Source organism: Diospyros lotus, chromosome 12 (assembly GCF_014633365.1).
Source record: "Diospyros lotus cultivar Yz01 chromosome 12, ASM1463336v1, whole genome shotgun sequence".
Classification (NCBI taxonomy): domain Eukaryota; kingdom Viridiplantae; phylum Streptophyta; class Magnoliopsida; order Ericales; family Ebenaceae; genus Diospyros; species Diospyros lotus.
Window position 1 is genome coordinate 34,192,681 of NC_068349.1, and position 144,179 is coordinate 34,336,859.

A 144,179-nucleotide genomic window follows, 5' to 3' on the forward strand; every position below is an offset into this window, starting at 1 on the left:
TTTGCTATTTTATTTATTTAATTTGATATTACTTAATTTCATTTGCCTTTGTGTCTGCTAGGTATAAAGATTTGTGGATCCTTTACTTTGGGTAATTTATTGAGAGATCATTTCATATTATTTTACCAACTGGAACGCAATTTCTTTTCTTTTTTTTGGACCAAAAAAGGTGAATTCTCTTGCCTCTCTTAAGGGTTCCTCGCAGTTCAGTCTCATAATTTTGACAAAAGAGATAAATCACGGAACCTAACAGTGAAAATCGAATACGAGATTTGTGACCGACTATATAGCGACTAGAATTCAGTCTTCTTTGAAACCAATATATATACAGTCTTAATCGCTGAGCTATGTTTGCAGGTTCTGGGCATAATGGAGGGTGGGTATGTTGTTTGTCGGTTTCTTTGGTGATGTCGGTTTTTTTTGTTTTTTTCAATTTTTTTGATTTTGTTTCTTTTTTTGTGAATTTGTTTGGTAAGTTATATAAATAATATGATAAAAATCCCCAATCTAACCCCAGAACAAGCTTATAAATTAAGATAACAAGTTTTAAACTTTGTTAATTTACTAAATAAATTTAAAAATAAGCTCAATCACATTTATTTAATTAAATTAAATATAAAAGTAAAAAACTGAGACAAGTAGTTCCCAGAGAAGGGAGCGAAGTTTGAAAAACGACCCGATTCAATTGCTGGAAAGAAACGGGTTATTCGTTAATACTTAGAAGCCAGGGAATTGAAGTCTGAAAACGTATATGTAAGTCACACCAACGCCGCAGGCTCCGTCTCGCCGACCGTCTGGTTTACAAGAGGAACCAATTCGCCGGCGGCGGCGCTGTCCTCGTCGTCCACAACCAGATCGTCTCTAGTCCTCAACACTGCATGAATCAAAATCACAGGCACTGATCCTGCTAGACTCGCGAAGAAATGAATGGCGGCCTTGGTCAATATCATCGCCACCATGGTAACAATGGCGATCAACGCCAGAACCAGAATTTTTTCGATGACCATGGGGTGCGATCGCAGCAGTAGCAAGAACAGGCAAGTTACGACCGTCATGGCCATCAGGATCATCAAAGAAACCTTCCGATGCGGCAAGAGAGGGATCGCCAGGATCGACCACGCGAAGATCAAGTAGTACGGTCCGAAGAAGGTCAAATTTCTGATGATCCGAGCGGCAGCGGCTTCTGGAGAGGAAGGGATGTCGAAGGGGAACGTGGACTTGGAATTGTTCCGATTCCTTCGGCTCGAATAATGCTTCGAACCGATGATTGGTGTGGAGGCCGCCAGCGGCGGCGGAGCGGCGGTTGGGCGTTGGACAGTGGTGCTGCCGATGTTAGCCATGGCCATGGTAGAGATGGAAGGAAGAAGAGATGTGAAGAAAGACTTCTTAAAGGCTTCCTCGAATCCGAAGTCAATGAAGATTACTGATCCGAAAGCACACAGAAACATCGGATTCAACGTCAAGAAACAGTCGTGACCGTGAAAGCAATACGCTCCATTGCATTCTGGTACAATGATTGAATCACACTTGTTTTTGTTTTTTGTTTTTGCTTTGGACAAATAAAAAAAAATTCATACAGAAGGTTCAAGCAAAAAGGACTACTAATTACAAAGATAACACCTAGAAAGACCATTTTCTCTTTGTCTCAGTAAGATCAAAGTATTAGCTTATTGCAAAATTAATCTCTCTTCTAATTCTTGAAAGAATTGTTTATATATTTATACAGAAGCTTCAATCCAAACGCTCATAAATATAAAAATAACACCAGGAATATCTTCTTCTTTTTTTTTTGTTAGAAATTTAAGTTGTTTAAAAATAAATTAACCAAACCCTTAAATGATCAAATCTTGAAAGGTTGTTTCCCTTTAAAATTCAAAATTTTGAAGGGTCATTTCATTTCAAAAAAAATGTTGTTTCTTTTTGAAATTCTAACTAAATTTTTTTGAAAGTTTGTTTCCTTCCAAAATAGGTTACTTCCTGTTGTTTCTTTTCAAAAAAATGTTGTTTCCTTTCAATATTCTAGATAAAATTTTGAAAGGTTGTATCATATCAAAATTTCTAACTAGCTTGCACATATATATATATATATATATAGACAATTATGAAAATTAGAGACAAGTAGAATAGGTTTGAAACATAAATTTTTGCATTTGTTGAAGAAGATTAATTTTTTTCCTATTATTCCAAAGTTTGGTTTTTTCACTTTTTGCTTGAGTGTAAAAATCTAAAAGTACTTGTCATATCCACTAAAACAATTTGATGAATCTTCACACCAAACTCAAAGTGGAGGGAGAGCAAATTTTGTTTTTAGGAAAACGGTTTTTATTGCGTTTCAAGCCTTCTACAAACTTGGAGATTTTTTTGCAGAATTTTTGTATTTGTTATTGTTGTTGTTTCATTTTAAGTTTTGTATTTATTTTCTATAATTGTCATTGTTGTAATATTCACAATTAACAATCTAAAAGCGAAATTTGGTGTGTGTACAACTATGGAGAATAACACAATCAAGATGATGAACCAAGATTTGGTTCGTCTTGATCGATTTGATGGCAACAACTTTATGTGATGGAAGGATAAGATGAAATTCATGCTTATTGTCCTAAGAATTTTCTATGTTCTTGATCCGAATATTCTACCAATTCCTCCGCCTGAAGATGATGACTCTGAAACACTTAGCACAAAGGAAGAAAAGGGAGGAAGATAAAGTTGTGTAAATGACATATTCTTAATTCATTTTCTGACTGACTCTATGATCTCTACATTGCGGAACCGTTTGCTCTTGCAATTTGGAATGCTCTAGAATTCAAGTACAAAACTGAGGAGACGGATTCTAAAAAGTTCTTAATCTCTAAATATTTTGAGTACAAATCCATGATAATATGCCTGTCTTAGTACAAGTGTATAAATTTTAAATACAAGTTAATAAAGATTGTGGAGATTGAAATTTCTAAGCTTTTCAAGTTGGGGCAATAATAACAAAATTACTATCTCCAATTGGAAAAGCTATTGGGAGAAACTTCTCCATGATTCTGAGAATTTATTTTTTTGAAAGAATTACAAAAGCTCATTCAAATAGAGGAGGAATTGAGGGTGAGATATAAGAATGAAAATTCTTATGATGCAAATAATAATGCAAACGGAGAGTTTTCTATCTTCCACATTCAAAATTAAGAATCTTGGACACGTTGATATCATTTTGGGTATCAAGATAAAAAGAAATAGTTGGGGGAGGGGGTATGTATTGAGTCAATCTCATTACATTGAGAAAGTGCTGAATAAATTCAATAACTTAAAATAAATGAAGCCAATACCCTGTTTGATCAAAGTATCAAGTTGGTTAAGAATGATGGAAGAGCTATAGCTCAACTTGAGTATGCAAGTGATATATATAATGGAAAGCCAAGACACATAAGTCTTAGTGTAATATCCCAATAGCCCAATGTCAGGTCTAAGAAGAGACTCTAGCGAAACTAATATATATATCAAGGATAATAAGGAAGGAAAATAACATCAACTGAATACCTTTTGGGCTGAACGTGCATAAAGAACTCCCAGGTTAAGCGTGTTTGAGCTAGGGTAGCTCAAAGATGGGTGACCCCTGGGAAGTTCGCGTAGATCCATTCGGATAAGTTGATCCGATTCTTCTTATCGCTCGATACGAAATGTTACAGATGGTATCAGAACCGACCCTTGGAGAAGGCGGTCCGATGAGGGCGAGGAGTGGCGTCGCGGCATGAGGGCCTGAACAATGAGTAACTCCTAACAGACTTCTAGGATGGCAACCCCCAAAGGGGGAGAAGATCTAAGACCAGTTGTAATTAAGCTTGCTTGAACTAGGGTAGCTTAAAGATGGGTGACTCTTGAGAAATTCCCATAAGCCCATCAGGGTAAGTTGATGAAGTCATTTCTATCGCTCGATGCGAGATGTTACACTTAGGCTATCTCCAACCACACTTCATATTTCACTCTCTAGTATATTATAAACAATTCACTCTTTATTTTGTTTTACCTCAAAAATTGTGTTTACTCTAACCACACACTCTATTTACCTCCTTATTTCATTTATTTATTAATAAACTTCAATTCTAATTTATTCTACCTTACCAATAGCCCAAATATGCTAAATTAATTCAAATTAAACACAAAAACAATACACCAATAGCTCAAATATGCTAAAAAAAAAAAAATCAAACAACTCTCCAATTGTCGAAAACCCATATTGAAATGCAACTAAAATCGAAACCCAGATTGAAACCTAGCTATCCAATTATCGTCGTGACCATCATGATCGACCGACCAATCGGATTTATCTAACAACTAGAAGAGAAATCGAAAAACACAATTGCAAAAATCAAAGGCATATTGTGTTTGTTCGTCTTCTCCAGCCCTGGCCAATGGCAACGCTTCATTTTCTCTGGCCGTTGACTACTCTTCGTCTTCTTCAGTTGTGGGCTATGGCTACTAATAAAAGGTCTTTTCTAGTAGCGGGTGATGGTGATGTCTTTTCTTCGATGGAGAATCGTGATTTGATAGTGATAACAATGATGCCTTTCCTCTAGTGGTGACTATTATGAGAAATGATGGCGAGGGATACTCTGGACTCTAAGCTAGCCAAAAAAAGCGAGGATTTTCCTATTCATTGTTTGGATGGTGAGCGAGAAATAAGGTGGCAAGCAACATTGGAGTAGGTCATGGTTGTCACATTCGCTAAAATTTTGGCTTAGCAAGGGTTTTGGTGAACCATTCAAGACAGCCTTAGACATTATTATGTGAAGAAAGTAATCAAAGATAGAATAATTTCTCTCACATTTGTATAGTCGACTAGGAACTTGGCTGATCCGTTCAATATGTTGAGCCAACTTACTCATATTAATTAAGTTTTAATGATTAAAAAAAATAAAATTTTTAATTACAAATTATAATATTTTGGTGATTAACAAAAATAGCATTTTTCTTAAATATACTAGTTGTAGTACCAAATTATTTTTGATTAATTTATAAAATATTTTTTCATAGCATATATATTACCAAAAATATTATTTTATATTAAAAATATTTAATAAATAATTTTAAATGTATAAAAATATTTAAAAATATTTTTTTTCAAAATCTGGACCGAAAGTGTTGACTCTTGATGTCCAAGGATCAAATTTTTTACTATTACAAAAATTGCCAAACGAATGCTAGTAAAGTGTCCAAAATTTTGACCGTTGCAAAATTGTTCAAACAAGAGTCGACTCTCGGTTTCTTAAGAGTCGACTCTCGTCCCAACAATCAGAATTTTGAATGTTGCAATAGTGTCCAAAATACCTATAAATATCCCCCAAACTCATTTTTTAGCAATCTAAGTGTTTCCATTATAAATCTAAAGCACCCAAAAACTCTGAAACACTTTCAACCAAAACATCCAAGCAATTCGAGACTTACGAAATATTATTGCATATCAACTCAAGAGCCATAAGATAAGAAGAGAAAAGCATTTCAAATCTACTCCGAATTTCTCCATTAAAACCAAGGTCACTAATTTATTTAAATATTATTACCTTGTATAATTTGTTCTTAATTGCTTATTTGTATCCAAGTGTGGATGAATTATTTGTAAATATTTAAACTATCATAGATGATTGTATGGGTTTCCTGGAATTATTAAAATTTAGGTGAATCTAGTTTTCAAAATAAGTTAGGGTAGAAACCTTGGTGTAGTGGTTGCTTAGAACTTATTATAATCTAGGTGTGTATCTAGTTTTCAATGTGAGATAGTGTGGAAACCTTAGTGAAATTAGTTTAGTGGAATTCTAAAGGTGATTAGACCTTAGGAGGGTGGACTAGGTGTGTGTAGAGATATTGAACCACTAAAAAATTTCTTGTGTCTCATTTTATTTATTTCTATTATATTTTGTGGTTTACATAAATTATTAATCTCAAACATAATTTATTATATTTATCAAATATATACTCTAAAATAAAATCATTAATCAATAATATTTATTAAAATTAAGAAAAATTTTAATCACTCAATTCACCCCTCTCTCTTGTGTAGACATATCCTAAGGGACCAATACACTAAGCCTCTCCCAAGGGATTTAGTGAAATTGACTTCAAGAATAATTGGGTTGAAATTCCTATAATAAATCCACTAATGATGGCAACCCTACCCGACATTATGAAATGAGTAATTTTTGCGTTCAAAGGGTAACAAGAAGTCATTAATAAATGAGATTTGTACTTCTTGTTACAGTTTTGAGAGTTGGGTTTTATATTCTTAATGAAGTTCAGTTCTGGAAACAAGTATTTATAATGTGACAAAGATAATAAAAGAACTTCACCTATATAAGTTTCAAAGTGATGCCGCTTCAATTGAGAATTTTGGAGTTATTATCATAAAAGTTCATGAAAATATATGGCACTTGGCCTTAATAGTGCTAAGTAAGTCACTGAGTGGAATAAAGGATGCAATGCTTATGTGTATAGTGATACCGATGAATTCATAAGGAATAACTTCTTTAATTTCATTAAGAAAAATTTTAATCACTCAATTCACCCCTCTCTCTTGTGTAGACATATCCTAAGGGACCAATACACTAAGCCTCTCCCAAGGGATTTAGTGAAATTGACTTCAAGAATAATTGGGTTGAAATTCCTATAATAAATCCACTAATGATGGCAACCCTACCCGACATTATGAAATGAGTAATTTTTGCGTTCAAAGGGTAACAAGAAGTCATTAATAAATGAGATTTGTACTTCTTGTTACAGTTTTGAGAGTTGGGTTTTATATTCTTAATGAAGTTCAGTTCTGGAAACAAGTATTTATAATGTGACAAAGATAATAAAAGAACTTCACCTATATAAGTTTCAAAGTGATGCCGCTTCAATTGAGAATTTTGGAGTTATTATCATAAAAGTTCATGAAAATATATGGCACTTGGCCTTAATAGTGCTAAGTAAGTCACTGAGTGGAATAAAGGATGCAATGCTTATGTGTATAGTGATACCGATGAATTCATAAGGAATAACTTCTTTAAAGCTTCCATGTTGAGTGAAATTTTGACTTCATTTTGTGCCACTATACTAAGATAATGTTCAAATCTAAAAATACATTATTTTATGCGTAAACATGTTTTGATATTCTTCAATTGGGGTTTTAATAATTATATTTGAATAAGTGAAGGATTGTTAAAAATTTAAGTTGTTCAAAATTAAATTAACCAACCCTTAAATGGTCAAATCTTAAAAGGTTTTTTCCTTTCAAAATTTAGTTTAAATTTTGAAACATTGTTTCCTTTCAAAATAGGTTGTTTCTTTTCAAAATTCTAACTAAATTACAAAAAAGTCTTTTCTTTCAAAAAAATGATTGTTTTCTTTCAATATTCCAACTAAAATTTTGAAAGGATACATTTCAAAATTTCTAACTATCTTATCTATATATATCCAGACAATTATGAAAATTAGAGACAAATAAAATACGTTCGAAATACAAGATTTTGCCTCTATTAAAAAAGATGAAAAGTTTTTTCTATTATTCTAAAATTTGATTTCTTCACTTTTTGCTGGGCATAGAAATCTAAAACTGTTTGTCATATCCACTAAAACAATTTGATGAATCCTCGCAGCAAACTCAAAGTGAAGGGAAGGCAAATTTCACTTTTAGAAAAACCATTTTTATCGCATTTCAAGCCTTCTAGAACTTGGAAGATTTTCTACATAATTTTTTTATCTGTTATATTTAGAGGATGTTTGGCTTACTAATTTGACCGCTTATAAGTTATTAATTTAGTTTATAAACTGTGTAGCTTATTTTTTGAAATGTTTGACAACATCTAATAGCTTAAATTCTACTAAACTTAAAAGCTATGTTACTAGGAACTTTTTTGCATTAACCAATTAAATTACTTATTTACCTTTAAACAATACAACACACATTTTCAACCTATATCTTTCTTCAACACACATTTTCAATTTAGATCCTTCTTCATGCCTCTGCTTTCTCTGATTCCATCGTCGCCAGACCCATCTTCGACGGCCACCATCGCCTTCATCTGTCACTATCTTCATCACCCTAGTCCGTCGTCCGTCACCTCCATTGCCTCCATCACTGTTGCCTCTTACCGTTGCCCCCAATCTACAGTTTTGTTCACTATATATATATAATATTATATATATTAATGTATATTGAATTAAAATATTTAATATTTTTATTTAAAATTAGTATTTGTATTTGTATGAACTTTATTTGCACTATTCAACATGTTTGTTTTCGACTTTCGTTTTTTTGTTAAATTTTGATAGTTTATCAAATCTTTCAAATTAAACACATTATTATTAACTGATAGTTTAAAAACGTATTTATCTAAATAAATACGTTATTAAGTTAAACATTACATAACTTAAAAGCTAGCAGCTTAAAAGTTGCTAAGCTGCTAAAAAGACGGTAAGCAAACAGCCTCTTAGAAGCGAGGCAATTGAACTCTGAAAACATATATGTAATCACACAAACGCCGCAGGCTCCGTCTCGCCGGCCGTCTGGTTTACAAGAGGAACCAATTCACCGGTGGCGCCTGCCTCGTCGTCCACAACTTGATCGTCTCTAGTCCTCAACACTGCATGAATCAAAATCACAGGCACTGATCCTGCTAGACTCGCGAAGAAATGAATAGCGGCATTGGTCAATATCATCGCCACCATGGTAACAATGGCGATCAACGCTAGAACGAGAAATTTTTCGATGACCATGGGCTGCAATCGCAGCAGTAGCAAGAACAGGCACGTTACGATGGTCATGGCCACCAGGATCATAAAAGAAACCTTCCGCTGCGGCAAGAGAGGGATCGCAAGGATCGACCACACGAAGATTAAGTAGTACGGTCCGAAGTAGGTCAAATTTCTGATGATCCGAGCAGCAGCGGCTTCAGGAGAGGAAGGGATGTCGAAGGGGAACGTGAACTTGAAACTGTTCCGATTCCTTCGCCTCGAGTGCTTCGAACCATTGATTGGAGTGGAGTCCGCCGGCGGCGGTGGAGTGGCGGTTGGGCGTTGGACGGTGGTGCTGCCGATGTTAGCCATGGCCGTGGTAGAGATGGAAAGAAGAAGAGATGTGAAGACTTTTTAAAGGCTTCCTTGAATCCGAAGTCGATGAAAATTAATGATCCGAAAGCACACAGAAACATCGGATTCAACGTCAAGAAACGGTCGTGACCATGACCGGAGAAAGCTTACAAGTCTTGGTCTTCTCTTCTAACAGTCAGGATTGGACCAGTCATTTTAGCAAGTAAACAATACGCTTCATTGCATTCCAGTACAATGATTGAATCACAATTTGTTTTTGTTTTTGTTTTTGCTTCGGACAAATAAAAAAAATTCATACAGAAGCTTCAATCAAAACACGACTCCTAATTACTAGAAAGACCATTTCTCTCTGTCTCACTAAGATCAGAGTATTAGCTTAGTGCAAAATTAATCTCTCTTTTAATTCTTGAAAGAATTGTTTACATATTTATACAGAAGCTTCAATCAAAACGCTCATAATTATAAAAATAACACCATAGAATACCGTTTTTCTGTGTCTCACTAAGATCAAAGTACTAGCTTGGTGCAAGAAGGATAGAATTGACAGGCTCTGCTCACAAAATTAATCTATCTTTGAGTCTTGAACGAATTGTCCATATCATATGACGGGCCCTGTTGCTTAATCCTGGACATGGCAAATAATTTTAACCGAGTTAAAAGGGCACTATCAACTGGGAGTAACGGTGGCAGCAAGATGTACTCCACTTCCTGGAAAGCTTTCTTGCTTGGTACCTGCCACAAATTCACCAATGTTGATCAGGTATACTGCCTGTAGATCATTATCAGAATAAACGAAAGAGCCCATTTAGTTGCAACTGCACAATCTCTTACATCGATAAGTCATGAGCAACCTGGCCAACTTCTATTCATCACATTGTTGTTTCGGATATTACCATGAATGAATACTTTTGGTTCTTTGACCTGCAGTTTCTCACAATCATGGAATGTTTTCTAATGGGGTCATCACTTGGTTATCAATAGAATATGAGAAAGCCCTTACCAGTGAAATGGGTGGAAAGCCAACTTGAAGACGAAGCCTAGAAAACCCACTTGAGCTAAATAAACACTTGAATCCGCTTATGTTTGTGTGCTCACTATCACAGAGAGAATAATATGATTAAGATCACTTCAAAAGAAAGGTCTGCGAAAACATGTGAATCGATTACAGAAAGCGGAAGAGTTGAATTAGCAAATTTTATAGAAAAGGATTGGGATGAACATATTGTCCACTTTCAGATCATGGTCCCCATCAGGATGATGCTATAAGGAGAAAGGACCTTTTTCAGTAGTGCAGCATGGTATTAGCATCACTTTAGAAAGAGAGCATGTGATCCAAAATAGATTGCTTCATTTTCAGATAATCATGCCAAAGTGGGAGACAGGATCTTTATCTGTCATAAGTGAACATATAGTCCATGTAAATTCTTAATAATCCTTTTTAATGGCAATGATTGAGTTACTTACTTCAGTAGGAACGTGAAATTTCTCTGGGAAAATTCTTCTATAGGTATATCTTCTTCTTTAGAATACCTGCATGAGAAAATGATCTAAGTTGTAACTACTAAACACTTGAGACAGAAGATAACAATTGGATGCATAAAAAGTTAAAAGTGGATCCGATTGGTATATAGTATCCCAACCGCAGCCCAAGTTTGGAAGGAAAAGTAGTCACATCATAGTTATTTAAGGCTCAAATTCAACTCAGCCTTTTCCCAACTACTTGGGAACATGGAATATCCGTTTAACAGTCCCATGCTCAGTTATTGTGATAATTCATAAAACTAACTTCTATCGATGCAGAAACACAAGCCACAGGTGAGTTACCATAGCCTCGAATTTATTCAATGCACCCCAAACATGTCTTTTGGCTACCAAAAAACTATTAAGGGAGTGATGCTACAACTAAACTTGAATCAAGTATACCTCCAAGGGAAATCATTTTGGCAGAAGCGAGAGATCCCATTCATTGCTGAAAAGGTGTCAATATGAACCCACTGTTCATTAGATTTGTTTGAGAGACAGCCTGTAAAGGTAACCATACCAATTATCCACGATAAACATTATTTAAAAAAAATGTGACATGCATATATAGTATTATTAGAAAGAAAATGACACCCCATGCAAATGCAGAACTATATATTGGCCCTAAATGGAGCTCAAAACAAAAAAGATGGTGGTGATCAACAATACCATCAAGCATCCTACTAGAAGATAAAAGATAAGAAAATACCACTAATCAGAACAGTTAGCTGGATGTTTACATCTACCTGTTCAATTTCATACTGGATTTTAATGCTAGGTAATTTTTCCTGACCATAGATCATATACGCCTGCCAATTTTCTCAAAGATCTCCATGCTATATGCCCTTAACTATCAGAATTTACAATATCTCAAACCAACATCACTTCAAGCCTTAATTCCACTAGGGGGGCTTATTACATGAATTCTACTTTGCAAATTATTTCTATCTATGACCATACCTTTTGTAAGGTTTCTATAACTCATTATATCTAAGTGTCTCCCATTAAGTTCTTTTGAACTTCTTCTAACTCTTTTTGCCGAAGAATTATCCCATTCCATCCACTCTTTCACAATAAACTCTATTGGTCTTCTTCTCGCATGACTAAACCATCTTAATTCATACCAATGCATCTTATCTTGAAGAGAAGCCATTCTAACCTTATTACGAATAATATCATGTTTAATTTTCTTTCTTTTTGTATGGCTCCACATACACCATAACATGCTTATCTACGTTATGCTCATATTTTACACATGTTGGTGCTTTATTACCTAACATTCTCTACCATACAATAAAACTAGTCTTATAACCACCTTATAAAATTTTCTAACAGAATCTTACTACAACATAAAATGTTGGACACACTTTTTCCATTTTAACCATCACGCCTTAATACTATGGGTGACATCCTCATTAATCTATCTTTTTGAATGATTGACCCATGATATCTAACCTGATCTTTTCTTGAGATGACTTGATCTTTAAGTTTCACCATAACAATAAATTCGGTTGCAATTTGCTCAACTTAAAACCTCTTATTCTAAAATGTTCTTCCATGCCTCAAACATATTTATGTCTTCTTTTGTTCCATCCGTCAAGATTGCGTCATCTACAAATAAGATACAACAAGGCACCTTTGTCCAGATATGTTTAGCGAGTTCATCATTAGTAGGGCAAAGAAATAATGACTTAATGTAGACCATTGATGCAATCTAATTGTAATTGAAAAAATATCAATATTTCCTCCATAATACATGTCTTTAATAACCTGAATGTAAGCAATTTAGACTCCATTCTTTTCTAAGATCCTCCATAAGAGTTCTCTAGTAACTTTCTCATAAGAGCTTTTACCAAATCCATAAGCACCATCTATAAATACTTTTGTTTATCTCTATATCTTTTCATTAGGCACTACAAGTATATAACTTCTATTGTTGACCTACCAAGCATTAAACCATATTGGCTTTCAAACACCTTAGTTTCTCTTCTTAACCTTTAGCCAATCACTCTCTTCCAAAGTTTCATAGTGTGGCTCATTAGCCTTTTTCTTTATAATTTCCACAAGTTTGGGCATGTCTTTTATTCTTATAAATAGACAATTATGTCCTCTTCCTCACCTTGCTCATCATCCTTTTTTGTTTAAAGGATACATTAAATAATTTCATTAACCAAAAAGTGCCCTCTTCCCATGCCATGTATTCAATGTTTCTATCGGGATATTCTCTGATCTAATTGCTTTACTGTTCAAAAAAGATGTCAAATGAGTGGAAGAAGAGTACTTTGGCTCTTATATACAAGAACAAAGGAGATGTTTAAAATTGTGAAAATTACAGAGGAATTAAATTAATGAGCCATACCATGAAACTCTGGGAGAGAGTAATAGAGCAGAGGCTCAGAAAAGAAACAGACGTCTCGGAAAATCAGTTTGGTTTCATGTCTGGTAGGTCAACAATGGAAGCTATATATCTACTGAGGCGCCTAATGAAAAGGTATCGGGATCATTAGAAGGACCTGCATATAGTGTTTCTAGATCTAGAAAAGGACTATGATAGAGTTTCTAGAGAAGTATTATGGAGGGTTTTAGAGGAAAAATGAGTCTGAATAGCCTATATACAAGCCCTTACAGACATGTATCACGGTGTAGAGATAAGGGTTAGAACATGCGGAGAGGGCACTGAACCGTTTAAAGTTACAATGGGACTGCATCAAGGTTCTGCACTAAGTCCATATTTATTTGCTTTAGTAATGAATGAACTCACTAAACACATTCAAACAGATGTGCCATGGTGTATGCTATCTGCAGATGACATAGTCTTGGTGGATGAAACAAAAGAGGGAGTGAACACTAATCTTGAGTTGTGGAGAAACAATTTAAAATCTAAGTGATTTAAATTAAGTAGAAGGAAAATAGAATATATATATGGAATGTAAATTTAGTAAGAATGCAAGAGTGGAGGATGTTATAATAAAATTAGAAGACAAAATCATATAAAGAAAAGACCATTTTCGATATTTGGGATCAGTGATTCAAAAAGATGGAAAAATTCACGAAGATATCACACATAGAATTAAGGCAGGTTGGCTAAAATGGAGAAATGTATCGGAAGTGTTATGTGATGGTAAAATCCAATTAAAACTGAAAGGAAAATTCTATAGGACAGCTATAAGACCAGTTTTATTGTATGGGTCAGAATGTTGGGCAGTCAAATACTAGCATGAGCAAAAGACAAGCATAACGAGATGAAGATGCAAAGATCGATGTGCAGCCATACAAGAAAAGACAAAATTAGAAATGAGGTTATTCGTAATAACGTAAGAGTAGTGCCAATCGATGAGAAGATGAGAAAGACTAAACTAAGATGGTTTGGTCATGTGAGAAGAAGACCAAGAGATGCTCATGTGAGGAGAATTGATGAAATAAAATAATTAGTTAAAAAAAGAGGTAGAGGCAGACCCAAGAAGACTTTGGGAGAGACGTTAAAGTTTGATATGAAGTGTATGGGCTTAAATAAAGATATGACAAAAGACAGAAATACATGAAAGTCTAGAATTAATGTAGCCGACCCCACATAGTGGGATAAAGACTGGATATGTTGTTGTTGTTGTTGTTATATATGTCCACAGAACATGTAATTCTTATCTTTTTTTAGAGTTACGAGATGCCCCAACATAACACTTGTTTCTCCACCTTCATTGAATAACTTGAAGAAAAACTCATTCCACCTCAACTTGATTGCCCCCTCATTTACTACTGCTTTTTAATTTGTCTTTTTATGATTTCATTTGGCTCAAATCCCTTATTTTTTCTTTCTATTGCCTTAATCAGTTTATATGTGTGTATATATAATTATGCACTCTTCATGTCAAGTTGTAAGTATAAACTTTCATAAGCTTTTAACTTTGCTTCTTTAATTGCCACTTTGTTTCATTTTTTGGCTAAAATATAACTATTTAGGTTTTCTTCACCACAATGTCTTCCATGTGTAACAAGCTATCAGGGTTTTGATTAGGATAACAAGACAACAAAGAGTTTAGGCTGGTACAATTGACTCCATACACCATGTAGGTTCAATTGGAACAAATTATTGTTTTTACCTTTTTGAACATTCAATATAATTATGTAAATATAGAGTTTGAGTGTGAACCATATGAGAAATAAAATCCATACTGTCCATAGACAAAACCAGTGAATAATGTAAAAAAGGTGGAACCTCCCAATCACGTGAACCAACAGTCCAAGCTTACTACTTTTTATGTTTGTGAAAAAGCAACACTACAACCACCATGATGAGGTTTGGATCATGAGACCTACAGCCCTACAAGAACATTAGATAAGGGATAACATAGCATATGGAAATTCTGCAAATATGTTTGGCTTAGTAGAACCAGTAAAAAGCTTAGATGAGTCTTGTGGGCATGCATTTACACACACACATGATAAACATAGAGATAGAGAACGAGAATACTAACCGATCTTATGCAAGTCTCTGATGGCATAACCACTAGGGTAATTCTCATATGATGCCATAAATGTTATGATGGTACACCCTAGACTACAAAAGAGAAAATGAGTATCGATAAATGAGCTAATAGATGCTTGCAAAAAAAATAGTAAAATTAATAGTTATCCAACCTGATCATGAGCAATCCTGGTAAAACAATAAAAATCAAATTCCAGTATCTCTTTTGCCTATTGTTATAGCTGCAACAAGCAACATGCCAAATTATAAAGATTTTTTAGTAGCCTAAACAAATGAAGGAATTTGAGCAATGATTAATAAGTATAAGATCTCCCAGTTAGTGAACATCAACAAGTTGCAATAATAGTGACAACTGCATTAAGCACAAAGCTTTCTAAATTGTCATACATGTGAATGAGCAGGTTGTATGGAGGCGGCTATAAACAAGTTAAGCTCAACTAGTATGTTTCTCAAACTTGGCACAAAGAATTAACAAGCTCCAAAACAGGATCAACCTTGGCCATCTTTCTTGAGTTGATCCTGAGCAAGCTTTAACCAAGCAGATAAGAAATGCAACTTCAGTGGCTTGACATTTGCAGAATCTTTGAAAGCTTGTTAGCACATTCAACTGAGTTTGATCAAAAGGTTTGGCTCATTTATTCACAAAGCCAATCTCAAATATTCCCCCAAGGAGAAAAGATAACTATCTAGGTTCATCCTAGAGATCTAAGGGCTCAGGGAAGAGCATTATATGGTTAATTTTACATGACAAACCCAAAATTCATGCCAATCACCTGAAAATTCATTGCAAGAATTGGTATTAGATTGTTTTTCACTTGATTTGAAGATTTTACGAACCAAATTGGCATGCAAATTAATGGTAATGCATTTGGATAACCAAAAAGATGAAATTAAGTAATATGTTCATGTGTAGATGCAAGGAAAAGGTTGATATCATGTGGCAGAATGAACAAGAAAATTTTTCTAAAACGTGAAATAATGTGTAAATTAGATGTGGGACAAAGCAATTGAAATGGCCAACAACAAAGGAAGTTCTTAGAGAAAAACTACTACCCTAAATAAGCACAATATATCAATTAAAAGAACTACGAGAAAAGGGAAAACCATGGTCGAGGCTTCGGTCACTGCAGGGTCTAGGAAGATAGATGCAATGACTCAGAGGACCCCTTTGTTAAATGGAAAGACTACAATAAGATACAAATATGTATTTTCCTATAGATTCCCTACAAGTGATTGAGGTATTAATCATAATAAGAGAAGATATATACATTCTAGTAGCTCCAACTGCTGCTGATAAGTTGAACATTGGAACAGAACTAATAATGAAACGGAGCTCCTGCAACATCAACACAGGCAATTGCAAATAACCTACAAAAGTTGAATTTAGGTAAACTGAAGTACAAGTTCCATACATGATACCTTATGTGGAAGCTTAGAATAAAGTACAATAAATGACAGAACTGGAAGAATGTAGGAAAAAACCCTCCTATCAAGAAAAACTCCAAGCTGCAAGAATTATGTTAAACCAAGTCAGAAGGAGAAAAAAATGTGCTACAACTCAAGCTGGGTAACGTTAAATATGTCAATATTGATAGTCATATCTTAGATGATTTTGTCCACCAAAAAGAAGCCACAGAAACTCTTATGTAATTCATTCCACGATTAAGGAACTCATCTTCTATTGCAATTTGATGCCAAAAGACAATTTAACCAATAAAATATGCTGTACAGAAATTTCACTATGTATTACTAAGCCAAAAGAGGCAGCAACAATTATCCCACTTAACATGAATAGTTAACCAAAAGCAAATTCCTGAGTAGCTATTTATGCAAACATAATCAAACTCAGACAAGTAGTAACATGGAAGCCTTTGAAATAAGTTTCTGTACATTAAACTGTGCAAGATAATTATCAGGCAAAACAAGAAGCATCCATCACACTCAGATGCAAAGAAAAATGTTTCATGGAGCCACTTGCAAGATTATATCAACTATGTAGAACTCCAATGTTGTCAACCATGGCATTGAGGTATATTTATAAGAACTAATGCATGCTAGAATGTCTCACCAGAAACAGAGGATATGCAGCCAGCAACAAGCGGGGAAGTGCTGAAGTGAAGTACCAATAAAAGGGATGTGTCTACACAAATTGAGGAACAAACCAAAAATAAATTAAAAAAAGAAAATACCTGACCTATGGCCAGATATTTTGATGGTAACCAAAACGTATAAAGCGTCCCAATAAATGAATCAAAAGATCAAATTTATTTAGAAATTAAAGACAATGGAGCAGATTAATAATCTCAGAAATGCTAACATACCAAGTCAAGCCCAGTCATCATTATCCATTGGGTAGCACGGTAACATCCAAGGAAAAAGAAAGCTTAACAAAGGGATGTAAACTTTACTACCCTTAAATTTTTAGTTAATTGCAAGTAGACTTATTCTCCCTTTGAAGTTCCAGCTATATTAATAGATTTACTTATCAGAAAAAGAAAGGAAAAAAATTATATTACTGACACATGTCTGCTACAGTTCATGTAGTCACTCAAAAGAATTTAATAAATAAAAAGAATTGAGAACACTTCTTTATGAGAAACAAACATATAGCATCCCCCACAAAAGCACAATACACAATGAAAACCACATAAATATAAATGCACATTGTATCATCAAGAGAAAATCTGTGTCGGGACCGTGTTGGGACTTGTGGACGAGATACTAATTAAGGCTTTCCCAATTACAATTGGATTATATCAAGAGTCAACACTAAGCCCTTACCTCTTTGCAAAATGGGTGAACTCACAAAACACATCCAAGACAAGGCATTTAGTGTATGTTATTTACAAATTACATTATCTTAAGAGGAGACAGAAAAAAGACCTAAACACTAAATTTAAATTATAGAGGGATGACACCTTAGAATTTAAAGCCTTCAAGTTGATCAAGTTAGAAATTAAATATATGAAATGTAAGTTTAGTAAAATAGAAGTGGGAATGATACTATAGTAAGACTTGAAAATCAAGTTATTCTTAGAAAAGAAAAGATCAGTTCAAATATCTCAAGTTAATTGTTCAAAAGGAAAGAGAGATTGTTGGGGATTGTGGAATAGTTAAAGTGAAAATGTGCTTTCATCATTTTATGTGATTGATAAAATCCCTTTAAAGCTAAAAGAAAATTCTGTTAGATAGCTATAAGACTAGATTTGTCGTATGACTCAGAATGTTAGGCAATAAGTTCCAACATGTACAAAATATACAAAATATGAACATAATTGAGATAAAAATATTTCAATGAATGGGCAGTCATACAAGAATAAATAGAACTAGAAACAAGATTATTTATAAGAAGGTTGGAGTGATACCTATTGAAGAAAAGATGCATGAAATGAGATTAAGATGGTTTGAACATATAAGAAAAATTATAGAAGTACGTCACGAAATGGAAGAAATTTGTAGCAAAAGAGGTTAGGGAAAGGCAAAAAAAAGTTGGTGAGATACAATAGTCTTAAAAAAGATAAGGTCATAGATAGAAATGACTAGGGAGTTAGAATCCATATTCCATATAGTTGACTCCACCTGGTGGGATTAAGACTCGTGAGCGTGATGATAGTATATGAGTTTGATTGACAAAGAACACAAAAACTCAATCTCTAATCAAGACTGAGGCAAATTTATATATTGTGGCAAAATAGTAGGCTCTTTTTGGACCCAAACAGGCTTCCAGGGTTCATTCATAGGAAGCAAAGTTTGGGTTTATGGAATGAGAAGAAAAGGTTTAAGGCCTGTCCCTTAAACAGCAGTAGGCAATGTGAATACCAGCAATGAGCTGTAACTTGTACTGTTTGTCTTCAATTTTGAGAGGTAGGTCTAGAGGAGTATAGGGGAATGGAGTTAAGATCATAGATTAGGTTAAATATTGAAACAGTGACAAACCAGATACAGTCATGGGTTTCAGATCTTAAATGAGCAGAAAGGAAGGATGTAGAACCGTAACATAAGTAATATATTTTCTAGTGATGAAGGATACACCCCACTCCGAACTTCGGTTCAAGACTGAGTTGAACCAAAGTACTTCAAACTCAGGCCACAACAACCTTCTCCACATGATTGTATCAACCAACATGGTAAGCCCTGTAATGTGTACAAATTCCAAACTTACCAAATAAGAGTTAATGTAATGAACCAATCTAGATATACATATTTCATGAAACAAAAGAGACAGGAAGAATTTCATGAATTAATCAAATTTACCACAAACCTAGACAAAACAAGGCAGCTCCAATACAATATTTTAACGCTTTCCAAAATGAAATTGATTTGGTCTGCATAGAAAAACAGTACTCTCAGATTTGGGTGAAAATCTTGATAAAAAGAACTGTATTAAACATCAAATTGTGCCAAAAAACAGAAGCTGAAGCATGTATTGAATTGTCACCTAAGCTAGCGGTTGATAAAATTGCACCATGATCTGGCCATCTTAATTAATTAGCCACTGGAGTACACGCACGAAACAAGGACTAGGACATAGACCTGGCATTCAACATGCTATTCTTGCCAAGAAGGCATAGAAGTTGCAGCCTACAATGGAGGAGGATATTAAATGCACAGACCTTTTTTTTCTGTTCACAAATTTTAATTTGCTTAGAATAGTTTGAATGCATCACCAATGACAAAGTCCCACCGAACAGACAGAACCACAGATCCATTCAGGTGTTCCTTTCAGAGAGCCCAAAACTATTTTATGGATCTTCAAGTATGTTGACATGTTAAAGAGACATACATCAAAGAAGGCTGTTATAAAAAAGCAACTTGGCCAATCAGTCTATGCTGCAGGACTCATTTCAAATGGAGGAGACAATTTTAGTACAACCACCATCTTGACTGTTCTTCCATACATTCTGGACACACTCATTCCTAAAAAGGATGAAAGGGAAAAAATCTCAAGACTACAAACCTTTAGTGTGGTTGGGAACATGGGATAGAACCCTAAGAACCAATTGCTAATTGTTCAAAGATAATGTAATCTTCTGCAGAAGTCTCTTGTCATCTTGTATTGTCAATAAAGCTTTTATTCACAATCTTGAATTAGTTTGACAATCACATTTCCAGGTTTCATCACAATAAATTAGCCTCTAAGCATCAGCTTAACATGGCCTTCCAATGTCAATGCCATCAGATAGTTGCATCTCCAAGGTAATTGTGTTCCATGCATATAATTTGACATAACAAGTTTGGAATTGGAGGTAATGAAAGGAAGCAGTGGCACCAACTTCTTCCATTCTATCAACTCTCGTCACAAGAGCATCTATTGGTCTTCTCCTTGCATGACCAAACCATCCTAAACCCATCTCAAGCATCTTATCTAACCCACTCCAAGTTCTAACATGGATAGCATTCACCATAACATATCAGGATCACGAAGCGGCTAATGGTTTGAAAATTTTCATTTGAGAATTTTCAGAACTACATAGATGCAACAGAAAGATACGATTTAAAATATAGTTTCTCTTTGAGCATCTTTTCCATGCCTGTACACCAAAGATAGAACATTTTGCTACCATAAATGGGTTTGCTTAATATTCTCATTTCTCATTGCAAAAGAAGAATAAAACAATATATATATATATATATATTAATCACTTTGTTATCCTGACAAACAAGCTATAAAACAGAATTGCCCATTATTGCATTAATATTTTCTCTGTCTTGCATAAATTCCTGGAAGTAAGACCTTTTGAGGGGGGTTCAGCTTCTTCTACACAATAATCATTGAGTTTTTTTTTTTTTTTATGATCATAATAATCATTGACTTAATAACAAATTCCATATATTTAACAATAATATAAGTGAACAAGACGAAAAAAAAAAATCAACATGCTAATTACTAGAATCCCATATACATTCTTATTTTCAATATAATAACTATTACTGTTTTGGTAGTAGCAGTTCATATTCTACATTCATGTTAATGTATCAACAAGCAGAACTTGTTTCCATCAAAAGTGCAATAAAACAATTCGAACAACCAGACAACATACCAGCAAGAACTCTAGGCCCAGAGGGCAAAGCAGTAATAGCATGTCGCATCTAAAGATGATTGTAGCAAAAATCTGAGCACCAGAAAACGAAAAGATGTCAGAGAACTTCAAGTAAAGCAACAGCAATATAAACCCATATAATTTACCTGGTGTGCGTACAGAGGATAAAATAATGTACCCATAAAGGAAAAGAAAACAACATTCAATAAGGTATCTCTGATTGTTAAGAGTAAACCAGTAATCCGATCTGTATTCTCTTAGGGTAGAATTACCCAATTATATACAGTTGGTCAATGAAGAGAACAGAAACTAATCTCTAAATTAGGCAATTGCCTAATCATAGTCTACAGTAATTAGGAAACACATACAGCCTAGAATACAGCCTGTAATATACATGCAGTCAAGATAGAGATAGGATCTCCTAGAAAAGGAATATGGAAATATGGATCTTGGGAAATGTATCTCGGTATCCTCTAATATCGATATCAATCAAGGAAGATCTTTTATTTTTTCTTCTCTAATAGTAGCATAAGTGTAGGGGAAAAGAATACATGATGACTCCAAAATTGTTAACCAAATCCCAAGAAGATTGAAGGGAGGATCACCCTCATGTCATCAAACAAAAGACAACTATCAACAAGTCTTTCAAACCAAATAGCATCTTCCTTCTTTCAGAAAACCACTGACTTGCTCTTGCTTTAACCCACTGCAAGCACAAAGATGCAGCATTTCTTTCCATCTTCCATGTTGTTAGTGTCCTATCTCTCTCCAATTATAAAGCATCAGCCAGTTGAAATGAAAGCAAGGACTGAAACAACTTCAGATACAATCCAATGTTTCTAAGCCAACCTCCTTGCACAAAATTTCAACTGAAAGGACATAACCTCTGCCTAAAATTTAAGAATCTTCTTATGACTTGTTGTCCATGCAAAGAATCCCATTCTGGGAGCAAACCTAGCAACAAATTCCTCTATGATACAAACAAGGGTAAATTATCGAAAAAATGCTAAACTTTTGGCTTTGTTTCAATTTTATATAATGAAGCTTTGCCTCAATTTTAAATGAACTTTAAATTTTTTCAATACCATACCAAACTTTTTTTTGTTTCAATTTTTTTCAACAGTATACCAAACTTTGTGTTGAGTTTCGATTTTATAATACTGTAACCCTCTGTTTGGCTGTGCCGTTAAACACTGAGGTGGACAATGATGTAGACGAGAATAGTCTTTGACATGGACAATGAATTGGGAAAAATATATTTTAAGTATATATATGCATATATATTCATATATAAGCAAATATATTTAGATTATAAAAATCCCCAACAATGGGAAAAACACCTCCTGCCCAAAATCATCCTATCTATATTTGTATTTAGATAAGGACTATATGGAGTTCTTTGGAAGTGTACAAGGAAATTAAAATAAAGGAAAGGATGCAAGGGTATAGTAGGAAAACTACAGTAAATACTTTTAGCATTCATAGTTCAAGGGTGTAACCTCACAATTACATTGAGAAGATTCTTCAAGCTTTTAGGCTGTTCGTTCCTCTTTTTGTCACCAAGGTAGTTTTGGACTCCTTGTATCTATCTTAAGTCTTCATTTTGTTGAAATAGCAGCAAAATAAAACCAAAATCTTACGATTTTCTCAGCAAAAACAAAAACAAAAAAAAACAAAAATTTTACAATTTTTAAAAGCAAGGAAAATGCCTCATTCACTTCAAATTTCCGCCAAGTAAATATTTCAACTTTGCAAACCCCAGGATTCGAGTTGCAGAAATATCCTTTTTGCAAAGCAAAGGGTAAGGTTGAGTACAAAAATGACCCTCCCCCCAACTCTCATGCAATGAGAAGCCTCATGCAGACACCTGTTTGTAGATCCATACGGTATATCGTCTTTCTTATCACTACCACCTTCTAACCTAGTGTGTTTACTCAAGACCAAAAAGAGATAAGGAACATCTACAGTACCTCCTTAAACAATCAAAATAGAATTTTCACTTGACACAAACTGATATGAAAAGAATGAAATTTCAAAGAAGTTTCTTTGTCCAGGCAGGTTAACACAGAGACAAAAACTATATTCTAACTAATTGAAAAACATATCCATCCATCTACAAATAATAACAAACATTATTTCGTGGTAAGTTTAGCATGCCCACATTCTCAATGCCGTCAAAGAGCAATACAAAGAACAGATCTTGCTCCTTTAGGGAACTAAGATTATGGTGGTCATATTCAAGGTAGAAGACATCAAATTATTTCCATGACCCATCAATCTACAAGTGGCCCAGAAGTGCAATTTAGATACTCCAAGTGTAAGAAAAGAGAAAATTCCATGGTTTTATCAATTCATTACCAACATTACCATATAAAATGTATGATATGAAGTTTAATACGCATACCAGACAGTTCAATGCTGCATAGAAATTCCCCTTGAGCCAGTTTCCATATCCCAAGTTGACTGCAAAAACCAAAAAGATGGGTTACAACATATGCCTCTAATTAATCAGGCTATGTCCAAAGGTCTACTCTAAGGGCAGTGTTGCATAGACTACCATAGAGCAACCTAGTATGTGACTAAGTACTCAATTAATTTAATCCTCATGCTAATGGACAGAGAATACAGCTAAATTTCATACTTCTTAAATAGATTTTGTGTTTATTTTTGATCAAATGCATTTACAAACTATATAGATAAGGACAAATCTCTTCTACCATTACATATTAGTTGACTGCTTGTCCAACCAATCAAAGTCAGACACATAACCCATATCTTATCCTAAGCATCAAGCATCAGGAACAGGTGTTTCACAAATTTAAAAAGTTGGACATAGCATAAAGGACAAAATCTCATTTGAAAGCCAGCAAGGAAAAGAAAAAAGATGGAAGGCCATTAAACAATTAAAAAATGACAAGGGTGTGAAAAATGGAAAGTTGGCAAGCAATTGAGCAGCAAGATTAGGGCAAAAAGAATGGCAAAAAAGGCTTGGTATGTTGGGGTAACCAGTTCACCCTAGGGAATACTCCACTTTTAAAGAAAGCAGAAAATGTGCATTACATCACTTTGTTTCTTCTCATCCCCTCAATCAAACAATACAGTTCATTTAAAATGCACACACACTTCTTCTAAAGGTAATGTAACAGTGTTGCATCAAATACAAAACTTGTAAATAACTTTTACTACATATTTGATGCATTCAAACATTTCCCAAAATTATAATAAACTTTTAGAACCATACATGGTCCTAACACTTGAGGAACACAGGCACCCATCTCTTATACACCAGTGAAACACCTTGCAAATCTGAATAAAATATCTTGGATCCAAAGATCAACCAAAATTAATATGGATTATACATTATTATAATACCACCTCCTTTTACAAATTTTAATGTCAGGAATACCAAAGCCCAAAACTTCCTATTCCTTTACAATAGTCAATAGAATTATTCTAAAATAAATATTTAGGACAATGATCAGATTTTTGTTTTCCAATATTTAGGACGTAAAAATAACTACCACTAATTGGATAAATAAATATAGTAAATCTTCAATCTTCAAAAAAAAAAAATAACTAGGTAAAATTTTTATATGCAACAAAAAAAATATACATGTTAAATCGTTCTCATGCCCTTGGGGTATTCTGTTCTGAGTATTGGGAAATTGTTCTCTGCAAGAATGCCCATTTTGTATCGTAATTCATGTTCATGCTTCTCAGTTGAAAGTTAACCATTTTGGATGTATTCTGTTCTGAGTTTGGGCAAATTGTTCTCTGCAAGCATGCCCATTTTGTATCATAATTCATGTTCATGCTTCTCAGTTGAAAGTTAAAACATTTTGGATGTATTCATGTTCATGGTACCTGTGCTTCTTACTACTATTTGAATATGCAATATCCAAAGTGTCCTAACTCCAAATCTTGTGAACGTGTTTCCAAGCATATTGAATATTTTATGTGGTATGTGCTTAAGAAATAATCTGAACTTAGACATAATGAAAGCACATTGGGTAGAAAGAATGTGCAAAAATAATGGTCCAATGTGATGATCAGTTAACAGATTCTAACCATAACAGCCAAAAGATGGTAGAAATATCAATAAGCATAGAGTTAGTAGCTATTTTGCTTAGCTTAGATATTTCTACTACCAGAAGCTTCTGCAAAAATCGCTTTTGCAAGAAGCAATTTTATTGTCATATAAAACTATTGCTTCATGCTTCTCCTCCACAACAGAAAAATAAATTTTATTGTCACATAAAACTATTGTTTATGTCGACCAAATACAATTAAAAATATGCAAAAGCACTTTGTCTCACTCAAAAGTGTTTTTTATTTATCACACAGCATGGGTAAAGAAACACTTAAACAACATGAAGTAATTACCTAAGCCTAATGCCAGAATGTTAGGAAGGGGACGGGTGCAGTAGAAGAGCAAATGAAACTGGACTGCAGTCAAAATCACAAAGAAAGCTTCAACTTGGTGGCCAAACTTATTTCTGATCTGTTCTTGCAGAGAGTAACAGGAGGAAATTACAGTTAGTACAGAATTGAACCAGACATAATATATATAAAGAATAAACTTATTGGACACTGCAAGAGAAAAGGTTAACATATATGCATTTGATGGGTCAGGAACCCCAAACAAAAGAAAGCTAAGCAGAGAGAGAGAGAGAGAAGTCAAAAGAGCAAGAAATTTACAAATCAAGGATGGTCAGATAGTCCTCCTATAAATCTTTGAAGCAGTTGCCAAACACATAACAAATGATAAAGCTCCCCAAAACGAATCCGAGAATCCTTTAAATTTAGTTGTTCAGTTGTGGAAAACAGGCCTTTTTGTTTGGAAAACTTTTCTACAAAGAACATAAAATTGAAAATCGTGTTCAAAAGAGAGAATTTTACAAGCAAAAGCTGGAAAACAAAGGGGCTGTTGAATTGCAGAAAAAGCAGAAAACAGCCCCCATTTTTTAGGGAAAAAAGAATTCCACAGAAAATATAAATAGCAAAATATGTTCAAACAGAAAACCAAAAGGCAATATTTTCTAATTTTCTAAATTTATATTTACTGTTGAAAAGCATTTACTGCTTTCTTTACAGAAAAAATGAGTGCTCTTCACGTATGTTTCAAAAGGAAAACATAGATTCCGAACCAACTAAAATCAATATTAATGGAACTTGTATTAATATCAATATGAATAGCAAAATGTGAATTTTAGAATTAAATAATAATAAATAATATTAGAAATATCAATAATATTGATATTGTAGATACTATGAAATACTATACAGTAAAATTTATTAATAATAAATAGTATTCTAATTTTAAAATTGAAAAAAAAATAATATTAGTATATCAACAACATCGGCCATAGTAAAAAATTTGTAAATTTATAAAAATTTCTAAAATTATAATTAATGCCATTACTGAATATCATTAATATTATAACATTACAAATACCATGAATATTATATGGGCAATATCCATCTTAAAACATTATCATTCTAATTTACTCACAATGTTAATATAATAGTAAAATTATTAATAACTCATTATGATCAAAATTATAATATTAGCAATAACATGAATAGTAATATTTAGTACATCAATACTATAATAATATTATTAATACCACAGTACTCTATCATATGACTACTGAGTACTTTATAATCATTTTAAACACATTTTTTAGCTTTTCAGATCAAAAACAATTTTGCTTTTTTAGTTGCATAAAAAGACTACTTTATATATGCAACAATTGAATGCATTTTTTAAATTTTCTTGGTGAAAGATCGATAAAAAGTTGTAAAGCTAAAGATAGTAAATTAGAAAACATCTCTTGTAATTGAACAGGCCCCAAGTCTTTTGTTTTGCAAATTTTCCAATTTATATTGATTGATGAAAAATATTTTTAGGGAGTTCTCCATTGTTTTCTTCACAAAAAAAAGATGCGATGCTTTTTTCCCATATTTTCCAAATAGAAAAAACAAGTTTCTTCTAAGCTAAAATCAATATTAATTGCAAATATATTAATAAAGGATAAAATTTTTAAATCAATATCTATAAATAATATTATAATATAGAAATTCAACTATATTTGTATTATCAACAGTAAAAATAAACAATAAATAAAATTAAAAAGACTAATAATAAATAGTAGAAATATTTATAACAACAATATTAATATTATAAAGTTTTTAAAGTGTAGAAAGGGATTAAATTATAATCAATATCATTAATGATTATCATTAACATAATTTATTAGCAATTTTATTATAATAATATTACTAATAAATCATAATCATTAAAAGTATAATATCAATTATATCATAAATATTGTAAAAATATATAATTATTAATATTCTAATATTAATAATTATCATATCATTATTAATGACATGGTATTACATTACATAACAATTAAACATATTTTCTATATAACAATTTTGAACACTTTTTTTTTTTCAATTTTTAAGATTAGAATTTTTTTTTGTATAGAAATATTGAATGTAACTCCATCTATGAATTCCAATCTAAAGCCAGTCCCAACCCAAATAAAAAATGAGGATTGCATTAGGTAGCCAACAACAAGCATAAAACTCATCAAATTAAACAAATGACGAATCATGGCAGCATAACCCTTCTTACTGACATGCTGCACTGCTCATGTGTACTGAAAAATAAACTAGACCCATCTATGCCAGAATGTAATGTTAAATCTACCTGAGTTCTCACATTTTCATGGATGGATATGAGTAAAGAAGTTAGTCCAAAGTCATAGATCAAAGATTGGATTATAGAATATTAGGACTTTGATAGAAAAATCTATGAAAGTACTGGATCACATTTAGGAGAAAAATTAATATCATGTGCCTTCAAAAAAACGAGATGGGTTGGAGAGAAGGCCAAAATGTTGACTAAACCATAGACAAAATCTGCATTGAGCCCTTGTTTATTTGCCCTAAAAATAGATGATCTCACTAAACACATCTAACCAAAGGTGCCTTGGTCTATGTGTTACGGACAAAGAAGCCTATCATCTAGAAGATAAGGAGCGGCAGTTAATGATAAGAAGATAAGGAAGCATGAAGCCTAAGAAGATAAATCAAGTTTAAGTTTTAATATTTTGTATAAATCTGTAAATTATAGAAGATTATTATTCCTACTTATTAGGTTGTTATCCATTCCTAGTTTTTTGGAGATTTAATAGCATACTTCTTGTATATATAGGGTTTTATACGCATGGAATATATATGAGAGAATTTCTATTCTACCTAAACTCTCTCAATATGGTATCAGAGCCTGGTTTCTAGGGAATTCTGTTTAGGCATTCATTGCCGTTTTTTCCCTGCTTAGTACCATTCCGGCCTGTTTTTCTTGTTTCGCTTCTTGAAGTGATCAAAGTCAATTATGACTTTCATCTTCACTCGATATTCTCTCATCGGTTTTTCCCTTCATCTGTTTGGTTCATCACCCGATAAGTTAAGTCCAAGTTTTTCCTAAGATGTCTACCATCTCCAACACCAATCCTACATCAGAGACGGTTGAAACAAGCAGCCCGTTAGAAGCTCCATTCACTGGATCTAGCAACTCAAGTAATGGAGGAGAACTACAAAATCTCCAGGCAGCCTACCGGTTGAATGGGAGAAACTACCTAAAGTGGTCCCAGCTTATCCGGACCTTTCTTAAAGGTAAAGATAAGATAAGTCATCTCTTAGGGACTGGTCCTAAAGAAGGAGATCCCATGTTTGCTGCATGGGGTGAGGAGGACTCTCTAGTTATGTTTTGGCTTTGGAATTCAATGATGCTCGAGATAAGTGATACGGTGATGTTTTTAACAACCGCTAAGGATATTTGGGAGGCTGTCAACCTCACATATTCTAAAGCGAAGGATGCAACACAGATATATGAAGTCCGAACTAAGATTGCAACAACCAAACAAGGGGTAAAATCTATTACTGAGTACTCTAATGTGCTGCAAACTCTATGGCAAGAATTAGATCATTATCAATGCCTAAAGATGAAATGTAGTGAAGATGCAGCCTTACATAAAAGATTTGTGGAAAAGGAGAGAACCTATGACTTCTTGGCAGGTCTTAATATGGAGTTTAATGCAGTCAGGGTTCAAATACTTGGCAAAGAGGATATACCTTCCCTAAATGAGGTCATCTCTCTAATTCGGGCTGAAGAAGGGAGAAGAGGAGTAATGCTAGACATTGCTCCTATAGAAAAGTCAGCATTAATAGCATTGAGAGGTCTTAACCAGGGCCCTGAGGAGGAAAGAAAGGCTGCTGGAGATAAAACTTCCAGCGATAGAGATTCTCGAGACTCTCTATGGTGTACCTTTTGCAAGAAACTAAGGCATACCATAGAGAGATGCTAGAAGTTACATGGAAAACCATCTAAAGGAGGAGAGCTTGGGGTCAAAAATCAAGCCCTATATGGCCAGCAGTCAACGGCAGATAGAGCACAAGCAAGGGGAACAAAAGGAGCAGGCAAATGGCTTAGATTTCAACCGGGTAGAAATTGAAAAGCTAAGAAACTTTCTAGACTCTCTTGAAAAGAAAGAAAAAGGTACCTGTTCTCTTACACTTACAGGTATGTCCTCTCATTCTCTTACCCCACATGCTTCGGAAATAACCCAATCTAATTCTTGGATTCTTGATTCCGGGGCAACAGATCACATGACCCCTTTATCCCATTGTTTCATTACCTATAGCCCTTGTTCAAGCTCTAAAAAGATAACCCTGGCAGATGGCTCCTTGACCACTGTTGCTGGCCAAGGAAATATTATCTTTAATAACCATCTAACTCTCAAGGATGATCTCCATGTCCCTAAACTCTTCACCAACCTCATCTCCATTCAAAAGCTCACCCTAGACAACAATTGCAGTGTTAATTTTTCTTCTACTTGCTGTGAAATTCAAGAACAGGGGTTGAAGAAGAGGATTGGGCTTGCTAAAGCTAGGGCTGGCCTATACTACTTTGATGGATCAAATGGGGAAGAAAACAAGGACAAGGTGAATCTTGTGTCTTGTTTGGTGCAATCTAATAAGGACCAGATTTGGTTACATCACCATCGTCTTGGTCATCCTTCATCTTTTACTCTTAGAGTTATGTTTCCAGCTTTGTTTAGGAGTTGTGATATCCAAGACTTTCATTGCCCTATTTGTGAATTTGCTAAACATAAAAGGGTGTCTTACCCTTCATCCAATAAGAGAACCTCTAGTCCATTCTCTCTTCTCCATAGTGATATTTGGGGCCCTGCAACTGTTCCCAATCGTTTTGGGGCACGGTGGTTCATAATATTTGTAGATGATTGCACTAGGGTAATGTGGTTGTTTCTTATGAAAAACAAATCTGAAGTAAGCACTATTTTTCCTAACTTCTATAACATTATTAGTACTCAATTTGGAGTGCCAAATAAGAGGCTAAGGACTGATAATGTCAAAGATTTTTTCAATCACTCCCTTGCACAATTTTTCCAACAAAAAGGAATTATTCATGAATCATCTTGTCCATATACACTCTAACAAAATGGGGTGACTGAGAGGAAAAATAGGCATCTATTGGCTATGACTAGGGCACTACTTTTCAACCATAATGTTTCAAAAAATTATTAAGGAGAGGCTGTCCTAACAACCACTACCCTTATTAATAGACTACCATCTCAAACTCTTGGATCCTATAGCCCTCTTCAACTCTTAAGTAATCATTTTTCTGATTTACATATATCTAGCAGCCGGAAACCAAAAATATTTGGGTGTGTATCTTTTGTGCATGTTCACAAACCTAATAGAGGCAAATTAGATCCCCGCGCTTTGAAATGCATTTTTATTGGATATTCCTCCAGCCAAAAGGGCTATAAGTGTTACCACCCTCCTTCCAAAAGATTCTTTGTCTCGGCTGATGTTACTTTTGTGGAAAATTCTCCCTATTTTGATCACTCTCATGACAGTAAAAAAGTTGCCGAGGGAAATCCAGTCATATCTCTACTTGATCTAGATCCTTCACCTCAAACTACTTCCTCACCAGATCCGGTTACTACAGAGGATACACCAGACTAGAGGTGTCAAAAGGGCCGGGCGGCCCGTGGGCCGCCCGGCCCAGCCCGTGACGGGCCGGGCTTTGGCCCGGCTTGTTACTGTTCAAACAGGTCGGGCCGGGCTGGGCCAAAGAAATTAGGCCCACAGCCCGGCCCGTGGCCCGTTGGGCCCTTATGGGCCGATAAGGCCCTTATTCATTTTTTTTTTAATTTTGTTATTTTTTAGTAATTATTGATATTGGATACTAAAAAATTTAATTTCGCAATATAAATAAATAATAACCATTAATTTATTTAAAATTTTTAAGTTAAATTTTTTATATATTTAAATTATAAATAAACATTATCCTTTTTATATGTATATTATTTTTCATATCAATTCACAAGAAAAATTATAAGGCATATAGAATTTTGAAATATAAAATAATGAAATAATATTTAAAACTTAAGAATTAAGATAGAAAATATTTTAAAAAGAATAAAATTAATTTTTATATATGTATTATTTTGATATTTATATATGTATATATTATATGTATTATTTTTAAAAAAATTACTTAAAAAAAAAAAGGGCCGGGCCCACCGGGCCTGGCCCGCTAGGCCTTGTGGGCTAAGGGCCCGGCCCTCTAGCCCACGGGCTGGCCCGGCCCAGTCCGGCCCCTTTGTAGGGGGGCCGTGGGCCAGACCGGGCCCTATCCATGGCAAAAGGGCCCGGGCCCGGCCCGGCCCTTTTAAAAAGCCCATGGGCCGGACCGGGCCAGCCCTTTTGACACCTATACACCAGACAAGGCTCTAGAGGAAACCTCACCAAGTACTCCTCCCCTACAGGTCTACTCAAGGCGGCAGAAGCTAGCTACTAGCCCAATGCAGATCCAAGAATCTAATTCCTCCCCCGCACCTGTTACCAGCACTGACACCAGCAGCTCTCTTGTGACACCAGCAGGTAGCAATTCTATCACTTCTATTGACTCCACTACATCTATAATTGAACATCATACACTTCAAAGTACTCCTATTTTCTCCCCCAGTGATCTGGAATGGCCTATAGCCCTCCGAAAAGGCACCAAGACCTGCACTCAACATCCTTTACACCTGGTCCTATCCTACTCCAAACTGTCTACCCAACACAAAACTTTCCTAACCAGCCTACATACCATTCCAATTCCTCACCATTTTTCCGAAACAATAAGGGATGAGAATTGGAGGACTGCGATGGAAGTCGAGATGGCAGCCCTTGAAAAAAACAACACTTGGGAGCTAGTTCAATTACCCAAAGGAAAACAACCGGTAGGATGCAAGTGGGTGTATACAATCAAATACAAATTCGATGGGACCCTAGACCAGTATAAGGTAAGGCTAGTAGCAAAGGGATACACCCAAGTATATGGCGTCGACTATCTAAACACCTTTGCCCCAATTGCAAAGCTAAATACAATGAGAGTTCTCCTATCCCTAGTTGCTAACCTAGGCTGGCCATTAATGCAATATGATGTAAAAAATGTCTTCTTGCATGGAGACCTAGAGGAGGAAGTTTACATGGACTTACCACCAGGCTATAGTACAGATACTCACAGGAAGGTAGTGTGCAGACTAAAAAAAGCCTTGTATGGCCTTAAACAGTCTCCTAGGGCCTGGTTTGGTTGGTTTACCCATGTGATGCTTACCTTAGGGTATAAACAAAGTCAAGAAGACCATACCCTCTTCATCCATCACTCGGCCACAGGGGGAGTAACAGTCCTACTGGTATATGTGGATGATATTGTTGTGACTGGAAATGATGAAGAATGTATGACTAGATTAAAGGAATGCCTAATTAAAGAGTTTGAAGTTAAAGACTTGGGGAGGTTGAAATACTTCTTGGGCATAGAAGTTGCACACTCAAAAGAGGGCATCTTTATTTCTCAACAAAAGTATATTGTGGACTTACTAACAGAAACTGGGTTGCTAGGTTGTAAGGCTACTACTACTCCAATTGAATTCAACCACAAATTGGGGGAGGTTACAGAAGATAAAGAAGTGAATAAAGAATCCTACCAAAGGCTAGTAGGAAAACTAATTTATCTAGCTCACACTCGGCCAGATATTGCATATGCAATGGGGGTGGTCAGTCAATTCATGCATAATTCGAAAGAAACTCACCTTAGAGCAGTTTTTAGAATACTCCATTACTTGAAATGGACACCAGGGAAAGGCATTATGTTCAAAAGGGGACAGAGTATGATACCTGAAGCCTATATTGATGCAAATTATGTAGGGTCAGTGGTGGACATGAGATCTACATCCGGCTATTGTACCTTTCTAGGGGGTAATCTTGTAACTTGGAGAAGCAAAAAACAAAGTGTGATGGCCCGGTCAAGTGCAGAGGCAGAGTTCAGATCCATGGTGTTAGGGGTATGTGAGTTACTTTGATTGAAAATTTTGTTAGATGATTTGAAGATCACTTTGATGGAACCTATGAGACTATATTATGACAACAAATCAACAATCAATATTGCTCACAATCCGGTACAACATGATAGAACCAAGCATGTTGAGGTGGACCGACACTTCATTGAGGAAAAAATGGATAGTGGTCTAATATGTACTCCATATATATCATCTTGTGAACAACTTGTAGATATTCTCACTAAAGGGTTGCCTACAGCTGTGCATCAAAAGTTGACTAGCAAGCTTGGAATGGATGATATCCATTCTCAATCTTGAGGGGGAGTGTTACGAATAAAGAAGCCTATCATCTAGAAGATAAGGAGTGGCGGTTAATGATAAGAAGATAAGGAAGCATGAAGCCTAAGAAGATAAATCAAGTTTAAGTTTTAATATTTTGTATAAATCTGTAAATTATAGAAGATTATTGTTCCTACTTATTAGGCTGTTATCCATTTCTAATTTTTTGGAGATTTATTAGCATACTTCTTGTATATATAGGGTTTTATACGCATGGAATATATACAAGAGAATTTCTATTCTACCTAAACTCTCTCAACACTACGTTATTTGCATATGACAAACAATGTTGGTGGATGAGACAAAAGAAGGCATGAATACTAACTCAAGATATGGAGGAATACTTTATAGAATGAAAAGGTCTTAACTTAAATAGATTGAAAACTGAATTTATGGAATGCAAGATTAGTAAAAATATAAGTAGAGATGATGTTATGGTAAAACAAGAAGATTAAGTCATACCAAGAAAAAAAATAGTTGGGATATCTTAGATCAATCATCCAAAAAGTAGGGAAATTAATGACGATATTATCCATAGAATTAAGGCATGATGGTTAAAATAGAAATTGCATTAGACGTTCTATATGATAGAAAGATTCCATTAAGGCTAAAAGGATAATTTTATAAGATAGCTATACGACCAACTTTGTTATATGGCACACAATGTTGGGCAATAAAGCACTAACATGAAAAAATATGAGCGTAAGGTAGATGAGGATGTTAAGATGGATGTACAAGAAAAGAGGAAATGAGGTTATTCATAATAAGGTCAAAGTTGCTCTTATTGAAAAAAAAAAAATCTGTGACATGATTAAGATGGTTAGGTCATATGAGAAGAAGACTAATACAAGCTTCTATGAGGAGAAGCGAATAGAATAAAGCTAATACTTAACAAAAAAAAGGTATATAAAGATAAAGGGGAACCTGGTGGCAAGCACTTAGGTATATATCAATGTAAAGGTCTTATAGAAGATAAAATCATAGAAATGATGGAGGAGTTTGAATTCATGTAGCTAATCCAGATAGTAGAATAAAGACTTGTCATATTGTACAAGTATTGAACATGGTTCCCAATTCTTTTGTGGGAAAAAATAGATGAAGTGGAAAACTTAAAAAACATTTCCCATGACTAAATATGTCAGTAGTCTCTTAGGAAGTCCTAGATCTTGCATCCTGTAGTTCAAATCCTAACACCTAGAATTTATATATCTAAGCTCTTCCCTAGTCTCCCCTCCCTCTAGTAAACAAGATCGATTCAAAGATATTTTACTAGGGAGGCATTTTTGACATGATGCTTTATGCCTCAATACTCTTCAATCTACTTGAGTCTACAAGAGGCCAACTATTAGAGTTTAACTTAGTCCCAATTCTAGATGAGCATTTCAAGAAAAGTTAATATTTTCAATCATACAAAATAAAGTAACAGCTATCAATTAAAAAGATCCCAAAGGGAGGTCTAGAAAAAGAGAATACCCCATAGGATCCTCTCCCATCTCCTTTTGTTCTAAAGAACTCTGGCATTCCTTAAAAGTCAAATAAGCCTTTCTCTTACATTAACAAAGCCCAATGGCAATAATCAATATACAATGCCAAGCAAAGTGTCATTTATTCTTTCACCAAAGCAAACCCAAATTTTTTGTAAATGTATAGGTCTTACTTAGAAGGACAATGTTTTTAAAAAGCATGAGAGACATTGCCATTGATGAAGAAACATTTAAAAACACATTATTCTCATATGTAATGACAAAGGCCTAGTCTAAGGTATTATCAACTACAACACACAAGCCTTAATCCCACTAGGTGAGATCAATTACATGAATTCTAGACCCACAATCATTTTTATCCATAGCCATATCCTTCATCAAGCAATTATATCCTATTTCAGGTTTAAGGGTTTCCCAAAAAGTTTTCATTGGTCTTCCTCTCCGTCTTTTGTCATAAATTTCTCCCATTTCATCAACTCATCTAACAAGTGCATCTTTTGATCTTCTTCTCACATGTCCAAGTCATCTTAACTGCATCTCCCTCATTTTAGATCCAATAGGTGACAGCCCAACCTTATTACATATAACCTTGTTTCTTATTTATTTGCTCTAGCTGCATATCCAAGTAACACCCTCATTTCAATTACGCTCATATTTTGCACATGTTGGTGACAAATTAAATTATTAGTACTAAATAAGTCAATTGATAATCAAGTGTGGTTAGCGAGAATGTCACTTATAAAAATAAATTTTCCTAAAATGCGCTCCAAGTTTAAAAGATTGATATACAAGGCACCATCTAACATTACATGCTCAATGTAATGGTAAATGCAATTTTAAGTTGCCCCCTGAATAACATTAAGTCACCTTAACATCCTCACTGTCACACCCCCTCTAACGCAACGCATAACTAACCATGGAAGACATCTTGAGGAACTAAAGGGTCACGATACAAGAGTATAAGTATATCCACAATTGTCAAAGGCTCAAGGTTAGTACTAAGGCATCAGGGTGCTTTGAGCCTAGAAGCAAAGGCACAAGACTTTTGGATGCAAAGTGCACATTTAAAAAATTTGTATAAAAATACTTATACATCACTATTTTCAATATATAAACTCATAAATAACAAATAATAACCAACACTGTTTAAAAAATTGGGGTGTTTTATTGTTTTATCAAATTTCTTTTAATTTTTTTTTTTATTATTACTGCTTAGATTTTAACAAGTCCATCAAAAGATAATGAAAAAATTACATAGGAGCAAAAGGCATGCACTTTGCATGCCAAGGTGAGGCACACCTTAGTGCTTAGGCACACACCTCATAGAGCAAGGCATCTTCAGCCAAGCTTTGAGCCTAGGAGTGCCTCAAGCGCACCTTTGACAACTATGACATATCATCTAGTCTTTTTCTAAGACCTCGAGTGTACCTAGTGGACTCAGGTAGCTAGGTTCTGGTTATCTATGTTCTAGCCCATGAATCTTGCTCTAATACCATCAATTGTCACACCCCCTCTAGCAGGAACCAAGTAGTGTGATTGGCCATGGAAGACATCTTGAGGAACCAAAGGGTCATAAATCTATGTCACTAGTGTTTAAGTTTATCATCTAGCCTTTTTTTAATACCTCAAGTGTACCTGGTGCACTCTTAGAACTACCTTTTTCTTTTATTATTCACCTTATTTCTCTAATACTCTACCCATGTAATGTTGAGACTTAAAAGTTTATATATGTCATTGTTGGTTTTGTGGGTTTTAACAATTGAAGAGCTATTTGGATGATAGACTTCATGTTCCTTAAGTTTTGATTAGGGGTCTACAGCCAATCAGTCTTCTTGCTAAAGGGGGTGTGACAATTGTTCATATGTAAAAATATATTAAAAAAATGTATCTCTCTCTATATAAATGCCAACCTCTTCCCTTTTTAGTGTCCCATAGTCCTTCATTAGAACCCAAATCACCCTCCCCCTTCTTCCAATTTCTAGAGGTGGCTTTCTTTGTTTCTCTTTGAGGAGAGTTCCACATTCATACTTGGAGTACAATCATGGCATCAAGGTTCTTGTTGATTTATTGGTCAAATGATCATATAACATCAATAACAATAATCTAAAGTAGTAAATCCCACTAATCAGGGTCGGCTGATTGTATAATACCAAGGCTTGATCAAAGATTCTATCCACATAAATAATTGCATGCCCCTTAAGGAACAACAGTTCTGTAGAACCTTTCAAATAGACAATTGAGTTCTATAACATTTATGCAATTAACTTTCCAAGTCCTTAAATTTCAACAGCTCAAAGTTTTCAGCACTCGAATTTTCAGAACTTGTTTTCAGTTATATTGAAGCAGCCATTAGTGTTGTTTATATCTTCTAATATGGAAATCAAGCTAGTAGCGAGTGTTCCAAGGGTAACATTCCTAGTCAAATTCTTCATAATTTTCTCTCTCCTGCAGTGCAGCATATACTAATTCAGACATTGAAGTAGAAGGAAGTTCCTTCTCCAGGATCATGATAGGTTTAAGTGAATGCTAAGCATGAAATGGTGATTAAAGCATCTTTTATTGCTCGTTAGAATATAAAGTGCACCCAACATATACATATCCCATACATGGTCCCACAAATCTATGGTCCTAGAAGGGATGAACACATATAGACCTATATGAATCAATAAATATCAATATCATAATAGCATAGCTTGTACTTTAAAGATGTGATAAATAACAATAAAAAGTAGGAACATGCCTGAGTACGAAAAAATCGCAATGTTGACAGTATAATGCAGCCTAACACCAAACGAACTGGAGAAAATAAAAGAAAAGATCAAGTTAGAACCCAGGGGGGGGGGGGGGGGGGGGTGTGGTTGAACTTATAACAGCCTTGCCAAATTAAACATCAAGCTAAAACTGACAATTAAAAGGAAAATATATGAGATGGCAAGTTTTGTGTTAAACTGGAAGTTATGTTACAGCAAGCAAGGAAAACCCTTCTGACAGAAAAAGAAGATGATGACTATTATGTTCAGCAGACCACAAGATGCAGATTAAAGGTACCATACAATCATGCCAAAGTGCATATTCATATTAAGCAGACAAATTGCCAGAGACAACCATATGATATGAACCTCAATATTGTCATTGGCAGGACATGCTTAAGAGTTTGGTAACTAACCTGAAAGAAGACTATAAATCTTTGGAAAGTGTAGTAGACTCATAGTTGATACCACAGGAGATGCCAAAGTTGAAATAAATATTGCACCTACAACAAAGAACATCCTTCAAATGTGAAACAAGTTTACCTTACAAAACAGTGCAGCCTAGTTGGTAAAAGAGTTTAACTTCAACATTCTTAAAACATCAACGCATCCAACTTAATCCCAACCTTACCAGAAAATTCATTATAAACCATAAATCAACGTAGTTGGTAAAAGAGTTTAACTTCAACATTCTTGAAACATCAACGTATCCAACTTAATCCCAACCTTACCAGAAAATTCATTATAAACCATAAATCAGACTAGCAACATGATAAGTCTCAGATCTGAGACTTAGAGCAATTCCGGAATATATAGTAACAGTATGTGGAGTTTGAATAGAAAGAGAATTTGAAAGGAGGAGGGAGAATTGAGAGAGAGAGAGAGAGAAAAGAGAGGGAAAGAAGTTTTGGAGGGAAAGAATTAGTGTATTATCTCACATAATTCCCATCCTCTTTACATCTGGTTCCTTTTATAGGCGCCTCTTCGGTTGTAACTTCCCAACTGAAAGAGTACAAGCTGCCTAAGTCTCAACGGCTAAGTACAACAGCTTTTATTTACTAATGCCAATTACAATTATACCCCTTGTACCCCCTTAGGGTCGTGATACAGTACTATTATGTCATAGTCCAATAGAAGATAGAAAGAAAAAGAACAGGTAACCACAGGGAAATGAAAAGAAAATACAAACAAAATAAACCTAGGGAGAGCTAGACTAATATTTCTAACATCATCATCATCATCTTAGTACAAGGTAGCTATAACATACATTGTAGTACTTCGAGGTTGATGTTCCTGTTGTTTTTATCTGACCAACATTCAACAAGGTCTGTTCCATAAGTGTTACAAAACTTTGTTCATGAAAACTGTAGGGTCTACCTTATATATTTTGACCAGTATCATTGCGTTGCAAAAATGACAACGTAAACCATTTTTTCAAATTCCAGGTTGAAGTATATGTATTTGAGTCAACATATGGCATTTTCTCTTATGGCTCTTGGAGTTGTCAACCTTATAGTTTCCCTTCCTTAAACATCTAGTTTTGAGAACTTGGACACTGTTCAAATATCCTTTATCAATAATGTGTTCCTCTCTCCAAATGATTGTTTTCAGTTCCTTCTTTCATATTGAAGAAGGAAAGCACACCACCAAAAGAAAAGGCAACAATAGTGGGAACAATGGAGATATTCACTAACCAGGTTGTCCCTTGATAATTAAGGGTGCTGGGAGGAGGAATGCTTATTATGAGAAAATGCCTTATTTATGTTAATCCACAGATGCAGAGCTGGAAATTTCAGGAGTATGCCAAAGTTCTTGATGTGAATAGCTGCAACAAGATCGTGTGTATCAAAAAGACAGGACAGCAACAACCATCATATCCACCAGACTTCTTTCCATGCTGGTTATGAAATCTTTACAAGAAGTATTTCATAGCCAATTCCTCATTTAATCCCTTGAAAGTTGTGGATACAGTGCCACATCTTGATAATGTCATGCTAGAACACCCCAATCTCAGTATTGTCAAATCTGTATAATCTCTCCCTTCAAAGATTGAATCTCCATATGTGGTTCCAAGTGCTAGACTCATGAGATCACAAGGAGATTAAATCTCCACAATTCCCCCATCCAAGAATTTAGATTCAATTTAGTACAGTAGTGTATGTTATGCCTACCTAATGGGCCATTCTCATAAGAATATTTGCAGCACCTCCTTAGAGAGAAAATTGAACTCTTCGCCTGACGTTCCCCGACATGAGTGCCACATCCTCCACTCAGCCATTGGAACCCTCTGTTTGAGTGCACTACATCACCCGACACTATAAGGACATTCACAGAAAAACTTCTCAATTATGAAACTCTCTGCCTGAGCAATCTATGATCCATGTAGAAGAAATCAATCTCAATCATTGATGTATAAAATTGATACAAGAGCTTTCTTGTAGACATACACTCTTGGACTCTAAAGACTTCTACTCCAATACTACTCCCTAATATGTCTCCTAATTTGTAGGAAGATATCAGATTACAAAAACAATAAAATAGAAAATAAGAAACTAATAATATACATGGATAAATACTAAGAGAAGATAGAGTTAAAAGTCTCCCTTTGATAGGAATCTCAGGACTGCTATCGCCAACACTCCCCCTCAAGCTGGGGAATGTATATCACTCATCCCTAGCTTGGATACTAGGTCTTCAAACTGTGCGGTAGGTAATCCTTTTGTTAGAATATCAGCCACTTGACACCTTGATGGCACATATGAGATATTGAGGAGACCTAAATCAAGTTTTTCTTTGAGGAAATGACGATCAATCTCAATATGTTTTGTCCGATCATGTTGAACCGGGTTATGAGCTATACTGATCGCTGACTGGTTATCACATAGCAACTCAATGGGTCTCTGTACTGGAATTTTTAGATCTTCTAGTACTATCTGCAACCATAGAAGTTCGCATACTCCTAGAGCCATAGCTCGAAACTCAGCTTCTGCACTTGATCTTGCCACAACTCCTTGCTTCTTGCTTCTCCAAGATACCAGATTACCCCCTAGGAAGACACAATACCCAGTCGTGGATCTCCTATCAACTAGAGACCCCCCATAGTCAGCATCCACATATCCTTGAATCTTTAAAATATCCGCTGGGGTAAATAAGATTCCCTTTCCTGGTGTAGCTTTAAGATAATTCAAAATCCTCCTTACTGCTTGCATATGTTCCGAGGAGGGATTATGCATAAATTGACTTACAAGACTCACTGCAAAAGTTATATCAGGTCTAGTATGTGAGAGATAAATCAGCCTACCCACCAGACGTTGAAACCTCCCTTTATCTATCACCTCATCTTTGGTATTTGCTTGCAACTTTAGGTTCGGATCCACTAGTATGCTAGATCCTTTTTGTAATACCCCAAAATTTAATATAAAGGTTGGATGATGCAATAAAGTGTTTTAAATGGTGAATTTAAGTGTAAATGGGAATGGTTTTAGGACCCAAAAGCAAATATCATGATTTGTAAAAGAAGTAACTTTCTCCAACGAATGAGAATATTAGCAATGATGAATCCCTATCCTAGAAGCCATGTCTTGGAGAAATGGAATTGGTTGAGAATTTTCCTAAAGTCTTAAAGTCTTATGGGTGTAATAATTAATCTTACACCAAAAGTCTTGGAAGACTTGACTTGGAAGACTTTGTTTGGAAGTCTTGTATTAGCTTGCAAAAGAAGAGAATGATAGAGCTTATCCTAAAGCCACGTGAGAGAGTATTTGGAAGTTTAAGATTGGAAGAAAGGAGAAGCTTGAATAGGAAGATAAAATTATTCAAAGGAAGTAATGATGATTCTTACCCCAAAAGTCTTAAGTGGCATGAGTTGGTAAACTTTCATTGGAAGACTAATTGACATAATGAAGGCTTATTGAAGAAGCCTTGAGGTGGTAAAGTGTTATTGGATGATTTGTGCACAAAAGTCTTAAACCATGATTACCTTTATCCTTAATTCACAAGTAAAGGAAGTTGGAAGCATGCTATTGGCCTACTAAAAATAAGGATAAGGAGGGTTGAATAAGTGGGCATGTAAGGGGCAAATGGAAGGAGGGGATTGGGAGAGAAAAGACTTACAAGGGAAGAAAAAATCAAAGGAGAGTCTTTTTCAAAGATGGCAATAATAACTAGGAAGAAAATGCCAACCCAAAAGAGATAAGGTGCAACCATGAGCTTGAAGATGATGAGGCTATAAAAGGGGTAGAAGAGTGGTCCACGTAGAGGAAAATTAAGAGAAGAAAAGTAAGGGAAAAGAATCCAAAGGAGGAAGAACAAAAAAGAAGCCAAGAAGAGTGACCAGATTGGAAGTTGCCAAAAACGAAGAAGAAACCTAAAAGGTAAGCCACTTTTCTTTCTGTAGGATCGTAGTACATTGAAAGGGGAGTTCGTAGGTTCAAACGGAGAGCAAATCGGAGTTAAAATGAGCAAGATATGGCCGTTTTAATTTTGGGTTGCAAAATAGAGAAGGGGTAGCGCGTGGCCACCTTTTGGGGGCCCGTGAGGGCGCATTCGGCCTCCGTTTAGCCTGAAATTTTCACCGTTGTTCTCCTATTTTAATTACCTACAACCCTGAGTAGAGGTTAAGTAAAGGTTTGGAGAAGACTTAGACTTATCCATGTGCTTCCACTCAAATAATGCCATGTGTCCTATAATCATTACAATCTTTGAATTTTCCAATCTTCTCAAGCAAGCTTCTATTCTCTTCCAATCCAAGCTTCCAATTCTTACCTTCACGTGGCTTATAGGATAGGAACCCATCATGGCCCTTATCTCTTCCTTTCCAAGCCAATTTCTTTCTTCCAAGCTAAGCCATTCTAAGGCTTCTAGTGTAAGCCAATCTCTTTCTTCCAAGGTAAGCTATTATAAGGCTTCTAGTGTAAGCCAATCTCTTTCTTCCAAGGTAAGCCACCTTAAGACTTGGAGAAGACTTTAGAAAATACTTTGAAAAGATTTAGCAAAGACTTGAAAAAGACTTGGAGAAGACTCACTTTGGAGAAGACTTATCAAAGACTTTAGAGAAGACTTAGCGAAGACTTTGATTTAAATATGGTTTGCACCCAAAATGATCCAAAGCTATATTGGAGTTTTATTTGAAATCCATAATCATGAATTTCACAATCCCTTGAAAACGCCTCATTTCCTCATATATCTGAACTTAAATATCCCCGGTATATATCACAATTGAAAGTTCTTGGATATTACATATTTGAACCGAGGAAGGAAATAAACAAAATCTCGGGTGTTACAGAGGTGGCGCCTATTTTCACGTCTTGGGGGTAGATTCGACACCCTTTCGTATTTTTGCCATATCTCTCTCATTTTAACTCTGAATCAACTTCTGTTTGAACCTACGGACTCCTATTTCAATCCTCTACATGATGATGGAAAGAAATAAGACTTACCTCTCTGATTTGTGGACTGTTACAGCCGATATTTGCAGCTGTCCGTTTTCCGTCAAGCCTTTGCCTCTTCTTCGTTTTCTCTCTTATTTTCCAACGACTTCCTCTCCTTTTTTTTACAGAACTTCCTCCTCACAATCAAGACCTTATTTCTCTCTAAAATTAATATCAACGTAACTTGGATTTGGCTCACACAATTTTGAGATGGCTTGGGAAGTTAGATTTCAAGCCTATTTATAGAATTATCCATCAAATCATAGCATGCCATGTGTCACCTTAATTATTTAGGGTTCATCATTTCTTCCATGTGTTACCACTCAAATGGTGACATGTGTCTCTTCTATTGAAGCCATGTTTTCAGTATCAAACTTTATATTTACACGAAAAATACTCTGAATCTTATTTTAAGGGGGGGAGGATGTAATACCCCAAAATTTAATATAAAGGTTGGATGATGCAATAAAGTGTTTTAAATGGAAGTTTTGAATTTAAGTGTGAATGGGAATGGTTTTAGGACCCAAAAGCAAATATCATGATTTGTAAAAGAAGTAACTTTCTCCAACGAATGAGAATATTAGCAATGATGAATCCCTATCCTAGAAGCCATGTCTTGGAGAAATGGAATTGGTTGAGAATTTTCCTAAAGTCTTAAAGTCTTATGGGTGTAATAATTAATCTTACACCAAAAGTCTTGGAAGACTTGACTTGGAAGACTTTGTTTGGAAGTCTTGTATTAGCTTGCAAAAGAAGAGAATGATAGAGCTTATCCTAAAGCCACGTGAGAGAGTATTTGGAAGTTTAAGATTGGAAGAAAGGAGAAGCTTGAATAGGAAGATAAAATTATTCAAAGGAAGTAATGATTGATTCTTACCCCAAAAGTCTTAAGTGGCATGAGTTGGAAGACTATGAGTGGCTTGGAAGAGAAGAGATAAGGGTCTTTGGGTGTTCTTATCATGGAAGTCACGTGAATGGGAGATTTGATTGGAAGAAAGTAAAGGCTTGTTTGAGAAGCCTTGAGTTGGTAAAGGATAACGTCTCCAAGTAAATGTCATGATAAAAGCTTATTTGAAAAGCTTGAGTTGGTAAACTCTCGTTGGAAGATTTATTGACATAATAAAGGCTTATTGAAGAAGCCTTAAGGTGGCAAAATGGTATTGGACGGTTGTACACAAAAGTCTTAAGATAAGATAAGATGATTTCTTAATTCAAAAGCAAATGTAGTTGGAAGCTTGCCATTGGCTTGCAAAAAGATAAGGATAAGGTAGGTGGAATAAGTGGGCACGCAAGGGGCAAATGGAAGGAGTGGATTGGGAGAGAAAAAGCTTCTAAGAGAAGAATGGAATCAAGGTGAGTTTTTTCAAAGGTGGTAATCATGGCTAGGAAGAAAATAAGCCAACCAAAGGAGATAAGTGCCACCAAGAGCTTGGAGTTAAAAGGCTATAAAAGGGGCTGGGGAGAAATGGACCACGTAGGAGGAAAAATAGAAGAGGAAAAGCAAGAGAAGAAGAAACCAAAGAAGAAGGCAAGAGAAGCCAAGTGGGAGACCAGATTGGAAATCACCAAAAAGGGAAAAGAAAGCTAAAAGGTAAGTCACTTTTCTTTCTGTAGGGTCGTAGTACACTGAAAGGAGAGTTCGTAGGTTCAAACGGAAGTCAAATCGGAGTTAAAATGAAGGAGTTATGGCCGTTTTAATTTTGGGTTGCAAAGTAGAGAAGGGGTAGCGCGTGGCCACCCTTCTGGGGCCCCGTGAGGGCGCATCCGACCTCCGTTTAACCTGAAATTTTCACCGTTGTTCTCCTATTTTAATTACCTAGAACCCTGGTTCTTACGGAATTTTGCTTCGATGTTTAAAACGACCATAACTCCTTCATTTTAACTCCGATTCGACTTCCGTTTGAACCTACGGACTCCCCTTTCAATGTACTACGACCTTATGGAAAGAAAAGTGGCTTACCTTTTAGGTTTTTTCCTCGTTTTTAGCAATCTTCCAATCTGGTCACTCTTCTTGGTTTCCTTTTGTTCTTCCTTCTTTGGATTTCTTTCCTTTGATTTCTCTCTACGTGGACCACTCTCCTACCCCTTTTTATAGCCCCATCATGGTTGCACCTTATCTCCTTTGGGTTGGCATTTTCTTCCTTGTCATAATTACCACCTTTGAAAAATACTCCTTTTGATTCTTTCTTCCTTTATAAGTTTTTCTTCTCCCAATCACCTTCTTCCACTTGCCCCTTGCATGCCCACTTATTCAACCCTTCTTATCCCTTACTTTTAGTGGCCCAATAGCATGCTTACAACTTTCTTTACTTGAGAATTAAGGATAGAAGTAATTATAGCTTAAGACTTTTGCGTACCAATTATCCAATAACACCTCACCACCTCAAGGCTTCTTTAATAAGCTTTCATTATGTCTATTGATCTTCCAACAAGAGTTTACCACATCAAACTTTACCAATAAGCTTTTACCATGACATTTACTTTGCACTTTAAGTCCTCAAAGTCATTTTTATTTGCATACCAATCCAAAGCTTCCATTTAAGCACATTTCACTACATCTTTTTTTGTCTTACATCATATCCAACTCCTCATTAGATTTGTAACATCCCGTTCGAGCGATAGGAAGGACCGGAACAACTTACCCTGATGGACCTACACGAACTTCCCAGGGAGGTCACCCATCCCTGGATTACCCCAGGTCAAGCACGCTTAACTTGGGAGTTCTTTGTCAACATTCAGCCCAAAAGGCATCCAGCTGGTGTTGTTTCCTTTCTTACACTATCCTCGATATATACTAACTTCTCTGGGCTCTTGGGGTATTACATTCTCCCCCTTTGAACACATGACGTCCCCGTCATGCGACCTTACAACCGGTCTCAGATCTCCCCCCGATGCATGGCCGATGTGGGATTTGCCTAAGGTGCCTACACGCACCCCCCTCAGGGACTCAGCTTCCTCGTTGAGGTTTGCCCCACCACCGTGCTCAGAGGCTCGGGGGTCGGCTCTGATACCATTTGTAACATCCCGTTCGAGCGATAGGAAGGACCGGAACAACTTACCCTGATGGACCTATACGAACTTCCCAGGGAGGTCACCCATCCCTGGATTACCCCAGGTCAAGCACGCTTAACTTGGGAGTTCTTTGCCAACATTCAGCCCAAAAGGTATCCAGCTGGTGTTGTTAAATATCCATATCCGCACTATGTATTAGGATTTTCACAAACTAGGTACTTACCAAACCTTTATTAGGTTCGTAACCTCAATCCAAACAATTTCCCGAGCACTTGCTATTTAAAGTCCTTAAAATTTTGAAGCCATCAGATACCTGCAAAGCATTTCCAACGAACCGTGAATCAAACGTTTAGTTAGTTTCCCAAATGGTCTCCAACTATCCACAATCAACTAGTGAATCGTAGCCCAAGAACCATAGGATTTCTAGAATTCTTCGCGAGTCTATTTGACTGTCAATCCTAGGTTATCATCACTCAAATATCCTCAAGATTGATATAAGAATTACTAGACTTACCTCAAGTCCGTAATCATAGGTCCCGAATTCCAAAATTCCTAGAATACTCCAGATTCTAGATTTATCAAGTTCCTGCAAAATAGTCATCACACAGGATTCTAACAAACCACGTAAGGCAAACCATATTGATCGAGGCAGCCAAGTCAAATAAAGCATCGACCTCGAAGTGAGTTTTGAGGAGTAAAATGATATTTCTTTGGGAAGGGATTTCCTTCGAGAATAGATTCTGAGTGAGTTATGAAGAAAAATTTCGGGGACGAAATTTATTTTAAGGGGGGGAGGATGTAATACCCCAAAATTTAATATAAAGGTTGGATGATGCAATAAAGTGTTTTAAATGGAAGTTTTGAATTTAAGTGTGAATGGGAATGGTTTTAGGACCCAAAAGCAAATATCATGATTTGTAAAAGAAGTAACTTTCTCCAACGAATGAGAATATTAGCAATGATGAATCCCTATCCTAGAAGCCATGTCTTGGAGAAATGGAATTGGTTGAGAATTTTCCTAAAGTCTTAAAGTCTTATGGGTGTAATAATTAATCTTACACCAAAAGTCTTGGAAGACTTGACTTGGAAGACTTTGTTTGGAAGTCTTGTATTAGCTTGCAAAAGAAGAGAATGATAGAGCTTATCCTAAAGCCACGTGAGAGAGTATTTGGAAGTTTAAGATTGGAAGAAAGGAGAAGCTTGAATAGGAAGATAAAATTATCCAAAGGAAGTAATGATTGATTCTTACCCCAAAAGTCTTAAGTGGCATGAGTTGGAAGACTATGAGTGGCTTGGAAGAGAAGAGATAAGGGTCTTTGGGTGTTCTTATCATGGAAGTCACGTGAATGGGAGATTTGATTGGAAGGAAGTAAAGGCTTGTTTGAAAAGCCTTGAGTTGGTAAAGGATAACGTCTCCAAATGAATGTCATGATAAAAGCTTGTTAGGAAAGCTTTGAATTGGTAAACTTTCATTGGAAGACTTATGGTCATAATAAAGGCTTGTGGGAGAAGCCTTGAGGTGGAAAGATTGTATTGGGTAATTGTATTCAAAAGTCTTAAACCATGATTACCTTTATTTCTTAATTCAAAAGTAAATGGAGTTGGAAGCATGTTATTGGCTTGCTAAAAGATAAGGATAAGATGGGTTGAATAAAGGGTCACGTAAGGGGCAAATGGAAGGAGTGGATTGGGAGAGAAAAAGCTTCTAAGAGAAGAATGGAATCAACGTGAGTTTTTTCAAAGATAGTAATCATGGCTAGGATAGAAAATAACCAAATGTGATCTTGAAGCTTGGAGGTAAAAGGACTATAAAAAGGGGTGGAGAGTTGGACCACGTAGAAGGAAAAATAGAAGAGGAAAAGCAAGAGAAGAAGAAACCAAAGAAGAAGGCAAGAGAAGCCAAGTGGGAGACCAGATTGGAAATCACCAAAAAGGGAAAAGAAAGCTAAAAGGTAAGTCACTTTTCTTTCTGTAGGGTCGTAGTACACTGAAAGGAGAGTTCGTAGGTTCAAACGGAAGTCAAATCGGAGTTAAAATGAAGGAGTTATGGCCGTTTTAATTTTGGGTTGCAAAGTAGAGAAGGGGTAGCGCGTGGCCACCCTTCTGGGGTCCCGTGAGGGCGCATCCGACCTCCGTTTAGCCTGAAATTTTCACCGTTGTTCTCCTATTTTAATTACCTAGAACCCTGTATAAGAATATTTAAGGTTCGATTCACTTAAATATAGAGGTGTCAAAAGGGCCGGGCGGCCCGCGGGCCGCCCGGCCCAGCCCGTGACGGGCCGGGCTTTGGCCCGGCCCGTTACTGTTCATACGGGCCGGGCCTGGCCCGGCCCCCATTGGGGGGCCGGGCTGGGCCAAAGAAATTGGGCCCACGGCCCGGCCCGGCCCGGCCCGTTTAAGGGCCCGGCCCGGCCCGGCCCGTGGCCCGTTGGGCCCTTATGGGCCGGGCCCATGAGGCCCTTATGGGCCAGTAAGGCCCTTACTCATTTTTTTTTTAATTTTGTTATTATTTAGTAATTATTGATATTGGATATTAAAAAATTTAATTTCGCAATATATATAAATAATAACCATCAATTAATTTATTTAAAATTTTTAAGTTAAATTTTTTATATATTTAAATTATAAATAAACATTCTCCTTTTGATATGTACATTATTTTTCATATCAATTCACAAAAAAAATTATAAGGAATATAAATTAATGAAATAATATTTAAAACTTAAGAATTAAGATAGAAAATATTTTAAAAAGAAACAAATTAATTTTTATATATGTATATATTATGTGTATTATTTTTAAAAAAATTATTTAAAAAAAAAAGAAAAAAAGGGCCGGGCCCACCGGGCCCGGCCCGTTAGGCCCGTGGGCTAAGGGCCCGGCCCGGCCCTCTAGCCCACGGGCTGGCCCGGCCCGGCCCGGCCCAGCCCCTTTGTAGGGGGGCCGTGGGCCGGGCCGGGCCCTATCAATGATAAAAGGGCTCGGGCCCGGCCCGGCCCTTTTAGTAAAAGGGCCGGCCCGGCCCGTTTAAAAAGCCCGTGGGCCGACTCGGGCCGGACCGGGCCGGGCCGGGCCGGCCCTTTTGACACCTATACTTAAATACGTGATTTCTGTAGAAATAGCCCCTAGTGCACGAAACCGGGCTGTAAACCGTGCTATCGAGGGGAAATGATCGAGGTGAGTGGTTTCTTGCATTCTTTGTGCTTCATATTGATCATTACTTGAATCATTGTGTTGAATGTGAACATACTCACTTGCTCTCTTTGATTAGCATGATACTTTACTTGTTTCATCACTTCATGGCATGTGGTTGTTTGTGACAAGTTAGTGGCCGCCATGAGTGACTCGCGGAGTCACATATGCGTGTTTGAGGTGAGCATGGCGTGCGCGGGGGTGATTGCAACACCCTGGCATGGCTTCCACAAAGGGGCTTTCACTTTGCATACTTGCATTTCATACATGATCTACTTCTTTCTTGAAACCATCTCACTTAGATATAATTATCTAACTTGGGTGTTTCATACCCCTGGGATATTCAACGTCCCAGGTGTGTTAGATGTGCCAGGTGATTCAGGTTCCGGATTCTGATTCGGGCAAGAGCGAAAAGGTGGTGCTTGGCTAGCTTTTGGTTTATTTCATTATGTACCTTTGTAACCAAGTTTTGTATTGTGAATAGCAACTAAGGTACTCGGGTTTGTAATAAAAAGGTGCCCTACAGTTGTACTACAGTAATAAGTTGTGTTTTTGGAGTATTGAGAGTCTTTTATGTTTCTTGTACTTGGAAATGAAATCTAGTGGAAACCCACTTTATTTAGCTTTGGTTAAACTTGCAGGTTCGATCCACTGCTTCCGTTGGAAAGGGTTTCCATAACGCCCGTAGGTGATGATTTCTTATATTTCAAATTATTGTATATTTGGAAAAGTGGGGCGTTACAGTTTGTACCACTGTAAAACTAGAACAACTAAGTCAAGAAAGGTTCCTAAAGCACTAGCCGGCTCCATGACCTGTCCTTGTAGTACTGCAGTCCACCATCCCATGATAGCCCTCTGGCGCATGTCATTAGGATCCATATCCTGTTACACACCAAAAACCTCAATATTAATCAAATCATACCTTATCTAAAACCATGATAAACCTGCTCTAATACCCCATGTAGTCTGACAATTTCCTTTATGTATAGTTGAGCTAGTTTACTAACCGGCTGTCCTGTCTTCATTGACAAGAAATGAGCAGACTTTGTCAATCTATCCACAATCACCCAAATCGCATCATTCCCCGAGGGTCCTTTAGGCAATCCTGTTACGAAGTCCATAGTAATATGCTCCCACTTCCACTCAGGAATTTCCAAAGGTTGCAGCTTTTCAGCTGGTCTTTGGTGCTCAATTTTAATTCTTTGACAGGTATCACACCAAGCCACTTGTCGTGCCACATCCTTTTTCATTCCCGGCCACCAATACACACCCTTCAATTCCCTGTACATTTTTGTGGCGCCAGGATGAATAGTATATTTGGCTCTATGAGCTTCGTCCAGTATGGTTTGCCTCAATTCTCGTACCCTAGGTACATAAACTCTGTTGGCGAACCGTAGTATGCCATCTGAGAAGCTAAAACTAGGATTCTTTCCCGTGTGCCTCGCTTGCTTCCTTAGTCCCTGGCACACCAAACATACCTGGAACGCAGAACGTTCCAGGGGCATCAACCCAAGTTAGATATTGGCATCTAAGTGAGATGTTCTCAAGAAATAAATAGCTCATGTATGAAAATGCAGGTATGCAAAAATGAAACCCCCTTTCTGGAAGCCATGCCAGGGTGTTGCAATCACCCCCGCGCACGCCATGCTCATCTCAACACGCATATGTGACTCCGCGAGTCACTCATGGCGGCCACTAACTTGCCACAAACAACCACATGCCGTGATATGATGAAATAAGCGAAATTTCATGCCAAACAAAAGAAGTAAGTGATCATGTCCATATATAACACATATGAATCAAAGGATGATCAATATGAAGAGCAAAAGATGCAGAGAACTACTCACAGTTGCTGTATTTCCTATTAGCCCTTCGATTTAACGAAATTTAGCCCTTTTTAGCTGCAGTTATATACAGTACGTGTCACCAAACTAAAATATTTTTACATAGGATTATAGACAATCATTTAAGGAATAAACCATAAAAATTTCAGAACAAAAGGACTAGGCACGCGCCCCCATAAGGGTGCCCACGCGCCCCCACGCGCAGCTGCGGCAGGCGCGTGTGTCTCACGCGCCGAGCCCCTGGTTCTTACGGAATTGTTTTTCGTTGCTTAAAACGGCCATAACTCCTTCGTTTTAACTCCGATTCGACTTCCGTTTGAACCTACGGACTCCCCTTTCAGTGTACTACAATCCTACAGAAAGAAAAGTGACTTACCTTTTAAGATTCTTCCCCGTTTTTGGTGATTTCTAATCTGGTCTCCTGTTTGACTTTTCTTTGCCTTCTTCTTTGGTTTCTTCTTCTCTTGCTTTTTCTCTTCTATTTCTTCTACGTTGTCTACTCCTCTCCAGCCCCCTTTTATAGCCTTTTAACTCCAAGTACTTGTTGGCTCATTTTCTTCCTAACTATGATTACCATGTTTGAAAAACTTACCTTGATTCCAAGCTTCTCTTAGAAGCTTTTCCCTCTCCCAATCCATTTCTTCCATTTGCCCTTACGTGCCCACTTATTCCATCAACCTTATCCCTATCTTTTTGCAAGCCAATGGCAAGCCTCCAACTACACTTTATTAAGACATCATCTTATCTTATCTTTTTGCAAGCCAATGGCAAGCTTCCAACTACACTTTCTTTTGAATTAAGACATCATCTTATCTTATCTTTAATAAGTCTTTATTAAGTCAACAAGTCTCCCAACGAAAATTTGCCAACTCAAGCTTTTCAAATAAGCTTTCATTATGACATTCATTTTGCACTTAAGCCCTCAAAGTCATTTTTATTTGCATACCAATCCAAAGCTTCCATTTAAGCACATTTCACTACATCTTTTCTTTTTGTCTTACATCATATCCAACTCCTCATTAGATTTTTTGGGATATTACATTCTCCCCCCCTTAAAATAAATTTCGTTCCCGAAATTTCTTTAAGTCTCCATAAAATCAAAGAGGTTTGGATAATTTCGTCGAATTTCTTCTTCCCTTTCCCAGGTGGCTTCCTCAACGTTGTGGTGTCTAAACAAGACTTTTACCAGCGGTATCGTCTTATTCCTTAGCACTTGTTCTTTAGTATCCAAAATCTCAACTGGCTCTTCGGGATACGTTAAATCTTCTTGTAGCTCGATAACTTCCACAGGAATCTTCTATGTAGGGTCAGGCTCGTGCTTCCGAAGTCGAGAAACATGGAAAACATTATGTATGTTGGACATTATCGGAGGTAACGCCAAACGGTAAGCTACCACTCCAACTCGCTCCAAGATCTCATATGGCCCAATGTATCTAGGACTCAACTTCCCTTTCTTCTTTCCTCGGGATATTACTTGAGAAGGTATGGCCTTCAAGTATACCTTATCACCTGGTTGAAATTCCAAGTCTCTTCTTCGATTGTCCGCATAAGACTTTTGTCTACTTTGAGCCATTCTGATCCGTTCTCTGATTATCTTAATTTTCTCATTTGTCTGCTGCACAATTTCGGGTCCTGTTATTCGCCCTTCCCCAACTTCCGTCCAGCACAGAGGAGTTCTACACTTTCGACCGTAAAGAGCTTCGTAGGGAGCCATTCCGATATTGTTATGGAAACTATTATTATATGCGAACTCAATTAAAGGCAAGTGTTCTTCCCATCCTTTTAAGAAGTCAATTACACACGCTCTCAGCATGTCTTCCAAGGTTTGGATGGTTCGTTCCGATTGACCATCTGTTTGTGGATGATATGCAGTACTCATCTGCAAACGTGTTCCCAGTCGTTCTTGCAAACTTCTCCAAAACCGAGAGGTAAACCTTGGATCTCCGTTAGAAACAATGCTGAGTGGCAAGCTAGTGGCCGCCATGAGTGACTCGCAGAGTCACATATGCGTGTTTGAGGTGAGCATGGCGTGCGCGGGGGTGATTGCAACACCCTGGCATGGCTTCCACAAAGGGGGTTTCACTTTGCATACTTGCATTTCATACATGATCTACTTCTTTCTTGAAACTATCTCACTTAGATGTTATTATCTAACTTGGGTGTTTCATACCCCTGGGACATTCAACGTCCCAGCTTTGTCAAAGTATCAGGTGTTGCAGACTCCTATTCGAACATGGGCAAGGACGTGACGCTTGGCTAGGTCTGAGTTTATATTTCATTTTGTACCTATGTAATCCGAGTAGTGTATTGTAATAAGGATGCTCGAGCTCGTAATAAGCGTGTGAGTGACCGATGGATGTAGCTTTGATATACGAGCATGGGTAATATCTCAATTGATGCACTTTGAATGTTATATAGGGAGGCTTCCATGATAAGGGTTATTCGCTAGTTTGGGCGTGTGTTGCAGTTGTAACTTTAAGCAGTGAGTTCCATCTTTTGTATTTATTGTGAGTTGTATATGCATTTCTTGTACATATAAAGGAAATATAGTGGAAACCCCTTTATTTAGCTTTGATTAAGCTTGCAAGTTCGATCCAATGCTTCCGTTGATAAGGGTTTCCATAACGCCCATAGGTAATATCTTCCTATATTTCACGTTGTTTTGTATTTGGAAAAGTGGGGCGTTACACTTTTCCTCCTAGAAGCCCTGTTTCTATAAGTAAGTCCATAACATACTTTCTTTGTGACAAGAATATGCCATCTTTTCCTCCTAGAAGCCCTGTTTCTATAAGTAAGTCCATAACATACTTTCTTTGTGACAAGAATATGCCATCTTTTGAGTATGCAACCTCAATGCCCAAGAAGTATTTCAGCACCCCAAGTTCTTTAATTTCAAATTCTTTAGCCAAGTTCTGCTTTAAGATTACCTATTCAGCAGTATCATTACCAGTAACCACAATATCATCCACATATACAAGTAAAGCTGTCATCAGATCACCATGATGCTTGATAAAGAGAGTATGATCCCCCCTGCTTTGATGATATCCCATAGATAGCATAGCTTTAGAAAACCGGCCGAACCACGCACGTGGAGATTGCTTTAGCCCATAGAGAGCCTTTTTAAGTCTACATACTTTTCCTCCCCCTTCCTGGTAAAAACCAGGAGGTAGTTCCATATATATCTCCTCCTCTAAATCCCCATGCAAGAATGCATTTTTTACATCAAATTGCTGGAGTTGCCACCCATGTATTGCTGCCAATGAAATAAGAACCCGAACAGAAGTCATCTTTGCTACTGGGGCAAAAGTTTCAAGATAATCAATGCCATAGGATTGGGTGTAGCCCTTGGCAACTAACCTTGCCTTGTACCGGTCAAGAGTACCATCAGCTTTGAATTTCACATTAAATATCCACCGGATGCCAACCAGCTTAACACCTTCGGGTTTGGCCACGAGATCCCAAGTATGATTTTTGTTAAGTGCCCTCATCTCCTCGAGCATAGCTTCTTTCCACTTAGGGTTCTTTAGAGCTTCTTCGACTGATGTTGGGATAACAATAGCATCCAATGAAGAGAGAAATCCTCGGTGGCTAGATGATAGGCGATGATAGGATAAATAATTGGACATGGGATGTTGAGTACAGGATCTAATTCCCTTCCGGAGAGCAATAGGAAGATCAAGGTCGGTAGGTTCGGGACATGGACTGCACTCTGCTGGAGCATCATCTTCACTTGATGTAGGTTCCAGGGCTGGACAAGGGACTGATGATTGGATAGGCTGTTGAGTAGAGATGTGTTGTCGTCTTTTGTAAACAAATGGAGAACCCTTGTACCAAATTGTAGATGGCTGGGAAATGACATGGGCTGGTTGATGGTCACTGCTAGACATTGGGAATAGAGGCTGGTTCATGATGGATGGGCAATGAAGTTCCAAAGGACTAGTTTCTACCAAGGGAACAGAAGTTTCAAAGGCTGGATTTTCGCCGAAATTAGGCTCCCCTTGACTGCTAGTTTGAAGAGGGGCAAAGTATGACTCATTTTCATAGAATGTAACATCCTTAGACACATAGAACTTCCTTAGGGTAGGATAGTAGCATTTGTAGCCCTTTTGAATAAGAGAATAGCCTAGGAAGACACACCTATGAGCCCTTGGGTCAAACTTGTCTCGGTGGTTTTTAGGAATGTGAACAAAACACACACACCCGAAGACTTTAAGTGGCAGTTGAGAATGCAAAGAAAAATCAGGATAGAAGGAGGCTAATTTTTGGAGAGGACTTTGATGTTTTAGGACCCTAGATGGCACTCTATTTATCACATAAGTTGCTGTTAGCACAGCCTCCCCCCAAAACTGTTTTGGAACTTTATGATGGTGAAGAAGCGTGCGGGTGACATTGAGAAGGTGTCTCATCCTTCTCTCGGCCACTCCATTTTGTTGGGGGGTGTCCACACAAGATGATTCATGAATAATGCCTTCTTTTTGGAAAAATAGATGCAAGGGATTGTTAAAATAATCTTTTGCATTATCAGTCCGGAATTGTTGAATAGATGTGCCAAATTGAGTGAGAATCATTTTGTAGAAGTGTTGTAAAGTAGATCCAATGGCAGATTTGTCTTTTAAAAGGTACACCCAACACATTCTAGTGCAATCATCAATGAAGGTGATGAACCACCTAGCTCCCGAACAGTTTGAAATTTTAGATGGTCCCCAAACATCCGAATGGACTAAGAAGAATGGTTTAGAAGATAATTTATTGCTGATAGGGTAAGGCACTCGGTGGTGCTTTGCCATAACACACACATCACATTGAAAATCACTAGGCTCTAGGTTTCTAAACAAACTAGGGAACATGTTCTTTAATAAAATGAAAGGAGGATGGCCTAATCTAAGATGGTGGAGCCAAATTGAGGAGAAATCAGTAGAGGTTTCAGTGGAATATGCCATCCCAAGCCTTCTTCTTTTTGTGTTAGGATTCTCCCCTTGCAAAATGTACAACCCATTATACTCTTTAGCCACACCAATCATCTTCCCCGTGTCCTTGGCCTGAAACTTGCACAAATGAGAAGAAAAAACAGCATAGCAGTTTAGATCTTTGGTTAATTGATGAATAGAAATCAGATTGGTAGTCAAATTTGGGACACAAAGAGCATGACTAAGGGTTAAAGAAGGGCTGATGTGAATGGTTCCTGTTCCGGTAATAGGGATTGATACACCATTTGCAATGGTGATTTGTTTGGTAGTGGTAAGGGGCTCATAGGTCTCAAAAAAATTGGGATTAGGTGTCATGTGATCCGTGGCTCCCGAATCAAGGATCCACATGTTATCCCTATCAATTTTCGAAGCTGAAAAAGAACAACTGGATAGAGATATACCTTGCTGATCAGTGGAGCATGAAGTTCCATCTTGGAAAGTTCTTAGGAAGGCTTTTAGTTTGCTGAGTTCTTCAGTATTTAACAACTTTAGATCAGCCTCTGTTGGCTCTTCTTTTCCACCCTTTTCTTCTGGATCCTTACTTGAGAGATAACTTTGAGATCTCATATTCTTGAATCCTCCAATCTTCTTCAACACAGCTTCCTTTCCATGTAATTTAAAACAAGTTTCCCTGGTATGCCGGGGCTTCTTGCAATGAGTACACCATTGTCCTTCTCGACTTGTATTCCTTGTTTGGGTGACTGATCTCCCAAACCTCATCCCATCTCCCTCTTTGTTTTTGATAAAGAGGGCTGATCCTTCAGGACTATAATCAGTAAGCATTGCACTTCTTCTATTCTCCTCACTTCGAACGATGGCAAAAACCTCATTTAGGCTAGGAAGTTTGTCCTTACCTAGGACTTGTACCCGAACTTGATCAAACTCTTGATTCAAGCCGGCTAGGAACTCTACAATTCGATCTCTCTCCACAATCTGATGAAGGGCAGCAGCATCTATTTTGCACACCATTTTAATTGCTTGATACTGATCGAGTTCCAGCCATAAGCCCCTCATTTGGTTGTAGTATTCGGTCACTGTTAGCAGCCCTTGTTTAGTGGAGTTGATCTTTGTTTTTACCTCAAAGATCACTGATGCATCTCTAACCTTGGAGAAGGTTTGTTGAACGGTTTCCCATACTTCCTTGGCTGTGTTTAGGAACATATAGTTCCTACTTATGTCTAGCTGCATTGTACTCCACAGCCATGACAGAATTCTTGAGTCTTCCACATCCCATGCTATGAAAGATGGGTCTTCTTCTTTTGGTGGATCTGCTGTCAAGTGACTTCCTTTGCTTCGCCCCTTGAGGAGAGTTCTGACCAGTTGAGCCCATTGAAGATAATTCCTACCATCTAATCGGTAGGATTGATGAAGAGTTGGCAATTCGGAAGCTATAGGAGTAGAGTCTACCAGATTTAGATCTCCGATTATGCTAGAAGAAGGAGGGGGATGTCTCTGTCATACTGTCAAAGGCTTCCGAGATCACTCACTGATGGAAGAAGGAAGCCTCAGCAACGGAAGAAAAAATCTGCAATGAAGGCAGGCGCAATGGAAGGAAGAAGCACTAGGGAGATCGCCACTAAGAAATGCACAAAGCTTCCTTTTCTCGGCCAATAGAACTCTCCATCTAAGTGCTCCACTCCACCATGCAATGTTCCATGTAGTGTTTGATTGAGGGCATAGAAGTAAATATTTTGGGAGAGAGCATTCTAGGTGGAAATATAAACTGGTTTAGCATATTTTGTTTATTTGTTCCCTAGTTAATTTTTTTATACTGTTTCCATTGTTTAGAATTCTAGTTAGGGTAGGATTAATGGTTTATATAAACCCTTTGGGGCGTATTAATTGAGGTGGCCTTGATAATTGATTTGAGATTTCTCTATTGGGTTCTTTGTTTGTGTTCTTGTTTTTGTTGGTTTTGCATCAGTGTCCCTCTGCCCCCCAAAGTCACACTCAGAAATGATCCCTACAATCTCAAAGATGATATTTATAATCAACTCCGATCATCCAGCTGCGTTGGCACCCGCGTTTCCCTTCTTGTCAAACCTATGCATTTGAGGCAACAGTTATGTGTTTCTTGAAGCCCTTTGTCATGACCCTAGGGTTCCAGCAAAGAATTACAGCCAATTTTAGGAAGGATTAGGGCAGAATTTGAGAAAGAGAGAGGAAAACAGAAAGAGGCGGAAGAAATAGGGAGATCGAGAGGGAGAGTAGAGGGAGAATGAGAGGAAGAGGAGCTGGGGAAGGAACAGACAGATCGAGAGAGAGAGAGAAGGGGGGGGGGAAACAGAGGAATTCAATTGATATTTCTAGATAATCCCCACTACAATAGCCTAGTAGCTTTATATAGCTACTACAATAGCTTAACAGAAAACACAAAATAACCATCCTAACAACTCAACAGATTACAAGATAACTTCCATAACAACACAACATAATTAACTACAACCCCTAAGGAATAATCTGTTATACTCAACCCTACCGTAAGCTCTTATACATCCTAGGGTCCTGACAGCTTTGTGCCCTCAAAATACAAGGAGTGTCATACAGGAGCTCTTTCGAAGCAATATTTGGTTACAAGCCCCCTTTGATTTCAGCCCTATCTAGTGCCATAGCAACCATGGCCACAATGGAACAGTATCTCCAGTAGAAGCAAGAAGTTCTGAGGATACTCAAGAAGGAACTGAGCATAGCTCAGAATCGGATGAAGCAGGACACTGATTGGAGAAGGAATGATCGGTCCTTTGAGGTGGGGGATCAGGTTTTCTTAAGGTTGAAAAGGTTCTTACAACAATCTTTTACAACCATACCTTCATCTAAACTAAGCCCCAAATACTTCGAGCCCTATGAGGTGGAGTCAAAGGTTGGGAAGGTGGCCTACAAACTGAGATTACCTGAAGGAGTCAACATGCACCCGGTGTTCCACGTGTCTCTCCTAAAGAAGTCCATTGAGTCCCATGCTACTATCAACCTAAACCTACCCTAGGTGAATGAAGAGGAAGGAGTAGTGGAACCTCAAGCTATTCTGGATAGAAGGGTGATATATCAAGGCTCGGTGCCCTTAACCCAAGTGCTGGTCAGATGGACAAAGAAGGACCCCAACCACACTACATGGGAGTACCTACCTGAGTTACTCAATCAGTTCCCACAAGCTACAGGGCTGCTTTAGATTCTTGGGGACAAGAATTGTTTCTAGGGGTGGAAAAATGTTAGGACCCGAGGGTATTATTGAAATTTTTGTAATAAAAGTGGATGGCCACTTGCATGTAAGTAGTTGTAGACGTGCCTCACGGTGATGATCATATTCCATGGGAAAGGCCTATATAAGGCCATGTATTGGAGGATGGGAGTTATCCAGTTTGAATGATAATCTCTTTCCCTCTTAATTCATTCTTTCTCTCTCTCTCTCTCTTCCTTTTCCCTCCAAATTCTTCTCTCTCTCTCGCGAGACTTCTAATTCACGGTAACTTCAAGTCTCTTCCCAGAGACTTGACACGTCAGTCTTAAATAGTCACAAAAAAGTCTAAAGATAAAATGGATTTGTCAGTTGCATTTGAATTTAATAAAAGCCCAATCATGATTACATGGCATAAAATTTCACAAGCAAACAAATACAGACTCACACGCTCTTTTAAGTTTTGTTTGATAAGTCAAATTCCTTTTGGAAAAAGGGTCCAATGCCTATAAGCAGGATCTAGTCTTTTTCAAGCTCCTGGAGCCTGTCAATGATCCTAAGTTCAAGAAATTGCAACAAAGGCATATCGGCATAGATACTCTACCAACTGCAGTGACCATAATACATCCTAAAGGCAGCTTGTCGCGGCCATTGAATTAGAATCACTAGATCTCATAGAGTTTTGTTTTTGTCCAATTTTAAGATACACCACACTGTTGTCATGTATACTAAATGCGATGGACAAGCATGCAATTTTTATTTTAGACTGCCGCCCTTAAAAAACTAAATAAAGCATCATAAAACAAGGATATGCATCTGTATGTAGGTAGAGCATACTTTTGAGGAGATAGACAAACTGAGCATAAACAAAAAAGGCAGAAATTTACCAATGAATGAGCGAGGAACAACTCCAGGGAACTCGAAATGATCATACTAATATTGTGAACAAACAACAAAACTAGAAAGTTAGATTTAGGTTCACCCAAAATCATTTCTAATCCAATTCAAAGTGGTAGACAATATTTGGCAGAATAAAAACTTACATTCTCTAAATGATGTCGATGATATAAAATATCATGCATTGCCTGAAACCAGAAAGAGATAGTTTTAGTTTCAAAATCGGATATCAGATTATTCAATCACATGTGGTAGCAGCTTTAATTGTTATACCCTCTGATTGATTGCTGAGAACGGAAAGGTAAACAAAACTACGAGAAGAAAGGAAAAGGCTCAGCTCAGTGCACATTTGGTTTTTCAGGAGACTTGATAAGAAATCCAAGATCAGATTCTCGATCTAAAATGTAACAAGATATAGTCCCTCCATTTAGTTGCCAAGACATCTAAGGAAAGTTGAAGGCAAAAATTTAAAAAAAAAAAAAAGAAGAAAGAAAGATTTACTGGAAAAGTCTATTCTTTGAAGCTTTCTGTTTCTCTGTGGATTTGAATGCTATCCAAAATTGAAATTCTTCAATAGTTCAATCTACACAGAGGTTATGTTCCGTTGTCAAGAAAACCGAAAATTCAAGGAAAACAAAAATTTAATAGTATAAGGTCAGTTCCATAGAGTTTTCATCTTTCTCTGGGAACTTGAACAGGAAAATCAATATTCAATTTCAGTTTTTATCTCTCTTGTGCTTGCGGATAAAATAAAAGCGCGAGCAACGAAAGAAGAACCAATATGTGCGGGAGTAAGGTCAGTTCAATAGCACTTTTATGCCCCCGGAAACTTGAATAAAAAATCTGAACACAGATGCTAGTTCCGTTCGGTCGCCGAGAAACGGGGGAAATTAAAGAAAAGACAAACGATTTACAGCAACAAGCTCAGTCGCACAGCATTTTGTACTACAAAGGACAAAATCAGAATCACCTGAACGTTGAAGCTCTCTTCAACCTTGGTGAAGGGAATCATGAACACGTAAAACGCGGCAATCGAACCGAGAAGCAAATCATAACCTAAAAGGCCATTCCAAACTCATCATCGTACCAATTACATATCCATCTATACACATCGGTCCACGATATGCAATTCGAATGTGGATTGTACAATTTTACCGTAAAGCTCCAGAAATTTTGAAGATTGGCGAGCCATAGCAGGCGGAGCGAGAGACACTATCCAGTGTTTGCTGCTGTTCGGTCGTCTAATGCTTCCCGTCTCATTTCAAGTAAGTAAAAGTTGCCCGCAGGCATAGGTCGCTTGATTTTTTTTATCTGTATAAGGATAAAATCTTCGTTTGTATTTATCCCTCTTCACATAATTGACGGCATGAATATTGAGGCTCGTGCAAAATCTTCGTATGTGATTTATCCCTTTTCACATAATTGACAGCATAAATATTGAGGCTCGTGCAAGGATGATCATTTTAAGTAAATATTTATTAAAAGATTAAAAAAATAAAAATTAAAAATATGTTTTTAAATTAAAAATATATATTTTTCCTTAATCAAAAGTCTTGAACAAATTATAAATAAGATAATTTTAACATATAAAAATTCTTTTTAAGAATTTTACAAAAAAATAAATATTATTTATAAAAATTTTAATTCTAATGAATTTTAAAATATTAAGATAAATATTATTTATGAAAATCTTAATTTTAGTGAGGTTCAAAAGATTAGAATAAATATTATCTGAAAGAATCTTAATTTTAAGAGATTTTAAAAAATTCTATACTTTTTATAAATAAATGACTCTTTATTTCAAAACAAGTACATCTACGATATTGATTTTCTTTTAATTTTTCAGTATCTAATTTAAATATAAAAATATTTACACATAGACTCTCATACACCCTCTAATCATTATTTTTTTTATAAATTATGAGCGGTTTAATAACGATATTTTGACTCAATAAATTTATTATTACGTTCAAACAACAATAATTATTAAAATCATGTTTTTAGCATTATTTTAGTTAATTTTTTATTCTAATTACAATGTTTTTACTAATAAATATAAGTGGAAATGGCAAAAAGTAACCACTATTCAAATATAAAATTCCTTTTTATCCCTTTTTTAAAAAAAAAACGTTTATGTACTTTCAAACAAACTAATTACATAATATAGCCACTTTGTCAGATTCAACCATTAGTTTATTTAAAAAGTTAGAAAGAAATAAAAATTAAACACAATAATAGTCAAATACTAAAATACCCCTCATCCCTTCATTACCCATTTCACCCACCCACTTCATCTCTCTCACTAAGCAACTGCCCGCCGCCGTCGTGACAGCCACTCGCCGCCGCCGTGACAGCCACTCGTCGCCGCCGCCGTGACAGCCACTTGACCGCCGACATCAATCTCATCTTGGCTAAACAAGGTTAGAGTTTCTTTGTTGATTTTAATGAAGAAGATGCTAGAAATGGTCGCCGACGACAAAGCTTCATCGGCGACCATGGAGATCGACCGGGCTTCGTCGCGAACGAAGACCCACGGTCGGGCTTCGTTCGCGACGAAGCCCGCTGTGCCCCACGGGCTTCGTCTTTGGGGCTTCGTTGCAGACGAAAGCCCGATCGGGCTTCGTCTGCAACGAGCCCCCTGCATCTCGATAAAGCTCGATCGAGCTTCGTTTGCAGGAAGCCCGATGGGGCTTCCTGAATCGAAGCCCTAGTGGGCTTCGTCTCACTGCAACGAAGCCCGATGGGCCGCGACCAAGCCCACAGCCCAATCAGGCTCTCTTGGGCCCCAGCTCGATTATCTCTGCCCAACGAAGCTCGATTAGGTTTGGGTTGCAATGATCTGGCTGCGACAATTGGGCTTCTTCTTCTTTTACTTGTGTTTTTACATGGTCACTGTCTAAGACAATTGTTGTTTTTTTTTTTTTTTTCCTTACAGATGGCTGAACAACAAACTATAAAATTTACTTATGTTCATACTCATCGAATATTACCGCCCGGAATGCGAGTTACTACTCATTGTGGGATCAAACACCTTGAGGCGATGCGTCGTGCTCTAGACCGATACAAGTTATTAGATAGATTCCTACAGGGCCCATTAGGACATTTCTTAAAGATGCATTTGTCTCTCCATTTGACTGCACCACAATTGATATATCATGTTCTATTTAGGAATGTGACATTTCCAGGTGCCCACCACGATGAGATGTGGTTCGAGATTGGTGGCACACCATATAGGTACGGGAGGCAGGAGTTCATACTTATTAGTGGACTCCGATTTAGGGCTATTGATAGGGAAAGCCTTGAACCGAAACCTATTGAGCCGGACAGTTTACGTGCTCGACTATTTCCACAACATAAGAAGGGGGTGACTGGAGACGACCTTGAATTACTTATTAGTACCAGAGAGGACATGGTTTCAGAGGATGCCCTGAAACTGATTTACATTGCTGTGGTCGATATGTTTTTGTTGGGCCAGAATGAGCGCGGGCATGTGGATGATTTCTTGTGGACTATGGCTGAGGATTTACAAGCATTTGAGATGTTCCCTTGGGGTACGTATGTCTACAGTAAGAGTCAACATTACATCCGATTGGCCACGAAAGAAAGAAAATTGACTGGTGAAGGTGGGAAGAAAATCAACCTTTATGGTTTTGTATGGGCGTTTCAGGTACTCTTTCCTTATTGTATATGATTTGTCTATAATAACTAAATGTTTGTTTTGTTTTTTTATTTTTATTTTTATTTTGCTCTCTACAGTAGTGGTTGATCGAAACGTTCCCATGGATTCAGAATAAATGGGCCGTTAGACTGTTTGATGCAGACATTCCAAGATGCAGAAAATGGCTATAAAAAAAAAGGCCGCAGATAAAAAATTATGACGATTGTCTTAGGAAGGAAGTAAGTGTGAAACTTACCTCTAAATTTTGTTTATTTTTAAATCATATCTATCTAAATAATACAATTTTGCAGGCACGAGGATCGAGTCAGACTCTTGAGCCCACTGATGATGAGCGGGAAACGAATTTTTGGAGATCTTTTAACCCTCAACACTCGGTTGGGGTCGATGTCTATAAATTTGGGGGCGGAGGGGGTGAAGATGAGGAAGAGAATGGCGGGGATGAGGACGAGGACGGGGATGAGGATAAGGCGAGTAGGATACATTTAGATGAGAAGGGAAAGGAAGAGAATGGGGAGGAGAATGATAAGGAGAAGGCAAGATTCCCTGATAGTTCGCACCACAGACAATACGAGGTAGGGGTATGATTTTGATTTAATAATGGTTTTAATTTATATTTTTTGTAATTGTTTATATATTTTTTATAGGAGGGAAAGGAGGAGAAGGATAAGGAGAAGGCAAGATTCTCTGATAGTTCGCACCACGGACAATACAAGGTAGGGGTATGATTTTTATTTAATAATGGTTTTAATTTATATTTTTTGTAATTATTTATATATTTTTTATAGGAGAGAAAGGGGGAGAAGGATAAGGAGGAGGTAAGATTCGTTGATAGTTCGCACCACGGACAATACGAGGTAGGGGTATGATTTTTATTATCATAATGGTTTTATATTTTTTTTAATTATTTATATTTTTTTTGTTTGCCTTTTGTAGATCACTGAGATGCTGAAACAAACTCTATATATGTTGCGGAGAATAGATGGGGAAATGAGTCAGGTGAGGACACAATTGTTGAGACTAGAGAGGGCGCAGGAATCACTAGAGAGGGGGCAAGCAGCACTAGAGAGGGGGCAGGCAGCACTATGTGCTCATCTACGCATCCCGCATATTTCCCCAGATCACAGCGATAATGTTCATGAGCAGTCCCAGAGTGGTGATCAGGTAGATCTTGATCATCACGATGAGGAGCAGGCATCTACATCTAGAGTAAATTCCAAATTTATTTTTATACGTTTTACTTCATTCTAAAATACTATTTTGTAACGGTTAGGTTTTGTTCAGTTACAGGAGGAGGAAGTGGTTAGGGTCGACAGGCGACCTATGCGAGATAGATTGCCATCGCAGTTTCGTCGTCCACCCTTCACCGATCCAACAAAATATAAAAGGAGAAAGAAGGATGCTACTTTGGAAGGGTCGGACGTGGACCCAATGCCGCCGGTACTAGACCCAATGCCGCCGGACATAGAGACAGAGCCCCCTGAGGGTTATATTGAGTTCATAGGTTCTAATGAAAATATTAGGTAAGTAACAATATTTACATTTTTTCTATTTGCATAAACAATATATTCTTACTCTTATTTTTCTTGGTTGTTGTAGACTTCACACCGGTTTCATTCTTAACCTAACACCGGATGACCTCCGAAACATAGAGAATGAGGCCAACTGGTTGGAGGGTTACCATATCGATAGTTACATGTGTTGCCTGAGACGTATACAGTCTCGGCGTCAATATGACACAAACTACGCTATCATGTCAACTTCGTTTTTTGTGAGTTTGCACTACTTTTTTTTTTTTTTTTTGCATATTAATTTAATCTATGACCAATATTTTTATTTTATTTTATTTTTCAGGCATCCATGGTAAGATTTTGGGAACAGGAGTACGGGGACAATAGGAGGGTTTTTGTGCCTTCTATCGCATCTGTTCCAGAAGAGTGGATTGGTTTCGTTGACGGGCGCACTGACGGAAGTCTCCCTTGGTGGACAGTCGATTATGTAAGTCTTAATTCATTCTATTTAATTATTTATTTATTTATTTCCGTACGATTGACATATTAAAATAAAATACAGGTGTTGCTCCCTTGTAATGTAGCAAATTCTCATTGGTTTCTCTTAAAGATTTGCTTGAAAGATAGGAGAATTATCATATATGACTCTAATTCCATAAATGAAGATAGTCGTGGGAGCAGGGTCGAAACTATACAACCACTTGTGAGTTTGTTACCCATTCTACTAAAGAAAGCTGCATATTATGAACGTGTAACTGCAACTGCGACGCTAGACAGAGATTGGGAAGTGGAGAATACTGATCCTCAGAAGTTGCCTCAACAACCGGATGGGTAAATTAATTTAAATTATATTACAGGGTCAATTTTCATGAAAATATGGTTATGCTACCAATGTGTGTTATGTCTAATACAGGGCTAGCTGCGGGTGCTACGTTATCAAATATGTCGAGGACATACTGAGGCATAATGAGGATCACTGGCAGATGCACCCAACTGTGGATGTCCGTACCCTCCGAAGACAGATTGGAATATTTTTGTATAGACATAGCACGATAGTATACTTGTAGATCAATAGATTAGAAGATTCTTTGTTTTGTGTTTTTATTTTCATCTAGTTCAAATGTTGTATATTTTTGTATAAGTATAGCAAATAGCAAATTGTATATTGCTCACTTGATGAAATGTGGTTTGCAGTGTTGTTGATGGTAAGGGATAAGTGGTTGTGGTGGCAGTATGTTGTTGGGAAGAGAGACTGAGTCTCTAATGTTGTGATGGTAAATATTGTCATGTTATTATGTTGTTGAACATAGAGACTGAGTCTCTAATGCAAGTTCAACGTCCAAGAAACAAAGGAGACTCTGCCGAAATTTTTAAATTACACTTATGGGGTAATTTGAATATCATTACAACATGTTGATCCAATGTTAGTAGTTAGAACAATTCATCATGTATTTGTTGTGCATTCTACCTTTAACTAACTTGAACAACGTAACAAGAGATCATTTTAGTGTTAGTGGAACGCATATATTGAGAGGAAAAATGAAAAACTTGGAAATGACTAATGAATTTTTTGTAGTTGTTCCTCACAAAAAGTGAAAAATAATGACTTTGTTGTGATATATACATTTGGGTTTACCCAAATAACATTAAAAGACATTATTTTAGTGGTAATGGAATATATTAATTTGAAGAAAAATCAAGAAAAATAAAAAAAAATCATTTTCGGGCTTCGTGGGCAACAAAGCCCGATGGCCGGGTTTCGTGGGCCACAAAACCCGATGGCCGGGTTTTGGTGGCCCACAAAGCCCGATTTTTTTTTTTTTTTTTTTTTTTTGGCAATTGAATTTTTTTTGAAGTTTCCCACTAGTATAGTCTCAAATAACAGTGATTGTTAAGAAATTACACTCTAAGTTTTGAGCAAGTTTATTATCATAGCGTTATTATCTTGCTTTGTCCAATATTATTAGAAGCAATTGATCATGTGTTGGTTGTGTTGATGGTGGATGGACATCCTCACACAAAGTGAAAAATAATGACTTTGTTGTGATATATACATTTGGGTTCACCCAAATAACATTAAAAGACATCATTTTAGTGATAATGGAATATATTAATTTGAAGAAAAATCAAGAAAAATAAAAAAAATCATTTTCGGGCTTTGTGGGCCACAAAGCCCGATGGCCGGGTTTCGTGGGCCACAAAACCCGATGGCCGGGTTTCGTTGGCCACAAAACCCGATGGCCGGGTTTTGGTGGCCCACAAAGCCCGATTTTTTTTTTTTTTTTTTTTTTGCAATTGATTTTTTTTTTAAGTTTCCCACTAGTATAGTCTCAAACAACAGTGATTGTTAAGAAATTACACTCTAAGTTTTGAGCAAGTTTATTATCATAGCGTTATTATCTTGCTTTGTCCAATATTATTAGAAGTAATTGATCATGTGTTGGTTGTGTTGATGGTGGATGGACATCCTCACACAAAGTGAAAAATAATGACTTTGTTGTGATATACACATTTGGGTTCACCCAAATAACATTAAAAGACATCATTTTAGTGATAATGGAATATATTAATTTGAAGAAAAATCAAGAAAAATAAAAAAAAATCATTTTCGGGCTTCGTGGGCCACAAAGCCTGATGGCCGGGTTTCGTGGGCCACAAAACCCGATGGCCGGGTTTCGTTGGCCACAAAACCTGATGGCCGGGTTTTAGTGGCCCACAAAGCCCGATTTTTTTTTTTTTTTTTTTTTTTTTTTTGCAATTGAATTTTTTTTGAAGTTTCCCACTAGTATAGTCTCAAATAACAGTGATTATTAAGAAATTATACTCTAAGTTTTGAGCAAGTTTATTATCATGGCGTTATTATCTTGCTTTGTCCAATATTATTAGAAGCAATTGATCATGTGTTGGTTGTGTTGATGGTGGATGGACATCCTCACACAAAGTGAAAAATAATGACTTTGTTGTGATATATACATTTGGGTTCACCCAAATAACATTAAAAGACATCATTTTAGTGGTAATGGAATATATTAATTTGAAGAAAAATCAAGAAAAATAAAAAAAATCATTTTCAGGCTTCGTGGGCCACAAAGCCCGATGGCCGGGTTTCGTGGGCCACAAAACCCGATGGCCGGGTTTCGTTGGCCACAAAACCCGATGGCCGGGTTTTGGTGGCCCACAAAGCCTGATTTTTTTTTTTTTTTTGCAATTGAATTTTTTTTGAAGTTTCCCACTAGTATAGTCTCAAATAACAGTGATTGTTAAGAAATTACACTCTAAGTTTTGAGCAAGTTTATTATCATAGCGTTATTATCTTGCTTTGTCCAATATTATTAGAAGCAATTGATCATATGTTGGTTGTGTTGATGGTGGATGGACATCCTCACACAAAGTGAAAAATAATGACTTTGTTGTGATATATACATTTGGGTTCACCCAAATAACATTAAAAGACATCATTTTAGTGGTAATAGAATATATTAATTTGAAGAAAAATCAAGAAAAATAAAAAAAAAATCATTTTCGGGCTTCGTGGGCCACAAAGCCCGATGGCCGGGTTTCGTGGGCCACAAAACCCGATGGCCGGGTTTCGTTGGCCACAAAACCCGATGGCCGAGTTTTGGTGGCCCACAAAGCCCGATTTTTTTTTTTTTTTTTGCAATTGAATTTTTTTTGAAGTTTCCCACTAGTATAGTCTCAAATAACAGTGATTGTTAAGAAATTACACTCTAATTTTTTAGCAAGTTTATCATTGCATCATTTTGGTGCTATTGAAACTGCATTATATACTCAGTTCTTTGCTCAACAACATACTACAACACAAACTGTCAATTAAATTAATTATTATGAGTTTAGATGAAGGAAATTGAAAGATTACAAATATAAATAAATCTCAATTTCAAATATTAATGTAAAAAATAATATTCATTTCTGAACCCCCGACAAAAAGATATTTGATTGATGTTGTCATCCTTTTTGTATCGTGCCAGTGATTTTTGAGCATTGCTGAAACACAAAGGATATATATGGTCAGTAAAAATTCCATTAACACTTTGCGAGTAAAAAACATTTTTTTTTTCACAAACGATCTAACAACTATTGATAACATATGTGATAACATTATATCATACCTGAATGAGTTAATGTCTATTGATTGTTTTCATCATTGACAATATTATCATCACCTGGAATTGACAACTGTATAGGGCACCGACGACGAGTGTGTCCAGTCTCTTTGCAAATGCTGCATTTCCAGCTTGCCCTTGCAGAGGCCCTAGCAGCGTCCCTGGATTCTGAAGTAGTGGCTGTGCTCGACTCTCCAATGGAGGAAGTCCATTCATTAGGGCAACCAAGACTGTTGTGTCCTAGTTCACCGCATTTTCCACATTTTTTTTTTCGACGAGCTTCCCCCATGGAAGGAATCCGACCATTTCTCGGTCTACCCGGTTGTCGTCTTTGCACAGGTGGGAGTATAACTATCTGTCTGACGTACGCTGGAAGAACCCAAGCGGCCTTGTTAGGGAGAGGATTGATGGGAAGTGCATATACGCGTCTGACCCAATCTGCAGTGTAATATGAATGGCAAAGCATATGGTAGTGCACCCTCATGAAACTGTCGCATAAGGCAAAGAAACACATAGTGTTAACATATCACACTAAATTACGAACATAATACGCAAATAAAAGTCAAACCATGATACCTGCTAGCAGCAATTACATGAAGACATGGCATTTGATCAATGTCCCACTTGCGACAACTGCATGTACTCGCAACAATGTCAACTATCCCATCGCCTTCCTTTGCATGTTGCATGAGGTATTTGTTCCCTTGTATTATAGGAACTACACGACATCCTCGGTCTAATGTTTTGGCATGCGCCAAGTTAACATGTGCCACTGCAGCGGAGGTCACAATGGTTTCGAGTCTGGCAGCTGCAGCACGTCTATCACTAAACCATTTCTGAAGCATATGTCTCAAAAATTCATGTGCACTTGTTATAGGCAACCGACGTGCTTTCATCATGCATTTATTGAGAGACTCGGCAATGTTGGTGGTCATCATGGAATATCTTCTTCTTGGACAATATGCACGTGACCACTTTTTCGGTCTTGCTTCCATCAATGTCAAATGAGTCTGAGGATGCATCCATTGTATTTCTGCCAAGTATGTATCACACTCTATTGTGGTGTAACTGTATGCTGCAAGGTAGAATGCAGTCATCACATCTTTTCGCTGTCTACAACGTTTCTTCAAGTTTTGCTTAAGGTGGAAGAAACAAAAGACATGTGGGACAGAAGGGAAGACATGACTCATCGCATTCGCAATGCTTTGGTGACGATCAGAAACAATGACTAAATCTTCTCGCACTTCGATAGCCTCTCTCAATTTCGTCAAAAACCATATCCATGATCTGTCAGACTCACCATCTCCAAATCCAAAAGCGATGGGATAAATCATTTCCTCCCCATCTTTGCAAGTTGCAACGAATATCACCCCTTTGTGTTCACCTTTCAAATGTGTGGCATCAACGGCAACAACCGGTCTTATGTAAGACCGAAAACCATGAAGGCAAGCTCCGAGTGCAAAAAATGAATATAAAAAATAATTATTTTCATCTGTCTCTATTGCCGTGATACTGCCAGGATTTGTTTCTTTTAACATGTGAAAATATGAGGGTAGTTGCTGATATGATTCATCTGGATTACCATAAGTAAGTCTCTTTGCATGTTGTAAAGACCTCCAAGCTTTAGTGTACATAATCTGCACACCATGTTGTTCCAGCAACTCCCCCATTAGCATTCTAGGTGTATATTCACTACTCGCCACTCTTTCAGAAAACAAACTTCCGATGACAATAGCTTTCACACTTCGAAAATGTGAATCGTATACGTCCGGAGTACACGTGTGACTCGGCATAAATTTCACCACATGCCAAAACGAACAACCAGGTCTACATCTTGCACGAAGCATAAATTTGTAGTTCACATCCTTGCAACCAGCCTCAAATCGAATTGTGCACGAACGTCTGACTCGATAATCCATCTTCACATCAACACAATATTGTCCAAATGCCAAAATTAGTTCCTGTTTACTTTTAAAGAGTGCACCCATGTGTAAAAGATCACCTTGGTATGGAATAGACACTTCAGGTCTTGTTTCCTCAATTGCATAATTTTCTACACCAGGAACGATCCAGTTTCTTTGTAAATGGTTGTCCTCAAATTGTGAACCTGAAAATCTTACTTCTGGGTACTCCGGACTCACTTCTCTTTCATCACCACCATCATCACTATTATCACCATCGCTATCGTCACTATTATTATCAGTTTCATTATCACAATCATCATCCGTATGTGGAGCGTCATCTGACAAACCACCCATACCATATGTACCAAAATCATCATTTTGCAGTGGACTACGTGCGAATGTAAATGGAACGGCACCTGAATCTTGATTACCACCACTACGTAGGTTACAAACTCCAATATCTTTACAAATCATATCAACATACATCACTTTATATTTTCTGTCATCGCACATAATAAACCTGACACCGTAGTCGTCCTTGATAGGGAACTTGGTAGCTGGAAGTTCGCTTGAGTGTTCCGTTACAAAATGAATGGTGATGTCGTACCTTGTTTTATCAATTCCCGTTACTGTGTACACAATCTCAACCAATTGAGTAAAAGTCGTATTTTTGTAGATTCCCGCACACATCCTATTACCCCCAATATACTTATTATCATTCCATTCCCCGTTCCACACGATGACCAACTGCACTAAATCCATTGCTGCAAGATTGAAAGGAGTAAAAAATTAGTCTCACCATTACCATGGATGCAACGGACCCACACACACCCAAATCGGGTTCATTTCCTTATTAAACCAAGTCATAACTATAAGTAAGTAAGTTTATTTGCTTTTTGAGATTTGTATTTTATTTTCTTTTTCTAAAGAGATGATTTGTACAATTAAACATGATTTTTGACTTATAAACTAACAACCAAGTTATGATAATTTTTCATATGTAATTTAAGAAAAATATTTAAAAATTTTATGAAAAACATTGGAGGATTTTAAACATAACACATTTAGGCACAAATGCTTAAAAAGTTAAATTTTGTTAAATAATATGATAAAATTAAATATATTATATTAAATTATATTATTTTACTCATATATAATATTAAATTATTTAACAAAATACTCATATTATTTTAAAAAATAATATATATAAAAACCATATCAGGTTTGTAGGCAACAAAAATCATAATGCCTACAAAAATCATAATCGGGCTTAGTGGGGGAACAAAGCCCGATAGGGCTTTGTGGGGGAACGAAGCCCTATCGGGCTTAGTGTGGGAACAAAGCCCGATCGGGCTTCGTTCCCCCACAAAGCCCGATCGGGCTTCGTTCCCCCACAAAGCCCTATCAGGCTTTGTTCCAAAACTAAGCCCGATCAACTGTTATCGCCCACAAAACCCATAAAGGATGTGCAATTTTGAATTTTTTTTTTTTCACCCGAATTAGAGCAGATTTGGAATGATATCTATCAAAATATGTTCTGCTCACAACTACAATCATTCTACACAACCTTAATAAGCAATGTGAACACAAAAATTATTTTAAAAAAAAAAAAAAATACAAATCGAATAGATACCTTGAGATATTGGGTGAAATTATTTGTTGGAGAGAAAGAAACTTATTGAATGAGACTTCAGTGAGGTCGCTGCAATTGATAAAGAAGATTGAATGACCCAACAAGCAAAAAGATTGAATGTATGAAGAATGACTGAGTTTGGATAGTTTGACAATGGAGAGAAAGAGAGTAACGTGAATGTGGGAAGAGGAGAGAGAAGAAAGGTTATATGAAAGAGATAAGGATATTTTGGTAAATGAGGCTAAGGACAGTAGGGTTTTCTATTTTAAAATCTCATTAAGGGTATTTTTGGTATTTTACATAAAAGTGGCTATAGAGTGTAATTAGTTTGTTTGAATAGTTAAAAACATTTTTTTTCTGTGAAAAGTACAAAAAAGATTTTATACATTTGACTTTGGTCAAATATGAATTCATCCCTAAATATAATGGTTATACATGTGAAGGTTAATCCGATGAAACTATTTATCTGACTTCATTTCCATGGTGATTTAAACGCAAGAATTAGATTTCAATTTTAGTTTGAAGTGTTTAATTTCGAATAAAATAATTAAAATTCTGATTTTATTGGAATCATCAAAGTCATAAAATTAAAATTTTAATTTAATTACAATCAGTCCCAAACAAAAAAGTTTTGGGCTGTCAAATTCAAGGATATGGGCCGCCGGCCCAGATATATTGGGCTTTTGAAGACCAGTCCATTGATGCTAAAGGTTGCCAACCATGGCTATTTTCTATGAAAAATAATATTCTTGTATAATTTTTAATAAAAAAATTATAAAAATAAGAAAATGGTGATATTTTAACAATTTCAAGTTATTTTTTTATGGGTATTTTAATTTTCAATGTACGGCCATGAAATAAATACATCCATTTATACCGAAATCTTGTATAAGTTCTGACACGATCAAGATTTTACACCAATAAAATTTGTTAAATTTGAGTTGCAGTTAATTCGATTTTGATCTCCTTCCTTAGTATTCCTTAGTATCCGCTCAAATCAACTTGCAAACACAATATAAGGTGAATTATTTGGACGACCTCTTAAGTTAGTCTTCGATAATTAAGTCAAACAAAAAAAAAAAGTGAAATAAGTGCAATAAAAGTTGTAGAGAGAGAAAGTGTAAGAATTGATTTGTTTAGAAAAAGATCAAAATAAATAAAAAGAAAGAAATTTAACCTTTTTTTAATTTTAGATTAATTTTTTTCAATAATTACATTAACTTTATGGGAAATGTTACTCCCACTACACTGTTGTGCAACAGTGGAGTGGAAGTAATAAGGCCTCAACTTATTATTTAATTTCAATAATGAAATAATATTACTCTCATTAATAATTTATATTAATAATAATGTGGCAAACTAATTTTAGATTGGTTGAATAGTTAGATGGCAAGTCAGATACTCTTCTAGGTCATATGTCGTCCCCTTTAAATTTTTGTTTGAGTTTCAATAAATTCACGATAATAAAACAATTGAGGTGACAATGCAAGGTCTTTAAGACCTTGTCATTGTCAAACAACTAGAATTGTAAATGAGTTGAATAGTAGTTTGGTATTTAATCTAACATAAACTTGTTTGAGTTCATTAGTTAAAATAAATGATTTGAACTTGAGTATAATTTTGAATCTCGATTTATAAACAAGTCAAACTTGATTTCAATAAATCTCGATCCGTTAAAACTCGTGAACATATTTGATTAAAGATTTATGAGTACTAATAGACTCGATTAGATTATCATAAATATGCTTAATTAGAAGTTTATAAATAGTTCATGAATAAGTTCGTTTATAAATATATTAATTAATATATAATTATCAAATTTTAAATTAGTATATATATATATTAATTTAATCATTTAACATATATAATATATGTATATATAATAAAGCAAAATAGAAAATTAGATTTAAGTAAAATAATAGGTTATGGCAAGCCTAATCTTGACCTCGCCAATAAGTGTTCGAGCTCGTGTCAAGTTTGAGTCTGAACTCAACTCATCAACCGTTTAACGAGTCAAGAACGAGCTTTGGCTCGTGAGTCGAGTCTGAGTTCAACAAAGCTTGACTCAATTCGGCTCAATTGCAACTCTACAATCAACAACTAATTCTTGTTAGCACATTTAGACAAATACAACATCCTATACGAGGTTTGAAATGTTTAAAGGGTGGTACAATTTTTCAAACTTGCTTCCTAAAGCTCAGTATTTGGACAAACGAAGTAGGGGAGCATCTATTGTGATTAGAATTGAACACCAATTATAATTAAGATGTGAGCAAGATGGGTATGTCTAATAAGACTTACTTATCAATTCAAAGAAATATATAAAAGGCCCATTTGAAGTTGATTTAATATTTTGGTTAGTTTGCTAGCTGGAATTAGGCCTAATAAAATGAAAATTTAAGTAACACATGTTTGGTTGACACTTGAGAATGGATTTCTCATTTCATATGATTTGTGGGAATGGACATCCCTTAAAAAATTGGATGAAATGCTTCTGAATACATTTTAAACTTTTATCTAATTTTGTATATTTATATAGCGTTTGTTAAAATAAGTAAGATAAGATTAGAATGTTTTTCGGATCAAAATAAAATTAGATAGTATTTTAAATTTTTTATCAAACTATTTGTTAAATTTTTTAAAATGTACTAGAAGACATATACATCATTTTTTCTTATCTATAAAGAGTAAGATAAATTTATTTAAAGAGGGAAAGATAAATTTATTTGAAAAAATTTAGATAAAAAGCCACGAAAGTTCTTTTCTAATGATCGCTAGATAAATTAACAAATACAATGAAAACACTTTTGTTTAAAATATTTTCTATATTTCACTCTTTTTTTTTATCTATATCTTAATTAACAAACACTACCTTAATGTGTGCATTTACAAATAATTTATATATAAAAAATTATTTAATTATATAAAATTATATATATACTTTACTTCTTCTCTCTTAAGTTAATTTTCATTCAATTTATTAAATTATATGTGTTTTTTAGCTCTTTAATTATAATAAATCTCTCTCATACACACACATTAAAGGTGTGCTCGTGTGATGCACGTGTAAATAAAAAACTAACAAATTCGATGAATGTCCATCGAGTAGCGAATGATATTTAGTTATAGTTTAGTTTTTATATTTTAGGCAAAACTAAGATGAAGATAGGTTTTAATTAGTGTAGTAGTAAAATCAAATTAGTTATAAGTTAGAGATCATGAGTTTAAATCTTATTGATATAGTTTACTTTTGTTTTTTAAGACAATATATATAGATGGTATTTTAAAAATTCACTTTATTAACAAAGCTTCTTAATACCAAATTGTCATGTTTATTTATATAATAGTATAAATATATATAATTTTTTTCTCCTTTCTTTTTTCTTTTTCTTCTTATTCTTCCATAATTCTCTCCGTTGCCTCCAATTCATTAATCGATTTTTCTAACATCTCTCTTTCATTGATAATCTCAATTTTCCCCTTATTTTGATCATTCTTTTCTTAGATTTCTCACTCAAATTCTCAAAATTAACCAAAGATGCCATTAATTTGTGTTTCTAACTTGTCTTGATTGAAAACCCCTTTATAGCCAAACTCCATCATTTCCATTGCTAACGAACACCAATCTACTTCTCTAGTTAGGCCATAGGCCCACCTACCTCTAGATCCTAGCTCTAATGTTTTTCATCGACCCTCAATTTATGATCTGGTATCGGCAAATTTTGATGGTGTAATAGTTTAATTTTCAAATTTTCTAAAATTTACACCCAACCCTTCGGTTTTGATCATCTCTTTTTAACTATTTTCTTTAAGCCTCGTATTTATCAAATTGTACTAGTGCCTCTAGTTATTGGTTTATGGTCCTAAGTGAAAATAAAATCCCTCCTATAACTTTATAACTTTTGAAAAATTGCACTTTTCCTCTTATATTTTATAAAACTTCTTAACTAAAGCCCTTTCAAGTTCACCATAATGCATGCCCTTAATGTTAAAAATTAAATGGTTTGGGCCCCATCTATAAATTTTCCTTTAAAAAATGATTAATTATATTTCTTAAAATTCTCAAATATTACATAACATGTGATCTTTTAGCACGATCTTAAGGTTATTTCTCAATTCATAGTATCAAGGATTTCATTTTTTGTCCATCTCACTTTCAACCTTGCAATAATAGTCAAGGGTTTGTCCTTTGACTTGTGGCCATGAGTGTAACAGCTCTAAAGTGGGTCTAGATGTTTTAACACTTAACATTAGTTTAATGGTATTTTAAATGTGAGGTCTAATTTTTTTTTTTTTTGAATTTAGAAATAATGTAATGGGCCGCAATTAATTAGTTAACGAGATCACGGGTTTGACCAGGGTGGGAAATCAAGCCTAGTGGGCTTGTTATATATATATGGAGTACATGGGGCTGTGCTTAGGCCCATGGTGATAAATAGCTTGAAAATAATGAAATTGGTGGTGTAATAAAAATAAACTAAAATAAGAATAATAATAACAATAATAAATAAAATAAAAATAAGAAAATAAATTAAGTTAGCATTTGTCGATAAAACCCCTAAATATTTTTGTCTATTATATGAGAAGAGGGGCATGTTGGTAAAATTTCAGAGTTGGCGTGCAATTTGCACAGCCTTTCTGTGTGCAGAAAATTTCTAATTTAAGTGCATATCACCCTTCCTTTCTTCACTGTTTTGATTCCTTTCCTCACTCCCTAGCATCTTCTTATACTTCACCTTCACCTTCACCTTCCCCTTCCATTTTATGTTCATCTCGCTGCTGCCTTCCATTTTTATGCTGGTGAAGCTTTTCTTGCTTGCATCTTCATCAGGCAAGTTTCTTACTCAACCTCTATTACACTCTCTACATTTCGTACTCAACTTCTTAGCATTTTGCAACTTGCTAGCATGCTGTAAGGTAAATATGATATACATACAAAATTGTTGAGTTACAGTGGGGACTCGGATCGCCCTATTTATTTCAAGTGAATGGCTCCTCGGTAGATAAGGATGCAAATCTTAATTCATTGTATCCATAACAGCTAAATTATATAGAGATGTATATATACACATATTTATATATATGCACCATCTCTGTTGAATGCGTTAACCAGAATAGCAAACCCATTTGTATATATATATTGTTGTAGCTGTATCAGCCGTTGAATGCCTTGTCCCAAGCAACCCATCTACATTTACATATATATATATATAAATATATATGCATACACAGTTCGGCCATAGATGCTCTGTTCCCAGTAGACCCATTTACATCTTCATACTTATATACTTTTGTGTGTAGCAGAGTAGCTGCTCACTGGAAGCTCTCTCTCTTTCTCTCTCTATATATATATCAATAAAACCATCCAAATGGGGTTCTCTCTCCCCTCAGTGTTACACCCGGAAGCTCCTTTTTGCCCATTTGAACCACCCAAGATGTATATATGCATATTCAACATGCTCTGTTTCTGTTCGGCCACCCCACATTTGCAGATATATATATATATATACATACACACCCAAGTTGCTGGATGCCTGCCCTAAATGAACCCATTTACATTTATATATATATATATGTACATTTACACGTCCAAGCAAATACTCTGCTCCAAACAACTCATCTACATTTATATATATATATATCTACACACGTCCAAGATAAGCTACTGGATGTCCAAGCAAACTCATATATACTATTAGAGTGCATTTATATGTACATATTCAAGCCCACTTATATAAATACTCAAGCCCACCCACATAAATATTCAAGGTCCATATATATATTCCAAGCCATTCAATATATTAAAAGCCCATTGGAATGACCCTGCGTTGCACCTTATCCTTAGCCACATATTTCTATTATAATCATAATAGAAAATATCTTATATAGTTGGTGATGTTCTAAATTTTAATAGCTCAAGGTATATGTATAAATAATATACGTGTATATATATATATATGAATACTTGTTATGCACCCGGTAAATTATAAATCTTAGTAATCGATTTAATGAACTCTTAAATAAATTATTGTAGCGTGTGTACGCTTGATGTAAGCGAAAAGCTACTCAATAATGTGAATGGGAAGAAATTATTTGTATAAGTATGACAATAATTTGTGAGATGAAATTTCGTGGATTCTATACATATATGGAAAGGAATGCATGATATGTTTCGTACATGTTTAACATGTGTATGTTATGATACCTTGTATTATTTATCTTTGCGCACCTATTATTTTGCGCGGAAGGAAAGGGTACCCTAGAGCACTTGGCACGGGATGAGATGGCCATAGCCCGGCAGGTTGGCTCCATATTTATTTGTGAGTTTCTATTTACATGATGCACTTGGGCGTGTGTGAATTGATGGCTTGCGAGCCTATGAGATTTGATACTAACATTAAATTATATGCACATTTTCAAAATAGTACACGGTGGCATGATACATTTAACTTGGAATTGATTAATTCTTAAATTGTGATACTTGTATACAATTGTTGAGTTCTGGATTACTCTTTTTTTGGTGTCACCTTATTCTCGGTTCATGATCATTGTTTATTGTCCTAGAACTTGCCGAGCCTTGTGGCTCACTTGATCTTCTTTGCCATTCTAGGTAAAGGGAAAGCTATTATTGGGGGCGAGTCTAGTGGGACTAAGGCCTAAGGATAGTGGTGTACGGGGACGCGTCCTAACTTAAAGATCCTGTTTAGCATTTTGGTGAGACTTGAGATGAAATGACTCTTATTTTGTTAGTTAACATTAGAGTCTCTTATCTATTTTGTATGGCCATTGAGCCTGAACTCTTGAGATATTGGAAGTGTAATTGAATCTTAATTTAGTTTCCGCTGCTAGTAATAAATTGAGTTGTATGTTTTATTATGGTTTGTTCTATATCATCTCTGTGATGACCTCCTTTCGAATATCCTATGCTAGCGGGAATATTCGAGCGTGGGCCCTTACAATGAGCTTTGCAATACAAAAAATTTGTAATTTACTGATAGATTTAGTGACAAAAAAATTCCGTCGCTAAATAGAGATGGAAATTTGGATTTGCGACGGCATGTTTCGTCGTTAAATTTTTTATTTTTTTTAAATTTAGTGACAGAATATTCTGTCGCTAAATAATTAAAAAATTTTAATTTATTTTTTATTTTTTAGCGATGAGGTGACCCGTCACTAAATTTTGAATTTTTATTTAATTTATTTTTTATGTTTTAGCGACGGAGTTGCTCCGTCGCTAAATTTTGGATTTGTTATTTTTGATTTTTTAGCGACGAGTGTGATCCCGTCGCTAAATTTTGTATTTTTTATTTTTTTTATTTTTATTTTTTAGCGATGAGGGTTGTCCCGTCGCTAAATTTTGGATTTTTATTTTTTTATTTTTTATTTTTTAGTGACGGGAGTTGCCCCATCGCTAAATTTTGGATTTTTTATTTTTTTATTTTTAATTTTTTAGCGATGAGTGTGACCCTGTCGCTAAATTTTGTATTTTTTTTATTTTATTTTTATTTTTTAGCGACGGGGTTGCCTTGTCGCTAAATTTTGAATTTTTATCTTTTTTATTTTTTAGCCACAGGTGCGACCCCATCGCTAAATTTTTATTTTTTATTTATTTTCGTTTGATGCTTTAGTGACGAGGGTTGCCCCGTCGCTAAATTTTTGTATTTTTTATTTATTTATTTTAATTTTTAGTGATAGGGGTTGTCCCGTCGCTAAATTTTGCTCTTTTTTTTTATTTTTTATTTTTAGCGACGGGTGTGACCTCATAGCTAAATTTTATATTTTTTATTTATTATTTTTATGTTTTAGTGACGGAGGCTACCTTGTCGCTAAATTTTTGCATTTTTTATTTATTTTATTTTTATTTTTTCATGACGAAAGTTGCCATGTCACTAAATTTTATATTTTTATTTTTTATTCTTAGCGATGGAATATTTCGTCGCTAAATAATAAAAAAATAAAATAAAATATATAATTAAAAATTAAATTTTATTCGCAACGGCTAAATAATTATAAAATTTAAATAAAAATAAAAAAAATTTTAGTATTAAATGCATATTTTATGTATTTTATTTACAAACCAAAATATGTAAATTGATATGATAGTGTAAAATTTATAAGAGCAAAAATGTATTAAACTGATTTTTAATCAAATAAAATTTAAATATTTAAGAGTTAATTAATTACAACATTTAAGTGGTACATTAGTTGACTTAAAAATTTATAGTATTTATTTTTTTAAGTATTAATTTATGAATTTAAAAGATTTAAAATAAAATTAAAACGGCTGCAGCTAAATTTAGAATATAATTGGTATGTGCAGTTTATACAATGAGATGGCTTGTAGCTTGGACGGTCGCGTGCGCCCACGTCCATACGAGAGACTTGGGATCGAAACCAAGGAGGGGGAAAATGAGGTTGTGATGTTACAACGTACACATGGCAGTTTAAGGGGGTGCCACTTAGCGTGTAGAGGCGTGCACAGGTGTTCGTCCATAGATTAATTATATTTTTTTTAAAATAAAGATTAGCGACAGAACTGTTTCTGTCGCTGATTAGCGACGGAATTTTTCATCGCTAAAATAATTTTTTATTTTTTTAAATTAGGGACGAAAATTTCTGTCACTAATTTGATTCGTCATAAAGTCCGTCGCTAAAATTTAGCGATGAAAAGATGCCCGTTACTAAATCTATCGCTAAATTTTTTAGTGACGGATTTTTCCGTCACTAAATGTCATTTTTCTTGCAGTGTTGATCTTACCAAATTGTTTCACCATTGCACATTTGTACCCCATCCCATAGCTTTCCAAGATACATATCCACATTTAATATAATTACCAACATTTATTCATTGTATGGAGTGATATCATTACATAAATATGACAACATTTGTAAGTTTAGTACGCATATTGTCCCAAGTATTATCATATATATGATCCAATGTGACTCCCAAGTGATAAATGTGATTACATTTTTTACTTTTTAACCTTTAACAAAATGCACAAGTATTATCATATATATGATCCAATGTGACTCCCAAGTGATAAATGTGATTACATTTTTGACTTTTTAACTTTTAACAAAATGCACGGGACTATTAGTTTGCAAATAAACAATGAGCATGGAAATTGATATGCTCTACTCTCCAAGGTTTCCTTTTCCCTTTGAGTAACTAGTTTTACCTTAATAAATTTGAATATGTGAGGTAAGTGCTTAACATTTAACGAGGGTTAATTTTTTCAATACATGACTTACATAATGAGAAATTGCACTTTTTTTCGTGATACCTTGTGCCCTCCAAATGATAATCGTCTTTAAATTTTTACCAAATGACCAACGTACATCTTGGTCGAAGACACTTGGTCGAAGACACCTCTAGAGTTATCTATGGTAAAAACATATCATTCTCTTGCATCCCATTAAACCCTATAGCCATAGATTCATGTATTTTTTGCCTTTAGAACAATTATTTATTAAGCAACAATAAATTTAAAATACGACAACAAACCTTTTATCTCATTCTCTCTTTGAGAAAGTAACTAAGAGTGGCATAGCCACATTAATGCTTGAAGGGCCATGACCCCCTAGCTTTTTTAGTTGATTGTTATAGATATAATATGATGTATGTTGAAGTGTAATTAGATTTTAATAGAGTGACTCCCAAACAATTTTATATAAATAATCATGTTACTTGAGAAAGAATCTTTGGAATTAGAGTCTTACTCTTGTAACTAGCAATAAAGAAAATCTTTTCTTTATTTATAAGTCATCTTTGAAAATAAAAAAAAATATTAAACTCTACTTTATTTAATTGGTTGTTATTTAAGTTTAAAATGACCACTTATCCATTATAAAATCTCCCACGTTGCTATTAATTTTTATAATATTTAAAGCAAAAAACTATAATTTTAAGACTTTAAAGTTCAAACACATGTCAAATTTCATAATGGCAAAACCCAAAAAGTCTTTGAAATTTTTATAGGGGAAAAAAACAGAGGAAATAAAGAATTTTATTTCTAATTAATTATAACTTTTGTTATTTTCGACTTAATTAGGTTGGCTTTACTTTTGTTTTATACTTTTCTGGGCTCGTGTTTTATTCAATAATGCATTTATGATGATCATCTCATAGTAGTTCTTTACAATTTGGATGTTTCTGACACTTATCTTCTGACTATTGTATATATATATATATATTTTTTATTTATTTAGTTTTCTTTCATCTGATCCAGAGGATGATTAATTCTATGTTCTCCTGATTTTTGTGGTCCGGGATATACCTTGGCCTTGGTTGTAGTCATTTCTGTAACGATCTGCTCCCACTTACGGGAGCCACCGGTAAATAATCGACCGGATTACTCACCCGACAACCACAACTGAAGGGTTGGACTATATTTCAATAGGAAACGCCCTAGGTGGGAACTAAGCTTCATCATTCCCTTCGCTCCACTCAGGAATCGGTCCCAACTCAAATAAGAAAAATCTAGCGAACTAAGACTCGAAACCCAAGTGAGATTCACCTCTCTTCAGCTCACCTCATAGCAAGCCAGAGGTGACCCAGGCACAAAGCTAGCATACAAACACTTCGCTGAGTATTGGGGATTTATGAGAACACACCTTGCTGATCTTGACTTGGTCCGAAACTTGGCTTTACTCACTATGCCACATTCAACAAGCAATCTCACAATCATCTATCACACTACGATGATTACACAATTAAATACATTTAAGCTCAATAACAAAGACATTTACTCACAAGGGTATATATATACCACGCCCCCTGGCTACATACAAGCAATATTAAAAATACATAACTCGGGCAACACAGCTAGTTGCCACAACAGCCTCCTGGCGCCATCCCTGCTTGTATCCGGACTTGCATCATCTACACATGAGGTAAAACCTCATGAGTCATAAAGACTCAGTAAGGGTGCAATGCATGTAAATATGAATATAATCATGTTTATGTATGCCAATGCATGCAAATGAGGCTAGGCCCACACATCCTCACAACCCACTAAGGTTTGAGGCATCAACCTATCAGCCCCTATCACACTAGTCCTCCATATGGCCATAGGTCCACTAGGTCTTGCATCACACAAGATATAACCACTACATTCCAATGCAACATAAAAACATTATCAAACACATTTACCAACTTGCAAGGCCACATCCACATGGGGCCGTCCCTTACCTGGCTCAAAACCTCATCCCTGCCTCGACACGAATTCCAGCTTGAATCTCAAGTTCCCCTAGGATCACGGCCTTCCCGGTCGAACCTAGAGGCAAACACGCAAAAACCAACCATACATCAGACATTAACCGATGTCTTCACTTTTGCTTATACTGCAAAATCACTCATCAACACTATCTTCAAACAACACCAACCACGGCATAAACCAGCCGTCAATAATTTCCAAACAACCCCGACATAGGGTTTAATCCAGCAATTAATTATTCTACCTTAATTCGCTTAATGTAAATAATTTGAGAATGAAATATTAATTTACCTCGACTCATCTGGAGAGAAATTCAAAAAACGCCCACACCGGCATTGCCTCACGAGCTGCCATTTGTGCCCAAAATCTCTTTTTTGAGCTTCCGACACGCTATTCAAGCCCCAACTAAATTCCCAAAACTTTCCCTCATTTTTCTGGAATTTTCTACCAATTCCCCCCCTATTTTTCTCATTTTCCATATTTTCTTTTCTATTTTCTTTTTCTTTTTCATTTTTCTTTATTCTTCTCCTTCTACTACTCACCATCTTCCTCATTTTCTTCTCTGGCGCCCGCGACTGCTTCTTCTTCCATGGCGCACCAGCAACGATCGCCGACGCCGCTGACGGCTAGACCGCCGTCGCCAGCCATGACTGGCTGCACCGCAACCATCGCCGATACCAGCCTCTACTGTGAACCGCCTTCTGCGCGCGCCTCCAGCTTGCGCACGACCAGCCATGGTTGCAAACCAGCGGCCATAATCCGCCATTGAAGCTTCCCACGCCGGCGTTGGAGCTTCTTCAAGCTACTAAAACCGTCGCTCTAGGCTGCTGCTGCGTCGCCGACCTCCGCTGCAGCCCTCGCATGACCGCCGCTGCTTTGCCTCGCTGCAACTACCGGCTGCCATGGCCAACCTCCAAGCTCCTGGCTGTTTCTTCCTTCGTTGCGAGCACCGCACGCCTTGGCTGTTTTCCCCACGAGCTACCAGCCACTTGCGGCCACCATCGGCCGCCCAGCTTGCCTCGATCGACCTCCATTTTAGTGGCCATGGCTGTTGTTGCCTCGGCTGCTGGAACCGACCAGCAACCTCCCTCTACCTCTCTCTCTCGATCTCGCTTCTCTCCCTTTCGGCCAAGGCTCCCTCTCTTTTCAACAATGCTCTCTCTCGAGCTCATCTCTCCCACTCGGTTCTCTTCCCTCTCTCTGTTCTTAAATTCAAAATTTGAATTTGAAAATGGAGGCAGCATGTAACAGCCCACTTCTTCAGGGCGTGTTATGCCTTAGGAAATTTGGTCTTTTTTTTTTTTTTTTTTATCATTACATTATCTCGAAATTCCCTAAGACCTTATCTAGTGCGAGATATCTACACTAGAAAATAAATACAAAGCGGAAACTGAATCGAACCTGCTCATGGCATTACATAAATAACCGAACATAGTGTTTATTACAAAATTATTACATAAGCTTTTGAAAATAAATGCATGCACATAATTCTTGAACTATTCATATTACAACATAGCCTAGCACATTTCCTCGTTTCCTGACGTCTCGCGTCACTATACATCTCCAATCTCGGTATCATCGCTGTAAGGCCTGACTGGAACATTGAATGTTCCAAGGGCGAACCCAAGTTAGATGATGAACCATCTAAGTAAGGGCACATAATGCTATAACATGAGTGTATGCAATGTCTTTCATCATAGGTGTCAACTGCACTCCTTAAACTATCTACCATTCTTACGGCTCCTCTTTCGGAGTTGGGGTATCTGGGGGTACCCTTGGTAGCGGTGCCAGTTCGTACTCTCTACGGCCTCATATGCGTGTGATCAACAATATCATCGTGTATTTATGCATTTCATAATTATGTATGCAATCTACGTGATAGATACATATCAAGACATGTCAATATGGTAAAACATTTTTGGGAAACATAAACCACTTGTAAACCATGCATTTTTCATAAAACTAACTTTAATTGAGGAGTATCACTTACCTTCTCAAGCTTATCGGGCTACCTCGAAATCCGTGTCTTACCTCGATTTGCGTGCTAACCTCAAAATTCGCACCAGACACCTCAACTTTGACATCAAAGCATCCTAATCATCATAGGTATTTAAATAAATATTAAATCCTATTTTTTTCATAATTTTTGGCATTTTCTTTAATTTCTCTCTATTTTTTCCTATTTTCCCTCAATAATTCCAAATTAAATATTTCTAGAAATATTTTCCCAAATATTTCACTACTAAAATTCATAAAATAATATTTTGAAATTTCTGAAATTTTCTAGAGAATTTTACTCACATTGACTTAGCATCTTCGATTTCCTCGATTTGCGTGCAATATTCTCGAAAAGCGTGCCCGAGCCGTTTCTCACCAAAATCTCTGAGGTATCACCGAAACATAATTTCCTATTTTTCAGGATTTTTCTAGAATTTTTTCCATCATTTTTCCTATTTTCTTTTATTTCTTTTCTTTTCTTTTTTTCTTTTTCTTTTATTCTTTCTCCCTCCTTCTTCCTCCTCCTCTGTTTCTTCCTCCCGCGCCCGCCTGCAACTGCCGCGACAGCCGCCAACCAGCTGGCCTTTGCCCTCCGTCGGCCGCCGCCAGCCTCCCCACGACCGCCCTCACCGGCCTTCCCGAAGGCTGCCATAGCTGCGCTCGACGCCTACTGCGTTGCAGCCCAGCTGCTGCAATGCAGCTTCGCAGCTGCCATGGCCGCGGTTCCAGCTTCGCCACCCTCCCTTGCGACTGCTACCACCGCCGGTTTCCTTTGATACCCGCTCGAGCGTCGCCGCGAACAGCCTTCACCGCGGTAGCCTCCCTGCGCGCTGCAGCGGCCTGCCATGGCCGCGCACGGAGCTCGCAGCTATGGCCGCTTGGAGCTCACTGCCGCGGCTGAGCCTCCCTCCTTTTCTCGATCTCTCTCTCTCTTGCATTCCTCAGTCTTCCCCTAAGCTCCCTGCCCCAACTCTCTCCCTCGGTCAATTCTCTCTCTGCCACAAGCTTCCTCTGCCTCTTCCCATCTGCGACTTCCATCTCTATTTATAGGCAAGCACACCACCCCAACTCCTCTGCCTTCGCCATTCCTGTTTGCGTGAAAATTGCGCTTACAGGGCATGGTGACTTTTGCGTGAGAAGTACTCCATAAATCGTGGCCGATTGCAGCAGGGTATGGTGTGAGGATATGCAGGACATGGCCATAAATGGCCGCACACATGCGCCACATTTATATATATATATATATTTACACTATATATTACATTAGTTTTTATAAAAATTCACATCATTTAATCCTTAATTTCCTCATATTATCACTTGAGAAATTCTTTTATTGCAATTATGCCCTTAAACCTCAAATTATTTACATTATAATATCGAAAATCCACAATTAATAACTTAAATTTTACTCGATATAGTCGATTCTGCCTTTGCGCCCTCTCGGGACCTTTGTTTTATCTCGCAACCACTGAAGGGTTGCTTATTATGCAAAACCGGAGCCCCCTAGGGTTCCGTTGATTTTTCGGGAGTCTCTTACAACGATTCGGTTTTACAACCTAATTAGTAGTTGTATTTTAGCTGTACCGAAAACTGTTCCCGATTCGATTTCTTTTGATACCATAAATCCTATTTTGGAACGCTCGTCGAAACTATATTATTTTCTTTAGACAATTTCACTCCAAGGCATTCCCTGCAATTGATTCGGTACCTGAAATTGCTATAAAATCAATTTTTCGGTATCCTAAACTGATCGAAATTACGTGGCAACTTTATACAAACATGGGGTATTACACAGCAAGCAACTCACGACTAAATATATATATATATACATATATAAGTTAATTACACTTTTAATCCCCCAATTCCTTAATAATTTCATTTAACCTCTTAATTCCCCTTAGAACTTTTTGATAATATCACTTAGGCCATCCAAGCCTAATTTAATTATCCTTAAACAACACCAAATCTTGATTTTCTCAAATTAATTTTCGATATTTACTCGATAAAAGTCGATTTTGTTCCTGCTCCTGCACGGGACCCTTATTCCACCCAAAAATACTTAAGGGTTGCTTCACTTAGAAAACCGAACTACCCCTAGGGTCCCTTCAGCTTCTAGGAAGTCCCCTCCGACTATTCGATATTAGCACCCACTCGGGCTTATACAAAATTTATTCCGAAAATTATTCCCGTTCGGACTGCTTCCAGCGTCATTATCCTCATCTCGAGACGCTCACCAATCCCTTACTCTCTTCTTTGGACATCCAAGTCCCGAGGCACTCCCAGTTGCCAATTCGGGAATTTTATTAATTAATTTATCAGGATTGACCCTTGGGCTTTCCAGACCACCCGAGACCTGACAAAATAATCCAAAAATTATTTATTTTCAATACCATGTAATACCGGGTATTACAATTTCAGCATTGATTTTGTTTATAATATTTTTATTTAAAAAAATTATCTTGATTCTACCTCTAGTCACTTAGACAAATAAAATACTCGTACCTTATATCTTAATTATATTTGAAGAAAAAAAAAAGAAAATCTTTATGTTAAGGTCAACTCCTAACTTATTGTTTGTGCCTTGATGCTCTTGAAAATATTTTCAAGAGTCTTGAATGCTTTTGAAGAATTGATCTTTAGATTTCACCTGTTCATTCCTATCTTCTTCATTCCTAAGTTGGTCCTTGAGATTTGGCCACTGACGAGTTGCTTGACAAGTTGCAAAATTTTGATAAATTACACTTCTAGCCATGAAGTTCGGTTAATTCTAGTTTAATGCCTTATTTCAAACCTTTGCTTTTGGTATATTACACTATGACTTCTGTAAATTATACCTAGATCCATTGCAATTTAAGTTTTCATTTAAACCTTGAAATTTTTCAGAAATATACATCAAATCATAGGAATCTTTGAAAATTTACACTGAAACCCCATACTTGGGAAATGCATCAAGTGAAACATCTTGGCAAATTATCAAAATACCCCTAGTTCAACATAAAAAGTATACCCTTAAATCATATGATAGGGTTAATTGTATGCATATTTTTATCTTAATTTTGTGAAATTTTTCTTATAAAAAAATGCGTGTTTATATAAATTTTATATTATTTTATATTTTTTTTGTAAGAATCCAGCAAATGAAATAAATTTGAAAATTTAAGCATAAAATAAATAAATAAATAAATATTATAAATAATTAATATTAGGGTAAATTATATGAAACCCCCTGCACTTAGGGCCATGTGCAACTTACTCCCCTATGCTTTCGATTATTGTATCAAAAAACTCCCTTACATTTTCAAAATAATGCAATCAGTCACAATCTATTATTATTTTACATAATTTTGTACAATAATCTACATACAAAATACATAATTCTACATAAATAATTTTGATATATCAAAAAAATAAATAATTTTGCATTAATCAACCAATAGATTGATAAAATTATGTAAAATAATAATAGATTATGACTGATTATAATATTTTGAAAATGTAAGGAGTTTTTTTTTATGCAATCGAAAGTAGGAGGGATAAGTTGCAATTATCCTAAGTGCAAGGGAGTTTCATGTAATTTATCGTTAATATTATAATATAAATAAAGTTAATATAATTAATAGTATATTACAGATTATATTATATATTATACATTATATATTACATTACTTATATATTATTATGTAATTAAGTGACGTGAACATGCATGGAGTTAGGCGGCCTTGCCTTGCATGTATATATATATAATAATGTGGGATTTGGCAGGCACTGAAGAATTGAAGAAAAGCGGCACGACACGGACGGAAAGCAGAAGAAAGGAAAAGAATGATAAATTGGAACCGCGACCATGCAAGCACAGGAAGGATAACGGACAGCAGCGCATGGAAAAGAATGGGAGGAAACAGAAGCAGCGGACCGAGCGTGGCAGACAAGGCTGCAGCAACCGGGCAACCTGATTCAACTCCACTAACCCAGATCTGATATTCAGATTTGGAGCAAGGGATTTCTTTTTTTTTAGTTGCCATTCTATTTTTCTTTGGTCGGCTAGGATTTCAATTACGTAGCAAGTCTTAGTTAATTTTGAAAATATTTTATTCATTATGAGTGGCTAAATAATTGTTTAAAATTTTTAAAAGATCATATAGATTGAGATTTTATTAGTTTACTTAATTTTTGGTTGTGATTGTCACATTAATTATGTTTATTTTGTTATAAACTTAATGCTTGTAATTGATCGCCAATTATATGATTTGAGATTTCTTATGATACTAGATATAGATAAATAAGGAATAGACTTTGGACAAAATAACATATATTAATTCGAGAAGATATTTACATGATTATATATGTAATTTTTTATTATATTTGTAATAAATATTTTCATATAATGAGTATTTATACTTAATGTGTTTTCTAATTCCAATTCACATAAACATATAGTAAGTTAGGTTAGTTGAATAAACTTGTTAGACCTAGACATAGGCTAACAAATAAATTATAGTGCTCCATTGACATAGTTCGTAATCTAACTAATAAAAAATTGAGATAACTTGATAAAATGGATTTGTTAGGTGAATTTAGAAAACCCTAGATCTTAAGCAATTGATTTTTAATTCTTAGGTAATTGTTAATTATATATTAATTAATTTTCTTAATTAATCAATTGTTCAAATATAGTTAATTATGAATAATTTTAGACTTTAAAATGTTAGTAACCAATTTATGTGGGAACGATATCTTATTCATCATTTTACTTGTCTTGATTGCATATACTTGCGTGTTATCTATGGCTTATATAAAATCACGAACATTATACAAAATTGCTAGTAAGCCCATTTTTGTTTATCTAAAATAATAAGTCCTAATTTCCCAAATTATCTTAGTTTTCTATCTTTTTTTCTAATGACCACCCCAAAAATTCTTAATTAGAAGAACATATTTGATATTTAAAAAATCACAATAAGCTCTTTTGTGATTAAAAATAAAGGTAATATAATCCAAATAACCCTATTTGCTCTATTTCATTACCGTCTTTCTCCATACTTCAAGAAAAGTAAAAACAAAAAAAACAAAAATTCTAGTGGTGCTTGACTTCTTCCATGAAACCCTAGATTAAGATTTCATTGTAGAACCCTAGTAGATTGATGAGGTTCAACCCCAAATCTAGGGTTTTGCATGGGAGAGGCCGAGGTGGGAAAGCATTCGAACATCGTGGGACAAGTTGTGCTCTATTCTCTTGCCTTTGTTGAAGCCTCCAACTTGCATTAATTAATATTTGGCTATGGCCAAATCTAAATCGAGTTTGATTGTTGTATTGTTGCTAATTGACAAAGAAGACCCAATGTTGTAAGCCATCGTTTACCACAAAGATAAAGACCTATTGATGTCAATTTCGTTGAAGAAAAAATAGGGGTGTGCAATAGATCAGTTCGGTTGCTGAACCTACTAAAAATCACTGACACTAACCGAATTGAGGCATATAACTATACCGAATCAATCGAGTCATCCAAACTAACTGAAATAGTCAAATTTTGAACTGTTGTGACCGAATTGAAAATTGAAATAAATTGACAAAATCAAATTGAAAATTGAAAACCGAAGTAACACAAATAATCAAAAAAAACCTAACTAACCGAAACAAGAAAAACTAGGAAAAAAATAGACAAAAGAGCATAGACTGAACTGAAAAAGTGCCTATTTTAATTTTTTTTCGTTATTAATACCAAAAAAATCTAACCAAATAACCAAAATTCTTGGGGGAAATAACCAAACTAAACTGAACCTATAACCGAACCGAATTGAATAATTGAAAATCTTGTAAAAAATAACCGAATTGAATTGCTACTGGTGAAAAATCAAACTGAACTAACAAGTTCAGTTTGGCTTGGTTAGTTCAATTTACCCAAACTCCTATTCACCCCTAGAAAAAAGCCCAGGCAGTTTCCCTTTTGTAGACTAGATCTCATTATTACTATTGCTCACAAAAGACCATCATTATTACTATTTCCAATTTCTCAAGGTTCTCTCAACTTCAGTTTGAACACATAAAAATTAAAGGGAAAGATGAGTAAGTGACGCAGCGTGTAGCACGTGTGTAGAGAATTAACATGTAAATGATACTCTCAAAGCAATAAGTTTCAATCACTGAAACTTAGTCTCGAGTAAGAGAAGAAAATCGAATAGGTCTTCTTGAAGAATTGAATAAAAAAAAAAAACTGTTTACAAACCCTAACTAATGAATTTTTAGTGTTCAACCACCCCATGACATTATTGTAAATAAAAACTAATTAAAATCATGATAAAATAAAACTCTAAAACATATGAAGTAGAATAGAAACCCTAAAAATTATGAAGTCGTCTAGATCGGTTTGAACTGGTTCTTGAATCAATGCCCTCCATCTTATCTTTGACTCGATTTTAAGACTGATTGGAAACAGTGATCGCATCACTCACCTCCACTTGTGAAAAATTCATCCTTGAATAATGATCCGGGTATGACAACTCCACATCCTGCAAATACAAAGAAAGATTAGCAACATTAAAGGTTTTGAAAATACCCACATGATTAGGCAAATCCATAACATAAGCATTATCATTAATCTTCTTTGCAATCATGTAAGGACTATACTTCTCTTGCTTGAGCTTGTTTTGCTTTCTTGTTGGAATCATTTCCTTCCTCAAGAATACCATGATTATTTCATCTCTAACCTCAAATACCTTGTACTTCCTATGCTTGTCAATTGTCGCTTTGTACTTCTCATTAGCTTTGTACAACTTTTGTTTGACATCCTTTTGAACCTCTTGAACTTGCTCGGCTAAGTCACTAGCTGTAACACTAAAACCTAGTACCTTTGGCAACTTCATCAAATCCAATGCATGATTAGGAACTTTCATGTATACAATGGAAAATGGTGACCTTCATGTTAAACTATGCACAGTGTTGTTGTAGGCAAACTCCGCTTGAGCTGTGACTAAATCCCATTTTCTTGGCTTGTCTTTGTAAACGCTGCGAATCAAATTTCCCAAAGTACGATTCACCACATTCGTTTGTCCATCAGTCTGGGGATGCGCTGTGTTGCTGAAATTCAAAGATAAATTGAACATTCTCCACAAAGTAATCTAGAAGTGATTTAAGAACCTTGTATCACAGATTCACAATCCGAAGTAATGGTTTTAGGGACTTCATGTAGTCTAACAACCTCCCTGAAAGACAGTTTGGCTATGGCTACTGCATCTGCTATCTTCTTACATGGAAGAAAATGCGCCATCTTTGAAAACCTGTCAACCACTATAAAAATGGAATCCATACCTCGTTAAGTTCGTGATAAGTCCAACACAAAGTCCATAGACAAATCTTTTCAAATAGCATTGGGAACATACAATGGCGCGTAGAGACTGGCATTAAAAGATTTCCCTTAGCTGTTTGACATACATAACATCTGGCCATAATAATAGAAACTTATCTCCTCACTCTAGGCTAATAATACCTCCCCATAACAGCTTCAATAGTCTCATCTCTACCAAGATGCCTTGCTAAACCACCACCATGCAAATCCTGAATAATTCTCATGAAGGGATGTACAAGGAATACATAGTTGATTTCCTTTCATGAGAAATCCATCATGCACATAAAAATCTCCCAACGGTTGCTGAGACATGCATTGTTCCCACATGTGCTTGAAATCATCATCCTTAGCATATAAATTTTTCAAACACTCAAATCCAACAATCTCAACACTAAAAGTTTTGATTAAATCCACACACCTACTTAAAGCATCCGCCACTCGATTATGCTGTCTCGATTTATGCATAATTTTATATGGGAGTTTATCAACAAAAACATACGATCTAGCATGCATATCATTATTCCTCAACTGTCTTTGACTACTCAAATACTTAATAGCTTGGTGATCTGTGTAAAGAACAAACTTTTTAGCAATCAAATAATGTCCTCATGTTTTAAGAGCCCCCACAACTGCATAAAACTCCTTATCATATGTAGACCATTTTTTTTTGACTTCACACAACTTCTCACTAAAGAATGTATTTGGTTTCTTTTTTTGGGACAACACATAATCTATATCCACTCCACTCGCATTACATTCAACTTTAAACAATTTGTCAAAGCTTGGTAAAGCTAAGATAGGAGTGGTACATAACTTCTCTTTTATCAAGGCGAAACTTTACTCTTGTTCTTCACCCCAATGGAACTTCTCTTTCTTTAAACACCCAATAAATGGAGCCACAATACTACTAAAGTGTTTAATGAACTGTCTATAGAAAACTGATAACCTATGGAAACTCCTCATATCACTCACATTTTTTGGAGTTGGTTACTCTCTAATAGCTTTCACTTTCTCCTCATCTACCTTTATCCCTTTTTTGCTTACAACAAAACCCAAGAACAACAAACTCTCACTCATAAAAGTACACTTATTCAAATTAGCATAAAGTTTATTTTCCCTCAACACATTCAACACCTCTTTAATATGCCCAACATGCTTATCAATAGATTTACTATATATCAAAATATCATCGAAATACACCATAACAAATTTACCAATAAAAAGGCATAATACTTGATTCATTAGTCTCATGAAAGTGTTTGGTTAGTCCAGAGGGCATGACTAACCACTCAAATAATCCATCATTTGTCTTCAAAGTTGTCTTTCACTCATTTTCGGGGCGAATTTTGATTTGATGATAACCACTTCCAAGATCAATCTTGGTAAAAATCACAGCCCCATTAAGTTGATCAAGCATGTCATCGAGTCTAGGAATTGGAAACTTGTACTCAATAGTAATCTTGTTGATTGCTCTGTTGTCAAGACACATCCTCCAACTCCCATTTGTCTTTGGTGTCAATAATTCTGACACTACACATTGACTCATATTAGCTTGAATGTGCCATTTTCTTAACAATTCATTTACCTGTTTCTATAAAATCTCACTCTCCTTAAGACTTATTCTGTAGTGTGGTAGGTTAGGCAAACTAGCACTAGGAATCAAATCAATGTGGTGTTGAATATCTCTCATAAGAGGTAGCTCATTAGGCAACTCCTCAGCTCCACATAATGAAATTTCTCCAACAATCCCTGCACCTCCACTAGGATTTGATTTACCTTCAAGGGCTCACTCACACTTTCCCCCTTTACAACCAACAAGTGAACCTCTTGGGTATCCTTACACTCCCTAACAAACTCAGAATGTTTATGTGTAATGATAAGAAAATTTCTCCTCTCCATTTTAGAAGCTTTGGTTTGGTTCTTTCCACCATAGGTAACAAAGTATAATGCACACCTTCTTTCTCAAGCTGAAAAGTGTTCTTTTTACCCGAGGGCTTAGCATTCACATCAAATTTTCAAGGTCTCCAAAATAAAATATGGCAAGCATCCATATCAATAATATCACAATAAACTTCATCAAAGTATTTACCAATAGAGAAAGACACCTTATAGCACTCATCCATATATATGCCACCAACTTCTTTAATCCATCCAATTGTATAAGGGTTTGGATGTTTCTCAGGAGTTAGCTATAACTTCTCCACCACATCTCTTCCTATCATGTTTTCCAGACTTCCACTATCAATAATTAGCTCAAATATCTTCTCATTCACTGTACATCTAGTGCGGAAAAGTTTATGCTATTGAGTATTATCTTCATTCTTTTGGAATAACATTAACTTTCTCATTACACATGTATACTCTTCATGCCCATACTTTCCTTCATCATCCTCCCCACCAGGCCCACAATATACCTCATCCTCAACATCTTTCTCTACTTTATTTCTACAATATTAATCGTCTTTCTCTTTGGACAATCACTAGACTTATGCCCAACCTCATTGCACTTGAAACACTTTAAGAAAACATGCTTCAAATAAGGATTAGTGGATTTTGGAAAGTTAGAAGTAGTACCTAGAGTATTTTCTCTCATTGTAGCCTTATTGGTGTTGACTACATTAGATTGATTGGAAGATTGCACTCCTTGAATCGACTTGTCTCTATCAAAATCTACTTGTTTATTGTCATTCCCACTATACCGACCAACATTCACTCAGTCTTTAAAGCCAAGTTCCTTGTTTCTGGCGCACTCATAACCATTTGAACCCCAACACTACAAAAAATTCATAATATAGTGACGGATTTAGCGACAAAATTTTTCCGTCGCTAATTAGAGACATCTCAGTGATGGATATTCAGTCGCCAAATTTTTTAATTTTTTTAAAATTTAGGTATGAAATTAGCGACTGAATATTTCGTCACTAAATAATTTTTAATATATTTTATTAAATTTTTAAATTTAGCAATGAAATAATTCATCGCTAAATAATTAAAAAATTTAAATTAAATTAAAATTATTTAGTGACTGAATATTCCATCAATAAATAATTTTAATTTTAATTTAATTTTTTTAATTATTTAGTGACAGAATATTTTGTCGCTAAATAATTAAAAAAAAATTATTTTTATTTTTTAACGAGGTGATCTTGTCGCTAAATTTTAGATTTTTTATTTAATTTATTTTTATTTTTTAGCAACGGGAGGTACCCGTCAGTAAACAATTTAAAAAATTAAATAAAAATTAAAATTCTTTAGTATTAAACGCATATTTTATGTATTTTATTTACAAACCAAAATATGTAAATTGATATGATATTGTAAAATTTATAATAACAAATATGTATTAAACTAATTTTTAATCAAATAAAACTTAAATATTTAAGAGATCAATTAATTACAATATTTAAGTGGTACATTAGTTGAGTTAAAAATTTACAACATGTATTTTTTTAAGTATTAATTTATGAATTTAAAAGATTTAAAATTTAAAATCTTAATTTAAAATAAAATTAAAACGGCTAGCAACTAAATGTAGTATATAATTAATATGTGTAGTGTTTTCATTAAAGAGGCTCATAGCTCGGACGATCGCGCATGTGCACGCGCACACGGAGGACTAGGGATCGAAACTAAGGAGGAGGGAAGAGGAGTACGCTGGGATTATCCCAGCGCTACACATGACAGCTTAAGGGGGAGCCGCTTGGTGCGTAGAGGAGAAGCCACCTATCGCCCACAAGGCAGGTGTGTGTGCATGCATCCGCTCGGTGCATGCAATGATCATTTTAATTTTTTTTAAATAAAAGTCAGCGGTGGAAACGCCCGTTGCTGATTAGCAATGGAACTATTTTCGTCGCTAATTCTAATTTATTTTATTTTTTTTAATATTTAAAATTTTTATTGTGTATTAGCGATGGAAAACTTTCTGTTGCTAAAATAATTTTTAATTTTTAAATAATTTGTGTTTTTTATTTTTTTAATCAGCGACAAAAATTTTCGTCGTTGATTTGTGCCTTTGCTAAAATTTAGCAATGCCATTTTTAGTGACGGGAAGCTGCCCGTCGCTAAATTTTTTAGTGACGGATTTTGATGTTTAGCGATGGATATTTTCGTCGCTAAATGTCATTTTTTTTGTAGTGCAATTTTATCACGAATAGTAAACTTCAACCTATTCAAATAATGAGTTGTTTCTTGATTGTCACTTTCTGACAATTGGCTTCTCTCTCATAATCTTAAAAACTCAAAGTTATACTTATTCACACTCCTTATGCCCTATGAATATCTTTGATAGGCTTCAAACATGTATTCTTCATAGTTAAGAGGCAAAAACTTATCTCTTAACAACTGTTTCATTCATTTCTATGTCTGAACTAGATGTCAACTTTTCGTCAATCTTGTTTCTCTCAATCGCTCCCATCTAACATATGCACTCCCCTTCAATCTGTAAGTCACTAATTTGACTTGTCTTTTATCTCGGATCTCCATGTATTCCAAAAATCAATCAACCTTTAAGTGATCAAATCCAAAAACCCCTCAATATCAAGATCTCCACTAAAGGTAGGAACATCAACCTTTAGTTTATACTAATCGTTTCTCCAATGATTGTGCTATTGCGCATTCTTCCTAACTCCTCTACCACCAATGTTAGCTATTACATGACCAAGATCATCTTCATCATCGTTATCATCCATCATTGGTCTTTTAGGATTAACGGGGATTTGATTAATGGCTAGTCTTCCCGAATTAATGTCGCTGGCTTGATTTACACTATTATTCTGGTTCTGCTTATCATCAATTCGTAATAAAATACCCATTTGGTTGTTGATCTGCTTCAATTGCTATTGCATATTATGAGTTATTTTTCGTTGTTCTTTGATTGCTTTTCAAACTATTGACAACCCCTAATCACCATCATGAAGCTAGTTGCTATCTTTATCATCAAGATCAACCATCTGATTGGTTGATTAATGGCTTTAATACCACTTGATGCAGCATGTAGTGTGTGTGTGTAGAGAACTAACACACGTATGATAATCTCAAAGCAATAAGTTTCAATCACCGAAACTTAGTCTCAAGTAAAAGAAGAAAACCAAATAGGTGTTGATGAAGAATTGAATTGAAAAAAAAAAAAAAAAACTGTTTACAAACCCTAATGAATATTTATAGTGTTCGACCACCCATGGCAATATTGTAAATAAAAACTAATTAAAATCCTGATAGAATAAAACTCTAAAACATATGAAGTAGAATAGATCAGCCCTAAAAATTATGAAGTTGTCCCAATCAGTTTGGACCAGCTCTTGAAGTGATGCCCTACATCTTGTTTTTTGACCCAATTTTAGGACCAGTTGGAAACATTGATCACATCAGTAACAGAAAAGGAAAAGAATATATTTTTAGTATTTAGATAAATTTAACAGTTTTAAAATTAACAATGAAGGAAGTGGCAAGATGGTTTGCAAATATAAGGGTACCTGTTGCATTTTCTAAAACTTCAAGAGTATTTTTTGCAATGACCCTAAACCTCAAAGGTATCTAGTGTAATTTTTCCTTTTTCTAAATGCTGCAAGTTTTAAAAAAATAAAAAAATACTACCCAATCTAAATAATTTAACAAAATATTACTCTAATTTACATTTCAAATGCCATGCTAAAAGAAATTCATTAAACAAAAACACTGAAAGATGGCTTTTTGTAGCTTTCAAGGATGGTTTCCTAGAGTATTTAAGTCCAAATTCCTAGATGTTTAGAAGCAAACAAAGTCCAACAAAAATTTCTCTTATTCATAATTGTGCTACTGAAGAAGATTTAGATTAAGAGGAATAAACAGAGACCACATCAAGGAAAAATGAGATTTCCTTCAAACCCTAGAATATATAAATATATATAAATATATATATATATATATATCTAAGAAACTCTCACATGAGCACATTCAAAGAGCAACAGGGAAAGAGGAAGAACCACATATCGATGGTCAGCTTGTTAAGCATTACCATGATGTTTTTATGGTCAACTTGTAAAAAAGACAGTTATTCATTTTAACCTGTACATCAAAGCATATTTTTTCTTCTATTATGAGCTATATATCTCCATATATACATATGAAATGTCAATCCCCCATTTGTACAAAGATGTTGACAAGAGTTTGCTATAGATCTTTAACACTTGGTTGCCTTCACACACACACACACACACACACATCTATAGAAGATGTATATCCAACACAATCTTCTATATTAATAGAAATCATCTTCAAGAAAATCAAACTTTACAATAGATTTCATGTTGGATACACCCAATCTGCTCAAATAAAGATTGATGATGCACACTTCTATATATATTATAATTACTACAACATTAATGTTCTAGTCATATTAATTAATGAGCCATATTAGAATGAGGTAAAGCATTCGTGCTCGGATGAAGTTGAATCATCGCATGGAGAGTGATTATGTCTACCTTCATATGTGGTTATCACCATTCGACAATCTTCTGATAAGCGTTCCACTCGCTTCTTCACTCTACAATTACTATGCGTGCAACGGTAATAGCTCCTGCAACTTAACATAAACTATTGAGAAAACAAATGGCTTAAATAATATTAATAACATATAGATGTATATACATATTGAACTTTCATAAAAACATGTAAATACCTTCTTGTGCATACTAATAGGTTACATGCACCCGGAGGATAACGGGTCTAGATTCTTATTGATAGCAAAGCAGAATAATTGTATTGACGATGAGGATGATGAATGGGTTACAAAATCACCCGTTGATGCCACTTCCTTAAATTGGTATTTGCCAATTCCTATTAGTATGTTTAGACTAGGGAAAATTCACATCTAGGGTAAAAAGATTTAGCCTATTATTGTAGCTATTATTGTTGTGTAACCATAAAACCGACTACAAGAACTATATATAAGTTGAGTAATATTCATGTGATAGTTGATCTCACAAGTTTTACCACGGTTTGGCTATTCAACGTAACTCTTCTCTTTTATTCGAGTGTGAGACCATAGAGATACTTTGAGTACTAAAAGTATTGAGAGAATTCCTCAAATTAGAGGGGGATTGATACATGTGCAGCCTAGGCAAAAGCATTATAGAAACCAAATCCTACGAGGATGCAACCATAGGATTGAACGCAATAAAAGGAAGAATAATGTTCTCAAAGCATAGCCAAAAAAATAATTAACCGGATACTATCAAATGACTTCCTTAGCAATTAACCCCAGATACTATTAATGGAATTTGTAACAAAATCTTAATGCTATTTCACACTAATAGTTCTAAGGTTAATTAGGGGTGAGCATTACTCAGTCAAAACTGAATTTTGAAAAATGGACAAATTTTGGTTAATTTGGTTTGAGTTTTCTGGTTAATTCAGTTTGATCAGTTTTAAAGTTTTAAAATTTTGGTTTTCAGTTTTGAATATTACAATTTGGTTTTTAATGGAATAGGCCAATTAACCAAATTTATATGACTTTTACAAAAATATTCCTACCTTGTTGTATTATAACTCTTTTACAGCTCACCTCTAAACTTTGAAGAAGGTTGTTGAATATGTGTGTCTAGAGTACTTCATTTAGTGGTTAAATATGGCTATATACCCTTTAATTGGGAAAAAATTGATTTCCCAGTTGAATTTGGTTAATTTGGCACACATATATTCAAAAACATGCATGTCTTATTGGGTATGAGGATTTTGTTGTTTTAAGTGTGAAAAATTAGCTCTATATATGCTTTTCTTGTACTTTTGATAAAGTGCATCTTGTTGTTGAATGCTTATCCTCAAACCATTTATTTATTAATAAAAAAATTGAATTTATATAAAAAAAGACTAAATATTCAATCATCAGCCTTTTGGCCTTTCAATGAGGAAAATAAATAAATAAAAGAAAAAAAAAACAGATTATCAACAGGAATAACTTGATTGAGTTTACAGGAATACAAGGGGATTGTGATTCATATATTCTGATTGTATACTGCTGGAAAAGTTGTTGAAACACTGGCAAGAGGGAGATATATATATATATATATATGGCAACTTCTCGAATTTGAAGACATAAAAAACTAATAGTTCTACAACAATTCTTTCTTCAATAGGCAGTGAAAAAAATGTTGAAAGTTTTAGCGGATTTGTCAAAATATTCTTACATTTTGAAATATGAGATTCGAAGTAACTAAGAACATGTCTTCATATTTGTTTCGAAAAGTGAAAAGAATACTTGGGTTAAATGAGTTTTTTTGTCCACTTTTTGAATCAAATATTGTTTTTCATCAGGAAGTTATGTTATCGAGAGACGGAATATCAATTTCACCCCTCGACAAAGAAACTAAAACCCAAAAATAACCTTTTATCTTCTTATTTATTTATGAATCTTAGAAATTAACATTATAAAACTATAGAGTTGCTTATTAACCTAGCTAGCTAGCTGTTAAGTATATTAATAAGCAAATAAACTAACATAATGCAAGTACAAGCTAGCAGACATTAGTCCACAGAAGGATTCAGAAACAAAAAAGATTATAGGTGTCTTCACTTTCACCATTAATCTGCAAAGAATATTTAAACATGCAGATTAATTGAGAGCCTAATCTAATTAAAGGTTTCAATTCACTATTAATCTTTTAACCGATAGGCACAAAACTAAACCAGGATTCAGACTGCATGCATGCATATATATTATATATATACACACATTAATCAGACAATCAGAAGCCAGAGTTATCCGAATCAATATTTAAATATGCATATTTGTGTTTTTTTATTAATTTTTTCTCTTGGGAATGACAAAAGGGTGCTAGCTGTAGGCTGAAAAGGAGGGTTCCTCTCGTTATTGTCTTCTAGTTATCGTAAGACTGTCAAGTAATAATTATCAATCATGTCTAAAATGTACTTGCGCTTTCTTTTGTTTTTTTTTTTTCTCTAAATGAACAACTAGTTCTGTACTTCTTGTTGTCACGTGTTATCAAATTAAGGGAATCGCATATCTAGAAAAAAATGTAACGTAGAATAAAATTATTACTATGATATCTAATCGAACCCATGAAAATCATGCCAAAATTTTGAATGAATTGACCCAAAAACCAAAAATTAGTATAGACTGGGATAAAATGTAAGACATAAAGAGTATTCTGTATACCAATAATGAATAAAACAAATATTAATTTTCTTTTGTATGTATATTAATGCGGTAATAGAAAAGAACATTGCTACCTTGGATGAAGGCTATTTTTGACAACTTTCTGGCCATATTTCCTCCATTTGTAACCATCGTCAAGCACATCCACATCACTTCTTGTTTGGAAACAAAACCTTGGCTCCCTAAGCTTTCTCCTTACTTTTACCTTGCTCTTCTCTGAGGATGAGCTCCTCCACCTGTCAACTCAACTTCTAAATATTCATGTACGTTCATTCTCTGTTAAAATTTTCATGTTAAAAATGGACAAAGAAAATAAAACCAGTTATGGGATTCTTTTTTTTTGCTGTTGCTAATACCCATTTTATTATATGGAACTCAAGGATACATCAGAAACGAAATTAAGCAATGAATAGAATTTTAAGCAAAATCCCTTGATAAAGTGAACTTTTGTTGAGTGACTTGGGAGAAGTAAGCTAATACAAACGAAGGAGCCCAGTTACAGGAATTTGAAGATGTATATATAAATCCCATAATATAGTTCAAATACCCATTCTTTCCTACTCGACAATCCACATGTATGTACAGTGTGTGTGTGTGTAGCTAGAGAGAGAGAAAGAGAGGACTGACAAGCTGTGCAGACAGCATATTGTAACCAAATTTCAGAATCTCTTTGATATGGAATTAGATTTCTTGAAGATTCTGACTAAGATAACCCAAGGAGCTTCACAAACTTGGTTCTTGGATGGTTCCACACGTATTTGGTGAATTTTATTCAATACAAAAAAAACAATTATTGCAAGTTCTTATCGATAAGGGAAAAAAAACCAAGGTGTATCTTAGTCTCTCTTACGCTGATATCTTGTAACAAATCTAACCCAACTTCATTGGAGATCTAGCCTATATACTAATGTCAAAGCATAAATGATCTCGTCTAGGGCATCAAAAGTACACGTACGGGAGGGACGAGAGAGAGAGAGAGAGAAGGGGTTGAAGAGAAACATATATATATATATATATGGTAGTTATATACCATGAATTGTTACTATCGGTGGCATTAACAGTGCAATTCTCGTGATTAACGGCCTTGGGATCCGATTGCCCCACCTGAGATCAGATCAAAAACACATATAAATCAGAGAGATTAACAAGCAAGTCCAAACTCAATGGCAAGAGAGAACTTGCAGAATAATTGGAAAAAAAAATTCCATCGATCTATACATGCTGTTCATGTTTCTGATTAATTTCTAAGAGCAAACCAACACGCAACAAATAATTAATGCATATTAGGATTGCTTTTCAAAGAAATCTAATGAACGACCTGGTCGTTGTTCCAAGAGGGTCTGCTCCCAAGTCCACCGTGGTCAAATCCTACGACGGATGTATTATTGTTGTCATGGTGGTGGTGGTGGTTGGAGGTGGCGGCGGCGGCGCCGTTGAGAGGCTGAGAATTAGGGGCCAAGAAGCTCATGACCTGTGAGTGGTCTTCGAACTGGACGAAACCCAGTTCTTGGATGGCATGGGGAGCAGCTGCTGAGAATGAAACCTGGAGATCATAATTGGGTAATATTCCTGCTGAACGCTCTCCTTCCATTGATGATGATTTTCTCTTCTAACTTCAAACTTCTTTTGATGGATGCTTGGAACTTTGGTGGTGTTGGTGGTGTTGGTGTTTGATCTTCTTGTGCGTGTGAGTGGTGCGGTCAAGCTGTTGTGCTTTTAGACATATTGGTGCGAAATGGAATGTTTCTGGGAAACTATTCCTCTCTCAACCCCTTATTCCTAGGGTTATTCCCAGTCTGCACTGCACACTCAAACGTGCACAGTTCAAATCTCTCTCTCTCTCTCCACGTAGTGCCTAGAACAGGTTAATGGAGGACCAAAAAAAAAGAAAAAATGACAGTTTGAAAGCTCCCTCTAGATTACAAACAGAAGAAAAAAAATTTAAAGGGAATTGCTATAAATTAAGGGAAATTGTAGCATAGTGGGTAGTGATAATCTTGATAAATTTTGAGGTACTAAATTTAAACTAAATAATGTGAAATGCTTCGGGACAGATAGAATCGGATGATTAAGTCAAAACTTTATGGGATTATTCATTTTAATTATTTTTTCACTAAATTTCTCTTATTGAAAAAATATATTAATATTAATTAAAGTGCATTCCTAAGGTAATTTAATTAATTATCTGGCTTAATTTTGAAGGGGAGTACAATTATTCAGGGGCCTTTTGCCATATAAGAAGCTCTCTCTCTCTCTCTCTCTCTCTCTATATATATATATATATATTGTGCGTGTGGGTACATCTTGGAGCATACAAGAACACAAAAAATAAAAGACAGAAAAGCTTTTATTGCAAGTTTTTGAGTGACCGGTAGGTTTGAATTTAGTGAGGCAAAGAAAAAAATTATATTCTTCCTCAAATTTTGGTGGAAACAAAGAACACTAATGAAAATGATATAAAATTGAGTTGGGAATATTGAGAAGATTAAAAATTAAAAATTTCTTCATCCCTCCCTGTTCATATTGAATGACAAGGGAATGACATAGTTCTCAACTTAGTTTAAATTTAAAGAATAATTGTAAACAAGTAACCTCAAGTCGTCACGTCTTTAAACAATTCAAAGTTCGTATTTTTAAGTTGTCACGTCTTTAAACAATTCAAAGTTCATATTTTTATTTGACTATATCTCTTTTTTAAATAATTAAGAATTAATGCTATCTTTACTAATCTCACGTCATATCCAAAAAGTTTGAGATAATCAATTTTTTTTTATTCTTATTTAGTATGAATTTTTTTTTCATACTTCATACTCATTAAATCTAGAGATCTCCAACATGATAATTTTGAATATCTGGATTTCTTTACCTATATACTTATATATTACAATTATTTGAATATCGTAAGGTAAGCTATTTTGGGAGAATAAGTAAATTATTGACGTATCATTTGACGAATAAATTTAGAAATTTTAAGGGTATCTTAATTAATCAAATTTGACTTTTTTTATAAAAAAAGAAAAGAAATTCTGGGATATCTTCTTGGATTTGATGCAGAATTAGAGAATTTTGTCACAATCACATGTAGAAACTTTACTTTCAATTTTATTTGTTTTTATAGTGTTTGTTTCTAGACACCTTTTGGCAATTCAGGTGCTTAGTTAATTAAATTCCCTTGATCAAAGGTGTTTTCTGTTGTCGGTTAATCCATTATCTTTGGGTTATATCACTTTGTCAACATGATGTTATTCTTGTCATTTTCAAAGGGACAGATGATGAACATTCTCTCTTATATTTATTTATTTTGTATTTTAGTGATGATCAAACATATGTTTGATGTTAATTTCTTCTCTCAATAATCCATACTTTAGATAATCATAATGTTTGGAGATTAATATAAAGCCAGATACGGTCAATTACTTTTTCACAAAGAAAGGGATTTCATTATCTATTATTGTGAATTAAAAAGATATTTTAGAGTCCTAAAGGGTGGGCAGTTTAGTTAATTAATCTAAGAAATCAGTTGAATAATCGCATCCAGTGATGTATAAGTTAAAAATATTAGGTCAATACAGTATGAGTGTCATATATAGACCAAATTAAGCAACAGCAAAGCAGATTTTTCTGCACATAGAAGTGAAGGGAAGGATGAAAAATAGCAATAGAAGCAACAACACAGAGCAGAAGAGAAAGTACTACTCCAACTAAACCCACAAACCACACCTACTACTAAACTTTATCAGATATGTGTCCAATTATATGCTGCTTGTTTTGCACATAACAATGAATAATTATCATCATCACTCATTTGATTACTGCAGTTCTGTGAAGCTTCTGCTAATTAATAAAGTTGCTTCATTGCACTGATGCAATAATTTAACAATGAGTAGCTAAAGGATTAATATTGAAGCCCGATCATGATCCTTGGATGGCTGAAAGCTTAAGGATTAATTAATATGAACACATAGAGATCAGCTGTTAATTCCTCTTTAATTTAATTAATTTCTTCTTACAATTAAACCTAGCCTATATATATATATACAGATATATATAGAGAGAGGGGGGTGGGGAGGGGGAGAGAGAAGGTCCAGGGAGCAATAAGTGGTGGGTGTGGGGTCTGAAAACTTGCATCCATGTCAAAACGTTGATGGGGATTGAAAGAGAGAAATTATAAGGCATTGCTCTCAAATCCTGCCAAATCTCATCCCAATAGATGCATTTGTCTACTCACACCACCCTTTCTCAGTTTCACTGCAAAAGAAGAAGAAAAAACACTATATATCATCATCATAACTCCTACATTTTATTTTTCTTACTCTCTTTCTCTCTCTCTCTCGGGCTACATAGCCTTCCACTCACTCTTCCCCTGTTGCCCCATCCACAGTTTTGTTTCTTCCCTAGTTGACAAGACCCCCCCCCTTTCTCTCTCTATATGTATGTATATACACAAGCATCACTGCTTGACAGAAGAATAAACTCCACAAGGCCTCCAACTATAAACATGCCTAGCTATCTCAAAATCAAAACCTTCTCATTCATATATATGTATATGTTTATGTATGTATCACAAAAGAAAATCTCTCTCTCTCTCCAAGAGCATCTACGAACTGAGTGGATGTTGCATGCATGCAGAGATTTGAAGCAAGGCATATGCTACGGCGACTGTTGATAAACTAGCTAGAAGCCATTGATGGTCTGACATGGGTATCTTGGATAAACTTAATTTATTATATTATATATATGATAAAAGAATAGGTTAAAACCTTGATGCTCTAATATTGTAAATATGCCATTGTATTAGAGTGGCCTGATAATTCCATTGTGAATCAAACTCAGATTTATCTTCTCTATGAAAAATTATGAATCCGAGGGACAAGTCCCCAGAGTGGGTTGATACATTGCCTGCGTCAAGTTATATTATCTTATCTAACGAGAGGGTAGGGTGGTTGCATGGGGTAGGGCAACGGGGTGTGGGGCCCGCATCAAGCAACATCAGAGAGGCATGGGTCCCACCCCTACATGCCCATGTCACATGGGCAAAATATCAGCCCCTGTTTTATATATATATATATATGTGAATAATATAAATACTACAAAGATAATATGAATAATGCAACGCCATTAATTGATTATGATCATCTACTGTAGGTTTCACTGTTACACATCAATACTTTGTTCCCACTTTCATTGAAGCAAATGTTATGTAGTTTTTACTCATATTTTTATTTTAGGTAATATTTGTTAATTAAGATATGAGATAAAAAAAATCAGATATAAATTATTTTTTTAACGCGTTTGTTAAACTTATCTGATTTTTTCTGAAAAAATTCTTACGTAACTTCTTATCTTATTTTTTATAGATAAATTTATCTGATATTTTACAGATAATCCTAAATTACTCATATGCCACTTATAGGATAATTAATGTTATTTAATATATTTTTAAAATTTAAATTTATTAAATCTTATTTATTTAAATCTTATAATTAATGTCATTTAATATATTTTTAAATTTCTATTTGTTTTGGTAATTTTTAAAATTTAAATAAAATTATTACTTTCACCGATTTTTAAAATTTAAATTTCTCCCACTCTATATATATTTTATTATCTAATACAAATTCTTTTCACCGATTTTTTAAATTGTTTTATTTAATTTTATATTTTATTATCTATTATGAAAATATGTTTTAGCAATTTTTAACTATGTATGTAGAATTATTGTGATTTCACCAATAATTATTTCTACTTGAGTATTTTTAGAATCTATTTTTGAACATGAATTTAGAAAATAAAATACTATTTTTTATTTTTATTTTTAACAATTCACATTAATCATAAAAAACTATTTTAATCATAAATTTATTGTTGATGTTAACGTATAGTTCTGAATGAATTTAGTAATAGGGAGATTTTGGTAAAAAAAAAATTCTTATCTTAATACTTATCATATACATTTAACAAACATATGGAAAAAAAAAGTACAATTCTCAATAGATTTTAAAAAAATTAACAAATAATTTGATATAAATCTTAGAATGCTTCTCAACCTTATCTTTATTATTTTATATCTTAATTTGAAAAATATTTCAATCTTATCTTAATATTTTATTATTTTATTCATTTTAATAAATACTTATCTTAAAAAACACAAAAATATTACTCCACATGGCTGATGAAATTTGTGAGCAATCGCGTGCCTACCACCTTCTCTTTTTAGTTTGACAATGGATCCAGATTCAATAGTTAATAATTGGGTCGATCCAGATATGTTTATAATTGAACCAGATGTCTTGAATTTGGACCTTAATGGATCTCGACCAGATCCATGAGATCCAGTTTTAGCTTTACTTTGTATTTTTATATATACACACACCCACACATACATGGATGCGAAAATACCTATATATAATGCACGCGTATATACATAATTGCATGTACATACACATATATATCAATAAGGTTTAATACATATATGGCACTTTTTCAATAATTAAAAAATATAACATTTGATTATGAATGTGTAAAATATCAAAATTTCATATCTTAATTATTAAAAATTATTACTTTAAATTCTTATTTGACTGAGAGTAAACGAATTCATTATTTACACTATATAAGATGTACACGTAAAACAAGAAAGTATCAAGTCATAAAAAAAATCACGTAAGTGAAATTATCAAATTAAAATTTACCTTTATAGGAAAAAGATCAAATTATCCATAACTTAAAAAAATTCTAAATCCCAAATAAACAAAAATTACAAATGAATTAAATAAATCATCAACTTATTGAAATATTGTCAACCGTGTCACTCACAGAAATGGGTACATTTTGTTACAACTCTCTAGTAGAACTCACCCTCAAGAGCTAGCTATTAAGGGAAGGGTGCCCAAGAGATTATAAACCCACACCAGAAGTTTGAACTTCCAATGCGGAACAAATCACATACCTTGTAATGGACCATAACATGCCACCACGTTTCACAACTCAGCGCCCATGACGGCAGGCTGTGCACTAGTCTTTGCTAGTCTCAGGCGAACACTGCAATGCCGATGTCACCTCCGTCGCCGCTTGTTTGCATTGGGAACCATGGGGCTGACTCTGATACCATTGTTACAACTCTCGGGTAGAACTCATCTATGTTATGGTCCACTACAAGGTATGAGATTTGTCCCATATTGGAAGTTTAGGCTCCTGGTGTGGGGTTTATAATCTTTTGGGCATCATCCTTTTAACAACTAGATTTTAAGGGTGAATTCTACTTGAGAGTTGTAACAGTGGTATCAAAGCTGGCCTCATGGCTCCTAGTGCAAGAGAGCGGCGACGGAGGTGACGCCGAATTGTAGTGTTTGCCCGGGACTAATAGTGGCTAATGCATGGCTTGTCGTCGTGGGTGTCGGGCTGCGGAGCGTGGTGGTATGTTATGATTCACTATAGGGTATGGGACTTGTCCCACATTGGAAGTTCAGACTCCTGGTGTGTGGTTTATAACCTCTTGGGCACCCTCCCCTTAACAGTTACCTTTTGAGAGTGAGTTCTACTCGAGGGGTTGAGTTCTACTCGAGAATTGTAACGCATTCATACATGTGTTAACCTTTTATTAGGGTGAATACTTAAAACAACAAATTTTTAATAATTGATATATAAAATTTTAATATTTTACATATTAAAGACTAAATGCTCCAAAGTAACCTAAATCACTTTGGATTCAATTTTTTTTTTTTTTTTTTGATAACTAAGGTTTCGATTTTCGCCCAACTAATTTTAGAGACGAGCAGTCTTTCCTCTCGATTCGCCTGTCGGGTAAATTCGGATGTGGTCACAGCCTATATACATATAACGTAGAACATTGAGTTCACATATCCGCGTAGGACAAATATCTCCATAAGAATTTAATCCCTAATACTCCTTATAAGACTCCACATGCTTTTACCACTGAGCCATGCTTCTCCATAAGAATTTAATCCCTAATACTCCTTATAAAACTTCACATGCTTTTACCACTAAGCCATGCTCACAGGGGCATCTTCATCGTTTCTTTTTCCTTCGTTTTCGCTTGGTTTATGTTGTTATCTCTATTGACTCGAACCTTTTTGTTTTTTAGTGTGCCCTGTCTTGCTTGCATTTTGGATTATCCAAGTTGGGTGTTTGCTTTTGACAGGCTCATCCCTTCTGCTTCCCACTTTCGGCTATTAAAAGCTGAACCTCTTAGCCTTTACTATTCTCAAATTTTTCTAAGGAAAAGTAGTATGCTCTTGGTTGATTATCAAATTATAATAAATTATATAATATAAATAAGAAAAAATAAAATAGACTTAGGCTAAGGAGCAAATATATATCTCACTCGTTTTAAAGAGATTCGAGCCTTCTACGATAAAAACTGCTCTCTAATTGATGAAGTGAATTTTCTCTTTGTAAATTATCTCCTCCATGATATACACAAAATCCCAATTAAATAGTATAACTCAAATAAGAGCCTAAATTCTAACCTTCATAAAAAAATCACATTTCTTAAACTATTAAACTCTCTTGTGTAAAGGAAATAGTAACTTGTGAAGATATGGTCTCTAAAATTAAATGAGGAAAATAAAAGTTACACTAAATATTTAGATGATGATTACAAGAATTTAAAATTTGAAAAATTAAATTTATGTGTAACCATCAAATAAATATGAGACATAGTGCATCTAACCACCATTTTTCCTTGAATGCTAGATGTAATTTATGGGAATTATACATGTATATGAGTTAAATTAACTCAAAAATATAAGTTTAGATGTGTAATCGAAATAATAAAAATTTTAACCTGTTATATGAAAAAGATTAAAGTACAAGAATTAAATTGACTCGAAAAGACAGATCTAGAGATGTAATTAATTAAAATAAGAAAAAATTTAAATAATCATAAAAAAAAATATAAATTTAACCTAAATTTAATTGTTACCTAACTCTCCATGACTACAAAATAAATTGTAAATATTTTAAAATTAAAATACACATGCACCCACACACAACATCATAATCTTACAACTCTATCCGTACAGAATTCTGCACATTGTGAGCATATATCAATAATAAACCATCATTCTTTTACATCTCTAAATAAATAAATAATTAATATAGGACTACATACTGGATTTGTATCAAAGTGTCCTCTCAGGCATGGCCCCTCCAATATCAATCTTCCTAGTGCCCACACGTGTGCCTGTGTCCTATAATATATATATATATATCTAGTGTGTGTGTGTGTGAGTGAGAGTGAGAGAGAGAGAGAGAGAGAGTTTGGTTGTTCCCAAATGAGAAACAGGAAGGCGGCAATAGCATTTACACCTTCCTAGAAATTTTTATTTATTTTCATATTTATAAAGCATTAATTAGTTTCCCTTTTGGCAGTAGTAGTAGTAGTAGTTCCTAAGCCACTCTTGACATTGGTTTTATTTAACTTGCAAACGTGAAAAAGAAAGGAGGAGAAGAGTGTGCAATATTAAGCAACCAGCAAATTAGATTAATTAATTAATGACACCAACCAAACAGTCCCCAAAACACTCTGCAACAAGAAAAGCAAGTTTCGCTACGGATCCGACATCCTCATGATTTCGGCATCAAAGTTCAAAGCAGCAATAAGTAATTCTTCCAAACAGGAAATTCCAACTTAAAAGCAATAGATAGAGAGAGAGAGAGAGAGGACTTACAGGAATATAAATATGTGTGAGTGAATACAGAATTCCATGCAGCAATCATGGCCTTCTAATCAATGTCAAAAGGCTTCCAAAATCTCATGATGAAAGAGTGTTGCATCAGGCGCGTTTGGTGGGTTACACTTTGTCCCAGCTGCCCTTGTAATTTTCCTCCTCTCTTTTGTGCTTCTAAGTGCACATGAATGAATGAATGACATTAATAAAGAGAAGCTTGAAACCTTGGAGGGCATGTTGGTGTTCCCACAGTTGAGAGTTGAGACTTCACCATCTATCACCAACTAATTCTTCAAGCAATTAATTAAGCATATCTATCAATAGATTGACCCCCAGATCATCTCTTCAGTTGGTAGTTTGTTTCAGTTATTCTTCAACAGCTGGGATCAATCTCAGAGCTTTGGACATATATATATAGGTTATAATATACCTAAGAGTAAGGCAGCTAGCTACCTAAGAGGATCAGGAGATTTTTTGTTATTCTTAATTTCTTTAAAATCTATAATTTGTTCAATAAAATCATGTGAAATGATGGGTCAAAGTGGGTACATTGCCTATCTGTCTTCGATGTAATAAAATGTTCATAAATTTCATCTGAACACCTATGTTGTTACTGACAAAATTAATTACTAAATATTAAAGCTTAATACACCCTAATTAAATTTACTACAACTCTAGCTCAATTTATTTTTTAAAATAGAATTGGACTTTAGAAAAATTGTATAAGGAAAAGGTGTCATGTCCCCATTCAATCTCAATGGTGTCCTTGTCATAAGATATGAAACCTCTCCACTGATTCTTAATTTCAATAGCTTCATAAGTATGACTTCAGCTAGGAACAATCCATATATCTATTCTATTATATAAACAATTATTTTATTTTGGCGTTATAAAATTCTAATAATGAAGTAAAATATTAGCATATTTTTTAAATATTTTATTTAAAAAACAAAAATTACGTAAACATTAAGGTTTAAAGTCATAATTAACTTCTAACTTAATTTAACTTGAACCTAATTTTACTGTTACACTCAAAACTGTTCTTCATATAAATTTTGCTTAAAAAAATCAAACTTCAACTATCAAGTATATTTTTTGACTTAAATGTACATGACATCGATCATTACCTCTAATATATATGTGTGTGTATTATATATATATATATATCACAAACTCAAACACCATCTGACTACCAAGACAGAACACAGTAAGTATCCACTCAAGTTTGCCGGCAGCTGTTATTCTGTTGTAAGTTAGTTTAGCAACTTTTTAAGAGTATGTTAAGTTTTGGCTATTACACCAAACCTCTGTTAGAACTCTAGGTTTGGTACTTGAAGGAGGGTCACTCACTAATATGATGTTCTAAGAAAGCATTGGATAAAGACATTTGAAGAGTAAAATGATTGAAGAAAGTAATTTAGCGAATGACATTACAATTAAAAGATCTTTGGGGTTTATAAGGCCATCTCCAACACGGGGGCAAATCCTCGCTAAACCAAAATTTGAGGAGAAAATTACTGAAAATCATCTCCAACGGGTCACTTTATCTGCCTTTTCTCTTCCCATATTTTTATTGAGCTTCAAATGGCTCACTAGAGTTGAGGAGTGAAAATTTGATCCCTATTGCATTTCTCCAACAGCTTTGTTGCAGATTTGAAATTTGAAGAAGACGTTGGCGATGAGCAATAGCAGCAGCTACTAGCAGTTATCACTAGCGGAGGCGACGACAACGGGCAAAACGGCAGCCGAATTTGGTGTCGACAACGAGGAGCAGGTTGTATTCTCAGAGCTGAACAAGGACCAAATCGAGGAATTTATGTGGAATTGTTTGGGAAATTTTTTTATGTATTTATTTATTGATTTTATGTATGTGTACATTTTATTATTTTATGTATTTAATTATTAATTTTGTTTATGTGTATCTAATTATTTTGTATATTTAGTTATTAATTCGTGTATTTAATTATTAATTTTGTGTATGTATTAAAATTATAAATAAAGTAAAATAAATTGAATTGAAGTTTATAAAAACAAATAAATAAAATAGAAAGTGAAATAGAGAGGAGAATAGAGAATGTGAGTTGGAGCAAGTATAGTTTTCGAGACAAGTTAAAAATAAAGAGTGATTTGTTAATAATATAATAGAGAGTGAGATAAAGAAGATGGGTTGAAGATGGCCTAACCATAAGATTTGACAAAATTAAGAATGAAAAAAAAAAATTCAATTCCCAATACAAAGTAAAAGGAGAATCAAACAAGAGACATGTTCTTCATTGAGTCGGAAGTTCTAAAGGTAAAATAAATAAAAAAAAATCAAACGATGAACAACACATAAAACTTCACACATTAAGCCCATTTCATCCAAAAACCTCAAATAATTGAGATTGAGAGATGAAGGGAGTAAGGAGTCGACAAAAGAAGACTTATATTCCAACGAGTCCATTGATTGGGAAAGACATGACTTGAATGAGAATTGGTCATAGTTTATGAAAGGGCTATTCTGGATAGCTTTGAAGTGCCAAAATGGAGTTGCAAATGACCATAGAAAGTTAGTGCACACTCTTGTCGAGAGGCCATTGACTATAAAGCTGGTCGTGTGATTGGTAAACCCATAGGCATTTACATGTGTGGTTGTTTGGAGTGGGGCTTTGAACTTTTTGATAGTCGCCTCTAGTGAGAATAGTAGTAGTGGGGAAAACTGGTGCTTCAACGAGATGTGGAGTGTTGCTAGGGCTAAATGTGAGGGAAGAAGTCCAAGATTAAGTGCAACGGTAAGATCTGGGTCAAGGGTAATGTTTACAAGTGGGACGATAAATGGTGGTGTGGGAGAGGTGGAGCTTCAAAAAGAGTAGGGTTGGGAAAGATTAAAAATAGAGGATTAAGAGGATGAGAATTGAGGTTCAAAAGATGAGTTACCAGGCATGGTTACAAAAAAGACAAGAGGCAAAGGACAGGGAAAGGAGAAGGAAAAGGATTGTAGGCCATAAAATATAGGTGCTGTTAATTATATAGGCCATGGTCACAAAGAAGAGATAAGAAGAGAAGAGATTGGAATCCTATTCAAATAATAGAGTAATATTCTCAAATAATAGAGAGTTAAAAGCATAGAAGTGCAAATATTGGAGTCCTAGTTGGAGGGGCACTAGACTTTCCTAGGGGAAGGGAGGGAAGAGAGAGATGGGAAACCTAATAGGGGCATTCAAAGCATCACGATGACACAATGGAGCTTGAAGGACAAAAAAAAACCCTTGATCTTATATTAATTAATAGTCTACTTGGAGAAATCTTAGTTCTTATATTACTTAATCTCATTATTTCAAGAATAACCTTTTAAATGTCACTTTTAATTGAAGACTTGTAACATTATTATAAGTGGCATTAAAACATTAAGACCGCTATTAAGATAGTGTTTAATTAACAAATATATGAACTGAAAAAGTGAGATATGTAAAGTATTTCGAATAAAAATGTTTTTCATTGTGTTTGTTAAATTTATTTGACAATATTTGAAAAAGAAGTCAAGTAACTTCTTATCTAGAATTTTTTAAATAAATTTATCTTTCTCTCTTTTAGATAAATTTATCTTAGACCTTATTAATAGGAAAAAATGATCTATATACCCCCTAATGCATTTCAAAAAATTTAGCAAATAATCTAATAACCTTTATCTTGAAATGCTTTCCATCTTTATCTTGACTATTTCATATCTTAGTCTGGAAAGTATTTCAATCTTATCTCGATATAATCTTATTATTGGTCTCTTAAGGTATGGCCACTCAAGAGGGGGGTGAATTGAGTGTTTAAAATTTTTCTCCCTTTTAATAAATATTATTGATTAATTATTTTCTCTAAGAATATATATAAATCATTTTCTTTTAATTAAATTCTTATTATTTAATTTTAAACAAATTAAGATTTTATAACTATGAATATGTAAGTTTGAGATTAATAAATTGCAAGCCACAAGATATAGCAAGAATAAATAAATGAGACACAAGACAATTTATAGTGGTTCAGTATCTCCACACATACCTACTCCACTCTCCCAAGGTCTCAATCACCCTTGGGGTTCCACTAATCTCACTAAGGTTTTCACACTAGCTCACATTGGAAACTAAATACACTCCTAGATTACAATGGGTTCTAGAAAAACTACTAACACCAAGGTTTTTTTCCCTAGCTTACCTTGGAAACCAGATTCACCTAGATTTTAATTAACGATTTTAGGAAACCTATACAATCCACAATAGTAATTTAAATGTTACAAATAATTTGTCCACACTTGGACATAAATAAGCAATTAAGAACAAATTATACAAAGCAATAACGGTGACTTCAGTTTGAATGGAGAAGATCGGATTCGGGCTTACGATATCTTTTTTTCTCCTCTTGCCTTGTGGCTTTTCGGTAGATGAACAATGAATCTTTGAAAGCCTTGAAATGCTTGAAAATTAGTTTGATAACTTTTGGGTGCTTTGGATATGCAATATGTGCAATGGATACTCAAAAAATGAGTTTGGGGGGGTATTTACAAATATTTTAGCCACTAAAAAAAAGAGTTAATATGAAGTTTGAAATTCAAAAAATGTTTAGACTTTCTCAAACAATAAGAAAACATATATCACCTTTAATTCAAAATAAATTTACTTTTTATATGAGAAATCAAGATTTGAAAATTCAAATATAAGTTTTTGAAACATAAATGATTAAAACAAGAAAACACATCTAAAAGTAATATCCTTTAATTCAAAATAAATTTACTTTTTGCATGAATAAAAGAAAATATGTCTAAAATCAATTCTTTTTAATTTAAAGTAAATTTACTTTTTGTATGAAAAAGAGAAAACATGTCTAAAAGTAATTCTCCTTTAATTCAAAATAAATATACTTTTTGCATAAGTAATAAAATCATTTATCAATAAATGAAAAATTCAAACATAAACTTTTGAGACATAACTGATCAAAAGAAAAAATATGTTTAAAGACAATTCACCTTTAATTCAAAAAAATTTACTCTTTATATCCACTTTTAATTCAAAATAAATTTATTTTTTTATATAAGACAGAAATACATTTATATCACAAAAATATTTTTGTTAATCATCAAAACTTAATTAATATGAGCAAGTTGGCTCAACACTTATCTCGCTTATTTTAACAAATACTACCTAAGTGTATATATCTAAGCCAATGGAGTGTTTGATATTGACTTGGATCACCTTCAAAGAAGAGAAACTTTTGGCCTTTGCAAGAAGGTTAAGACCAGAAGGAGAAAAGATGTTATCAAAACCTAGTGTCAAGACCCTAGTCTTGAATTTAGGATTTTTATAATAGAATTGAGAAGAAAGAATAAAATTAGAAAGAAACAGAGAAAGAATAGAGAGAAAGTGGACGAAAACAAAGAGAATTTAGGGAGAAAAACATAGAGAAAAACAAAAGAAAACAAAATACAGAGAACAGATAAAGAGAAAATGAGAGAACTTCAATATATAGGGTTGTCTCAGTAGTTATTTACAACAATTACCATTACTACACAATTGCAAAATAACACTCCATTACTACATAACTATAAAAATAATATCTCACTATTATATAATTGTAAAAATAACAACTCCAATAAACATTATTACTCTATTTATCTCCTAATTCTTTGATTCCTAACATTTTTCTTTCTTTCAAAATTTTCTGTCCTTAAGAAAATCAAAGGAACTGAGCAACTCGAGGAATTGAGCTAGGAGATCCAGCAAAAATTCCCAAGTATTATCATCCAGGTGCATCTTTAAGGAAATTTTTATTTGCCATTTCAATTTCTACATAAAATTCTTGTATATCAAGATAAAAGGGCTAACACTTATTAGTATCCATTATCGCCGAGTCGAGACACTCTAGGCAGAGCTTTCGACCATCATCTAGGGCAACATATCTTGTTTCCCTTGGCTCTATTTGCACACAACTATAGCATTAAGGAGTCCTATCATGCTTATGAAAAGGACAATACTTCTAGACCCAAAAAAGATGCATTCTATATTCAATTAACCTAACAGCATATGTTGGTATAAAACACTTGTAGACGTCACATTTTGGGTGATAGTGTGTCATGACCCAAGGAATAAAAGAAGGGCATCATTGTTAGGATATTTTTATAATGGTTTGTTAGGATATTTTTATAAGTTGTTAGAGCACATGGGTGCTGTTAGAATGTTGTTAGAAATTAGTTAACTAGCTACTACTGATTTCTTCCTTCCTACAATTCTGATTTCTTCCCCCAATTCCTATCACAACCCTAACTAACCCTAGGGTTGTGAAAAATGGTATCAGAGAAGTCCATCCTTGGCTATGGTTTTGATTTGAGTTTCGACAGTGATTATCGGTGAGTTCCGACGGTGATTATCGACTGTGATAGGCGATTGTTGCTTGTGAATCTAGGCCCTCTTGTTCGAATCTTGAGAGGGAAGTAAGTGGTAGCTTCGAAGTTGGAATTTGGCTGTCGAAATAGATAACAACAATTTCTGACGAGCCAGAGTAGTGTCGATTGAACAAAGAGACGGAGCTGAACAAGCATTTTGGCTCTGGAATTAAATTTGACGCTGGCTAGGAGAGTGTCGACGGTGATATCGAGCTGAATCTTAAGTCAAATCAAAGTGGCGCAGCAGGTATTGGATCGGAAACAGAGCGAATGTGAAGATGGAAGTGTGAATCACTTCCAAATTAGGTTGTCGAATGTGAAGGTGAAACGGAGCGACTATTAAAAATGGAACAACATGGTGAATTGTTGTTGTTTTTTTGAGTTGCTGTAGTTGATCAAGAAGGCGAGGCAAGTGTAGGAGACTTTGCAATAGACAAGCTAGAAGGCAAAATCGGATCCATTGCTTAGTTGTTCAGTTTGCTGGAGTTTGGAAATTCTTAGCGTCTGATCCACAGTCGCTACAGGTGACCCTCGAAAATTGATTCTAAAGCATGGGGGTGGAGCGTTGGGTGCTATTTGACGCTGAAAGTGGAACGTGAAGCAAATCCCAGCAAAATTCTGATAAATTACGACACCGAGCCAGTGGTCACAACCAGTGGACGGTGATTGGGTGACGGCGGATAAATTGAGCTTTCGATCTGATTTGGAAGGTGTCTGTTGGACATTAATTAGGCTCGGAGTTTGGGAGGAGGACTTTGACAGCGATTGAGCTAAGAGAACTCCAATCGATTCTTGGGATATTGCTGCCTGGCGTGGTTGTTCGAACAAGGAAGGTGAAACAGGTTAGCCAATTTGAATTTATGTTTTATCTTTAGAAGCGGCTTGTAGAAACTGGTGAAACAGGCCAACGATTCTTGCCTTTGATTTTCGACAAGCTGGACGAACTCTCTCATCAGATCCGTTGAAGACACACTAACTGATTTATGACGGTGACAAAGGTAGATTCAAGTTGCTAAGCAAATTGTTTCCCTTGACTTGATGAGATTCAAAGGATAAAACAAGGAAAATTAGAGAGAAATAAGAGGATATGGGGTCCGACTATTTTGCTGAATTGAGGGTGACATAGGTGAGATTACAACAGTTTCTTTGGTGACTACTGACATAAGCATTGAATTGGAAGGCAGGTGGCTTATCTTGCTGAGAAATTGAAGATCGTTGAGGGTGAGAGGCAATCGTTTATCCTAGGTGCTTGCTGTGAAGCAAATATCAAAAGGAGACGAGGTCTCAATTGCAACCGAATGATGCTGCATTTTCAGTGGCTAATTTTCAAACAAGAGAGCAGCTTCAATTGCAGCGGTGCTGCATTTTCAGTGGGGCATCCTGCTCGTGAAGCTAGGGGCGACAGTACATACGTGAGCAGAATGCTTCATTTTAAGTTGGAATGGAGCCTTTATGGTAGCCAATGAAGGCTGCATTTTCAGTTGACTAGAAGCATCAAACTGTTAGAACGGGAGATGCTATGGCACACATCAAGAGGGGAGGTGAATTGGTTATTTTAACAACTTAATTGATAGAACTTGAAAAACTTTTTAATACAGGTTGAAGTTTTAATGATTTAAAAACGTGAAGCATATAAAATGACAAATGCGAATCAAGTGAGGAATTAAGGAATGCTTGGAAAGATAAAGATGATTTAAAGAACACAAGCACACAAGAACACCAAGATTTATAGTGGTTCGGCTTAACCCAAGCCTAATCCACTACCTTAGCTCCTCACTAAGGATTTTTCAAACCATCCACTAAAACCTCCTACTTAAACCAAGTAGGTCCTCTAGTCCGAGACTAGGAATTACAAAACCTCCCACTCAAATGGGCCCTCTAGCTATACAAGCTAGGAAAACAAGAAATATATAGTTGGAGAGAATCTAAGAGATGAATCTCTTAGTTACAATGTCTCTCAAAAATGATACAAGGCTTAAATGAATGTAAACAAATTAAGATCACAGCCTTGAAGAGAGAAAATTGAAGCACAGTGAATGTAAATAGAAACGAGTGTAAAATGTAAGCTCAATTAAATTTGTTCCCGTCCATTAGCCTTCTCTTGATCATCTATGACATGTATATATAAGTGTCCCACGAAGTTGAAGAGAAATATAGCCGTTTGGAGCCGTTGGGATTTGAAAAAATAGCCATTGGAGCTTTCTGCAAAAAGAAATAGTCGACAGAAGAAATATATAGTTGACTATTTTTACAACTAAAGCAAGAAATAGTCGACAGACAAAACGAATAGTCGACTATTTTATAACACAAAATTTCAATAGTCGACAGACACATTCCAATAGTCGACAGATGCTGAGATATGAAGAAATTTTTGAATTTCATGAACAAAAATAGTCGACAGACTAAAAGGCATAGTCGACTATTTTTACTCGATAGTCGACAGATGCTAAAATAGTCGACAGATGCTTAAATAGTCGACAGAACATAAAAAATAGTCGACTATTTTGAAGCATAGTCAACAGAATGATCCTGATAGTCGACTATTCTTTAGAAAAACTTGAATTTTCAATACATCCTTATTCGATTCTTTAAAAACTCATTTTGATTATCTTGAAAGCAAGTTGAGATTATCAAAAGTATATTTTGAAACAAATTACTCTCAACAAGCAAGTTTTTCAAATCACTCTCAACCATACTCAATATTTCTTCTATAAATTTTCATATCTTGCTTCAAAGCTTATATACTAAAAATTCATTTTCTCATTCATATAATCCACATAGTAGAAATTGATTTTCATATAGTCATTTATCAAAAACCATTCATATAAACATTTATCAAAACCATTTCATTTCCAAGAGATATTAGATATCAAAATACTAAGAGATAGTTTTCTAAAATGAACACACTTTCAAAAACATGTTCTAGTTGGTCTTTTGCCTTAGAATTGTTTTGACCAACGATTTCAAGGAGATTCTTTTTAGATCTTAAAACTTGTTTATGCTAATCTCCAAATAATATAAAAGATCATAGATCATTTTAACAAAACACTTTGAAATTGATTTTTGTTTCCAAACCATATGCTTTGATTGAGAAAAAAATACATTTGAAATTTTTCATCATCAAAACTAAACACAAGAGTAAAATATCACAAACATGGGGAAAGGATTTTGAGAAGGAGATTAGCCACGGGAACAAGAAAAAAAGAAGTGGGATTGATGAAGAGTGCGAGGAATTTGGCCATATGTTTCGCAAGATGCTATAAGAGTTCGCGATGATACTTATTAAGAAGTATCATTAAAACTTCCGGTGGGATATTTTGATGATTATCATGGAAGTTTTAACAATGAGGAATTCCTTGGAGTGGAGCAGTCGAAGGAGGAGACAAGATTACGAACGATCGATTCACTGCCTACTCTAGACTTTGGGCAAAAAAAAAAAAAAAAAACATTTTGATGGAGGCAACAGTGACCAGAAAGATGGCTGCAATATTAAGAGTAATTTTGGTGGTGAAAAGCATAATCTCAAAGAAAATTATATTGATCAGGTTGATAGGACAGCAGAATAAAATGAGCCCATGAATCCTTTTGAAGGAGAAGTGCATGTAGAGAAATATCTCGACGAAGACGGGGGAAAAGAAGTTGTTGGATTACTTGCATGGAATCAAGAGGAACCAACTGAAAAATCAATCAATATTAAGGAAGTTGTTGCTGGAATCAAAGCCAATATATCAATGGTAACTAAGGATTCAGAACATGAAAGTAGATTGGATGAGGAGATCTGTAAAGATCACACTTTACAAGAGCTGGAAGCTGATAAATCGGGGATTGAAATCACAGCAGCCCCTAATTCCAATGCTCACAGACAGCATTGGTCTGAGCACCCAAGGTAAGTCTACAACTCTTCATCACTATATTTCCAGGATGTTGTTGATATTTTTGCAACAGAGATTGGCCATGGTTTGAATGGGAACACAGTAAAGGCAGCTATGGCTGTAGATTCATTATCCATCCTTGTATTGGAAAGAGAGACCGATTTTGGTCAGCCAGCTATTGCAGAAGGTGGGGGCATCGAACTTGAACTCAATCAGATTTCTTTAATTGAAGCTCTAGGCTAAAGTATGCTTGGGATGGATCTTAGAAACCTAAGAACGAAGAAGAAGAGGCCTAAAAAATGCAAGCAAGCAAGAAGAATGAAACAGATTGAGAAAGCGGGTGTTGGATGAAAAATAATGAATAATTGCTACAAGTTCTTAGGGACAAGAACTCTCTCAAGAAGGGGGGAATTGTCATGACCCAAGTAGTAATAGAAGGGCATCATTGTAATAAGGTTGCAATGGTTTGTTAGGATATTTTTACAAGTTGTTAAAGCACATGGGTGACGTTAGGATGCTATTAGAAATTAGTTAACTAACTACTATGCCTATAAAAAGACCAATTGTAGGATGAGAGTATATGCTTAAATTAAATAAAAGAAACTCTAATTCTCTCCCTAACATTTCTCTCAATATCTCTCCCTCTTTTACTGATTTCTTCATTCATACAATTCTGATTTCTTTCCCAAATTCCTATCACAACCCTAACTAACCCTAGGGTTGTGACATAGTGCTTATTGTAGTAAGACTTGTGATAAGGATAATTCCCAAACATAGAAAACTCATAACTCCAAATTGGTTGATTGCAAGTATGTTATTTGAAACATTCTAGATGCCAAACTACACCATGCAATTCAAGAATTTTCCATAACCAATCTCAGTGTTATAGTCAACACATATCCTGAACCTTATTGAATAGGAAAAAGGTATAAGTTGATAAATATTAGCATTTTCATCTTGAAATGGAGATTCAACATTTAAACTTTCTTGTATAGCTTTGGCAGATTGTTCATCTTTTCTCAATTGGGACTCATTATCTTTCAGAATTGGATCAGGATTATCTTTCGATGGAAAGTCCCACAATAAGCTGATTTATGAAATTCTGGAAAACATTTGTAAGAACCCATCGAGTCTTTTAGCCAGTCCATCTATCGAAGCATCTAACTTTTTCTCCAATAATTGAATTGCTTTGTGATGCTTAATCGATCTTTCTTCCAAGGCCTCTATTCTGTTTTATAGATTAGTTAACTTGGTTAACTTGTGTCTTCAATTTTTTCATTTTAATTTCATCTGGCATCTCTAATGGATTAGTCCAAGAATCCACGAATTTGATACCAACTGTCAAGATCTTAGTCTTGAATCTAGGATTTTTAGAATAGAGTTGAGAAGGAAGAATGGAAGAAAGAAATGAAGAGGGAATAGAGAGAAAGTGGAGGAAAACAAAGAGAATTTAGAGAGAAAAACAAAGAAATGAATAGAACAGAGAGAAATAAATAATAGATAGAGAGAAAATGAAAAACTTCAATATAATTAGTTGATTATCTTGGCATACTGTGGTATACCTTTATTGTAATACCCGGGAATAATTTGAAGATAAAAATGATATTTGATAAAGGGCATAAATGGAATTTTGAAAAAAATAAGACTATAGGGTACACTAACATAGTTTTGGACGATCGAATTAGTCAGAGGGAGTACCCCGAACCCTAGATAGCCAAGAAAAATGGTATAATATCGACGAGTGATAAAAGAAATGAGATCGGGAATAGTTTTCGGTACAGCAAAAATACAGCTGCCAATTAGGTCATATTACCGAATTGTTATGACGATGTCCGAAAAATCAACAGAGTGTGTCTAGAACTAATATTTGATGTATAGAACAACCCTTAAGAGGCTTTTGGTCGCAATGCTATGGGTAGCAAATTTGGAAATTTTTGTGTCAATCGGAGTTCGACTCGAAGGCCAATTTGATTCGCCGGAGTTTGGTGGTGGGATAGCCTAGCGACTGTTTTCGGCCAAATTGGAAGGCTTTCGGTGGTTTTTTCCAAGCAAGATGGATACCATTGGGATCGACTAAGGGAGAGGAACAGTCTGGTGTCGTCGCTTCAATTTTCTGGTGTGCCGTCGCCGGAGAAGATGACCGAAGGTATTTTTTGTATTTTTTAAATACTGAAAATATAGAAAATTCGATAAAAAATAGAATTAAAGGAATTAAAATTCTGGAAAAATATCCATAAATTCAAGGAAAAATAATATTTTATTTTGATGAATTTTTATCTTGGAAATTTCTTGAGGAGATAATTATTTTGGATTTTTTAAAGGAAAGGTAAATAGAAAATAAATAGGATGAATTTTTATAAAATTCTGAGAAAATTACAGAAGGATAATGAATTTATTTTATAAATTTTGGTGATTTTTCTTGAAGTATATTCGAAGGAAATCAATGAGAAATAAATTTTCTCAAGGAAAAGTAATTATGGAAATTTGAGAAAATAGGAGAAAAATCTGAAAAATTTTCATAAAATTCCATAGGCTTATAAATATTGTTTTATGAATTTTTTTGGAGAAAAATTTAGAAAAAAAATGCTTGAAGAGGTATTTACTTGAAATTATCGATAGAAAAATAGGAAGAAATTAGAGAAAAATAATGAAAAAATTGGGAAAATAGATATTGATTTCCCTTTGAATGCATATGATGTCTAGGGTATCGTTGATGCTCGAATTTGAACTAGAGAGCGTCTGGCATGAGAATCGAGGTCAATCGGACACGCATTTCGAGGAATCTTGAATTTAGCCCAATGTGAGTGGTTCTATCGAAAAATTCGTTTGTGGCATATGAATGGTTTACTGTGAGTGTTCATCCTCATGGATAGGTTTATTGATGGTTTTACAAATGATTACTTACACTTGTGTTATATTTCGGACGATAAATTGCATACATTGAGATGTTGATTTTATGCATGTTATGATTTTTCGGCATTGACATGTTGTGTTGTCCATGTGGGACGTGGGTTGTTAACCTGTGAAGTAGCTCTTGAGTGTTAGCACTCGAAATGCGTGTCAAGGGTTAATGCTATGTGACCCACTTAGGACGGGGCTGAGACGGACTTCACCCTACGGTACTCAAGTGGCGGGGCTGAGAGTAAACACCACCCCGATTGTTGGCTCAAGAGGCGAGGCTGAGAGTGGACACCACTCCAGGTTCCTTTGAGCAATAGCATTAAGGCCGAGGTGTCGTGGATTTCAGGGATAATGCTGATGTGACACTCTTGGGGCTAGGGTTGCATTGGGTTTTGGAATGCTTTTGAGTAGGAGCATAAAGCCTAACAATGACAATGGGGTGATTCCCGGGTTCATATGTCGAGGTTGTCCCTCTTAAGCATGATTGGTTTGTCAATGGGTCGGTGTGGTCGTGTCGCCTTTAGAGAGATTGCATTTTTCCCGGTTAGGGCTAAGTGCTATGTGGGATTCTCTTAGGCTGTGGCATGTTGGGATTTATTGATTTTACATATGGTTTTTCATATCTGCATGGAAATATTTTTGAACTCTCACTTAGATGATTCAGCATCTAATTTGGACTATGTCCCTGAAATATTCAAACGTTCCAGGTGAATGCAGTGGCGCCAAGGGAAAGAATGTCATCGAGATGTAGCTGCTATATTTAGTTTTCGTAGGTTTTTGTCTATGATTATAATGTTCAGAGGTTATGTAATATTTTGATATCTTCATGTGAAACATCGATTTGGTTATTATAAAAGGAATTGTCAGATATATATCATTGAGGTTTCGATCTTATTTCCGTTGATGTGATTGATAATACCTGTCTTAGTCTATTAATTATTAAATTTTGATATGCTAAGAAGGTACGATCGGGATTGTCGGAAAATGATTATGATAAAGGTATGTGTATCGAGAGACTTATATTGTGTGTTTGATGTTGAAAAAAAAAAAATATTCCCAAAATTTCGAGGTAATGTGCGTTCTGGGAAGACGGGGCGTTACATTTATATAGAGCTATCCTATAAATTATTTACAACAATTACCATTACTATACAATTATAAAAATAACACCTATTATCATATAACTGTAAAAATAACATCGGCTATTATATAATTGTGAAAATAATAACTCCAATACACATAACTGCTCTACTTATCTCCTAATTCCTTTTCTAATTCTCTTCTTCCCAACGTTATCAACGTAAATAACCTATTAGAGAGATTTTGGTACTTCAGTTATTTTCTAAACCTAAGAATCATTGATATGCTACAATGCAAATTTTGTAATGTTAATTTCTCAAAAATCCAACTCTTGCGATGCACGTATGCATTGAGGAAGAGATATGGCTAAACGACCAAACATGAAGCAAAAATTCAATGATCTCATATGCATGCGTATGAGAAAAGGGTAATTTACACCGAGAGGGCTTGGTTTTGGACAAGAAAAGAAATGACAAAAAATTTGTGACGTGGCTAAAATTTACACTAAATGAACACTCGTATGTTGGTTTTTTTTTTTTTTTATGATTCAAGTATTTGAGCTTTGCTCACATAATCCTAGAGGAGACCAATCTTCCCTCTTGGTTCAGTCTCCGGATAAATCGGATGCGGTCACAAATTTATACATTCCTAAGTGGACACGCGGTCAATCCCCACTAAATAGAGCATTTTCGCCTCCACTAAAAATTAATATCCCCGCTACTCTCAAGAAAATTTGAGAGTTTTATCACTTGCGTCATGTTCTAAAAATTTTGTACATTAGTTTTGTATAAGGCTAACGTGGCTCTAGAACGAAATCTCTTTATTGAAATTGAACTTCTTAAAAAACAATTGTTAGAATTGCCCAAGAGTGTTCTCATAAAGGCCCCCGATGCATAAGTTAAGAACTTGTAGGACGAGATGTAAGAAATTAAGATGCCAATGATGCTTAAGAAATTGAATACTTACATCTATTGTCAAGGTTGTTATGATGAATTGCCTTCGAATCGTGGAAAAGCACGCATCTAAGGACGCCTCGTTCATGGTTGATTTCTCGAGAGGGACAAGGATTCCCTAATGTGAGCCCAAGATAGTTGCAATCAAATAAGATTATGATCCCTTGTCACCTTGATTTGTGTTATACCTTTGAATTACACCCCCACCTAGGAGTTTCCTATGATTTAACATGAGTAGGGTCCCTAGCAGATTTTCGCGCATCACCTTGATATTTATTTTTAAAAAATCATAGATGGCAAAGATAAAGAAAGCAAAGCTCCAACTGTTAAAAACAAACCCACGATTCACCTTGATTAGGGTTCCTCGTATAGAATGCCTCTTCAACATATTGAACCAAGCAATGGGTTGGAAACACAAACCATCAATTGTACGATTAACAAATAAAACCAAAGATGCACTGTGGGTTTATTTTGACAAAACCAGTTCTCTAATGTAGACTGTATATACTTCCGTGTGAAGGTGGATTACATAATGACTTTGAAACATAAAACAACATTAATCTATGCAATCAGGCATAATCCATATATAGTTTACACATATACGACAAGTTACATAACAGTTTAGAGGCACTATTAAAGCCATCTATCAAGATTGCCATTATTAAACTTAAAAAAAGTAAAACCACATGTTTCACGTTGAGCAACTGCATATTGACGCGCTCTCTCTCTCTCTCTCTTTCCTATGATGAAGAGAGAGAAACTGACACTGGTTTCTCACGAACTCTAGACACAGGTTTGGCTTCAAGTCCAAAATGAATGAAAGTTCCAGCACCCATATCAAGAAAGACTTTAATGAATTCTGGGTTCAAGTTGTATTGAGTCACAGTGTTGATCGGATAATTCTAAACCATATATACGGTTCATGAGGATGAGGGAGACTCGTGATGCAATTAAACATGGGTGACAAAACCCAGCTTTGGATCATATTAACATTGGCAATACACATCATCATCCTGAAGGATGGTAACGCAGACCCCATTAAAAAGAGGCTGAAACTACCAGTGAACATTCCAAAGCATTTAACTTAACAAGAACTGATCAATCCTTGCACAAACGTTGTCAAATAGAATGTTTCTCCATCTAGTCAGTGCAAAGTTTGTTATTTTTTTTGGTCCTATCTATGGACCAAACATTTATTAAAAAAATTGAAAAGAATATTTTCAAACTTAATACCTTCCACAAGCTCGTAGTCCAAAACCAAAATACTTGCAAAGATATCTAAAGTCGGTAATTTTTCATCAATAAGCTACTAACCATACATAATAATCCCTCTACAGCAGGCTGCAGGCAAGATTAACATTCACACAAGTAAATACAACTCCCAAATTGTTCAATTAGTCAATTATAAGGGTCAAAATAACCGAAGGACAACAGGGAAACAGGTCTGAGAGTTTGCCTTCCCTAGCAATTGACATTGAGGATTTCTATTTTCTTTTCCTTCTTATATTGGCTTAATAAGGCAAAAATAAAAGAAAAAACAAACCTTACAATGCTCACAGCTGCAACAGGATGATTCAGAGGATCTAGGTAGCCGTCGAATCCAACTTTAATAGCCCACTTTTCGCAAGGATATGAGCATCGTGTGTTCCTAAATTAAAGAGGAAAAAAAACTTCCAAAATATCAAATTTTGCAGAAGAGAATCTGTATGATGTTCAATATACATAAAGCTGCAGGTGTTAGCTTTCCCAACAATAAGAAAGTACCCCTCAAACACCACTTTCTGTCGGCCTTGCTCAGTGGTCCATATCAGTTCCAATTTAACAATTTCAGCTTCAGCCACAACATCAGCAGAATAAGGATAACCCAGCCAAGCATTTAGTACCAACTTCACAAACAAACTTGCAATTAAACTGCTTACCATTTCTCTGTACTTAGGAAGCTACATCAAAGTTCACCTTGATGCATCCAAGGCTGGGAGACATTTTTTCAATTTAACAATTTTAGCTTCAGCCACAACATCAGCAGAACAAGGATAACCCAGCCAAGCATTTAGTCCAACCAACTTCACAAACAAAATTGCAATTAAACTGCTTACCATTTCTCTGTACTTACGAAGCTACATCAAAGTTCACCTTGACGCATCCAAGGCTGGGAGGCAGCCTAGTCTATTTCCAAATTGCTCAGGCATGTGTGAAAAGTAAAGGAGAACAAACATAACAGATTAAAATTCATAATAATTTGACTAAAGAAAGGTCAAGAACATCCTATGGAAGTCAGTTCAGTAATTGATGTTTTATGCCTTTTTCTGGATCACTAGCAACACCTATGAAAAATAAACGAGAAGGAACAAAGATGTTCTATAGCTCTAGTAGGGACCCCCAGCTACCTGAACCTTGTGGTTCTCTCACATCTATGCATATCATGTGCAATACCATGCATGTACGAAATTATTAGATGGCAAGTCCTATATAGTAGTGATTAAGATGTATAATAATAAGAAGCTGACATATACCTAGTAGAATTCTCCTCCAAACCAAGCAGGAGCTATGAAGCACGAACACAGACAGGGGACATGACATTTTTCGAGAAAGTAGGATACGACATGATTAGGATATGTTAATAAATAAAACAAATTTTATATTTCTAGGTGGCATGATAAGTATCAAAATCCAAAACTATACTCCAAACTCAAATGTGCATTTAAAATTCATAATTCCAAATCCCAAATGGATAGCTCTAGCCTAAATAATAACCAACTCACAAGTCATTACTCATCACCAAAAGGGCCAAAACAAGTACTTAAGATTCAGAGAAAATAAAGACTGGAGTTATGAAATAAATAAATGCAAACTGAAGCGGATACAAGTGTACCAAATCCAGTCAATGTTCTAAGACAAAGAAGGTACAAGCATGAAGAGTGAAAACTGAAGAGTCATCTGAAGAAAGCATGGAAAAACCAGGGGCGGAACTACATATGTTTGAGGGTGGCCAATTCCGCCCCCCCCCCCCCCCCCCCCCTCACCCCCATTCTAAAATTGTCCCCCTTGTGCATATAAATTATTATACCCTTCAACGTTTGACCTCTTGAGAAATAAAAAATATAAAAAATAATTAAATAATGTCAAAAAAATTTAGTATACAAACTTAAGACTTCTGCCTCAAGACTTCTGCCTCTCTCCCTCCCTTCTCCCCAAATTCTAAAATTGTCCTTAGCTTGATGTTCTGCATATAAATTATTATGCCCTCTAACCTCTGGCCTTCTTTCTTATTTCAAAAAATAAAAAATATAAAGGATAATTAAATAATATCAAAAAAAATTAGTATACAGACTTAGACTTAGAGACTTCTGCCTCTCCCCCCTCCCTCTCTCCCCCCAAAGTCCTGACTCCGTCTTATGAAAAAATTGAATAATCATGTAATTGTCGAAGAGTCAATTGAGAAACCCTTATTTTTAAATTCTTTGAACTGTCCCAGAGGAGGCATGTCTATCCTATTCATCTCCCCTCTCATGTCCTTATAAAAAAATCAAAAAGTGGCCGCATGGGCAGCCCAGTTAATTAAGAATGGGGCATAAAGTGTCTTTCGTGGTGAATCTTAGACCAAAATTGAGGATCGAGTTTCATAAGTGACAGTGTGAGAATACCTCTCTCTAAAGTGAGGGGGGCTCCTTGTGCGCGATGAGTCCGAGTCTAGCTACTGCATCCGGCTGGGTCACCATGATTAACCTCCTCCCATGTCCTGTTGGGCCGGATATAGGGAACGCTCACCTTTTAGACAAAAAAAAATCAAAAAGTGTTATACAATCACATGAATACGTCCGACACATATTAATGGAGTGTCTAACACGCTGGAAACACCAGTACAATAGTCCCTAGGAAATGTCTCCTTAGGGCAGGAGGATATCTTTCTCCGAATGAAAGGGATGACGCCTGATATACCAACTCTCAAGATAGGCTGGATTCTCTAACTGATTACACGAATCCCTCAAAGCAATGAATGTAAGCATTGAAAACAACTCCAAATCTAAGGATACCAAACAGGCCAACCCGCAGGCTTACAAGTTGGGTTGGGCCTGAGGGTCCAACTAGCCAACCCCTTTTTTACTAATGTTACAAAAATTTATATATTTAGAATTTCTTTTAGGTGATTATGTGATATATTTTTTTTTATGGAAAGTCAAAAGTGTGAATTTGGGAATTTTGAGAGGGTTGACAATTTGAAATTTAAATAATTTTAAAAAAATTAGGTGATTATGAGATATAATTTTTTTGTGATGTGTGTGAAATTGTGGATTTTGAGACTAGTGGTTGATAATCAAACAACCAAATGCAAGAAAGTAAAAAGAGACACCAACGATTTATAGACGTTCAGCATACCAACTCCTCTCTCTTCAAGTTAATACACTTGAAGAAGTTCAATAAAAATGATCTCCGTAGCTTTTTACAGGAGCTAGAACCTTTACAAATCCTTTGTTCCAGCAAAATCCCTAGCTCGCAACTAACATATAAAACCTCTCAAACAAGGGTCAGTTAATACTGTTAGGAGATTCATCCATATCTAAAGCCATATTAATCTAAAGTCATATTTTGTAATTGTAAAAAGAGTCCTAACTCTTTTTAGATAATAATGCTATATGAGATATGATCAAAATAATTATTGTTTATGCTCTTTGAGATAATTATAGTCAAATTATGATTGAGATAATCACAAAGATAATCACGATTAACTTACTTTGAGATAATGATGGTGTTAGAAAAATTAAAAGTCAAATCCTGATTATCTCTATCATGGCTGAGAACCAAGTGATAAGGTTGTTGGGAGTTTCAAGATGAAATGATAAGAGATAAGAGATAAGAGAGGATTATAAGATTAAAAGTGATAATGTGATAAGGTTATGAGAAAAGAGGGATGAGGCAGTTCATGGAAGATAAGTCCCGCAAAAGATCAAAGTTTAGTTGATTAACTTTATCATCTAAGACTTCAAATGTATTTATTGTATTTTAGAAGATATTTTAGATGACTTCGTGTGTATATATATCATACTTGAGTTCAATAAAAACTAGAGAAAGTGTTCCTTAGTAATCGAGTAAGTTTTCTTTTTACTTAAATAATTCTTCTAAATTACTCGAGTGTATTCTAAATTACTCGAGTAAGTCTTTCTAACTACTCGAGTAAACTTTCAAGTTACTCAAGTAATCTTTCTCATTACTTGAGTAAAGCTTTCCATTATTCAGCTTGTTTCAATTTTGTTCAGATGGCTAAGATGTGATTGAGACAATCATGATTTGTGATTAAGATATGGTTGAATTGGATGATTATGTTATCAACCTAGGACTCTATCTCTATCTTGGACAGTTTATAGTTATCTTTTTTTGTTTTCTATAAATAAGGGTGGGATTTGAGATATTGTAATTCATTTTTCTTTTTACTTCTTTATATCAATATACAAGCTTGTGTGAAGGTCTTGCCCATAGATATAGGCAATTTGGTCACGTCATATCGATGCATTCTACTCTTGTTTTTTTGGCTACTTTATTTTGCTATTAGTTGCATACACGTTTGATTCATTATTCTTGATCCTTTCATTGTTCTACCTCTTTGGTCGATGAAGACAAAAAAGAATGCATAAACTTGGAGATTTGGCTTTGCAATTGCAGCAATACTTCCTCTATGTGTCAAGCTCATCTTCACTTGATTCATCGACTAACATGATCCTTTTCTGTTCAAGTTTCACAGACTTGTGCATTTATTCTCCTTTCAAAGATAAACCTCTCTCCACTATGCAAATAATGCTTGATCAAATAAATTTTCAAAATGGCAATGAAATGGATCAAATCATGATTTTTAGGGTCTATATGATGTAATAACCTTGGGTTAACTTCAAAGAGGGCCAAACCAACTTTTTCCCTTGAGGATATGTCTACCCTTCTTGAGTTTCCATTGTGGTGATGTGACTGCAACTTCATTCTCTTATCAGAAGGATATTCTCCTTCTTTCTGCCTACCTTCTTTCATTGCAATCAATAGATAGCCAAATCTTCTATTAGAAACAAATAAGAAGACGATGAAAAACCGCCCAAAGGGGTTTGGTTTGGGTTTTGTGTTTTGGTAAATAGCAAAACCAACCGATCACCCCAATAAATTAAAGTTTTTTATGATTTAGAGTTTCTATTTAGTTATAGAGGTATGGATTTTAATTAAAAAAAAGTCAGTGACAATAGAGCTTGAAGTCACTAGAGGCTAGAAATTCTACTTCTTGTTTCTTTTACCAGCCAGCCTACGACATCTAAGCATATGCACGACGTTCTTGTTGGAAAAATCAGGCAATTTTCCCCAAAATCAAAAGCACCAAAATAATACCCGACAAAAAACTATTGAATATAAAAATAAACAGAACACCAGAAAATTAATGAGGTTCGACCAATATGGCCTATGTCCTCGGACACCACCAAATTTTCACTAATATCAAAGAGAGAAAATACAAAGTGTGTAAGAGAAATACACACACAAATGAGGGGTACAAGTGCAATAAGTGCAAACTTGTTGGGATGCTTAATTACAAAGGAGGAGGTGCTTAAATAAAGTAAAGAGACCTCCCAAACCCACTGCTCAGCCGATGTGGGATGGAAGAAAAGCCAAAAATCCAATAAATCTCAACCTTGGCGAATCTCCCAAATCCCATCCAAAATCCTCAACAATCTCTTCAAAGAATCAATCATCAATAGTGTCTTCAAATGCGCTTTGAAGCACAAACTTCAAATACTAAAGATATAAATCAAGTCCAAACAATGTTGGAACTTGATTGCTGTCACAACCTTAGTCATCATATCAGCAGGATTTTCAGTAGTTGGGATCTTCTGAATCTGAATCTCTCATTTTTCCAGAATTTCCCGTATAAAGTGATATCTTACGTCGATGTGCTTCGTCCTTGCATGATAAACTTGGTTCTCTACTAAATGAATAACACTCTGACTGTCACAATGTACTTTAATGTACTTCTAACCAATTCCCAATTCATCAAGCAACCCATAAAGCCAAATAGCTTTCTTCATAGCCTCTGTAACTGCCATGTACTCCGCTTCTGTGGTAAACAGAGCAACTGTAGACTGTAAGGTAGACTTCCAACTGACCGGTGCCTTTGCTAACGTGAACACATAACCAGTCGTAGATCGGCATTTATCCATATCACCAACATAGTCGGAATCACAATAAGCAACTATGCAATTATCCACTTTCTCATCCCGTTCAAATACTAAGCCAACATCTACGATGTTCAGAATATACCGTAGAATCCATTTCATAGCTTGCCAATGTTCCTTTCCAAGATCATGCATATACCTGCTCACAACTCCAACTGCCTGTGAAATATCATGCCTTGTACACATCATAGCATACATCAAGCTACCAACAACTTTTGCATATGGAACCTTTGACATATACTCCTGTTCCGCAGCACTCTTCGGAGATAAAGATGCACTAAGTTTGAAATGAGGAGCTAACGGGGTACTCACATGTTTTGACTTTTCATTCGTGCCGAAACGTTGTAGTACTTTCTTCAGATATGTTCTCTGAGTCAAACAAAGCCTTCCTCTTTTCCTGTCTCTGATTATCTCCATGCCGAGAATCTTCTTGGTTTCACCTAAATCTTTCATTTCGAACTCCTTATTCAACTGAGCCTTCAATTTTTCAATTTCTCCACTATTTTTAGAAGCTATCAGCATATCATCAACATATAGGAGAAGATAAATAAAAGATCCATTTGTAGCTTGCGCAAATACACACAGTGATCATATTTGCTTTTTGTGTACCTCTACCCCAACATAAACTTGTCAAATCGCTTGTACCACTGCCTCGGAGATTGCTTCAATCCATACAACGATTTGTTTAGTTTGCAAACCCAATTTTCTTTTTCAACAACTCTGAATCCTTCTGGCTGAGTCATATAGATTTCCTCTTCCAAGTCACCGTGTAGAAACGCAGTTTTCACATCCATTTGAACTAGTTTCAAATTCAATTGCGCTACCAACGCCAACAGTATTCTAATAGAGGAATGTTTCACAATTGGAGAAAACACTTCATTATAATTAATACCTTTCGTCTGAGCGTAGCCTTTAGCCACCAACCTTGCCTTGTAGCGAACATCATTCTTGTCAGGAAATCCATCTTTCTTTGCATATACCCATTTGCATCCAATTGCCTTCTTTCCCTTCGGTAAGCTGGCCAACCTCCATGTCTCATTCTTCTTAAGGGACTGCATTTCTTCATTCATAGCTTTCCTCCACTTTTCATTTTCTGAACTTTGGACAGCTTCATTGTAAGTGGCAGGAACTTCATCATTTACAATTGGAGATGCATAGGCCACCAAATCGACAAATCAAGCAGGTTTTCGAATCTCTCGTCGTGGCCTTCTTGTTGCTATTGATTTTTGTTGCTGTGGAGGTTCTTGGGTTGGAACCTCTTCTTCATCTGACGACTCCTCTGCCGCAGGAGTGCCTCCACCTGATTTGATACTTACTGCTGGGTTAATTCTTCTTTCAAACTCCACCTGTTTTGGAGTATTCTCCACCTGTTGTGGAACATCATCAAATTGTTGTATAACTTCATTTGTTACCTTTTCCAACATGAAAAATTCATCGAAGGTAACATCCTTACTAAAGATTATTTTCATCGATTCTGGACACCAGAGCTGATAGTCTTTTATTCCAGAAGTGATCCCCATGAACAAAACTTTCTTTGCTCTTAGATCCAACTTGGATTCCTTAACATGATAGTATACAGTGGAACCAAAAACATGTAAGGAATTATAATCATTAGCAGGTTTTCCAAACCATACCTCAAAAGGTGTTTTTTCACAAATAGCAGTTGATGGCAACAAATTAATGAGATGACTCGCATATGTCACAGCCTCAGCCCAAAATTGTTTGCCTAACCGAATATTGGACAACATACACCGAACTTTCTCTAGCAATGTTTGGTTCATGCGTTCTGCCACCCCATTCTGTTGTGGTGTATCTCTAACTGTAAAGTGTCGAACAATACCTTCATCTTGACAGACCTTATCAAATGGATCATTTCTATACTCACCACCATTATCTATTCTGAGTCGTTTGATCCTTCTGCCAGTCTGAGTTTCCACCATATTTTTTTACTTAAGGAAACATCCCAACACTTCATCATTTTTCTTCAATGAATACACCCATACTCTTCGGGAATAATCATCAACAAAGGTTACATAGTAGTGTTTACCTCCCATAGATGTTGTCTTGAATGGTCCCCACACATCTGAGTGAACATAATCCAGAATACCCTTGGTATCATGGATTGCAGTGCCAAACTTCACTCTCGTCTGCTTCCCCTTGATACAGTGCTCACAAAAGTCTAATTTGCAGGTCTTGATGCCTTCCAATAATCATTTCTTGGCTAAAATTCGCAAAGATTTTTCACCTGTATGTCCCAAACGCATATGCCACAGTTTGGTTACTTTTGTATCCCTGTCATCATCTGAAGCTACTGCTGCTGTTGTCCCAATAATTGCATTACCCTGATAGTAATACAAGTTATTCTTCTTTCGTATACCTTTCAGCATTACAAGTGCGCTAGAAAACACCTTCATAACTCCATTTTCTGCAGTTACCTTTAATCCCTTGGACTCCAATGTTCCCACAGAAATGAGATTCTTTGTCAAACTCGGCACATATCTTACATCTGTCAATATTCTGGTTGATTCATCATGATTTCTCAAATGGATTGTGCCAACTCTGATTGTTTCACAAGGTGTGTCGTTTGCTGTGTAAACAACTCCTCCATCAAGTTCTTGAAAGTCAAAGAACCAGTCCCGATTGGGACACATATGGTGGCTGCAACCCGAATCCAAAAGCCAAGCACCAGAATAGCTTGTTGAAGACGTAAGAACTAATGAAAGGTCTGAATCCTCATCATTAACTTCAGGAACATTTGAGACGGCTTTCCCTTTGTCAGATTTGCCCTTAGCTTTTAACTTTGGGCAGTCCTTCTTCCAGTGGCCTTTCTCCTGACAAAAGGCACACTCATCTTTGTTCAGTCTGGGTTTCGAACTAGATCTCCCTCTCCTTCCTTTCTTCTGGCTTTGCGAACGACTTCTTACAATTAATGCTTCTGATGCGCCATGTGTTGTTTCCTTTTTATCTTTCCTTCTCAACTCATGGCTATACAAAGCAGCACAAACTTCATTAAGAGACACCTGAACCTTCCCGTGAAGCAAAGTCGTCTCAAGAAATTCAAACTCCTCGGGAAGGGATCCCAACAGCATCAAAGCCAAATCCTCATCTTTGAACGTTTCATCCAAATTCATCAAATCAGCTACCAACTGATTAAAGGTAGTGATATGATCATTTATCGTGGTACCAGGAACATAAGTAAAGCAGAACAATCTCTTTTTCATGTAGAGCTTATTCTGACCGCTTTTCTTCAAAAAATTCTCCTCCAATGCCTTCCATAGTATATCGGCAGAATTTTCCTTCGAGAATGCATACTTCTGCTCTCTGGACAGGCATAATCGAATTGTACCACACGCCAATCGATTGATGGTCTTCCAATCTTTTTCTTCAACATCTTCTGGTTTCTTTTCTTTAATGGCGATGTCTAGACCTTGCTAGAAAAGAGCGTCTAGAACCTCGCATTGCCACATGCCGAAATGACCCGAGCCATCAAACACCTCCACTGCAATTCTTGTATTCTCCAGATTCCTTGCCCAAGTGGACGAAGAAGAAGCTCCCAATGTGGATTGTTCTGAACTCTTTTCGCCTGCCATCTCTGCCATCTTCTATATTCAATAGTTATCAAAGCAGAACAATCCAAGAAAATCTTTTCTGATGTGGAAGATCAGACACAGCTGCAACCACAGAGCATACTAAAAAAAACTTGGCCAAAAAGGATCTTTTCTGATGTGGAAGATCAAACACAGCTGCAACCACAGAGCATACTAAGAACCTTGGGCTCTGATACCAATTGTTGGGAAAATCGGGCAATTTTCCCCAAAATCAAAAGCACCAAAATAATACCCGACAAAAAACTATTGAATATAAAAATAAATAGAACACCAAAAAATTAACGAGGTTCGACCAATATGGCCTACGTCCTCGGACACCACCAAATCTTCACTAATATCAAAGAGAGAAAATACAAAGTGTGTAAGAGAAATACACACACAAATGAGGGGTACAAGTGCAAACTTGTTGGGATGCTTAATTACAAAGGGGGAGGTACTTAAATAGAATAAATGGACCTCCCAAACCCACTGTTCAGTCGATGTGGGATGGGAGAAAAGCCAAAAATCCAATAGTTCTCATATGATCCTGTGACTGGGCTGGGCCTAAGCAGTTTGGATGAACGTCAAGACCTCTTGAGAGAAGGGGAAATGAAGTGTTTGAATGGCAGAAGACTGGATTGGAAAGTGTGGTTTGCTTTCTATGGAGATAAAAACAAGGACGAATTGGCCATGGCAAGCACTGGTTGGAAGAAGAGGGCAGAGAAAAGAGTATGCAAGAAGTTTTTGAAATTGATTGATTTCTGTGACATAAGTGATGTCATAAGATTATAGGAGGACATGATTTTTTATAAATACTATCATTCACTACTTTAAAGAATTGAAGTGCCTTTGTATATTTAGCATACTTCTTACACATGGTTGAATAATTTTAATTGTGTTAATTTCTTGATTTACATTGACAATTAATTATCAACAACATACATGCATATTAATTATCATTATCTTATGTTTCTTCAAACTGCTCAACCTGCTTAAATTACTGTTATGGCTTGGGTGATTTCAAACACATAGTGATTTGTTTATGGTTTAGAGGGTTTGGAAAACACCTTTAAAGTCAACCAGACTGATCATTGTACACCATCACTTAAAATATTTATATTATAGAGCCCTTTGAGCATCCTACAAAAAAGGTGATTTGGTTGTTCACTGATGTCCAAAAACTAAACTGATGCGTTTTCCAAAGACAAGAAATTCTCAAATTGCTAGTCACACAACATTAAACCATAATAGACAAAGGAAAAGAACATTGGGGCAACAATCATGAACACACTTGCAAATGAACTGTGGTTAAGAAAAGAGCACGAAGTCCTACATTGTTTGAAAAAATCAAAATGTTTAAGGTTTGAAATGAAAATCTCAAGGAGACTAGAAAATTTGCAGTGAATAAGATAACTTGCCAATTATGGAGTCAATCAGGAAAATAGGGCAAATAGTTGTCTTGTAAACCACTTTTTCGGGTAAATCCATCGATGAAATTCAACAAACAACAGAACCACAAACTCGTTCCAAGAATTTCAAGAAATAGCTTGCATTCAATCTTCAATTCTCAGTTTCTAAACAAAGAACAAAAAGAACAGAAAAAACTCGGATTATGACTCAAAATTTCTTTGATCTTAAATTCTCAGTTTCTAAACAGCGAACACCAATAAATGAAAATAAATTAATTCCTCAATTTTATAACGCAAAAACTCAAACTGAAACATGCATATACACTCGAATATACACAAATGTAATGATATCAAGAATTTCTAAACGCAAATAGCGAAGTAGAGCAATTAACGCGGTTAAGATCGTCACAAGATCGCAAATTCAAATGAAAAACCACACAATTGTATCTGCTACATACCTATACATATGTATCCACATTTATATATAGGAAGAAAGAAACAGAGTGAGAGAGAGAGAACTTGGAGAGATGAAAAGATAAAAGAAGGAACATACCGCTCAATGCCTCTCTGCGAATATGCAAATAGAGAGTCAATCATAGATTCAGACTTTATATTCAAATTCTTCCTCCTTTTCCAATGGTAACATGTACTTCTCTCGGGTCTCAGTTTCTTTATATATTATTAGATAATCAATTCACCCATTAATCATTAAAGTTTAATGTTATTAAATTTCAGTTGTGATCTCCCCCCCTCCCATTATCTTGATAGATAATTTAATAATTTTTTAAATATTATTATAATATCTTTTAATATTATATTTTTATTTTTTAAACAATATTGTAAATAAATTACAATTTAAGAATATTTTATAAAAAATAACTTTGATCTATTGTCCGTATCGAGCATTGCTTATGTTATTCGATGCAAACGCGGACATCAACTTAAAATAAATGAACCATCATGGGAAGTAATTGTTAAAATTCATATGAGAAACATCATAATTGTTATTGACAATACTCATGAACCCATCATTCTGCATTCCCTCAAAAGAATAATGGAGATGATATGGGTCATCTAACCTGAAAAGATTGAAAAAAATTATAATATGAAATGCGCAATACAACTTGTAAAATGAGTTAAATCGGTCTGAAGAAATAATCTGAAAAATACATTATCTATCACGCAACGATGGATTGGACTGCATGATAGGTAATATATTTTTCAAATTATTTCTTCAAATTGATTTAACTCATTTTATAAGTTGTATTGCGCATTTTATATTGCAATTCTTTCCAATCTTTTCAGATAGGATGAGTTGGATGACTCCATATCATTTTTAGTATTCTTTTGATGGAATGTAGGATGATAGATTCACAAGTATTGTTAATAGCAACTATAATGTTTCTCATATGAATTTTAACAATTACTTCTCGTGATGGTTTGTTTGTTTTAAGTCGATGTCCACTTTTGTATCGAGTAACATAAGCAATGCTCAATACGGGCAATAGATCAAAGTTGTTTTTATAAAATATTCTTAACTTTTAATTTATTTACAACATTGTTTAATAAATAAAAATATAACATTAAAAGATATTATAATAATATTTAAAGAAATATTAAATTATCTAGAGATAATTGAGGGGTGGTTGTTCGCGAGGGGGGATGAGGGGTTGGTTTCTGTACATGGGGAGGGGTGACACGTCCGAGTCGAGCAAGATAAAGAATGCCCGAAGTGGGTAAGAAATCAAAACTGTATTAATTTTTGGGTCATAATTAAAGTTCAATAGGCGTATATTATTTTCAAGATATATTTATTATATTTTATTTTTTGCCACTAAAAGAGTCTTATTGACTACTTTATAATTTAAAAATAAAATATGTTTATTGTACTATAATTAACGTTTTCAAGATATTGATTAGCATTATTTATCATTACAATATAATAAAAATGTCATGTTGCCTACGTCGAGCCAAGAAAATGGTGGGGGTGAGACCCAATTACCCTGCTAGTCGATATCGAGCAACATGAGTAAAAGAACATTTCTATAAAATACAATTTGAAGGATTATAAGATGAATTAGTAAAATTCAAACTTTTAAAATAAATTTAAAAATCAAGCAAAAGTTTTGTCATTTTTTTTAATCATCGATGTTTTTTATTTTTTATAATAAATTTGTAAATACTACTATTTTAAAAGTTTTAATAATGTGCTACTTTTTAAAGCATTGGTTAAGGTACAATAAATTTATTTTAAGTACTAACAGTCAAATATTACTCAAGTATAACTTTGTATTAATCGGGTAATTATCTTAGGAAAATTTAGTTTTAACTAACTTTTAAACATTACTTGAGTAATGAATATTAATTAGTTGAATAAGATATATTAAGGTTTCAACATTCAAAAAGGTTAATCAACTAATAACTGAACTTAATCGAGTAACTATTTAATCGAGTAAAGAGATATTTCAGACAAGTAACAAATACTTTATTCGACTAAATTCTTTCTATAATCAAGTAAAATCAAAATCCTTGAAAGATAGTCGAGTATTTATTTACGTTACTCAAATAATGATGAATCGAGTAATAAAAGAATTAATCGATTAAGAGATATTTTTGTTGAGTAACATATCCTTTTAATCTAATAATTATTCTTGAATAGAAATGTACTCAAAAGATTAATTGAATAAGAGTTATTCTTTAATTGAGTTACATCTTACTTAGTCAAGCAACATATTTTTTAATCAAGTAATTATTCTTGAACAAAAATGTACTCAAATGATTAATCGACTAAGAGTTATTCTTTAGTCAAGTAACATCTTACTTAGTCGGGAAACATATTTTTAATCAAGTAATTATTCTTGAATAGAAATATACTAAAAAGAGTAATTAACTAAGAGTTATTCTTTAATAAAGTAACATCTTGCTTAGTCAAGTAACATATTTTTAATCGAGTAATTATTATTGAACATAAATGTACTTAAATAATTAATTAATTAACCCCTCAAATACAAAATTCATTTTTTACCATTTTTCTAGAAAAAAAAATATTTTTAACAACTCAAACAAACTAACTGCATGGTTTACCCATTTTACCAGATTTGACCAATATTTTATTTAAAAAATAAAAATAATTAAATACTAAAATATCCTCACACACTTTAAACCCACAAACCATGCAAATACCAAAATACCCTCACCCATACTCAACCCCACAAACCATTCACACCCTCTCCCTAAACCTAATAGCATCTATCTCTCACCATTACTGTCGATGTCAAACTCATATTCATTGAACGATGTTAGATTTTGGTGTAGATTTGTGATGAAACCTGGTGGGTTTCAAAAATGACATGGTCGTCGATTGTTGAGAACGAAGCCCAACCTTTGGGCTTTCCTTGACCGTCGGGCTTCATTCTCGGTGAAGCCAATGAAGCCCGACAGCTCGTAGCGATCCTGACAAAGCCCGACCGTCGAGGACAAAACCCAACCGTCGAGCCTCATCCCCTGCATCCCACTGTTGCACAGTGTATATACACATTGTTGCACAATGTTTCTTTAATAATCTTAAGTGATATTATGAAATCTGAATTGAATCCCAATGTGAATTATTATTTTTTTTTTTCTTATAAATGGCTAACCAACAGACTAGGCAATTTACTTATGTTCATGCTAATTGAGTAATACTGCCGGGAACACGGGTTACTATGCACTACAGGATCAAACATCTCGATGCAATTCATTGTGCTCTAGATTGATATAAGTTATTAGATAGATTCGTATAAGGCCTATTAGGACATTTTTTGGAGATCCCTCTATCCCTTCATTTGATTGTATCACAATTGATATCTCATGTTCTAGTTATGGAAGTGACATTTTCAAGTGCCCGCCATGATGAAATATGG

The 144,179-nt window shown here is 35.2% G+C and overlaps 4 protein-coding genes across 7 annotated transcripts; all 4 read right to left on the reverse strand.

Annotated features, from left to right (window-relative positions):
- Nucleotides 1-581: 581 nt before the first annotated feature.
- LOC127787413 (PRA1 family protein F4-like) lies at nucleotides 582-1,550 on the reverse strand. The gene has a single exon (XM_052315452.1). The coding sequence runs from the start codon at nucleotides 1,446-1,448 to the stop codon at nucleotides 759-761; it is 690 nt and encodes a 229-aa protein (XP_052171412.1). The 5' UTR covers nucleotides 1,449-1,550; the 3' UTR covers nucleotides 582-758.
- Nucleotides 1,551-8,298: 6,748 nt separating this feature from the next.
- Nucleotides 8,299-61,925, reverse strand: LOC127787412 (dol-P-Man:Man(7)GlcNAc(2)-PP-Dol alpha-1,6-mannosyltransferase). 3 transcript variants are annotated; one of them, XM_052315451.1, is made up of 22 exons: nucleotides 61,778-61,840; nucleotides 61,593-61,678; nucleotides 61,124-61,205; nucleotides 60,769-60,810; nucleotides 60,613-60,658; nucleotides 38,526-38,612; nucleotides 38,100-38,155; nucleotides 25,495-25,612; nucleotides 23,516-23,574; nucleotides 21,112-21,183; nucleotides 19,332-19,395; nucleotides 19,101-19,204; nucleotides 17,139-17,210; nucleotides 16,490-16,576; nucleotides 16,339-16,406; nucleotides 15,223-15,291; nucleotides 15,060-15,142; nucleotides 10,990-11,089; nucleotides 10,531-10,596; nucleotides 10,067-10,160; nucleotides 9,898-9,987; nucleotides 8,299-9,798 (listed from the first exon to the last, which is right to left on the reverse strand). In XM_052315451.1, the coding sequence occupies exons 4-21, from the start codon at nucleotides 60,805-60,807 to the stop codon at nucleotides 9,907-9,909; spliced, it is 1,365 nt and encodes a 454-aa protein (XP_052171411.1). In that variant the 5' UTR covers nucleotides 60,808-60,810; nucleotides 61,124-61,205; nucleotides 61,593-61,678; nucleotides 61,778-61,840; the 3' UTR covers nucleotides 8,299-9,798; nucleotides 9,898-9,906. The 3 variants fall into 3 exon arrangements, 2 of the variants coding, with proteins under 2 accessions (XP_052171411.1, XP_052171410.1); XM_052315450.1 differs by lacking the exon at nucleotides 61,124-61,205 and having other exon boundaries at nucleotides 61,778-61,925; XR_008020154.1 differs by lacking the exons at nucleotides 8,299-9,798; nucleotides 61,124-61,205 and adding an exon at nucleotides 10,344-10,457 and having other exon boundaries at nucleotides 9,935-9,987; nucleotides 61,778-61,925.
- LOC127787627 (PRA1 family protein F3-like) lies at nucleotides 8,488-9,063 on the reverse strand. Its single transcript, XM_052315686.1, has one exon. The coding sequence runs from the start codon at nucleotides 9,061-9,063 to the stop codon at nucleotides 8,488-8,490; it is 576 nt and encodes a 191-aa protein (XP_052171646.1).
- A 38,298-nt stretch (nucleotides 61,926-100,223) lies between the features above and the next one.
- LOC127814119 (probable WRKY transcription factor 12) lies at nucleotides 100,224-105,018 on the reverse strand. Of its 2 annotated transcripts, none has more exons than XM_052355383.1 (4): nucleotides 104,497-105,018; nucleotides 104,209-104,282; nucleotides 103,253-103,414; nucleotides 100,224-100,586 (listed from the first exon to the last, which is right to left on the reverse strand). In XM_052355383.1, exons 1-4 carry the CDS (start codon nucleotides 104,767-104,769, stop codon nucleotides 100,418-100,420), a joined length of 678 nt encoding a protein of 225 aa, XP_052211343.1. In that variant the 5' UTR covers nucleotides 104,770-105,018; the 3' UTR covers nucleotides 100,224-100,417. The 2 variants fall into 2 exon arrangements, with proteins under 2 accessions (XP_052211343.1, XP_052211344.1); XM_052355384.1 differs by having other exon boundaries at nucleotides 100,230-100,580.
- Nucleotides 105,019-144,179: the final 39,161 nt, after the last annotated feature.

Excerpts from the sequence above, each read along its gene's own strand:
- LOC127814119 (XM_052355383.1), bottom strand. The coding sequence starts at position 104,769 with ATGGAAGGAGAGCGTTCAGCAGGAATATTACCCAATTATGATCTCCAG. Across the intron at positions 103,415-104,208 it reads ACCGATAGTAACAATTCATG|GTGGAGGAGCTCATCCTCAG; the intron begins GTATATAACTAC and ends TTGAGTTGACAG. Across the intron at positions 100,587-103,252 it reads AAAAATAGCCTTCATCCAAG|TTGCAGGAGCTATTACCGTT; the intron begins GTAGCAATGTTC and ends GTTTATGTTAAG.
- LOC127787627 (XM_052315686.1), bottom strand. The coding sequence starts at position 9,063 with ATGGCTAACATCGGCAGCACCACCGTCCAACGCCCAACCGCCACTCCA.
- LOC127787412 (XM_052315450.1), bottom strand. The coding sequence starts at position 61,814 with ATGGCTCGCCAATCTTCAAAATTTCTGGAGCTTTACG. Across the intron at positions 61,679-61,777 it reads AAAATTTCTGGAGCTTTACG|GTTATGATTTGCTTCTCGGT; the intron begins GTAAAATTGTAC and ends ATGGCCTTTTAG. Across the intron at positions 60,659-60,768 it reads ATCGACATCATTTAGAGAAT|TATGATCATTTCGAGTTCCC; the intron begins GTAAGTTTTTAT and ends TCACAATATTAG.
- LOC127787413 (XM_052315452.1), bottom strand. The coding sequence starts at position 1,448 with ATGTTTCTGTGTGCTTTCGGATCAGTAATCTTCATTGACTTCGGATTC.